At 30.7% G+C, this 110236-nt stretch overlaps 3 protein-coding genes across 3 annotated transcripts; 1 reads left to right on the forward strand and 2 right to left on the reverse strand.

The window, feature by feature from the left end:
• Positions 1 to 378: 378 nt before the first annotated feature.
• LOC147805945 (ATP-dependent DNA helicase PIF1-like) lies at positions 379 to 864 on the reverse strand. Its single transcript, XM_087149495.1, has one exon. It carries the CDS (start codon positions 862 to 864, stop codon positions 379 to 381), a length of 486 nt encoding a protein of 161 aa, XP_087005621.1.
• Positions 865 to 958: 94 nt separating this feature from the next.
• Positions 959 to 4204, reverse strand: LOC122269595 (uncharacterized). Its single transcript, XM_087149496.1, has one exon. It carries the CDS (start codon positions 4202 to 4204, stop codon positions 959 to 961), a length of 3246 nt encoding a protein of 1081 aa, XP_087005622.1.
• Positions 4205 to 12484: 8280 nt separating this feature from the next.
• On the forward strand, positions 12485 to 108104 carry LOC107449667 (uncharacterized). Its single transcript, XM_087150015.1, has 17 exons — positions 12485 to 13945; positions 66662 to 66814; positions 69350 to 69437; positions 72374 to 72513; positions 75214 to 75381; positions 75939 to 76106; positions 79028 to 80116; positions 80285 to 86065; positions 87170 to 87319; positions 89857 to 90077; positions 92281 to 92416; positions 94913 to 95044; positions 99129 to 99289; positions 100860 to 101007; positions 101095 to 101181; positions 103372 to 103419; positions 105912 to 108104. Exons 1-16 carry the CDS (start codon positions 12953 to 12955, stop codon positions 103405 to 103407), a joined length of 9651 nt encoding a protein of 3216 aa, XP_087006141.1. The 5' UTR covers positions 12485 to 12952; the 3' UTR covers positions 103408 to 103419; positions 105912 to 108104.
• Positions 108105 to 110236: the final 2132 nt, after the last annotated feature.

Raw genomic sequence — 110236 nt, forward strand, 5'->3', positions numbered from 1 at the left:
AAACAGGTATCGAAGCTAACTCGAAGATTTAAATTTTCAATTGTGATTTATCAAAACAATACATGCCATAAGAAAATTTGTGAAACCATTGGTGAAAAGATAACCGGTTAAAGTGCACCATTGTAAACTATCTAAACAAAGTTAGAGTTTGGAAAGGGAACTATTCTATACAAAGGTAAAGTTTGAAAAGTCACAGGAAATAAAATGTAATTGATAACACAAAATTATACAATTAAGGAAATGGTACAAAGTGAGCAGTGTAAAGATTGAAGTGTGTTGAAGTTCAATATTCTTGACAGATTTATTTAGAAAAACCAAACATATATACATACATAAGAAACATATTATAAACCTATAACAGCATAAACATAATAAACATTAATTATCGATTGCGAAGTCTTCCATGTTGTCCAGGTAGTTTCTTGTCGGAGAGTCAGGTGCGGCTGGTGAGTTTCTCTTGTTCAGGACTTCCTTCCATACGACGTTTCGGGTGTGGGTTGGATTCTCAGGAGGCAGCAGGACCTTCAACGCACTTTGACGCTTGACTCTTGAAAACGCGACGTAGAGCATTCCGTGCACGAAGACCGTCGTGAGGAGAAGCACGCCGACGAATTCGAATGTTTGGCCTTGTGACTTGTGTATCGTAATGGCGAATGCTGGAGTAACTGGGAATTGGTGCCGTTGCATAGTTGCGCCAAGCTGTGATTTGCTGGAGTCGAGCGTGATCCTTGGAAGGTGTACTTGTCGGCCTGCGTGTTCACCGGTGATGATCTTAGCCTTGATGATGTTGTTGCAAAGTTCGGTGACAATCAATCGTGTTCCGTTGCACATTCCTTCAGAGACGTCCAAGTTTCGGAGAAGCATGATGATGGCGTTCTTCTTGAGCTTCAGATTGTGTGGTGGCAAGTCGGCGATGTTGATCGAGTTCAGGAATTCAGGCGCGAATTGAATTCCCCCTTCATGTTGATCCTTTACCGAGTCGAAGCTTGTGTATGTCTTCTCTTCGCCTGGAAGCATAGCGATAATCTGCTCGTTGATCCTTATCATCGTTCAATGGTGCAAGAATAGCGCGATTCTTCATTGCTTCGTAGTTCCCACTTCTGAGGCATGGTCCGAAGATTTCATCGATGAGGTTACCACCAGAGCGAATTTCTTCTGGGACTTCTATTTCGCCGAGTTCATTCACTTCGAGTTCCCCGTCGCCGACCTTTAGCAGGTATTTCGCGAATTCTTCTTCTTCGGGATCAACGCGCATGTTCTTTTCGAGCGAATAAGTCTTGAAGTGTTGCCACAGATGGCTTCTCTTAATCAAAAGGTCGAGTATTTCGCTCTTGTTGGCACGTTGTTGAACTGGACGGCACTGTCGGAAGTCGCCACCAAGCACCATGACTTTGCCTCCAAACGGAATGTTGTTGCAAATCGCGCGTAGGAGTTCGTCGATGTTGTACAAGCCGTATTTTGACATCATCGGAGCTTCGTCCATCAGACACATGTGGGCTCCTTTGAGTGCGTTCGCCTTCTGTGATCCTGGTTTGATGGATGATCTTGAGTCGGATGTAAGCGGGACTTTCAAGCCAAAGGTTCGGTGCGTTGTTTGACCACTCGGTAGAAGAATCGCTGCTATCCCGGTGTAAGCCATGCATTTCACTTTCTTAAGTCTTCCGGTAACGATGCGATACAGCGTGCTGTAGACGAATGTCTTCAAGGTTCCTCCTGGTCCATCTATGAAGAAGCATTTCGCAGCAGGAGTCGGGTCTTCAAGTGCTTGGATTATGGTGTCGACGATTTCACGCTGCTTTTCGTTGAGTTGCTGGTACATGCGGTCTCCGATTGCTGTTGATTCGTCGACGTCGATCATATCGTGCTCCAAATCTTGCTCATAGTTGTCGATGTCTTCCATGCCATGTGTCTGCACCCAGTATCGGAAGTTGCGGCCTTCGGTAGCTTCGGTGTTCAGCTTATGCGCGATGATTCGGTAGGCACGCTTTATCGCTTCTTCTATGGAACCACCAGTGCGTCTTGCTTCTCGAATGAAATCTTCCGCGAGGTCCTCTTTGAACAGTTCCCATAATCTCTTCAGGTTTTCTGGCACACCAAGTATCAGGATTTGAGCGAAGAGTATGCGCATAACACTTGGAATTTTCGATGAAGCAGATTCGCGGAGTCCTTCTACGTACTGTTGGACGTCGTATGTGAGGCCTCTGGCTAGACAGGCTTGCTTGTAGGTTGTGTGCTGGACACCGTCGACAATGTAGAGGTCTCTGAAGTTCGTTGGTTCTTTGACGTGGAACAAAAGCGTGCACAGGAAGAAAAGTTCTGGCTGGGAAACGAAGTTGACTGGATGTACGCGACCAATTCTGCTGCAAGCATTCACGTTCTTCTGCCAAGTGCTCGTCTGGCCAATCCATCGGTAGTGCTCCGGCATTTCATGGTAATAGTGGTAGGTGACTGCCTTTCCGTTCGCTTCGTCTTCTTTCAGCGCGGTGTTATGGCGGAAGTAAGCCCTTAAGGTCGATCCCTTCTGTCCAATATCGGCAAGGTCAACTGACGTTTGGTCCAAGTTAACGCCATCTTGTCCGGGTAGGTGAATGTCAAGTCGAACGACGGTGTGGCTTTTCGCTTGGATCTCGAAATCCTTGAATAGGCGCCAACATGCTTCAACTGGTGAGATATAGCGAGCTTCCACGTACTTCTCCGGCTCGTTGTAGATGATCGTCTGCTGGTTTTCGACGGCCTTTATCGTAGCACAATCATGGCCCTTGTAGATGTACTTGTAGAGGTATTTCACCGGTCCGATGCTGCTGACGAATTCGACATTGATGTGGCATTGATACTTCTTTAGCAGGTAGGCGTTGTACGGGACGACGTGGCGGTTGTCTGTGGTGACGCGCTGGCCGTTGCAGTCTTTCCTGTAGATGGCTTGCTCATGCGAGAATTCTGGGTTCATTGGATCCAACAACGGATTGTAGCGTCGGCGATACCTCGGCTTTTCATCGTCCACCAGCGATGTCATGTCTTGATGTTCCATTGGTCCCCATCTGCACTGGTCTCTTCCATGTTTGCTGACCATGCACGGAGCGCTTGGGTTCATATCACCACACGGGTTATGGATCATCCATTTCGAGATCAGTTCCTTGAGCTCCGGATCATCTTCTGGAATTACCGCCGAGATAAAATCGTCAAGTTGGTCAGCGCTGTGAATCTTGTCCGCTGGCGACATAATCACTAATAGGTGCATGTGCGGTAAACCTCGCTTTTGGAACTTGATGGTGAAGACGTACGCGGATGCTCTTCCAAAGATTTGATGCGTCATGATGTCTTCGACGATTTGGCGGAACTTGAGACGTGCGACTCTTGCAACGATGTCTGGACGGGTTAGAGCCAATAGGCTTTCCGGAATTGCGGCGTTGAATTCATTGCGTATCGCTGACAGGAGTTCTGGCCACTGCGGATTGCAGGTAACGGTGATAAAAAATTCGGGCGATCCAAATCTTCGCGCTAATGCCATGGAGGCTTCGAAATTCTCGGTATACCAGCGCGTTGATCCGGGAAAAGATGACGGTAAGATGGTTGTTTCGCCAATTGCAGCATCTTTTTGCGCAGCCAAGCTTCTGAGCATGTTGTGAACTCCGGTGTATTTCTCGGCTTGAATTTCACGCTGATGGCTCTTTATCCACTGTATGCGATCTCTTTCGACGCGAATATAGGTGTCGACCACGTATTGCTGGAGTAAGCGTCCGCCAAAGTGAAGTGCATTAAACTCGACCAATCGTTGATCTATTCCTGCATTTGTGCAATCGATCGGGAGTGGCTTGGCATAATTCGGACGGTAGGCGAGTCGGTAACAGGCTAATTCTGCGCGTGTAACATGATTTCTTGATGGATAAGGCGTGTGCAGCGGCATTCCAACATAGAATCCAAAAGTTCCTCTCGGGTAGAAAAGCGGGTAGGTAAAAGGCTCGACACGACCATCGATGTTGCTTAGCTGCGTGATTTTTTTTCCGCGTTCTCGCATGACCATTTCATTCTCTGGGATGCTTTGATCGGCGTTGAGAGTCAAGACTGCGGCTATTTCGTTTACAACTGGTGCGTTGAATCGTCGAGGATCGTCGCCTTCACGGTTTGTAAAGACGAGGTGGACATTGGGCGGTTGTACTCCGGCTGCGATTGCGCGTTGGTTGGTTTCTTCGACCACTTCTCTCATCATCATAAATGATTGGGCGAACGGGTTGTTAAAGCGCATGATCTCCTCGAGTAGTTGCAATAGTTCTTGGCTTAACTCTCGGTTGAGCTCAGATCGCGCAGCTGTAGCCTCTTCCGGGTCCATGAAGTACATTTGGGCAAACTTCGGATGTTAAATCCACCTTGCGGGTCTTGAGTCGGGCGCGTTGCCAGGTTGATCTTGTGATGGACTTGACCGCCGGCGATAAACGCGTAGATTCCATGTTGATTTACGGTTCTGTCGTCGTCGACTTTGAATGAGGCAAGTGCAAAGCAGGCGTCGATGTTGCGGAACCTTCTTTGGAATTCTTCCGATAGGCGGTGTTGTCGTGCAAATAGAAGCGCTAATTCGTTTGGAAATTCGGGCATTGGTAGTTTGATTCTTCCATGTAAGCAGCAGTCGCCAAATGAATCTACGTGTATTTTGTTCTTCACTCTTTCTTCTGGGAAATGCAAAACGCCATCGTGGATGCAAGCGACGTTAAATGGAGCAAGACTTTGATATTCCACGTCGGAAGTTGCAGCATTTTTGTAGGTTGACGCAGACCGAGATTTCGCAGATCTACGGATTCTTTCATTACGACGGCGTTGTTCCTCTAGGCGAATGTTGCGGCCCCTCATTGTTTCGTTTTTTCGTCTGCGTCTTTCATAATCGCGGTATTTTACTCGTTGAGATGCATTAAGTTCCATCAATATATCCGAGATTCGTTCCTTGCTACGCTGCTTGACTGCTCTTGTCGGGCGCAACGGCGTTATCATCGGGTCTTGGATATTCAAAGCGTGCATATTGGTCGAAGATGTGAAAGATGCGGCTTCAGATGGTCCCGACATGTTCAATTGGTCACTGTTCACAACGAATTCGTAAATTTGCTTCCGTTCATCCGCTTCTTGAAAATTCTTGTCCAGGAAAAGGCGTCGATGAGAGAGGTATTGTCGAGCATAAAAGACGATGTAAACTCCGCAGGAAGACGCGTCATCTTGGTGGTTGTAAGCGTTGCGAGGTTTCACGATGCATCCTTTCAGCTTTTCATTCGTAACAACGGTATTCAAAACGTGTCGCAGTATTTTTCTCAAAACAGCATCGATGGGCAGCGGGTTGTCGACTTGATCATAGACTAATAGTTGACGTTCTCCATAGCTTGCTTCGTAAATTCCTAGCATCCAGTGCTCGCCTCTATCCATTTGAGCTCTCTTGTGAATGGGAATGAGTAGCACGTCGAATCCTTGTTGAACGCCGTATAGATAGTTGGAAGCCTTGTTCTGGTCGCTGATATCGTTGAGAAGAGCCATTCCTTCATAAGCGCCATCCGCTGTTGTAACGTAGAAGCGTGCGACAAATTCAGGGTGAAGTACAGCAACTTTGACAGTCGGGTAAGCTTGTTCGGCGTAATAGAGAAGCATTCTAACAATGACGGTATCTTCTAGTTGTCCATTTGCGGGTAGAATTGAGTTGATCGCTTGTTGTTCCAAAATTCCGGCTCCTTGAAGAATTTCATGTAGAGGTGCGTTCTGCATGTTGAAAATGTAGCTTGAAATCTGATGAATGTTGAAATGTCGGACTTTGTTGACGGTGATTTTAACACAAAAGTTAAACTTTTCTCCACTTTGATAAATGTAAACTAATGCGAACCTTACAATTAAATTATTAATTCCTTCGTATATTATTGGTTTAAGTTGTCGAAAATTAATATTTCAATTGTAAGGTTCGCATTAGGATACATTTATAAGAGTGGAGAAAAGTATCTGTAGCCATTATGGCGAACTAATAAAGTTTGAAAATATCCTATCTGTAACTCCGAACTGCTTGACCGTAGCGCTTCAAAACCGGCGCCAATCGATTCCTCGTGGCCAAAAACCCCAGACGCCCAAGTTTACCGGAGTTTATTAATTCTGGGGCGATTTTCGACTTGGCAACCATTCCTCGTATTATAGTATAAGATTAGTAAATTGAATATTTGGTTAGTGTTTACGCCAATCCGATGTTTCGTCCATATTTTGTTATCCAATTTGTTACTTTCCTTTTTCTTTTTCATCAACTCCATCCTTCAAAGCAACCTGTGGACGAGATGATCTACCCAAGAGAAGTCATACGCGACGAGGTGACGGATTCGACAAAATTACCCAGAAAACAAAAGGAAATTTTGACAAAGCGACCCTGTTGAACAAAGTGAATTATTATTATTCGTCATGATCTAAAGATAATCCTTACTCTTATATGAACATTGCCTTATCAGAATTTAAGTGTAAAGAAAGCTATACATAATCCGGTTCCCTGACTAACTGTCAATTTATTAAAGAAAAAAAAAAGAATTAAAAATACAATTTTCAATTCTAAAAATATTTCAGTATCCAATAATATCGGATTTAATGTTTCGTTGATTCATTAATTCAGTGTCTTTCTTCCCTTGTTTTATTTCTTCCTTTACTTGTTATATAAAGAATCATTCGAAATAGTAACTGCAATAGTATATGTTATAGTATTATGTTTTTTTCACGTTAAAAATGTGTGGAATTTGAAGATAGAAGTCTCCTCTATTACTACAAACATTTTTTCGAATTTTAAAACAATCTCAGAGTGTGTTTTGTTTATCCAATGTCAACAACTTTCCGAGAACGTCGGACGTCGAAAAGTGTGCGTGGAAACTTTAGCTGTGAAATGCAAAGACGTTGATAAAACAATTGTCGTGAGTGCAAAATTTTTTATTTATATATTAATAAACAAATATATAATGTTAGCGTTAAAAAATTTTGAAAATTAATAACAAATAAACGGAAAATGAAAAAAATACACTGTGGGGATACTTTGTGCAAAGTTTAATTCGTTTTTTTTTCCGACAGAAAAATGGTCAGACGTTATAAAAAAAATACATGGAACGAGAAACTACCGTGATTATACTTTAGAAAAGCTGCAACAATGTTTGCAAGCAGTTGCTGATGGTATGTCGATTGCAGAAGCTTCTCGGAAGTACAAAATCCACAGAAATACTATCTCTAATAAAATTCACAAGAAACACGTGAAACGTGCTGGTAAACTATTGCTTTTCTTCTACAAAGATTTTTCAATGAATTAATCAAACGATTTAACACGTAAAAATATATTTTATAGGGCGTCAGGTGATTTTGACAGAAACTGAAGAGCAAATTCTGTCATGTTCATTCAAACATGTTATGTTCAAATTTAACAATATTATAAATGTTAATGAATATGTAATAATTATTATTTTTGAAATTTCATCTATTTCAATGTTCAAAAATGTATATGGTTTCCTTTTGTTTAAACTCAAATGTTTTGAAATAAACATTCTTTTTAAGGAAAAATTCTTTATAAAAAATGGTTTTTTAACGCTGAAAATTATTTTCAAACTAATATCTTTACATATCTTGATGTTTTTGTTATGAAAAATGTCAACAATTAACTTTTTTAGCAAGTTTATATCAATATTTTACTAAAAACATGATTATTAAACTGAATTTCTATCGCTGCACAAAGTAGCCCCACTTGGGGGCTACTTTGTGCAAGGTATGTTTTGACTTATTATTTGTAAATAATACATACAAATAATGCCAATATTGATCAAATTCACTCGTCTGAGTCCAGTTATGAATATAATATCGATAAATTTCACTAAAGTTTGAATTAAAATAGTTTTTTTACATGTCAAAGTTCAAAAACTGCGAAATCCTGCACAAAGTAGCCCCACATGACGGTAATGTTAATCATATTTATTTATTACTTATTTTAGTTATTGTTCAAAAGTTAAATTTAATTTATTATTTATTTTAATTTTAAATAAGCTTTCATTAATGAAAAGATATATAAATACTTCTATATTTGAATAAATAAAAAATGTACGAGAAAAAAAATTTAGTCTTAGGGTCCAAAAAATTTGAATGGTGTGCGATTAATCTGGCACTGCATGCTAATCTATAAAAAATATGCTATAAAAAATAAAATCTAAGCAATGAAATTCAGAAATAAATATGTTTAAAATCATCACAAGGTGAAAAAGAAGAAAATAATAAAATAAAAATATCTAGAACTACGTTTTTCAAGGGGAATGAAAAGAAAAAAAAAAATTCAATTTTTGTCAAACCAAAAACGCATGTAGGAGAGAGTGGGGTCAATTGTAACAGGGTACGATTGTAACAGAGCAAAAATTTTGAGTGTCGGGTTCTAAATTTGGTTCCTAGGTGGCGCCCAAAGTGTATTTAATAAATCTACATGTACACCCCTGCTGGCAACCATTTTTATGTACTTCTGAAGGAGTTAAATCGCAAAAGATATTTTCACGCTACGTAAGTACTTTTTTTGGTATTAGAATATTATATTGTAAGAAAGTAATTTTGTTTAAACAAATGAAAATTATTAACCGAATATGTAAGTGGACACCTTAATTAACATTTAAAAAAAAGATTAGTTTTCTTAATTAACTACCATTGTTTTTAACAAATGAAGCTGAAATGGCGTCTTGGGGACGATTGTAACAATAAGTAAAGGGACGATTGTAACAGCTGAAAATAAATAATCTTATGTTTACAAACCATTACTTAACTCTTTAAGAACCACCAATAGTTTCCTATATCATTTATATTATGTTGCATATGCATTGTTTTATTTGTCACCTTTCACAGCATAAATTAAAATTTTTAACCCCTTAAAGTTAAAAGTTTAATCCTTTAGGTCTCTGCTCATTATTATTTTTACTCCTAAAATATCACTACTATTTTGATCAATAAGAAAATATATCACAACTATGATAATATGTATAATTAACTATGTTTTAGTTGAATTTATGAACTGTTACAATTGACCCCGTAAGTGGGGACAATTGTAACAAGTGCACGACTCTCAAAAATTGTTAATAACTAATATAATAACATTTAAAATAAGTTTTTTTTTTCTAGTAGAGGATAGTCTACTTTACTCGTCTGTCAATTAATACTAATAATATATTGGATTTTTTGTTAGTTAAAAATAGTTAAGTAAAAAATGCTACAATTGACCCCACTCTCCCCTACTAAACTATCACCATCCAGAATATGGATTACTTTCAGTCATAAAGAAGATTACAGCCACAAAGTTAAAAAGAAGAAAATAATAAAATAAAAATATCTAGAACAGCGTTTTTCAAAAGGGGAAAAAAATATTTCCATTTTTGTCAGACCAAAAACGCGGAGATGAGAATAAAACATTTTTGTCCACGGTTCTACATATAATTTTTTTTTGGTCCTAAACGTGTTCTACTATTTCGTTATTTTATTTTCCCGTTAATTATTTAAAATTTCGCCATTACAATTATATTTTTTGTAAAATGCTGGTTGGAAAGCAATTGTTTATATTACTAGAAATCTCGCTCCGGTCACTCGCTTCGCCCCTTAATTGCTTCGTATTCATTATCTTTTTTTTTTTTTTTTCCTTCTTAAGAGTTAATATTTTCCACAGAATTAAAGAACCATTTTTTATTAAGATATAAATTTTTGGCAACAGCTACAGCGTTTGTTGACAATCGTAAGGAAATGAATGGTTATTTGGATTTGTGAAGCATTTAATTGTACTTAAGATTAAATGTAGAACAGAATGTGTGACATAATAAGGAGAAATTATTAGGAAGTAATTTTATTCGTTGACGGAGACTTTATCATTACAAACAGGAAATAGTAGTTTTCTTTTGTCACTTAAAAAAATTTTTTTTTTTAAATATTTTTTAAAATTTTAATATAAACGTTGAGAGTTATATCTGGCAACATTTAATATCTCTCTTTCTCCTTTTCACTACTTTTAAAATGATTGTTCTTGTTTTCTAGTGGTACCATCTATGGCCAAGAATTCAGCTTCTGCCACACCCATACGTCACACTCGTTTATAGGGCTGACCCATTCATATACCCATTCATTCATCCACAGATTGTAATTTTGACCTGAACCAGAGAAAGATCAATCTCCAACTCAGTAACCCCACATGCATAATTTGTTATGGGAACATGGAGGACTATATGATACGGCAGGTTTAATTTTCTGCAAGTCACAATTAACTACACGGGAAGTCTTCCGCTGGCTGGCTTCGAACTCACGTTCTCACAAACGTGAGTCCAGCGCCCTACCAACCAGACTATCAAGGTCCCAGCACGAACTTATAAAATATAGATTTCGAGAGAGACACGTAAAGTTTCCTAAAGCAATAATCATCATTATTTAAAGTTAAAAAAAAAAAAAAAGAGTGATAGATAAATCGCGAAAAGAGCTATTGCAATTGTAAAAACTTTTGAACAAATTAAATATTGAAAGAAAAAAAAATACTAGTTTTAGTTCATAATGAAAAATGGCTCTTTCAACACATCGAATTCCAACTCCTTAGTTGCAATCCTGTGGGCTGCACAGCGAGCCACGTTGCTCTTTTTATTATAATAGTTATTATTTCTTAAGCTTATAATCGGATGTTAAATTTTTTCATTCCATCGTATTTCCAGGTACATTTTTCTGCACATCTTTGTAATTTCAATTTCAAATTTCTAAATCTTATTGTTTTTGCGCAGCAGTACAAAATGTAACGTAAAGTAGAACGCACAAGACAACGGTGATAGCGGCTGTTACAATTTTTTAGTACTTAGAAAAAATAATAACGATGAAATGATGGCGACAACGCAACAAAAAGTACACGATAATAACATTGGCAATATTGTAACAAATATCGATTCTAACTAACAAATAACATCAATTTTGAAAGATATAAAATTTTAGTAAATATTTAAGGTATTAATTTTCCTTTTATTTTGTTCTAGGACAAAAACTATTTATAATCTATATTGAATAGAATTTTTTTAAATTATTTTTCTTAAATATTATTAGATAGTTATTAAAACATAGTTACAGCTTTATAAAATATAGCAGTGTTGTAAGGCCTTAGCCTTACACTTATATATTTTCGATAGAATATAAATTTTAATTTACGATTAAAAAAACTTTATAAAAAAGAAATCAATAACTTAATTATTTATAAAAACCCATAGTTTGCGGACTCCTAGGGTTACACAAAAATTTGGTTCTAATGGCGGAATGCAAGTGACTAGCGTGAAAATTAATAAACAAAATAACATATTTTATGATAGATTAAAGAAATTAACTTGAAAAACCATATTTGGGGAATTGAATTTAATTCTTTCAAGAGAGAAAAGTTATTTTTAATTAAATATTTGCTTTTTTTGAATAATAAAATTTTTTTCAATTTTCTAGCTTTTTCATATTAAATAAAAAATTTAAATTGCTATTATATTGTTTAAACATTAGAGTTTCTGTTGGATGTATAGCATAACGAAGCTATTTTATGAAAAAAAATGCTATTAAAAATGGTATAAAGGGTTATTTCTAATATATTTGGATATAAAAGTAGAGAATCAAAATTTTCAAAAAGAAAAATCAAAATACTGTTATTAAACAAAAAATTGTCTAAATTTGTTTTGAGAATAAAAACATTGGTTTATCATAATAACAATATAAAAATTTAATAATTTCTAGAATGATTTTCCAGGATTTTTTATTCTATTAAGAGCACCAGTAGTTTTTCTATTTTCTAAAATGTTCCAAATAAAATCTAATCTTCTGTTTTATCCAAATAAAAATGTATTTATAAAATATCTGTGACTTAATTTCTGTAATGCTTTATGCTAAAGACACTAATATTTCTATTTAATAGATTAAAAATTAATCATTATGAATATTTATTCGCAAATGTAAAACCTTCTCAAGAAAATATATTTTATAATTTTTTATATTTTGAATAATTATCGTCAAATTATTTTCCTAATTTATTTTTTATTTGCAATACAATATTTTCACAATATTTTTTATGATGATATTGACAAATATTTCATATGCTTCATTTTATTATTTTTTCCACTTTTATGTTTGTAACTATCATAAACTTAAAATTTCTATATAAATGAGGAAAAACGAAATAGTTTCTATCGATTGATTGACTATAAAAAAAAATATGATTAATTCAGTTTTTTTTCTTTGAGCTCAAACAAGAGAATGAACAATTTACAAAGATTTTAAAAAATTTATCCCCACATTAAATATGTTATTTAATTTATCCCCACATTAAAGATACGAGTTCACGAGAAAGAATAAATTTTATATTGGAAAAAGAAAAAAAAAACATTAATGTGAAAGAGTAGTAAAATTCTAAATTAAAAATTAGTACCAATTACTTTCAATAGATATCGCTGCAAAGCACGGTCTCTAAAGAGTTCTCTCTTCTCCCATTGGCTCATTCGCAACAGCTGGGATCCTGTGACGTCATCTTCCGTATTAGCAGAGAAAGAGGGCACGACTGATGAATTTCTCCTCTTCTCTTTTATAATAGAGTAGTGAAAGGCAAGAGCGGAGTGGCTGATTCTCAAATACCATGTCTCAAAAATGAATATCTTCGCGAAGGCCGGTGATTAGAACTTTTTAAAAATGCAAAGTGATGATTATGATTCAAGCAAAGCGGATATTTGTTTTGATTCTTTAGGGTGATCGCTTTTTTTTTGTTCACATTGCTCGGAGTTCGAGGAAAGACTTATTGATCGCCCGAAAAATTGAGGAGAAGAACATGGCCCCGGCTTTCAGATAATTTTGTCGCCCCATCTGGCACATCCCAATGCTCGTTCCTAATTAGCCTCGGTCAGTTGTTGACCATAGGACCGGATGTATTCATATATAGTATTACAGTCTAATAGTTTAGTAGTAGATGCAAGTAGCTATAGCACCAGCCATGTCCAGAGAAGTGTACGGGAGCAGCAGCGTTAGCCAGAGGTCACCCAAGCCCCCGCGTCGACCAGATATCCATCGAGATACCAACCCGGACTCTTCCTCCAAATATTACCCTTCTTCCATTTCTCAACCAGTATCGGGCAGGGTAAGTCCAGTTGGGTCAAGAGCTGTACCCTCTGACCAAGGGGTCGGACGGAGGAGCAGTCGACACGGTTACGGCGTGAGTCGGTCTAGCAACGCCAGCCCCCTCACCGTACCGACCGACGGACCAGTACCGCATTCAATCAGCACATCCGCTTTTAACGTAGGGCACGGTAGGACAGCATCATCTCATCACTATTACAACGAAGATTTGGGCAGCCCCACTATGGACGGACGTGGGGGAACAGGCGGCACCGGGACGGCCCCCGGCCATCACCGTAGCCGCTCGGCCACTCGGGTCCCTCTCCGGAATTATCACTCATTAGAGAGGGATCAGGATCGGGAGTTTGTTCCCATCCGGGATCCCAGAGACCGGTCACTTGACAGGACGGACATGACTGGATCCGGCAGTAGGCATCCAAGAAGCAGGGAAAGAAGCCTGGACCGAGCCGGATATCGAGATCGCGATGACCATGCCTATAGAGATATGGACGGCCCTTTGGAAGCTGATCCATACCGTGATACGGGACATTCTATGTCGAGATCTGGCCATGGAGCGTATAGTGACACTAGGCATGGTTATGGTGGTAGATCTGGAGGTGATGGGTTCGTAACCGAAATGCAGCAAAGACTGAACGATCTCCAACTTCAGTATAGTAATATGAAGAGGGAGTTGGATGCGACCACTCAAAAGTTAGGATCTAGCATGCATAGTATAAAAACATTTTGGAGTCCGGAGCTCAAAAAAGAAAGAGCATTGCGGAAAGAGGAAGCAGCGAAATATGCTCTTATTAATGATCAATTGAAAATTCTGCGGTCAGAAAATCAGGTAAGATTTCTAATATCTAATATGCATCGGGTGTTCTATAATCACCGCCTTTAATTAATATATTTTAAAAAATTATTTCTGAAAAATACTCACATTAGAAAAATGCTGTAAAAATCTGCCGAATCACTACTGAAGAAGGCAGATTGAAAACTTGTTTGATTGCCTGATGAAGCATGGAAGTATTTCTGGCAATCGCTTATCAACGCCATTTTGTTTTTTCTGACAATCCAACAGGGTTTGACGTTTTTGTCCCCGCCTTTCTCGATAGTGATTCGTTAGGTTTGAATGACGTTATTGATTTTTTCCCTGCTTATATATTCATTTGCGACCTCTAATTTGTACTTCTTATTGCTTTATTTTTGATCAGAAATCTAAAAATATGTTTAAAGAGAAATCTAAAAAATTTAGAGAGAGATTAGGGAACACCCTGTTAGGCATTCCCCCCCCCCTCACCATAGTAATTGTAAAGTTTTCATTGCATGTTTTATTTATTCGGATCTAAATTATGTCTTTTGTAGTTGTTTTTTTCGACATATCGAAAAATAGTTCAACAATATTTTATCTATGAATTATTTTAAAATTAATTTTCAATTTTTGCATGGTATTTGGTTTTAGGAAATAATTTTGTAGTTTATTGTATTTTTATCACGGGCGACATAAAAGCAAATATTTTCAACCTTGGAATCATGAAATAGGTAATAAATTAGGAGCAAAGCTCTAAACTTTTGTAAATTAACTCGTTTGCTAGTTGCAATTAAATTTTAATTCAATATTTCTTAATCTCTATATAGATTATGTACTTATTTTGCAAACTTTCTTTTTTCTTTTTTAAAAAAAGGGAGATTATTAACCCAATTGCGAGGTGTTTTTTGTGCCCCCATATTTTTTAGAAAATACCAGAATGGAATAAAATGGGAATAAAACATTTCATATGGTATGTTAGAATATTTTTCAAATTTTGGGCTCTTTGGCTGCTAATTAAAATATTTGGCTGCTATAAAAAAATATACTACCTTATCGGTTATTTTCTATAGATAATGCTTTTTTTTTTTTTTTTGAACATGACATGAGCTATGCTATGAGTAATGTAATAGACACGGTTATTATCTATCTATTACAACAAATTCTTAATCTAAAAGTGTAACACGATATCAACCTGCTGCGTTTTTATTTTATTTTTATCAAAATGGAAAAATCTAACGTTATGCAGCTTTGAGATTTTAAAGATAACTAAGATAATTGAAATTTTGCCATCAAATAGATGTGAGATTTTAATATAAATTCGCTATTATCCTTTTTTTATATCCAACAGATGTCCAATACATAAAATTATGAAATCAGATCTTATTCTTTTATGTCAAAATATTGTTTGACGAAGTTATATGAAATTATGAAATCAGATCTTATTCTTTTATGTCAAAATATTGTTATGAATCAATATTGTTGTTGTAAAAAAAAGCATCGCAAATTAAGGATTTTAAGAAATCAAGTATAGTGATTTTAAAACAAATTCTTATTTGATAAATTTATTGGTGTTTTCTTTATTACTATTTTATATATTGAAAAAAAATTACAGTTTAACATTTTAGCTAAAAATTACAATATCCATGGATTAATTTGAAACTAAAATAGAATTTATTTGAAAATAAATGTTCTATCATACATTGTTTTGAGGATATTTTAGTCGATGTCGTTTAAGAGGGATTAAGGAAAAAAAGCAAATAATTTCACCTTCGCTTTCACTCCACTCCTTGAGGGGGAAAAAAGTAAATAAAAACACCAAATCGTAAAATAAATAAACAAAATCGTGGGTGTTTTCATTGACAACATGTGCTGGCAAGGTCACACTGTCTGATGTTATCGTCTGCTCTTAACTCAGTAATTTGTAAATTATGCATGTGGGAACTAATAAATTTTTCGTATTCGATTATTTTTTCGTATAAATTTTTTCTTGTTCGGGAGAAATATTTTGAATGAAATATTTTCTACTTAACAAAAGTTTAATTGTTTTGAATTTCAAATTAAATTTTATTTTTTTAATTCTGTTTTGAATAATATCTTTCTTCCTGATTGTAAATTAAATTCTCATATTATTTAGCAATTTCTTTATTTTTAATATTAAACTATGTTTTGAAAGGATTTAGAAAAATAATAATTCCAGAAAATATGGTTTTTATAACTAAGATTAATCCATAAATGTTCCAAACGCAATATTTCAATAATATTTAATAAATTGGACGCTTGCTAAAAATCAAAAAATGTTCCAAATCCCTTTGGTTAATTTGAAACAAATTTTTAAAAAAAATCCTAAAATTTTGTAACATGCAATGTTAAACAGAAATACTATCAAGACCTAAAATTATACGTGAAAAAAGATTATGGTGACTAAAATATTATTTTTTTAAATTTAATTGAGGTTTTGCAGATTTTCCTTCGAAGAATATAGTTTATTTTTACCTATAGTTTATTTTTAGGTTTACCTTATATCTATATCGAAGGTTGAGTTTTTCAATTTTAACATTTTTGAAAAATATAATTTAATATTCGACTTATATTTCTAATAAAATTAGGTTTTTTTTACCGAAGGGAATTACAACCTTCAAAAAATATATATTAATCAGATATATATTGACAAAAAGAAAGATAAAATTTATTAATGTAGAATTTTTCATTATTTGTGGAACAACTATCTTCAAAAAATATAGTTTAATCTAAGATTTGGACTAATCCAATATTAAGGACAAAAAAGAATGTAGTTTAATGTTATATATTACTTCACGAATTTACGAATATAGAGATTTCTTACATAAGGGAAGAAACCACCTTAAAGGAATACAGTTTATTTCAGAAATATTTGGCTTATTGCCAGGATTCGTCATTCCCTGATTCAAAACTGTCTCGTATTTTAACACATCGCTAGATGAAACTACAATATTCGAGTAACTTTTGAAAGCAAAAATTGTGCATTTTAATATTAAATGAATTGAACATTTTGTTTTTATAAATTATTTTTCCTCTATTACTAAATATTTAATGTTTTTTTCGTAACAATTATTTATTCTCAATAATATTTTTAAATATAATAGTACTAAAATGTTTGCTGAATTAAAATGAAATTTCGGTTCACTAAGACTTAATATATTTATAATAAGAAATAATTATATTTATATTCATTCAGTAATCCGAAATTATTTCACTGTTTCGATTGTTTGTATGAATTAATTTATGTCAAAGACCAATGAAAAGAAATAGCACAATTTAAAAAATATTATTTTTCTAGTAACAACACATTGAATATATTATGAATAGGATATGCATTTATAATTTACTGCTGTGCTAAAGTACTATAAAAAAGCAGTGTTATTAAAAGCAATAGTTTATTAAAAACTCATAAGCGTTTCGATAGTGGTACACCTTTAGCAGTAAGATAAAATGCTACTGATTTTTCATATTCTACTGATGAAGGTGGTACCATTGTGTAACCGAAACGTGTATAGTATTTTAATAAAGTGTTACCATTTGTGATTTTAAGCGTTTTTTTTAATGAAATTCTGTTTTATCACAAAGAATTTCTGTTGTAATTATGTATTAAAAGTAGTTCCGTATTTAAAGTAATAATATCATGGTTCAACGTTCAGTCGATTTTTCTTAAAGTATTTAAAAATTTCTAAAATGAGGGAAGCTAGTTTTAGCTTTTTAGTAGAGTAATTTAACGAAATGAGTCATTTTTATTCAATTATTTTTTAATCACATGTCCATCCTTCATAAAAACGTTATTTTTTAGATTTCTGTAGAGGGAAATTGATTGTTTTTCTGGCCAAACGCATAAAAAGTAAATGAACCAATATTTAATTGAACTTGGGTTTTGATGACCTGAATTGCTCTTATAAAAATAAAAAATGCTCTGAAAAACATCCAAATTGCTCGCTAAGTTAGAGAAAATTATTTTATATTTAAAAAAAAAGTTCATGTGAAATATTATTTTTTTCTTAAATTTGCATATGATTGGATGCCTGCAAGTGACGTCAGCGGAGGTAAATCATGGTATTTGTCGATTCAGAAGCCAATCGGATTCGACACACACGCATTACGTCTCTTACAGGTGTTCAATTAAATTTTATTTGAATCACATGGTTAGGCATAATCATTTCACTTCTTCTCTAGTTTCAAGTACCCAATATAAAGTATATCAAGAGGAAATATCAAGAGAACAGTTTTCAATAAAGTTTGAAATGATTGCTAAATGGTTATTAAATGTGGAAAAACAAGGTGGGATTACCCAGGAGATTACAACAGTTACGATAGGAAGACAAAAGTAGTAGCAAATTTTATAACAAATGACAAAATAAGAAAAAATAAAAATAAAAAAATAAAACTTAAAAATGTGAAAATTAAATACTACAGAATGCATACACAATAATTCCTTAAAATGCAAAAATTCTCCTAAAATAATAATAATAATAATAAATGCTCCATAACCTTTAAGAAATGTTCTAAAAAATAATTAAAAAATGCTTATGTCCTCAAAATTGTTAATGTTAAGATTAATTTCATTAGTGGCTAGTTAGTGCATTAATTGCTGGAAAATTTAATAGTTAATAATTATACTGATACCGTAAACCGGGGCGAGTCTACCCATTTTTTCAGTTTGTCAACTTTCAAGTGGTCAAACTTTTGTAATATTAAAGAAAAAAGGCTTTTAATAGGTGTTTCGGAATCGCTATTTATCTCTCTTTAAAGCTGTGAAATCGATTTTAGAAAATATTAACAGTTACGCTGTTACTGTATATTTTTATAGAACTGCTGACAAACCTCTCGTATGGGGCGAGTCTACCCATTCTACTAAAATGAATGTTAACATTGTAAATAATCAAATTTTACTATTAAATTGTTATTTTAGTTACTATATAGGATATTTATGAAGTAAAATTCATAACTTTATTATATATTTCATTTTTTTATTCATAAAATAATACAAATTGAGTATTTGATCGATCATCAAATTTTGATCACAGTTTTGTTTTTATAATCATTAACATTATAAAATAACATTTTTTTCTGATTATTGTTGATAAAAATAAATTAAAATTAATATAAATTTACAATTAAATAATTAATAAATAATAATAATTAAAGATTATTAACAAAATCATGGCATTTTTTTGTAACATTTAAATCCATTTGTTTTGCGAATATAATTTCGAGCCATCTGTAATAATAAATAATAATTTATTTAACTTGCATTAAATAAAAAAAGTTAATTTTGTAATACAAAAATTGAAAAAATAGGTAAAATAAACATATTTTATATTTACATTTATATTTAAACTATAAATTTTCTTATTAATGATAAATTTATCAATACAGAATTAAAATAATATACTCAAATTCATTTAAAATGACTTAATTTTAATATAAACAAAGTTCTAAATTATATTATTATGCTTTATTAATACTAAATACGAATGGGTAGACTCACCCCGCGAATTCTGGCTTTTTGTTTACAACAGCAAAACTTACATTCTTTTTGTTTTTTTTCATATAAAATTAATGTAATCTTAGTCTTAGATAAGTTTATCACTTAACCAAAGTGAAAATAGTAATAATAGTAATATACTTACGGAGCACCAACTAAAAGTTTGCTGATTTTCAATACAAATCTCTCAAAAGGCGTTTGAACAGGTCGGTTAAAAAGACACCAAATAAATAAAAACGGATCAAACTACTACAGCGCCATCTTCCTTAGAGTCTGAACTAAGTCCTCCGTCATTAAAAATTTTTTTATTCGCAATTTAAAATTGTGAAAATTAAATAAAACTAAAATGGGTAGACTCGCCCCTGGATGGGTAGACTCGCCCCGGTTTACGGTACTATTTTTATACATTATTTTTAAATTCATGCTTAAAATTATAATGAACTATTAATAAAATAGTTTTTATAAATGATATTTAAAAAAATGTAATTTTTATTGATGTCATTAAAATTGATTAACCAGTTAAACAAAAATACTTGTTGATTATTGCTACATAAAAAATCTGTAAATCTTTATCCAAAATATTAACAAAAAATCATTGATTTTTCTTCTTCTTCCTACTGGTTTCATACACCGGAAACAAATAAACTGAACCCATATTTCTTTCAAACTGGAGTATTGAAAAGGAAATGAGAAAATCGATTCCTAATGATTACGCTTCCCTATCTCTAATAGAACCTTAAATAGAATTTCCGTTTCTAATCCTAAATCAAGATTATTTGTAAATGACCAGTAGGCTTAGCATTTATCATTACCAAATTTATTTTGGATGTCAGTATTTCATTTATTTTGATGTAGCGTGAATCGGATTAACTGAATGATTTTGACAGGTTTTTAATAATGTGATTTAGTGGTTACTAAATTGAGACATTACTAACTTTATTTTGGATGTCAGTCTTTTATTGTAATGCAAATAAGATTAACTGAGTAATTTTGACAGGATTTTTGAAATGGATGTTATTAAAGTAGCTTTTAATTTAGGGGTCTCCTTTATTCTTTGGTTCGGAATTAGTTTACCATAAACAAATCACCGTAAATTCTGTCTTTACGTGTTTATGATATTGTTTGCCATCCGTATTTGACATTGAAGAAAGTAAGAGCACAACTTCTTGTGCTCTGCAATCAGTCATTCGCATCATATCTGGATCGCCAAATATTTATGTGAGGCGTAGAACACTTATTCATTGTCAAAATTTGACGAATCATTATCAATGTTAATTAGAACGAAGGAAGGATTAAATTAAGTAGTTAAGAGGATGTTTATATACAGATGAAGTCGAAAGACAATTTCGTATGGTAGATAAACAATTTCATTTTCATTCAAGATTTTGATGATTTTATTTCGATCAAACTCGGTAATGATTCATCAGATATTGATAACTTTTCCCCCAAACATATTAATTTGCAACGTCTAATCTGTACCTTTTATTGTAACAAAATGAAGTTATATCTAGAGCAAATTAAGAATTGGACCTCCGGTCTACCCCTCGAGGAGCATGAAAGGAAAAATTTACTCGCCGCCGCGATAGACCCTTCGGGAGAGGAGGCGCAGATCCAGATTGGTATCGCCCACCCGTGGAGTCAATTCTAAAATTCAAATTCAAAATACAAAACACCGTTTAACGGTTTGCAGTTACATGATAATTCAATATTTAAATATTATTTCCAATGATATAGTATGATTTCTTCGTGGTTTACTCAAAATACAATTCAGTATTACAAAAAAGCAAATTAAGTTAAATTTTATTCTAATTTAAACGATCATTATCTTTTTTGCATTTATTATTTTTTTCTCCTTTCGTTCATTTTCCACCGTCGCATATCTTCTATTCGTTCTGAAATCTTTTGCATACCGCAAAAAATCTTTTGCAAGTTATTTGGAAGCATGACAAACAAATGTCTTACTTTTTAAGTACCAGAAATAACAAAATGTTTACATAAGTAAATTAATCAAGTGATTAAAAAATTAAACGATTGAAAAAATAAATTCGATAGTTGAGTTAAAAATTTGGACTATCAAAACGTTTAGTGAAATAGGAACTCTAATGGAAACATTAGAATTAGTTCAATTTCATTTGAAACCAGTTTTTGTTTCGTTTGATGATTTTCTATTTTCAGGTTGTTAGTAACATTTATTTTTCATTTTAAACTTTAAGTAAAACTGTCGCTAAATCTATGGGGGGCTTTTCGAATTAAAAACAATAATTGTTCGTCAAATTTTAATTGTTTTATAGCTTCGATTCATATAATACACATTGATCTCACACTTGCGTAACGGTCAGATAAGTAAGTTAAAAAAACTTTAATACAAGGCACACATTATAACTAAGATATGAAGTAAAAATATGTTTTAATAATGACGCAATTAATTAGATTCTTAAATATTAAGTAATATACAAGGAAAATAGAAAACATAACATATATTCATGCAATTATAATTTTCTCTAAAGTAATCAACAATGATAGAATTGCTTGTTATTTAAAATTCTTTTTATTTTTCAAATTGATTCAAAGATGTTACTGCTTAATTTTTTTATAGTAGGAGAATTTTTATTATTTTTTAAACAAATTTAATGAAATACAGTCAACCCCGCATGAAGGAATACCATCAGTTCCAGACAAATCTATGCAATTAAGCGAGTTATTCTATTAAAATGGGGAATGCAATATTCAATCATAAATTATAAATTTTCCCGAAATTTTACTTTTTAGTGGTATTTAAAGCATAATATAGGTTTTTGATTAAATAAACTCAGTTTTATGCTCAATAAACAATTTTAATTAAAATTGTCTGTGTTAGTATCATAAAATATAAGAGGTACATAAAAATAAATCAATGTTGGTAAAAAGTATAAATATAGGTACTAAAATATTATTTGATCCCTTCTGAAAAAAATCTATAAATGAAGACTACTTTTAACCCGTTTAATTCATTTTATCAAAATTAGATTTTCCATTTCAGTTTCTACCAAGATTTTAATGACTTGCGTATTCCTTTCAAATACAATCAGATTTTTTTTTTATTTCTACTTATTTATTTTTCTAATCCTCGAAACTTGAGAAATTCCAAATTAATGTGCCATTTTAGTTTGGGATTTTTTAAAATTTATTGTTTCCAAGATTCATTTTTTTCCCCCGATTGATTCAAATCAATCCTTTTCGCTCTCAACTTCTCGCAACCAACTCAGACTTATTCAGCAATGTTAGCAATGATTATTCTACTTATGAGAAAGACATACTGTACACTAGTGTGTTAGGTTTTTGGAATTTTTTCTTATCAAAGCTTAAGCTCACCAGGAGAGGACCACAAGTCTTGACCACAAAACAAATCACTCAACCTTTTTTACATGAAGGTGAAGTATGTCAAGGAGGGATAAAACTCCCTTTATTTACTTCAATGTATAACTGTCAGCAAAATTTGATTAATTTTTCAACTTTACCCTTTTCACTTTAGACCAACTGAACAGGAAGTCCCTATTGAAATGACCATCTATTGCATCCTTATCTTAACTGAAAAACTGAAGTTCCATGTGTAGTTGGTGTAACATTTCTCAAAAATAAATTTTTTTTCTTTTTCCATTTCAGTATCCCTCCTTTATGCAATTAGGCGGGGATAAAAAACAACAAATGTCAGTTAAAACAGGGAAGTTTAACATTAGTTTCATATAAAACGATTTGGTTCCATTAAATTTTATTTGTATAAGCAGGTTATTCTATTATCCGATATGCAATTAAGTAGAGACGACTGTACTAGCTGAATACGCGTCCTTGCGTTCTTAGTACAGGCAGGGTTGGGTTTTTGACGTCAAAAAGTGGTTTTTGACATGACAAGGGTATAATACTGGTTTAAACCGTCAAAAACCCGTCAAAAATGTCAAAAACTGAAGTTTGCCAAGAAAATATATAAACTTCAAAACTACCAACAGTTGCCATGCATTATATTGAAATTTAATTATACTATAGGTAATCAGCAGGTTTTAAAATATTTTTTAATTAAAATTAAGGTAAAATAACAGATTTAAAATCTCAGAACTTCATATTCAAATGCATGTGCAGAAAAATTTTGCACAAAAATTGTTTAAATATTTATATTTAAAAAATTTTTTTTTTCCTTTTTGATACTTAAGAAAATTAAAAGTTTATTACTATGCATTTTTGACATATAAGGAACATATAACTAATATTTATAAGGAACTTACAAGTTATGTTGTATAAATAAAAACTTGATATAAGATACAAGTGTATAAAATTTTTTTTTTAATGTTATACCGAAAATCTTTATTATCCAGTATGTTAATTTGAATTTAAAAGTAGTTATATTTATGAATAATGATAAATATAATTCATATTGTTTATTATATTTATTTATAATTATTACACTTATCATTTTAAAACAATTTTTATCTCTTAATTTTTTTTCTCCACTTGTATTAAGAATACAAATAATGCATATCTTGAAAGCAAGAAGTAATTATTCAACAACTGAATATTTAGATATTCAACAAAACTATATCGTATTCAGCAAAATGAAATTCACAAGTATTTGGATAAACTAAATTTTCAGCATAGTAAATGAATAGGCTGAATATACTGTAAATCAACACTAACTACTCTGTGTATTTAACAGAAAGCACTTAAATTTGTATTGTCTTATGTTAAAAAGATTATTATGAAGATTTAAAAGAATATTAAAAAGATTTTTCTTTAAAAGAAGATGTCTAATGTACAAAACTGCTAATGTTTATCTTTAAAAATGTCTAATTTTTAGTATAATCTATACTATACACTAAATTTGGTTATAAATAAATTTCTTAATAATATCACTGCAGATTTTCAATAACACGTGAAAATGAATACATAATATTACAAAAGATGTGAGTTTTAATAACACATGAAAATGAATACATAATATTACAAAAGATGTGAGTTTTAATAACACATGAAAATGAATACATAATATTACAAAAGATGTGAGTTTTCAAAAGTACAAGATTTTGGTTACTATTCAAAATATAAGTGTTTTTTCAAAATTTTAAATTTATTTTTTCTAGAACATATTTAGAAACACTATCCTTTAAAAAATATATAAATTTTATGTATTAATTAAATTTTACATATGAATATAGGTTTTTGACATTTTCGACATTTTTGATAGTGAGGTTTTTGACGTGACGGTTTAAACCATGGTTTAAACTGTCAAAAACTGTCACATGTCAAAAACCTGCCAACCCTGAGTACAGGTAAAAAAAAAAAAATTAAAAATAAAGAATCAATAAATCAAAACACGCAAAACTAAAAGACAAATAGCAACACAGTTAATAAACCTAAAAAAATTTCAGTGTCTTTTTTATTTGTTATTATTTGTTGCTCTTCCCGGTGAGTTTACGTTATTAGATTAAACAAACCGAATATTTAGTAGTTCAACCCATCAAAATAAAAACGAACTGTGTTTAATATAATCTGTGCTGTTGCTTGAGGTATTTAACACTTAATATTTAAAATCTATCAAAATCAAGTAACTTTCTCTTGTACTTCAAAGGTCCTTACGGACCTTTTTCACAACCTATTGTTATATGCTATATAACAACCTTTTTAAAAACCTATTTTCACAGCATTTATCACAGAAATGCACAATAACCTTAATTGGCACCAAATTTACTCATAAAATACTTTGTACCTGAAAAAGTATATTACATATTAAAACTGCACCAATTATAGTGTCAGTAGTGTCTATTACCAAAATTAATCATCATTTGTGTCAATAATAGTATGGAGACTTTTTACGATTTCTCTTAGCGAATAAGTACATTTTCTCCATGAATTTCGCTTTTAAATGCATAGCTTTTTGTACGTCATTCTGAAGCTAACTAAGCATGACCGACGTCAATTAAAGTTTACCAGTTTTTATGCTCTCTTCGACGAATTAACAACAATTCTCCATTAATTTTGCTTCTTAGCATATAGTTCATTATTTTACTTAAATTAGTAACTATCATCAAAATTAATTATCATTAAATTATCATCATTGTTAATTATCATCAAAATTAATTATCATTAATTATCATATAATTAATTATCATTGGCGTCAGTAATATGTCGTTTTTTTCAACGTCTCTTCTCAACGAATCAGTACTATTTCTTCATTAATTTTTCCTTTTCATTGCAAAACTTTTTTTTAATTTTAATTACCGTTGATTTTAAATTTAGTTTCACAGTATAATTATAAACAAAATAAACACGTGGTTTCAGTTAACTTTAGGAATACTAATTTGGTGACGTAGTCCGCCAATGCTACCACAATATGGTCGATCATTGATATAATCTGACATAACAAATAAAGTATTGCAGAACGTATTGTAGAGTATTGCAGAAGTATTGTAGAGTATTGCAGAACGAGCAATGAACATTTCATTGCAGCTAATCATCATTTTGATAAGCTAGCAAGCTTCGCTGATGTTATCTTAAAAATATAACAGTATACCTGCAATCCGCTATGAAGACGTACACATATATTTTATTTTATTTTATGTATTGTTGATATAATGTTGTTTTCCAGTTTGAAAGTAATAAGGAATACACAAATTAAGCATGTCATTTATGGAAAGACTCAAGAAAACCAGCAATCAGACTAAATAAGCACAATGTTTTTATACTAGTACAGGCGCCATCTGTTGGTGTTAATTAGAGTTGACATGAATATAAGGGTCGGAACAATATGTATCATGCTAATTATTAAACTAAGATTTGTTCATTGTTCAGAGAGGTTTCTTTAAAAAGGAGTAGAATGTAAGTAAAAGCAATTAAAACTCTAATTATTGCTTGATAAGCTCTGTCAAAGGAATCTAGTATCAGTATGTTGAGTGCAGATGAGTCTTTCACTCTTCGAGATGGGTGGTCTGTCTTTCTTCAAAACTCATGTTGCGATAACTACTAGGGGAATGCATTCCAAGAAACTGAACAAAAGATTAAGAATGAAGAATTTTTGCATTTCACTGAATCAAGCAATGGGTTTATTTCAAAATATGGAGCATATATTTTTATCGTTATCTCCTTTTCTCAGAAATATTTGCAATTCTAAGTTATTCTTCGTTTTCTTTTATCCTTAATGATCTTTCTTACTTTTCTATTTTTAACCCTTTATGCACCAACGCGACTTTCAGCCCTTTAGCGCAGAATTTTTAGTAAACCTATTTTTCTTTCATATTATACTATTTTGTATTAATTTAGGTCAAAGTGAGTTAAAAGTATTTAGCATTTTAATAATTTATGGTTATGGAATTTAGCACCGGTGTCTTTTGCCGTTAAATGTACAATCTTGCAACCACGGTTCATTTCCAAACAATATTTTTTCAAATTTGCTCTTATTTGCAGTTATTTAGATCTAAGTGAAACAATTATTCATATTGAATTTACAAAATTAATTATTCATAAATTTTTGAATAGTAATGAAAAATGTTTTTTTTTCAAACTACTTTTTTTTTTATTTTTTTATTTATTTTATATTTTAGTACAAATATAGTTCCGATAATCGAACAGATTTTTTTGATAATTACTAGACATCGTTTTATAACTAAGAAACCTCAAAATTTATTTTTGCTTGCAATTAGAGAGCCAAAAAAAAAAAAAATGACTATAAGTATCACCGGTGTCCCATCTGCATCAAAGGGTTAAGTCCCACGAATATTATTTCCATATAGCATTGAAACAGAACAGACTATTCCATCGGAACTTGCCTGTGCCTATAACATGATATTCCGTTTAACATTAATAGTTGACAATTCACGATTATCTGAAGTTGAATAACACCTATGGAATTATTTAGATGTTTGTTTTTCGTTCTACAATTCTCAGCTTTTTATTTCGATCAATTTTGCACATAAGTCTTTCATATTTTTCCCCCTTAACATTCGCAGCTATTTATAAAACTAAGTGTTAAATGTTAACTTTAATTAATGTTTTATAATTGAGTAAGTCTTAACTTAAAAATCTAATGAAAATTATAAAATAATGTTGAATATTTAAAAAAAAAATTATTTGTCATAGTGTAAAATAGATGCAAGTGTGTGCAGTTAATGCAAGGTAATATTTTGCTTTCCTTACAAAAAAACTTACTTATTAAATTATTATTAAAACAAACTAATATTTATAGAAAAATAAATAATATAGCGATAATTGCAAAATATAAGGAATAATCTTATCACTTTTATGTCAGTTCCTCGGTAGATGTTTACATTTTTAACGATGGAATTAAAAACATCAGGGCTTTATAAAGGAAGAAAATTATATTATTACATTTATCATGCATAATAGAATTTTAACAATTGTTTTTATCATAATATTTTATTATTTCATTTCGTGTTTTGCAATTTATTAAATTAATAAATCCAAAATAAAACATTTGCTGCATGGCATTGTATTAATTTTAATTCGAAATAACAACAGCACTAATCTGTTATGATTATTAGTCTTTATCATTTAAAAACGGCGAGGAAGGTAAAATTATTTAAAAATTAATTTCTTTCCATTATTGTTGTCTTATAATTTTTCCTTTTACTATTCGTTCATCAACCATTTCTAAGAAATGTGTCTGCAATAGTTGATTCGAAGCCAAACTCTCCATTCTTTTCTGTTTCTTAATGATATGTCTACTGTCTAGGTTTGGCAAATATTTTTATCTGCCTTTAAAAATATTTGCCACGTCAAAATTTCAAATGTAGGCACTTGTTTTTGATTCCTACAGATATGTAGTTGTTCACCATTTATCATTTTGCCACCACCATTTCTCGCCAAACTTAAGTTGTTCGTCGACTAAGTCTATTTTTTCCAAGTTATACTCAGAAATATTTCATCGAATTAGCCTTAATCCTTTAGTTGCCATTCATTTTTCCTTTCATGTTTCACATTAGTTAAACTGGTAAATAATGTATTTTTTGTTCATTAAATATTCGAAAATTTTTACTAGGTATTTTATTTTTATTATTTAATATTAATTTCATTATTTTATTGGATATGATATATACCAATAAAAAATAAGCTTTGTCTTTCACATTATTAAACGTTTCCATAAACAGTGCGGCAAAAAAAAGGTCCACCTTGAATAATTTTTGATTTAATGATCGGATCTTCACGTTCTAGGAACTAGGAATCTTAATGACTTCCAATAGGCTAGTTAATTAGTGCAGACGATATTTTAATTTACGAAATCAGACTCGAAAACGTGTTTTTTTTTTTAAATAAACATACCTTTTCTTCAACAGATTCGGATTCCTAACCCCCAAAACATAAGGTGTAGATGCAATCTGGGAAATATGGTTCCCATAGTTTGGTCTGGAAAACGATCCAAAGTTTGCAAAGTTTATTAATTTTTTTTTGTGCGTATTTCGCCATATCTTGGAAACATTTTTGCGCACAATTATAAAATTCGTTTATCTGAAGATAATTACATGCAAAAAAAATTTTATTCCTTTTTTTAGACATTTTTATCCCTTTCTTGTTTTTTTACTTTGAGGAATTTAAATTTATGATGATTCATGGAAGTTTTTTTTATATTTGTTTTAAATATTGAGTTGAAATTTTTAATCATTGACGGGGACATATACCCCCCCCCCCCGACAAAGACTTTTTTTTTTATGAAGAATAAACTTAAGTAAAATTTTATTTCAGTATACTTATAAAATTAAATATTTCTTAGTTAAATGAAACAAAAAAATATACAAAATGTAGATACGAACTATTTTTAAATATATATTAAAAACATCGCAAGATGCCTTGTATTAATGGTTCTCGGTTATTTATTTATTACTATCTCATTTAAAGGTAACTCAAAATTTCATAAATATTTATTTGCATTAGAGTTCCTGAAATTAGAGATCTGACAGAAAGAACCGAATTAACGTATATACGCAAGTAGAAAGAAAAAAAAACAAAACATCAAGAGCTCCTCTTTCGTTTGGAATAATTTATCTTTCATCACAAGGCGGGTGAGAGGAAAAAATATCATGATAATAATTGTGAGGGCTCGTGTTACTTGGTGTAGTCCATTTCCATGCTGAGGGTATGCTTATGATAGATTAGCTCTAGGACTATACATCGTTGTCTTAAATAATTAAGAGTGTCTGAAAAAAGAAACAATTACTCAGCTCTTTTTCCCTAAGCGATTCTTTTTTTTTTTTGACGCGCTCCAATTACAAGCAAAAAAAAATTTTTTTTTTAGTTTTTTAATTATTAAAAAACAGCAAAAATGTTGCTAAAAATCTGTTTGATGATCGGAATTATATTTGTACTTAATAAAATATAAAATCCCTCTCAAAAAATCAGCTCTTTTTCCCTAAGCGATTCTTTTTTTTCTGACGCGCTCCAATTACAAGCAAAAAAAAATTTTTTTTTTTAGTTTTTTAATTATTAAAAAACAGCAAAAATGTTGCTAAAAATCTCTTTGATGATCGGAATTATATTTGTACTAAATAAAATATAAAATCCCTCTCAAAAAATCAGCTCTTTTTCCCTAAGCGATTCTTTTTTTTCTGACGCGCTCCAATTACAAGCAAAGAAAAATATTTTTTTTTTTAGTTTTTTAATTATTAAAAAACAGCAAAAATGTTGCTAAAAATCTGTTTGATGATCGGAATTATATTTGTACTAAATAAAATATAAAATCCCTCTCAAAAAAGTAGCTTGAATTTTTTTTTCTTCATTTACACTCAAAAATTTATAAATAACAGATTTTGTAAATTAAAGAAATTTCAATGATGAGTTAGATCTAAATAACTACAAATAAATGAAAATTTGCGTGTAGTAAAGGGTGAGTGGTGCACGTTAAATCTGTTGGGTTCCTAAAAGTCCTCCATGTTTCCAAAACAGACTTTACCTCTGGAGTGTTACTGCTTACGTGATTGATCGTTTTCTGGTTCAGGTCAAAATTGAGATCTGTGGATGAATGGGTCCACCTTATAAATGGCCGTGACGTATGGGTGTGACGAATGTTGAATTCTCGGCCATAGATGGCGCCACTGGAAAGCAAGAACAATCGCACCCCTTGCCTTAATGACCTACGACAGCAACAACAATAAATGAAAATTTGAAAAATTATTGTTTGGAAGTGAGCAGAGTTTGGAAGATTTTACCTTTATCGCAGAAAAAGACACCGGTATATTTCAATTTATAAATTATTAAAATGATAAGTATGAATGTTTCGATTTTTTTATACTCTTTGCTCATAGGGGAAATATATAATTTCAATTCCAAACATTTGACAGTTTTTATTGTAAAATAATTCGCAAATATTTTTACTTTAAAATATTTTGTAAACGGATCTATTCACGGTAAAATAGTTTGTAAAAATCACCTTTTTATGGTAAAATATTTTGTAAAGTGTCATATTTGTGGTAAAATTGTGAAGAGGGACTGTTTTTACAATAAAATCATTAGTGAAATGTCCTTTACCGGACCCAAATTTCACCTTAAATGACACTTGATACGAACCCTTGACCTTTTTAGAATGACTATTCTTTCTCTTTTTTCTTTCTTTCTTTTCTTTTTTTTTCTTGAAAAGAAAGCAATGCAAAAGATTTTTAGATGTCGTTTGTCAGCAATTCATAGCGAATTAAAATTGATGTTAGGTGGATGTCATTTCATGCTTGTTAGACTGTATATCAATAAACTTTCTGAACATTTCTATCTTTTGTTCGATGGTTTTCTATCGATCCTTCGGAAAAGAAGCCCTTGCAATGAATCTTCCTCGGGTAGCGGAGGAACATGGAATACCATTTTCAATTGCTGCGTGGGAGTAGTTGGCATCGGTATACAAATTTAGCAGAAAAGTGGCGTGAGTTAAAATCATTGATCTCAATCAAGATATGTTGTTGTTACAAATTAGAAATATAGGATGATTCTGGTGTTTCGCACTCAAATTAATTGAAGTAATATTTTTTGTTTTGTTGGCATATCAGAATCTCTGTTTTAAATATCTTTGTAGCAAAAGTTAGTTTATAAAAATCATTTTTTCTCTCCATATTTATTAAAGATATTATTTTAAAAATTATTCTTAATTTTCAATTATCCGCCTATTTGACATAGAATTATCCTATCGTGGACATTGATATAGTGGAAAGTAGCGACTGTCCATTTTGACAAATTCTATCTTTCGAAAAAGAATGTTACGAATTTCAACACAAAATCCATAAACTCTCGTAAGCAATTAGTAATTTTTTTAAAAAGGTAAACATCAAGCTTAAATTTTAACGCGAAAGTTAAATCTATTCTGCTATATTATACTTGCATAGTTAGTGAGGCATAACCATATTACCAGCATTCGTATAACTTACAAAATTGATCTAATAGAATGACCAGATTAAATCTTGAATTAACCAATACCAAGCTTATTCAAAAGAAGATTATCTTTCTTAGTGGAATAATGTAACGTAAGAACTACACATAAAAAAACAGCTATTTAAGGGTCAACGTCAATAAATGAAATATAAATGAGAAAGAAAGAAAACAAACGCTGCCAAACTGAGCTCAGTCGTTAAAAAAGAAAATGGCGCTAAAAACCACAATTGTTTCGGAAGAAATAGTAACAAGGAAATAAAAAGAATTAGGAAGAAATAGTAACTCCGTTTTAAAACCTATCTATTTAATTTTAAATATAGGGGAGAGTGGGGTCAATTGTAACATTTTTTACTTAACTATTTTTAACTAACAAAAAATCCAATATATTATTAGTATTAATTGACAGACGAGTAAAGTAGACTATCCTCTACTAGAAAAAAAAATAAATACCTAATTTTAAATGTTATTATATTAGTTATTAACAATTTTTGACAGTCGAGCACTTGTTACAATTGTCCCCACTTACGGGGTCAATTGTAACAGTTCATAAATTCAACTAAAACATAGTTAATTATACATAGTATCATAGTTGTGATATATTTCTTTATTGATCAAAATAGTAGTGATATTTTAGGAGTAAAAATAATAATGAGCAGAGACCTAAAGGGTTAAGGGGACATTGAACATCTCGCTGAACGAAAATGCGGCGTGAAGTGACTTTTGCAATAACTGCTACAAAAAATTTAATTTTAATGATAGGTTTCTAAATTTTTTAATATTTATTTGTTAGGTTTTTTTAATGTATTTCTGCAGTAAAATATACAAATTAAGTTAGACAATAATTTTTATTCATACAATTTATAGGCAAATTTTTTGTTAAATTTTCAAATTATGTCATCAGTAAGGTACATATAAAACTACAACTACTCAATATAATTGTCTGAAAAAAATTATACACACAATATATAGCCTAGAGTATACAGTATACCTAAAATTAGAGTAAAATGCACAATTTTTTGCAGAATAAAAAATTGACTGTTTCAAAATACCAATTTTTGCTGATTTTCGGCAATTAAATTTTACTCCAGATTTCAAAATGCTTAAATTTTTAACTAAATTTGAGGTTTACTGTATAAAACAATCAATGATGTATAAGCCTACCAAGTTTTATCTTTTTAAATTGTATAGAACAAGAGATATATGTACCTAAGTAACAAAAAATAATGTTTTGAGAAAAACAGATTTAAAGGTAAAAAAACATATAGTTAAAAATAATTCATAAATTTAAAGCTCTCCAGCACCATAACTTGTTTTATCTCGAGGTCCCACCGTAACCCTGGATGTATTCTTTGTGATGTCTTTCTCTGAATTGTTCTATCTGTATTTTCTACTTGACAATGACTTATAAGCCTATATTGAGCACACAAGTCAGCAAATGCATGTAATTTCAATAAATCAATAAATAAGTTAGATTCCGTCACTAACGATCCACAAAAGAGCTTCTTTCTTTATTTCGTTTCTAGGCGCAAGGCAGAATGTAAAAAAACATAAAAAACAGTAGAATTCTAAAGTAAACAGAAAACGAAACCTTGAAATGTGGGCGTGGCACTTTTGTTTACTTTTGTTTTATTGCTTTTAAAGCACTTTAAATTTATGAAAATTAGCAAACCTATATATTTTCTTAATCAGAAAAGTATAGGCTAATAGATGATGTCAAATTCAAAAAATCAAATTTTTGAAAGAATTTTACTTCACTGTCCCCTTAAGCTTTTAACTTTAAGGGGTTAAAAATTTTAATTTTTGCTGTGAAAGGTGACAAATAAAATAATGCACATGCAACATAATATAAATGATATAGGAAACTATTGGTGGTTCTTAAAGACTTAAGTAATGGTTTGTAAACATAAGATTATTTATTTTCAGCTGTTACAATCGTCCCTTTACTTATTGTTACAATTGTCCCCAAGACACCATTTCAGCTTCATTTGTTAAAAACAATGCTAGTTAATTAGCAAAACTAATCTTTTTTTTATTGAAATGTTAATTAAGGTGTCCACTTACATATTCGGTTACTAATTTTTATTTGTTTAAACAAAATTACTTTGTTACAATATAATATTCTAATGCCAAAAAAAGTACTTGCGTGGCGTGAAAATATCTTTTGTGATCTAACTCTTTCAAAAGTACATAAAAATGATTGCCATCAGGGGTGTGCATGTAGATTTATTAAATACACCTTGTGCGCCACCTAGGAACCAAATCTAGAACCCGACACTCGAAATTTTTGCTCTGTTACAATCGTACCCTGTTACAATTGACCCCACTCTCCCCTACTCATTTGCTTATCTGAAACAATCTCAATCGTTTAAAAAAAAAAAAAAAAAAAAGAAGAGGAAGAAAAATAACGACAATAGAAACTAAAGCCTTGAATTAAAATATAATGGAACAATTATTATAATTTTTTTTAGCATTTTTTAATATACAATTTTATTGCACTTAGTATCGTTTGGAATCCATTATTTCTGCCAATTCTATGCACCCATACTTTCCGTCGTTCTTTATCGCCATCTACAACAGGTATGCGATATAACTTAAAGACCTAATTTTGAAATATTAGAACACCCATATGCGCAACAATCTGTTTTTTAATCATAATTTAAAAGTACGAAACAAATAAAGCGAAAATAGAAATAACAGATCGAGGGCAATGATACTTCACCGTTCAACAAAATGGCGACTGTTCACCCATGTAATCGTTGATAGCCAATTGTTACATCTTCCTTCCATTAAATTAAATTTTTACCTTGCGATAGATGGCGCAGTGTGCGCATCTGTAAGGATACATAGCTTTTCTCTTCAGTCTTTTGTTTGTTGTCGTTTCGTTAAGTTTAAATAAAAAACACTAAAAAATATTGGCTCGCACTGATTCATTTCAAACCAATAGCCAAAAAGATCCCGAGATACAACAACAATCCCGAGAACTTTTAGCTGCACTGATAGGTACTCGTCTTGTTCAGACAGTCAAGACATCATTAAACATTTCTGATATCGAAACCTTCTATTGGACTGACTCTAAAGTGGTTCTTTGTTGGATCAAAAATCCCGGAACATGGAAAACTTTTGTGAACAACCGAATACAAGAAATTCACTTGAACTCATCTAAAGAACATTGGTGTTATATCCCATCTCAAATGAATGCAACGGACATCGCTTCTCGTGGGTGTAACGCACAAACTCTTTTCAGTCTTCGTTGGTGGGAGGGTCCCACATGGTTAAAAAATCGAGACTCTTGGCCAAACATTCACAATGCTGATTTCTCAGACGCTTTAGAACTTGCTACCTTGGAGAAAAAACCTACAGTTTCGACGAATCTTTCGTTAGGTAATTCCGAACCTAATTTTTTCGAATGGACTAAGCGAATTTCGAAATTTTCTACAATCGTTCGAATTTTCGTTCCAATAGTCAAAAAGATCCCGAGATACAAAACCAATCAAGATCGAAAGCGGCACAAAGGTCGCAAGGAAAAGAGAGACGCTACTTAAACTAGATAATCTAGGGCTTTACTAGAACCCACGTTTGGCAAAGAAGAAATAGTAACTCCAAAGTACTTAGGAGTCTTAAAACCTATCTGTTTGTCTTAACATACCTGTGTGTTTATCTAAAGAAATGTTTATCAAGGTTTTTCCAAAAGAAAATAACTTCCCCGAGAAAGAAATAACGTTGAAATACACTACGCTTCTACAATTTTTACTGAAAAATTTACAATTTAAATTTGAGCAATAACTAAGCATTTTCAAATGGCATTGTTCCGATTTGTTTGACTCACTTACAAATGAATTTCGTAATAATGTAAAGTAAAAGATGACTTATGCCATTGTTGCCATTCGTCATCAAAGTAATGTAGTTAGTTGAAAGTTGAATCACGTAAATATGATCAAGAGTTGGCCAAAACTTTTCCTTCGGAATTCTTATCCTTTATTTCCAATTTTTGGCCACAATAATAAGTACATCAATTTAGCGTGATAAAAAGGAGTTTTGTACGGAAAAAAAAGTTAATATCCATGGGAAATTTTATTATTGCTTTTATTTTCTTCTTCTTTCTAACACTGGTATTGTTACGTACATAGCTATAAAGTCTATAATTGAAATATTCCATACTCCGACTCCAAATACGACTTCCGAAGATCTCGATTTAAACGCAATTAAAACTTCCACAGAATCTCATAAAAGTATTAATATTAATACTTGTTTAAAAACTTTATTTGCTTCAAAAATATACAATTTGAAAAAAAAAACAGTCGACATGTTTCAAATGCTCAAAAATAAGCTTCCATTTTTAAGACTTGTCAGAAGTGAATGAGAAGAAATAAAAGCGATTTGAAACATAAAACGTAAAGTTGCCAACGAAAAATGAAAAAATAAATGTGAGAAACAATATTAGAAAATCAACAGTAGCCGAGAGAGAAAAAAGATGAAAAATAGAACAAGAAAAACCACAGTGGCCTAGAGCAGTGTTTCCCAAACTTATGTTGTTGTAGTTCATTTACTTCGCACTAGAGCTGCACAATGGGCTATTGACGACGGTCTGGGAAGCATCCCTGAGGATGATCCGAGGACATGCCATCACAATTTTGATCCTCTGCAGAGGGGATGGCACCCCCACTTCGGTAGCCCATCGAAATCGAGCACTTTGCGGTAGAACAGTTTAACGACGACCAATACCAAGCAGTCTCGATCCCTGCTCAGACTGATCCAAGTGGTCACCCACCCACACACTGACAGCAACCAGTGATGCCTGACTTCGGTGATCCGCTGGGAACCGTGTCTTAATGATCAGTCCACTCCCAAATTTATGACTTTTGTGTACCCTTTCTACATTTTTCGTAACGCTGTGTATCACTAATAAAAAAATTAATGTGTTTTTTTAAAAATATGTTTATTTACAATGGGGAATAAAGTTAAAAATCACAACTGGCTGTTGACAACACTAATTATTAACTGTTAACTCTGCAAAAAATAGCCACTAGAAAAATACGTAAACGTAAATTTTCATGGCTAGCTTTGTTTTTAAATAGATTTTTTTGAAATTTTTGTTTGTCGCAAGATATTTCGCATAAGAACGCGTACCCCCTCTAAACTGTTCCCGTACCCCTGGGGGTCCGCGTACTACACTTGGGGAAACACCGGCCTAGAGGGGCAAATCATGCTAGCCGGGTGCGGAATTCATATCGACGTGCTGGGATAAGAGCTTGCTTCCCGTCATTGAGCGCTCTATCTCCTGAGCCACCACGGCTCACTAGAGTTCCTTTGTCTTTTTGGTCGGATGCGAAACTACTAGACTGTGAAGTTAAACATTGATATCCTCAAACATGAAAAATGAGTCTGCTGTTCAACACCGGTTATAATTGCCGGTATATTCAATGTTGACAGGTTAAACACTTGTCAACATTGAATACACCAATGAATTCGTTATCGCCATAGACGACGTAAGGATTCTCAGCTAGTATGACCTCAAAAAATGATTCATAAATAAAATCGAAAATAAAATTTACCCCATTCTTTATAGCATATATAAACGTTGAGGATAATGTAGAATGAAAATATGAAATTAAAAAAAATTAAGTACTGTATGCACAGAACTTTTTATTGATAATACGATCATTAACTATTTTTGGATTATCATAAAAAAGTACTGGCATAGATTCAGAACAATATCCTCTTTTAGAAATCAGATGATAAAAATAACTTTTTTTTAGAAATTAAACAAACCGACGATGTAGATAAAGAATAACAGTCAATTTTATCTCAAACGATCGACTTTTATCTTTAACAGAAAGCTTGCAAATCAATTACAATATCTTGTTATTTACAATTATAAATTACTATTTTCTATTGTTTATTTTAAAGTTTCTCGAACATTTAGTCATTACAGCTGCTATCAGTTCTACTGAATTAAAAAATAAATACACAATTCACCATCGAAGAGAAATATATAAAAAGTCTCAACTCTAATGCTAGAGCAGTGATTCTCAACCACTGTGCCGCGGCACTTTAGTGTGCCGCCAAATTCTAAAAGTGTGCCGTCAAATATTAGAAATGATACAATAAAAATTATAATGCTTTTTTTTTATTACGAGTAAAGTTTAAATTAAAGAAAAGTGTATATATATAAAATATAATATATATATATATATATATATATATATATATATATATATATATATATATATATATATATATATATATATATATATATACATTTTATAATTTTTCCATGCTTTAACCGTGTGAACATCTTTGTCGGCCATTGTCTTGTATCTGACAATCTTAAAATAAGAAGGAAGTGCTTAAATTGTCTTTGACAATTTTAAGAAATGTTGAAATAAGTAGGAAATTTAATGATTTTAAAAATTATTAAATAACAAAGGAAAGCAAACTGAATATTAACTTTCAAACTGAAATAAAAGCTAATCGTTAAAGTAAGCTACGCAATACAAATTAACAAAGGATAACTAACAAAAAAATAAGCTAACAATTAATAATCAGCAAAAAAGCCAGTTAACAAGACATCACAAAAAAATAACAGTTAATAGCTATAGAAAACAAGCTAACAATTAATAACTAGCAAAAAAAATAATAACTGTTACTAACTAATAAAAAATTAGTCGAAAGAAATAATTAATCCCTTAATAAACGTGCTTTTGTAGTACATATTTTATTTCACATTCAAAATTATTATCACAAACTATTTAACACAGTGTATTATTATAGGTATGTAAACAACTTTTAAACTAATTATTTTCATTGTGTGCCGTCAAATTTCAAAATCGTTAAAAGTGTGCCGCCCCCCAAAAAAGGTTGAGAGTCACTGTGCTAGAGTATATAAAAGAGCGTGTTGCGTATTTTCTGATTATACCCATATTTAACTTTCGATCTTGGTTTTAACACGTCTAAGGCGTGTTTAACTATTAAAAATAAAATGATTTTGGGTTGTACGTTGAGAAGTGTGTCAAATAAAGCATTCTCTTGTCTTAAAAGGTCTCATTTTCAAGAACTCCACAAGTAGTGAGAAGAGAGAGTAAAGTGCAGAAGGACAAGCACAAACATATCGGGCAAAGTGCCAATTGAATTACTTTGACGACACAGGGTGCCGTTCTCTCTCTTTTTCCCCCTTTGTGTCTCATCAACGATCTCTTTTTACGTATGTTCTAAACTAAAGATTAACTGTAACTGTACTAGTAAAATAATTGAATAAATTAGAGCTTCTTGGTAAATGAGAATTTATTTTATAGAATGGTCATCATTTAGCGATATGTTGAATTTCGCTTGATTTGACGCATTCCACGCCTATTTATATATCTTTGGCAATAAGGGAAATTTTCCTGCGGTTGAGACATTTAAAAATGAAACTTTCTTAATTTTTTTATTTTATATAGCGATATAGTGTTGCTTTTGTGAAAGATGACACAAGCTAGCGTCTCAGTACCGACGATATGCAGCATTTGCCACTTTTTACTGTATGCATATATTTTTTTTACCCATATTAATGTGATAAATTAGATTTTTTGCGAATGGATAAACTTATTGCCGTAGAGCTAACTGCTGGAGGTTTCCTGTTACTGACTGTTATGGACAATTTTCGTGTTAGAGCAGTGGTGGCAAGGGGGCCTTCCAATGAGGTGAACCGGGTTCGAATCCCAGCTATAGTCGGTGGATTCGAATTCCGCACCCGGCTTTCACTGACCACAGTGCTGACGTAAAATATCCTAAGTGATAGACGGATCATAGAATCTCCTTGCCGTCAGGTTAACCGAGGGAGGTTTTCGGTTTTGCTTTCCATGTAGCGCAAATGCGGGTTAGTTATATCAAAAAGTCCTCTACGAAGGCGAATTTCACCTAATACTTGATCCAGGAGTTTTCTTGCTTATGAATTAGATTCAAAATTACAAAGCTACGGAGTTGAACATTAGTAGTCGTAAACCCAAAAACTGGGTCGGCTGCTCAACGACGTATATGAAATAAAAAGTGGTATTGAAAGGATATAGGGTGCATATATATAGGGTAGGGATTAAGGAGTTGACATATAGGGTGATTCATAGTAACTGCCTTTAATATATGTATATATATTCAATCCTTCTTAAAATGAAGTAAAACGTATGCAAATTAGTAGTCGTGAACTCAAAATTGGGTCGGTTGTTCAACGACGGTTATAAAATAAAATAAATGTTCCGCGTTAAATCCTACACGAAGACGAGAATTTTTTGATATTTGACTCGCTCCCGAACATCAAAACCATTTTGACTTCCTCGTAAAACTTGGAAGCGTTCCTTATATTTGCTATGCAGCTTCTCTTTGCTTCCTTTCGCAATGAAACAAATTTTAAAGTTAACAGTCTTTCCGTCCTCAGTAGTGATTTGTTAGAATTCGATAGTGTTTTTATTTCAATCTCGCTTAAATCATAATTTGCGACCCCTAATGGGAACTTTTTTCTTCGTTTTGACAAAGGTTCTGAAATAGAGTGTTCTGTCAAAATCAACTTTAAGTATATTTTATTTATTTGAAGTAGGTTGATAATTAATGGGTCTGTTATGACATAAATGCGTAAAATATTTAAATGTCAGTTTATTCGTTTTCACTTATTTGTTCGTTGTTAGTTATCCGTTTCATTATTCGATTAAAATCATTAATAATTCATTTTATTAATGGCAATCATAGTCTATGTTTGTATTAAATTGGATGAATATAATTTTGGTAAGAATTATTGTGCATCAGTTATACTGAAATAATTAGTTAATTATCTTTCTTGAAATTTTTCATGGTATCTTTAAAATAAATTACAGGCTGGCAATTATTTAAACGGGATAGATTTTCTAGAAATTACATAGTTGAATTACATTCCTCAAGGTTTATTTTAATTGTATATATATTTTTTAAAAAATGAACTGAAAACTGCAAAAAATTTCCTTTTCATAGAGATTTCAAGTTATTTTAAATTTAAATATGTTCTTTCTAATATTAATTCATAAGTTTAATATTTTGGAGATGTAAGTAATTTAACATTAGAGAAGTTTTTTTAGCGAGGAATCATAGTTTACTTTTTTTTTAAAAAATGACTACATATATTATTAATCGTATTATTGTTACTATTTTTTATGCATGTTAGAAATATTTCATATCTATTTCACATTAATTAATTTTCGTCAAAATAAAGTTTGTGTAAAAACTATAATCTTAAAACTATTTATTATCAATAAACAAATTAACGACTTAAAACTTAAATAATCAATAAACCAAAATGTAATGTTGCTTTTTGTGCAAATTCATAAGTTTATAACAAAAAAAAAAAAAAAAAAAAAAAAAAAAAAATTCTTGTTTAGACAGAAAATATTTATTGTTTTGTGGGATTAAGTTCTTTGACAAATGTTTTATTCATTCTTAAATGCTGTTTCATAAAAATAAAAAAACTGACAAAAATATTTCCAACACATTTGAAAAGTTTCATAATTTGAAATAAAAAAATGTCCAAAAGTTATTATTGATGAAAAATACTCAATAAAATGTTTTCACTGATCTTACGAAAATATAAATTTTTTTTTAACTGCGGAGATAATGATTTTTACCTAAATTCCCTGCGCATAAATTAAATTAATATTAAAATTCAGATTTTTTTTATAAAAGGAATATATTTATTAATGTTTTAAAACCTTTTTATTTTTACATTGTATAATCTATTTATAATCAGCAGAATAATGAAAGATTTACGTTTTGTATTTTAAATTTTTATTACATTATTTATCATAAACAATCACCTTCAATAAAGATTTCAAAAAAATTGTTTTCAATTTTATGTAATTTAGATAGCTCAAATTTATTAAAAATCTTTAACAATTCGTGTTTCTGTGATGAAATGCCAAAGGTTGCTTATGCAGATACAGACGCCAGCCTTTCAAAAGGAATGGAGACATTTATGAATCTAGACGCGACTTTTATGAAAGTCATTTTTGTTCAATTCTCCAAATTTAATTTTCACAAACTTCTTGTTGACATTTCATTTCATTTCTCAGCAGTTTCCTGTGGCGACAAAGGAAAATAATTACAAGAAGAACTAATTAATATTTGACATAAATACTTTCTGAACTAATTTATAGGGCTGTAAAGTAGGGATCGAGGAGTCGGAAAAAAAAAATTGTAGACCAGCAGTTCCCAAATAGTGTTCCACGGAACCGTAGGGTTCCGTGAGTAAATACTTCTTTTTACCTCACAACAGTGATTTTTGAAATCTGTGCTTATAATTAGATCTAATTAATAATTTATTATTTTTTTAACATTTCTGCTCTCTTTTTGAAATTAAAGTAAAATGTCAATGAAAAAGAAATAGATTATTTTTTAAAATTATCTTCCTAATAATATCTTGAATAAATTGTGAGAAAGACCTGTATTTATGAAAACTGCATTAATATTTTTCATTGCGCTTTTCAAATCAAAACAAATCTTTAAGTAATTAATAAGTCTTTTACTGTTTAATACTCTCGCAATAGTTTTTATTTACTTTATTTCACATTGTTATTTTATACTTAATTATTTACAAAATCGGTGTTCCACCGTAAGAAGTATGATCATTTAGGGTTCCACAGGGTTTCATTTAGGTATGATCATTAGGGTTATATTTGGGAAACGCTGTTCTAGACTACGCGATCCTAGAGCTCCTGTGAGTTTAAGAGCTAGTTCACCAACAATTTAAGAGTTAGGAAAGATTTCTGCTTAAGAATTAAGTTATGTACTTTTTTGCACATACCTACTTAAAACTTTTAAATTGTTAATGAACTGCAGTCTTCCTATCAATTGCTTAAAAATACATTGGAATCACTGCCTCACTTGTCTGGATAGCAATGTCAGATGCATAAATATGTATGGTTCAAAATTGGCACTGTTTCCATATAGAACTTAAGTAGCTTCTTAACTATTTAACTATTTGATATATAGACTTGTGTGTGATTACATTCGATTTAGGTTTAAAATTACATCAGAAACATTATATCACTTGCCTAGATTGCTACGAACATGTTTTGCTCTCTAACTTCGTAATTTTTTCCTTCTAATACTCTCTATTCTCTAACTTCGTAATTTTGAACCTATTTCACACGAGGTAAATCCTCTATATATTCGTTTTCCTGAACGACTATTTATGTAGATTGAGTTAAATGTGGGTAAGTGAAATTATTAACCCACATTTGCTTGCATATGCTTATAGATGCCCCTTGTTTTATCTAATACGCTTTTGTATCTATTATAAATATTTCTTTTGTTCCAAACATTTGTTTATAGTCCTTACTTAATGTTTGTTTGTAATCGGCTTTATTTTAATCGATGAATGTAACAAAAATGCATTGAAAACAAAATATATTCTTGGAGGATTATTTAACTTTTAAGGAAAGATATAATTAAAGAACGATAAGCACTTAAGAACATCTTTACGGCAGAATTTATGACGCCATCTTAATGACGTCATTTGCATGCAGGGCACTGTCCCAAACTATCCGTCTTATTCTTATTAGTTTCTCTTCTGAAAACTTGGCGTTTCACTTAAAACTGAAATGATGCTAATGAATGCCAACAATCAAAAGCAGCCAAGAATTACAATGATCTTGGATTTATATTTGGCTGCGTCATTTATTTATTTTTATTATACTAGTTATTTCAAATATTTCATTTTAGTTTTTTTGGCGACTCTTAGAAATTCTTCATGTATCTTTCAGTCTAATATTCGTTGTTTATTTGAAAACATGATTTAAGTAAATATATACGAAAATTTTTATCAAAATGTACATTTTTACAATTAAATATCTTATAGAAACAGCTTATTTTAACTTTTCAAAAACGTTTATAAATAAATACTTATGTTAATAAACTAGCTTATGTTTTAATATAAATTTTTTTACCATTTATCGGAAAATTGAGAATATAGTGCTACGCATTAACTACTTTACGACGCTCTTTTAAATGGGAATTATATGGTAAATTAATTATATTTTAATTAAAATGGTACTCTCTTGGTTTATGGAACAACACTAATTCTAATTCTTTGCATTAATAATTCATTTTGTTCGTTAAAAAAAAAGTGTTTTTTTTTCTCCTTTAAATATCTTTTTAAAGTTGAGCATTTAAACGTCAAGGTCCAACTTTTTATATAATAGCATTGTGAAAATTTGCGATTATGAAAAAAGTGGTAGAACTTTAACGTTAATATTAGCTGAATGTTTTCTTATGTTAACTATTTATTAAAACTTGTTAACAAATTAATAATTTATTAACAGTTTTAGTTACAAATCACAATTTCTTGATCACAGAAAACTAAAATCTTTATATTACTTTCATATTTCTGTGAGAAAGCATTTTTCCGTTTCTCCAAGATTAAAAGTAATATTGCTTATTACCTTTTTTTTCCTTCTTTTTTTTTGCTTAACTCCTAGAATAATTGTGCTTTTCTACTAAACATCAATTCTTGCAATTAACTCGATTAATTATTCGAAGAGCCTTCCTATTTAAGAAATAAAGGGGTATCTTTATTTCATTAGACGAATAGTGCATGATAATTTTCAGAACTTCAATAGATTTTTTTTCTCCAAAAATGTAAAACAATAAAATTATTTGGGAAACTTAAATATAATGGATTAAAAACATATTTGGAATTTTTCCTCTTCGTCACTCTTCGATAGTTGAGTTCGACCTGGTGGAAAAGTGCTTCTTAAGAAATTAAATCATTAAGATTATAGCTGTCAACTTGCTTGGTCGTTTTAAGAAATTTTTTTAATGACCATCGACGTTGAGAAATATGTGACTTTGTGAATATTCGACTTTGACTTAAACTTGTTGTGACTTGTTTGCTGTAATTAATTAAATTTGCCACGACGTTTTAAATAATCTCAAATCATCACTGTTTTAGTTTAAACTAAAATATTTTAAACTATTGAAAATCTTATATTAATTAATTTATATTGCTGTGTTTTCAATTTAATTTTTATCTTTCCTTGTTATTTTTATGTGGATGGAGCTCAATGTTTTTCCCCGACGGATTTAAAAAATGGGTTAAGGGTCAAAGAGAGATTTAATTCAGAAAACCCTGGCCCTAGCCCAACAGAGGCTCGGATTATTTTATTGAAAAAAAAAAAACATTTCGGACCCGACAGTTTTTATTTCTTGCCAGCTAAAGAACTATATATTGGTCTGTAAATTTAATATAGAGAAAATGCAAAAATTAATAAATATAGAAATACATAAATCTCATCATGATCCGAAAATAGCACCATTTCTAATAATATATATTTAATTTCGTTTTCTCTTTACGAATTTCAGCTTAAATAAGTAAATAAAATAATAAATAAATAAAAAACTAATAAATAAAATAATGAATAAATAATTAAATTCAATGGAAGTTTGGTTCCGATATAAAGTGCACTCGAGCCCTCAGAAGCGAGCCAAAGCCTATATTTAATTTAATTTCCCTAGAGAAGAACTGAAATAAGTGGTGCTGATGTATTTAGCTCAATTTTATGTTAGTTTTAGCTTTGTGATAAGTATATAGAAATGTAGTGTGTTGATCTTTGGAAATGATACTAATAATATAGCGTGTGCGTTTCAGTACCCTCAAGTGTTTACAATACAATTTTTTACTTGTTTCAGTATTTTGAAAGTGTTTGTGATATGAACATGGAATATATAAAGTGTTAATCTTCGAAAACAAAACGAAATTTTAATCGAACATATTTTATTGTAAAATGCGTGTAAAAATATGTGGAAACCCGGGGAGCTAGTTTGCAATTCAACGGTTTTTAAGGACTCGCTCTCTTTTTTGGAGGTGTTCCACTTAGCTGTAGTTAGTCGCAATCATAACACAAGCCTTTATTTCTTTCGAAATTTGTTACCTAAATTTTAAAAAAAATTTAAAATGGTGTTTTTTCTTACTTAAAAAAACGTGTAAGAGAAGAGTGGGTCATTAAAAGCCGCTGGATTGGAAAATCGCACCCGGGGTAGAGTAGAGTAATAATGTAATGTGTGGAGGGGGTAAAAAAGCCTTTATTTAAAAGGGAGGAAATTATTTGAACGATATACATTCATAAAAATTTTAATGCATTTATTACAAATTCATTTTTATGTAAATGTGTGCGGAAGTTCTAAATTTTTTAAATTTTATTTCCAACAACTTATTTTTAAATTATCTTAAACGTAAAAAAATATTAAAATTTTAATCATTTAAAACTTTATTATTGAATTTGTTTAAAAATCATATTTCATTATAAAGAAAACAATTCTTTATTAATATTTTAACAGATAAAAGCTAAGCATTGTTCTAATATAACATGTAATTTCTGAATAAAAATAATAATCTCTAAACTGATTAAAATGTTATCATACTTAATCCTTTGCCTTTGTGGTCATTGCTGTGCGTTACTGTGTAACTGTTTCAATGCATAACATCTTTTTGCTTTTTATGTTAAACATTACTAAAATGTCAGGTGCCACTTATGATTTTTTTGGCACCGTGGCGACTGACTGCCCAGGGTTTGTAGACCCTTAACTTTACATACTTATAGATCAAGTTACTGAATTGGAAGTAACTATTATGGAAAAAATACATATTCAACAATATCATTAAGTCAAATTTTTAAGATGCTTACATTTATTCTTTTTTTATTTATTTTGTTACTATAAAGCATATTTTCAGCGACTACGGAACAAGAAAGTGTAAATATCTGAGGGAAAAAAATGCAAAAGATTTTTGAAATGGGAACATAAAATTCTTCGATTATTGCCTCTATTCTATTCTTCGAGAAAATTTGTTACTGTCAGTCATAAAATTATAGCCTTTCAACTCCAGTGTAAAAAGTGTCGATGTTTACTCTTTTACGTTATAGCCATAACTTTTTTTTTCTTGTTTCGTCCAATTTGTTTGAATTTAACGTTTGGCTGCCTTCCAGTTGTTGCAGTGGCCACAAAAAGAAAATTTGCGACAACATAAATTGTTCGAATATATAGTTTACCCTAGTTTAAACACTTTAGAGCTTCATCCTTATTTCCCATGAGAAGTAATATTCTTTTTCCAATTTCCATTTCAAAATTAAATGATCTTAGAATGTTAAACGGATTGTTTTTATTTTTGTGTAGTCCAATGCGTTTTTTTTTTCTGGTTAAAAAATATTTTTTGAAAGATATTTATTTTAAAACCTGATTTAAGGAATGAAAATATCAAGTATATGATGGGCTTAATGGGGAAATATACAGGGTGTCAAAAATGTATAGAAACAATCCAAACCTCGAAAAAAAACGCACGAGAAGAAAAATCTAAAAATATAGGTATTAAATGTTTTAAAAAAATACATTCATTGATACCAAACTTGTCCCCCGAAGTCCATTAGATCACCGAAGTCAAGCATCACTGGCTGCGGTCAGTGTGCGGGTGGGTGACCCACTTGGATCAGTCTGCGTAGGGACCGAGGGTGTGCGGTATTGGTCCTCGTTAAACTGTGCTACCGTAAAGTGCTCGACTTCGCGCGCAGGTCGTCGGGCTACCGAAGCGGGGGTGCCATCCCCTCCGCAGAGGATCAAAATTGTGATGGCATGTCTTCGGATCATCCTCCGGGATGTTTCCCAGACCGTCGCCAATAGCCCATTGTGCAGCTCTAGTGCGACGTAAATTAACAACAACAACAACAACTGTCCCCCGAAGTCAATTTTAAAATCTTCAGCTTATTATAAAAATAATCATCAATTGTCATTCATAACACATTTTTTTCCTCTGCCTCTTTTATTTTACCCATTACTCACCTAAGGAATTTTACTTAGTATACTTCTATTTTAATCCCTTAAGTTAATCTCTCTATGCGAGCTGTAAGCTAATTCTCTCATCTTGATATCTTCCGGTTTTGTGCTTTGAATGCTTCCAAAATTTTTGAGATGTCAACAAACTGAAATATCCGTTAAAATTTTTTTTTTCCCAGTATGTTTTATCTAGAATTCTCTTAAGTTTGTCTATAAATAGAAAGGTTATTTGTCTGTTTGTCTCTAGAGGAGTTATATAATTATAAAAATAGATAACAGATTTTTTTTTTAAAAGGTTGTCAGTGAAATTTTAAATGGTTGCAACTCCTATTTAAATATAATGTTTTGTGTTCCCTTAATAAAAAAATAAAGAGGATTGAAATGAAAAAAACATCTAAGTCATTTTGTGGTTAATTTCTAGATTCTGTGATTCTAGCATGTCTACATAACTTATTTTCTCTGAATAATAATTTCAAAACAAGTAATAAGTAAAATACCGTTGTAAATCTTATTTATCATAAAATGTAGCATAACATGACAGAATTACTTTATATAAAAAGAACGCTACTTTCAGTTTTAAGCCTTTAATAATAATCAAAAGCATAATAGTAGTAGTGGAAGCTTAATAGTAATACTGGGAATTAAGAAAGGGTTAGAAATAAATATTACTGATAAATACCGTAAAATAGGATAAAAAATATTTTATTGATAATATATAGCCATAACTATTTTGCTAATTTTATACTCATCATGACAATTAAAGAAATCTGCACCTTCTTCGTTAAGTCAGAAACAATACACTGTGATTTTCAGGCCAATAAGATTCCTTCGACAACAATGCGAAATCATTTCAGACCTATATGTTTTTAATGTAATATAGAGATATTATACTCATTGGTTTTATATATTTTTAATTATCAAATGTATATGTAGTTGCATTTGATACATTTCGGGATACATCGTGAGGGATATGAGTACTTAAACGATATATATCTCATCAACGATACATATACATTTTACGTTTTCACGATATATTTAATCGTGTTAGGTTTTAACGAGGATCTAATTTCATAAAAATAATACATTTTCTTTACGAAAAGGTAAAATATCATATTTCATCATTCACTTGAAAACTGAGCAGTCAAATATGATATTCGATTATGATAGTGAGTTGGAAATGAGTCATTAGTCATGGAATCTTAAAAAAAACTCAATCGATGCTAAAGATACGTGAAACTTAATGTCTTTGTCAGTTGTAAGCGATCAATAACTTTCCTTTGTGTAATTTTATGTTAATACAATCGATATGCTTTTTTGTACTTTCATTTGACGAGCTCTTTTAATCGCTACTGTTGAATCGATAACAGTTGAAAGATATATCATGTTTCATGTTATTTGAAGGAACTGATTTAATCAAAATGTTTGCAAGGCCAGCTACTTATTCTATAATGAGTTTTTATTATAAGAGGTAGTTAAGTATCAAAGCAATGTCAATTCGTATACATCTATAAGCAGGGGGGGGGGGCTTGAATGCGATTTTATTTTGCAGTTGACATAAAAAAGATGGGGGAAATATATTACAGTGTCCCTCTCTAATAGAATCACTTATATTATAAAATCAGCGGGAGGATTACTATCTCGTAGACAGAATAATCGCCAAATCATGATCAGAGTAACGACCCGTGAAAAACTGAAAAAAAAAAAAAAAAAAAAAAAAAACAGAAGGGGATCAACTCGAAGGGCATAACTCGTAATCCCCTCTGGACAAACCTCTACATATTTTTTCATTATTTTTTTTAACGCAACTGTTTGAAAATAATCAATATTTTATTGTTAACTTCAGACAATCATGTAATTTTTTTTTCTATTTGAGTGGCAAAAACAAGAGGACCGGTTGTAAAAGAGATTCTTAGGTGTGCGGTACTAAAATGAATGAGGCCATACTTTTTCGAGCAATGCATGGTATTCTTAAGCTCTTAAAAGATTTCGAGTATCGTAAAACAAAATAATGTAAAAAAATATATTATAATTAATAAAAACATGTTTTTTGCTAAAAATCAACTTTAAGTAAAGTGAATAAATTGTGCGAAAAAAAAAAGTTCTAGGTATGCGCGATTAATCGTCAATACTTGCAAGTTTTAGTCTTTTCAAGAAAGAGTTTTTCAAGTGGCAGTAAAAGGATATAGGTTGTATTCATACGGTGATAGGTACCGACCACAGTGCTGACGTGAAATATCCTCAGTGGTAGACAATCAGGGGTTAGAGTCCCCTTGCCGTCAGGCTAACCGTGGGAGGTTCTCGTGGTCTTCCTCTCCATGTAACGCAAATGAGCGTTAGCTCCATCAAAAAGTCCGCCACGAAGGCAAATTTCTCCCAATATTCGATCCCGGAGTTCCCTTGTCTTCTGGATTGGGTTCAAAATTACAAGGCTACGTAGTCGGTCAACAAAGACAAGGTAGTCGTAAACCCATAAAATTGGGTCGGCTGATTATAAAATAAAATAGGGTGATAGGGATTGAGGAGTTTACATACAGGGTGCTTCGTAGTAACTGCCTTTAATATATGTATTTATATATATTCAATCCGTCTTAAAATGAAATAAAAAATATGCACATTAGAAATCGTAAATTAATATTTAAGCAAGAAAGAAACAATACAACTAGAGATTTCTAACAAATCATTAAGGAAAGTGGAATTGAAAACATAAAAAGCTGTTTGTGAAGGAAAAACATGGAAGAATTGAAAAGTGATTGTTAGAAACATCTTCAAATGTCATCAGGCAATTAAACTGGTTTTTATGTTTTCTGTCCTAACTTCTTGAGTAGTGATTCATTACATTTTGATAATTGGTTTTTGCTTTTTCCTAGTATAAATATTATTTTTTATTTTACGACCCTTAATGTGTATTCTTGTTTTTACGAAGATTCCAGAAAATAAATATTCTTATCGAGCATTGCGGGATACCTATAGCAATTAGTCAGTATTTTTATGTTTCATGAATTTCAAATTCTCAGGAAAGTTTTTTATTTTCCCGAAAATAATTAATTTGATTACGCGTCGTTCTAAGCATTAATTAAATAATATTCGCACTCACTATGCTGCTTCCATTTTGTTACTTTATATTCCAAATTAGTTGCACATAAGTAAGAAAAAAAATCTTATATATCTATATTTATTTAAATCCAACTTCCCAACATTTCTTTTTCTAATTCAGTTTAAACTCTTAGAACTGAGCTATTTCTTCATTTTATCAAATAAAGTCTCCGTTTTATTTCTTTTCGTCGTATAACTTCATCAGAAAGAATAAATGTAATTATGTGTTTTTTAAGTCAATTTCGGAAATTTTTTTTCTTCTTCCTTGCAAGGAAAAAAAGCTCCAGGCGATGCAGTTGAAAATCGACAATTACAGTTTATTTATTTTACTGCCCAATTAAATACTTAATATATTTTTTTTTTGTTAGTGGATTTGTTCTATTTATTTTATCACTGAAAAGTTAAACTTAAAAACTAAACTTAGAAATTTACTTAAACATTTAAAAATAATTGCCATTTTAGTTTAGATTTGAATCTAACTTTATTAATCTTTTTCGAGAATTGCTTGCGTGCTATGAAGGATACATTTTTAAGAACCTTATTTGGATTCGGGAAATGAACCACTTTAAAAGCTTGAATATCTTTTTCTTTTCCTTCTCTTTTTATTTTTTATTCTATGGTGCTAAAGCTGATAGCAACAAAACGCAGGCAATGAAGTAAAACACTCTTCACACAGCCCATTGCGAGGGAGGGCGGCAAGGACTTCACAATCGCAATAAGGTGGTGATGTACTCAGCATTGCGCACTGGCCGCATGTATTTCCCTGACGAGACATTTAAGCTATTTGGATTTCAAGCCTCCACTGAGGATCGAACCCTAGTCATTCGCAATGACAGCTTAATACCTTCCTGAAAACGCACATACGGTGATATAACCGGCGTTAGGGTGAAAGCCCATGCGGGAACCGTAGCGCGGATTAGTAATGTGCCATCGCAATCCAATATTTAGTAATACATGTTTTTAGAGGTTATTCTAATTTATAACTGACGTTGAACAGCCGATCCAATTCTGAGTTTACAACTATCAATTTTAAAGTCCATAGTCATGTAATTTTGAATCCAACCCAGAAGACAAGAGAAGTACTGGATAAAGCATTGGGATAAAGTACCCTTCGTAGAGGACTTTTGACTTAGCTAACCCGCATTTGTGTTGCACGTAGAGGAAAACCATTAAAATCATTGATGTTTAGCCCGACGGCAAGGGAATTCTAACCTGTGATCCGTCTACCACTAAGGATATTTTGCGTCAGCACTGCCGGGAGCAGAATTCATCTCAACCAGCCACCGTTGGGATTCGAACTGGTCACCTCATTTGGAGGTGAACGTTCTATCCCCTGAGTTACCACGGCCCTCCCAATTATTTCATTTTATAACTGCCCTTGAACAACCAGCCCAATTTTGAGTTAACGACTACCAATGTTCTACTCCGTAACCTTGTAATTTTGAACCCAATCCAGAAGACAAGGGAACTCCTGCATCAAGTACTGGATGAAATTTTCCTTTGTGGAGGACTTTTTAATGGGAGGACTTTTTAACCCTCATTTGTGATACATGGAGAGGAAAACCTCCCACAGTTAGCCGACGGAAAAGGGATTCTAACCTATGATCCGTCTACAGATGAGGATATTTCACGTCAGCATTGCCGGGAGCAAAATTCCTATCAACCGGGAGCAAATTTTTATTTTATTTTATAACCGTCGTTGAACAGCCGACCCAATTTTTGGGTTTAAGACTACTAATGTTCAACTCCGTAATTTTGAACCCAATCCAGAAGACAAGGGAACTCATGGATTGATTACTCAAGTATTGGGAGAAATTTGCCCTCGTGGAGGACTTTTTGATGGAACTAACCCGCATTTGCGTTACATGGAGAGGAAGACCACGAGAACCTCACACGGTTAGACTGACGGCAAGGGGACTCTAACCCATGAGCCGTCTACCACTGAAGATATTTCACGTCAGCACTGTGGTCGATGTAAGCCGGATGCGGAATTCGTACCGACCAGGCATCACCGGGATCGGACACGGGTTCACCTCATTGGAAGGCGAACGCTCTATCCCTTGAACCATCGCGGCTCATTCAAAAACTTTTGTAAAAGTTCCTGTTTTTTTCAAATTTCAAGCAGAAACAACTAATAATTTTCTGTATCTGAAATCACCGTCGAATTACGTTCGTCTCGCCATGTTCCTGATTTTGTAAATTTCCGAAAATAAGTTCATGTTTTTGCAAAAGATGAAATAAAGACCGAATCTCAAGTACTTCGTTTTTTTAAAAATTATGAATGGAGTACGTCATCGACTCCATTTTTCTAAAGAAAACTTTTTGTGAAAGCTTCTTTTTTAAGAAATTTTTTTTTGTGAAGGGTTCGTTTTTGTGCTAAAATAATCTGCAGGGGGTATGTTTTAACAATTTTTTTCCCCATGAATGCTCATTAACAAACACTTAAAATTAATTAAAGGCGGTTAATTTACATTTCAAAGATATTTTTGAATTCAATCAATAGTAAAATTTAAATAAAGTAAGTAAAATCGATGAATCAATAAATTCAATATTTGCGTTTTTAATATTAAAACAGAACTTCTAAAAACAATCAACGTGCAAGATAAGATAAATAAACCTGTATCACGACATAGAAAAAAAAATGGCGTTCATTTTGGGTGTCAATTTTCAGTATTAACTCAGAAACATATTGAAAATATCTTATTCATCCTGAGGTTGACAGAGCTTGAAAAATATCCATTAATTTTAATTTTCGGTAGTCTGTGAAAATGAGTGGAATCATTATTAGATTTCAAATATCACAAAAACATGCTTCAACTTGACAAACATGCTCAAAATGCATGATATCAATCTAAGATGATCCTTGGCTTGAGAAATAAATAATTTTCCCACGTGTATGGTTTGAAATATTTATTTTTTAAGAATGAAATCTAATTAACCCTTTGACGCAGGTAACACACCGGTGTACTTTTATATATTTTTTTCTGTCACTCTAATTACAAGCAAAAATGTATTTTGGTAATTTTTAAATATAAAAAATAAAAAAAAAAAAAAAAAAACGATCTACTAGTTTCTAAAAAGTTTGTTACAAATCGGAATACTAAAATAAAAAATCCAAAAAAGTAGTTTGAAGAAATTTTTTTTTTCATTCATATTCAAAAATGTATCAATAAATGATTTTGCTAATTAAAGCAATTTCAATGATGAATAACTGTTTCTCTTAGACGCTGCTTTTCTGTTAACTACTTCTTTCATAGTAATTTTTACTTTTAGTAAATTTTTTATATTTTTCTTTGCTTATTTATGTGTAGTTTTTATAATGAAAAAATGCCCATTAAATATTAAATTTTCATGGTTAGGAAGTGTTTTAACTTAACTCGTACCAGACATAACTAGAATAATTTTATTATTATATTAATTACAGTTATATGATTAATTATAAATGTAGCAAAAATAGGAATGATAAAATGATTTTTGTTGCCATGTAAGTGATATTGGATCCAGTAAGTAAAAGTGCTATGCTGCCTATAGGGCTGCATAGTCGGTCTGTTAAGCTGCCTATAGGTAGAGTATTGCGGTCTGCTAAGGGTTAAATTTTTAATTCAAAATGTGAGAAATATCACATAAAAAAAAAAAAAAAATTATAACTTGAGGTTAAAAAGGAAGGGGGGGGGATGTTTATCTTTTGTGATACTTTTCACATTAAATTGAAAGATATTAGAATTCCTATCTTTCATGTAATATATTTGACTACATTTTACATTGTTGTTAGCGTGATACTTGTAAGCAACATTAAATTATATTGATCTGAGGTTGTTTGATGTCACTTTCGATTGATTAAACGGAAGTTTTTTATACCTTGATATTAACTGATGAATATTCAATTATTTGAGTTTTAAAAATTGATAACTAAAATCTGCTTTATTTTGTTTTAATGCTTAATTTTTTTCAGTGAAAAACTTCCCTCCATTAACTAAAATTTATTTATAAATTAGTTCGTTAATCAAAGAAAATGAACTCTTCTGATCTATTTGGGTTCACCTTCTTCAGCTAAAAAGGCCGCCTTGTGATTTTTAACCATTTTTCTGTCATCTTCTTAGAATCAGTTTGTAGCAATGTATAATTGATTTATCTTGCGTATGTAATGCTGCTAACATTTGGTGCTGTACAGCCGATTCCGGTTCTTTTCCCATTAAGATTTGTATTCGATCCACTGACTATTGAACAATCATTGAAATGAATGTCACTAAAAATAACTTGCTGAAATAAAAAAGCTAAAAATGAACATAAGTGTGCAATGTTGCTAACGTTTGGCTCAGTACAACCGATTCCGGTTTGGCGCTGCATAGCCAATTTCGGTAATTTTCCCGCTTTATTTGATCCACTGACTATTAAACAGTCAATTAAATGAAAGTTACCAGAAAAAAAAAATTACTAAAAAACTCACAGGAGTAAATCCTCTAATGAAAACATTAAAAAAGTATTTTTAAATAAACGTTAATTGTTTCTTTAATTGATGTATGCTTTCAGTAGCTATGAAAAAAAAATCGTAAAATTCCTTAACTCACACATAAACGTTAGTTTTACCAAATATGTTTCCGAATACTAGTCACGTGCAACGATATCAAAGTGTTCTTCCAAATTTTTCGTCTATTGAGCTTCGTATGAATTAAATATATCTCCAAAAATGTTTGGCTTTTAACGAAATATGCTGAAAATAGCGTGCACGTTATACTTCAATGGATGGCAGTGAGTTATGACTTTAAAAAAAAAAAAATACAAATCGTCAGATCGTAGTGCCCTTCGTAGTAAAATACGGACGGTTTCATTATTTTAGTCGGAGGGGAAAACGTTTAGCATCGATCGGTTTTCCGCTAACTTAACTCCAATTGCTCTAAGAATGAAGAAGCACGGATTTAGTAAACTTGATATTTTTTTAAACTTTTTCGACTTTATTAGTTAATTTTTATTTGTGGTGCTATTTAAATGCACTTTGTTGAAAGATAGTCACTTAAAATTAATTTTTTTAAAATCAAATGCATTGTGGAAAAAGAATAATTATAAAAAATGAATTAATATTAAAGTAAATAAAAATACAAACTTATAAAAATTTATAAAATAAATAAAAAAAAATTAAACAAAATAATTAATAAATGAAAAAAAAATATATAAATAAAATAAAAGCAAAATAAAAACTAAATGAATACAATAAAAAAAACCATAGATAAAATGCAATTGAAATAAAATTAACTAAATTATTCTCTGTTTTAAAATTGGCTGGCATATTTAATGAATATGATATTATTGTAAATGTTGATAATTTTTTTAAATTAAAAAATAGATATTGACGCATACTGAAATGAAAATATAAATCAATTCTAACATGCCAAATGATACTGTGAAATTTTCATGTATTACCATGATAAGAAACAACAACCATACTATGTCGTGAAAAATTTAAAAAAAAAAAAACATTATTCTTTGTCTAATAGCGAAAATGTATAGCTTTGTTTTCTTCAATGGCTTAAGTATTAAGTAGAATTTATCTGAATATCGAAGTCAAGAGTCACTCGCCACGGTCAGTCGGTAGATGACCGCTTCGAAGGGACCGAGGGACTGCGGTATCGGTTCTCGTTAAACTGTTCTACCCTAAAGTGTTTGATTTCGCTCTCAGGTCGTTGGGTTACCAAAGCAGGTTGTCATCACCGCTGCATGGTATCAAACTTGCCTTCGGATCATCCTTAGGGATGTTTCCCTGATCGTCGCCAATAGCTCATTGTGCAGCCCTATTGCAACGTAAATAAACTATTACTACTACTACCTGACCTGTTCTTTGAACTTCATTTATTGGGATGTAGCTAACATATTACTAACATTTTATGAGTTATTTAAATTATTGTTTTTTAACACAATTAAGGCATTGTTGTTGCCAAACGGAATCTAACAAAATCTACCGTTTTTCTGTTGTTACCTTAGCTTTATAAATGAATGGATTATGCGTAATATTTGTTGCGATATGGCACTTAAGTTTTTATAGCTGTCAGGGAAAAAAATTTATCACTAAGAAATTAAAAACAATGCAGTTTTTATGCAATTTTAAATGCAATTTTTATTTATTTATTTTAACATTAGAAAATTAGTCCTTTCTTGTGATTATGCAAAGTTGTAAAAGTAAGGGAAAAATCAAAATTTTTTATTACTAGCTTCAAAGTAATAGTTATTTTGTAAGTAATAGTTATTTTCAAAACTTTTTTTTTCGAACGTTATAGTTGAATGCTTTTCCGAAATCATTGAAATAGTTTACCTTATCTTTATTCTTTAGAAAAACAATTGATTAGCATGTCTTTCTTAGAAGATAAACAATTTATTGTGAAATTCGGTTAGGTAAATTTTGTTTTCTATGTATGTTGGTGACCTTTGTTTGAAAAACACCGTTTGTGCTCACTGTTTTAAATGATAAATTTAGAAAAATAAATTTTATTCAGTTGCTGAAATTTCTGAAATTTCTCGCTTTTCCATTAAATTCCCAAGTAGAAAATTGTAAATAGTTGCTGTCTTATTTTAAATAACTATTAAGCCGAATATTATTTTTCAATGTTGTCGTCTTCTGCCACTTGTCAATACTAACAGGCCTATTTTAAAGCGGAAGAACGCGTTTCTTGTTTTTCAGTAGCTCCATATATGACCGAGAATTCTACCACACACATGCGTCACAGCCCGTTTTACAGAAAAGACACATTCACACACCATCCATCCATAGATCGTCATTTTGAACTGAATCAGAGCACGATCAATCTCAGATCCAATACTCCAAGAGGTATTGATTTGTTATGGAAACTTAGAGGACTTGGTGACCCCGTCAGATTTAGCTTGCACCAGTCACCATTTTGTACATGGGGAGACTTTAGCCGGCGAGGATCGAACTCAAGACTCCTTGGACATGGGTTCAATGCCTTGATGTTCAATGGGGCAACTGAAATTCGGCAAGAGGGCACATGTCTTTTAAAACTAGAGTCTGAGATTTTATTAGTTATTTGAAGGTAAATTTTCGAAAGATATAACTTTGGACAAAGTTTAAAACCAAATATTTTTATCATAACATAGCGCATACTCAGTTTTTTTTAAATATTTTGTATCCGTCGTTGAACAGCCGACCCAATTTTTGGGTTTACGACTACTAATGTTCAACTCCGTAGCCTTGTAATTTTGAACCCAATCCGGAAGACGAGGAAACTCCTGAATCAGTACTTCCAGAGGTATTGATTTGTTATGGGAACATGGAGGACTTTGCGACTCGACTGACTTACCGTGCATCAGTCACCATTTATTACACTGGGAGTCTTCGGCCGGAGGGAATCGAACCCACGAACTCTTAGTCATGGGCCCAGCACCCTACCGACCAGGCTATCTCGGCCTGCATACTCAGTTTTTATTTAATAACCGACGTTGAACTGCCGACCCAATTTTTAGGTTTATGACTACTAATGTCCAACTCCATAGCCTTCTAATTTTGAACCCAATCCAGAAGACAAGGGAACTCCTGGATCAAGTATTGAGAGAAGTTCGGAAAAATATGGTCATAAAAGTTTTTTTGAAACTAAAAATGGATAGGAATCTGTTTTGCACGCAAAGCTAAATAATAATGATGCAATGCATATTTTTCTGACTGTCTTAAAACACCAAAATTTCCACCTTTTTACCTGATTTAAATCATCCTATCGATTTTTTTTTCCTATTCTGTCCATCTTGGGCGCAGTGGTTTGTGTTAAACTACATAAAATTTTATCGTCCCAAAAAGATCTTTGTGAGAGCACAGATAAAAAAATACCAGTAAATAAGTTGGAACCAATGGCAGAAAAATTTGCGACACGTTTGCAGCTTTACATTAACCCTTTGACATCGGAGGGACACCGGTATTCCTTTTTTTTTGTATATTTTCTTCTAACACCCTAATTACAAGTAAAAATTGATTTTGTTATTTTTTAATAATAAAAACACTGTGGTTGTTTCGCAAAAAAAAGAAAAAAAAATTTGCTAGATTATCGGAATTATATTTTTTATTAAACTATGAAATCCTAAAATAATAAATTAAAATTTTTTCTTTATTTAGATTCAGAAATTAAACAATAATTGATTTCGTAAATCAAAGTACTTACAATGATGAATAACTGTTTTTCTTATTTCTAAATAATTGCAAATAAGTTCAAATTTGAAAAAAAAATTTTTGGAAGTGTACAATTCCATGAAAGTGTCAACTTTTAAGCGAAATTTTTTTTTTATGAATTGCATATTTTGATTTTAAAAATATGTTCAGAAATAGCCAAAGTCTACTTATTCATGTTTCATTTTTGATAATTTTAAGTTTTTTGAATCTAGCAGTATTCTAAAGTAATCACATGGCTGACAAGTGAATTGTTCACATTTGTGCTGAAATTGTTTTCTTGAAAAGCACTTATAAAATAAAATAAATGTATCTTTCTTTTGCAATATTTTGATAAAATTATGCATATAGTACAAAATTTAAGCATTTAAAGCATAGTCCTTAAGTCATTTTAAGTTTAATATATAAAATAAAAGTAACTTTTTTTATGTCATTCCGTCACATGTTTTAGTATTTTTTTTTTAAACTGCAACTAAATTTCAAAATGAAAATGTGTATATTTTGGAATATAAAGCAGATATGGCATAAGAATCAATAAGAGGTTATAAAATTTTATGCATTTGTTTATTAACTTCCGATAATTAATGTGACGGAATGACACATCCTCGGCGATAGAATGACAAAACGAGTCCTTGAAAATCCTATTAAAAAATTAGAGAATTATTTATTTTTCAATTAACCTAATGGCTAAAACAACTGTTGAAAGACAGATAGAATATTGAAAAGGAACAAGATCCCCATAATACTATGGAGAAAAAAAAGCCAGAGACAAAAAAGCAGATAAGAAGGCTTCCGCCACAAAAGCTGAACTTAAAAGCTTAGATGTTGTGCAGAGATTGTGTAAACAAAGAAAAAGTCTAATTCTACCAACCTCTTCACATACAAATAATTTAAAGTCCCCCTACAAATCTTGGTAAAGCCGTAAAAAAAGTTGTACACTCACTTCCAAAATCAACAATAAAGTTAAAAAAATTAATTTAGTCTTAATGTGAGAAGTATTTAACATTCAACTCAAAAGAAACTAAATTAAGTGAATGTCGATAAGCTGTTTATTTTGGTTAAAAAATTTAACTGTCAAGATGATGTTAGTTACAAGCCCCCAGGTGGTATGAAGGATTCAGTCATAATACAAACTCTGACAGAGTAACGAAGAGTGCACTAAAAGAGGCTTTTCATTTGTTTAAAGAAGCAGATAATGATGTAAAGTGTGTTTCATTTTTGTTAAGTGTATTTCATTAATACCTCGCAACACATGCACCTATAAATACCACGTAAATGTGAGGTTGTTTTAAAAAGCCAAACAAGGCGTTGGATGCTTTAAAACGGCACCTAATATGCAAAAGAATTTTATGATTTCATAAAGTCGAAGCAACAAATTGTTGAAGTCTTGTTTTTGTCCAGCTATTCTATTTAACCCTTTCGCGCCGACTGTCACAAATACGTGCCAGTATAAAACCGTATCGATCAGGGCAAAAAGATGAAACTGGTAATCAAAGTAATTCTTTAGTAGTTTATTTGTGGGCGGAGTTATATAATTGTTTGATTTATTTAATTCACCATTACTTTGTTCAAAATAAAGCTATTTAGTTATACCTTGAATTAACATTGATTATATGTGTGATTAAACTAACAATAAAGTGAAAGCAAAGTAAGTCTGTCAAATTAGAAACGACTACATTTAAGTTACCGTTTTTTATTTAATTACATCCTGATTCTGATTTTGTACGATTGCTTTTCTGAATCACCCGTCCCCAAGGGGTTAAGAGAGGGCAAAAGAGAATGACTTCAGCTGGTCACTTGTTAGAGCAGCATTGCCAGAGACAAGAGACGTGCACTAGACGTTCATGTAGTTGAGAAGTGAACCATCAAAATTAGAATGTTTTCTAATTTTAACCAAAACCAAGTATATGATTTGAAAGAAGGCCACTGTTTTGAAGAGGAAAACATGACTGAGGAGACTCTTTAATCACTGTCCCATATTTCAGAAAAGGAACATTTATATGTGGCTCAAATTACTTTGATAGACCATTTAGATAATAAAGTACTAAAAAGAAGACGGGACAAAAATTTATTTATGCATAAATTTCCTGAGAAAGAAGATAAGATGTGTAATTGGCAAGTTAGATATAAAACCTCTTCAGAGACAAGCTAATTTTCAAATTGTTGAAATTTTTACTAATTCTGTTTATCGGTTACATACACATTAATCCTGTTTATCTGTTACATTCTTTTTATCATTTACATATTAATAAAATATTTTTTAAATGAAAACTTTCTTCCACTAAACTTTTTGTCATTCTGTCACGGTCATTCCGTCACAGCAAATCGATGCTAATAACTGCTAGCCAACCTGAGGTTAATTTTCCAAATTCAGATTTTACATTGCTTATACATTATACTAAAAGTAAAAAACAGTTCAGAAAAATAATAGCTGCAAAATTCACAGAAACTACCAGTTTTAAGCAGCATGCCAAAAGCTTGGTTACCAAAATAAAATGTCATTCCGTCACGACACAAATAAAAAGTTCGCAAAATTAAAAATAAAAAAGATAGAAAATCCTTTTTTTTTAGTTTATGAATCGCATTATGCCAATAATAATGATATGCATGTGAAAAAACAATGTTTACTTGAAATTAGATGCACAGAAACTTAAATGAAATGTTATTTTTCAAGTCAAAATGTCATTCCGTCACATATGTAATTGCCCAAGTGTTTAAATTTTTTTAACCTTTAACGTCAAAAAAAAAAAAAAAAAAAACACCGGGTGTTTCATGTTGTATTTCATAACCATAAATTATTAAAATGCTAAGTATAATATTTTTCTCTTCTTTTGACCTAAATTAATCCAAAATAAGGAAAAAAGTAAAAAAAGAATATGTTTAATAAAAATTCTGCGACAAAGGGTTAATGCCAAAGCTGATCACTTTGGAATTTTGATTTGTAAATATCGGTTTAGTTTGAAAGTTATAATCATTATAGCTTGCCATCATTTTTTTAAATATGTATCTTAAATTTCTATTTATGTAAGGTAAAAAAAATTATTTCTTCTAAAAAAAATCCAACTTTAATTTTATTTCTTAAATGAAAGGAATAATTGAATTGCAATGATTTAAAATTTACTTATTAAATTCTTCATATCTAAAAATCATACAGTTTCATACTTCAGAAAAGAAATTACTTGAGTCAACTAGTAACCTGTAAAAAATTTAATTTCATTATAAAATAGTTACAAATTAAGGGGACAGTGAAGTAAAATTCTTTCAAAAATTTGATTTTTTGAATTTGACATCATCTATTAGCCTATACTTTTCTGATTAAGAAAATATATAGGTTTGCTAATTTTCATAAATTTAAAGTGCTTTAAAAGCAATAAAACAAAAGTAAACAAAAGTGCCAAGCCCACATTTCAAGGTTTCGTTTTCTGTTTACTTTAGAATTCTACTGTTTTTTATGTTTTTTTACATTCTGCCTTGCGCCTAGAAACGAAATAAAGAAAGAAGCTCTTTTGTGGATCGTTAGTGACGGAATCTAACTTATTTATTGATTTATTGAAATTACATGCATTTGCTGACTTGTGTGCTCAATATAGGCTTATAAGTCATTGTCAAGTAGAAAATACAGATAGAACAATTCAGAGAAAGACATCACAAAGAATACATCCAGGGTTACGGTGGGATTCGAACCCGCTACCTCGAGATAAAACAAGTTATGGTGCTGGAGAGCTTTAAATTAATGAATTATTTTTAACTATATGTTTTTTTACCTTTAAATCTATTTTTCTCAAAACATTATTTTATGTTACTTAGGTACATATATCTCTTGTTCTATACAATTTAAAAAGATAAAACTTGGTAGGCTTATACATCATTGATTGTTTTATACAGTAAACCTCAAATTTAGTTAAAAATTTAAACATTTTGAAATCTGGAGTAAAATTTAATTGCCGAAAATCAGCAAAAATTGGTATTTTGAAACAGTCAATTTTTTATTCTGCAAAAAATTGTGCATTTTAGTCTAATTTTAGGTATACTGTATACTCTAGGCTATATATTGTGTGTATAATTTTTTTCAGACAATTATATTGAGTAGTTGTAGTTTTATATGTACCTTACTGATGACATAATTTGAAAATTTAACAAAAAATTTGCCTATAAATTGTATGAATAAAAATTATTGTCTAACTTAATTTGTATATTTTACTGCAGAAATACATTAAAAAAAACCTAACAAATAAATATTAAAAAATTTAGAAACCTATCATTAAAATTAAATTTTTTGTAGCAGTTATTGCAAAAGTCACTTCACGCCGCATTTTCGTTCAGCGTGATGTTCAATGTCCCCTTAAAAGTTTTCGTGTCATTAGTCCTCTATTTTATGCCCCCTCTGTCTACATGCTAGGCTGTAACCTCTTCAACTTTATGCCACCCAATCCAACACCGAGAACATTATTCGGCTATCAAGCTGAACTCGGGTCTGGTTGAAATTGAACCTGTTTATTTTTACCACTCGCCGTTAGCGCCAACCCACTACTGTATAATTACAGAGCGGGCCGGAAGAGCCTGGTTAGTAGGACGTTGGACTCGTGTTCGTGAGAACGGGAGTTCAAATCCCACCGGCAGAAGAAACACCGTGTATTAAATGATGATTGGTACACGTTAAATCTGCCGGAATCACAAAGTTCTCCAAGTTCCCATTATAAATCAATACCTCTGGGCGTACTGCATTAGAGATCTCTCTGGCTCAGGTCAAAATTGATGTACGAGTGGGTTCGCCCTGTAAAACGCGCTGTGACATGTGTGTGATTTAAATCATATTCTTGTCCATAGATGGCGCCACTGAAAAACAAACAAAAAAACGCCTTAAACACGATTGCTGGCATGGCAAATAGGCAATAGAAACAACAACATATTTATAAAGAAACGCATTCTGTTAGTTCATTTTGAAAAACACAGTCATCACTTGCCTTTTAATTCCATATAATTTCCATCATTTAAAGGAAATAAGCAGAAAAGACAACTTAGTTGTTAAATTAATCTATTCAACCCTCTGGGTAAACCCTAATAACTCTTCGTGCAGTCTAAGGGTTATTTAATTGCGCATTTCCATCAAGCTCCGACTTTAATTCTGGAAATATTCCAAAAGACCCCGTGGTGTGGAGATGAACTTCTAAATTAACCGTTGAGGAGTTAGGAAAACAAGAGAAGTATACTTAGACCAAGAGTGCCTTGATAAATGAACGATTTGCGATAGCACGAATTAGAGCCTCCATAGTCTGTGATTTATTCGGTGGCGAAAAGAAATGGCGCCATTTTCTTATGTAATGCACCTTCTGCCAAATAAATGTAATTTATTTGGGAAATAAAAGGAACGAATAACAAAGAATATTGCATTCGTTTCTAATTCATATTGATTGTATTACTACGTATTACGACTAGCGTTGCGAGTCTTAAGTTGAGACAAATTAGTTTATAAAAGGAAAATTGGTCTATCTTTTCTTATAGAATAACAGTGTGATGGCATTAAGAAATGTTATTTTTAAAATTGATCATTTAGATTTGATATCGCATTGGCGTTTCAAATCAACAGAGTGATTCTTCAAAGTGATTCTTTAGGTTTATAATACACAAATAAATTTAATTTAGTTGAGATACTAAAAAGATGAATAACAAAATGTTCCATCCAGAAAACCTTCGTTTCTAATTCACGTTGTTTTACGTTTTGTGATTTGAGAGTCTAAATTAAGTTGAAACAAATTTGTTGAAAGAAGGAAAATTGGTCTGTCTTTTCTTACAGAACAACGATATTATATGATAGAATTAAGAAATGTTATTTTTATGATTTGTGTTTTAATCGTTTAAAAGTAGATTTTAAATACTAAATTGGTGATTCAAATCATCGATGTGATTCTTTGATTTAAATAAGTGATTGAAATATTAAAATAGTAATTTGACTTTTTTATATGATTGATTTAATCCATTTATTAGAATTTGTTAATTTGGATAAAATTTACTGATTCGAATTATTGGATTGCGATCGATTGATTTGAAGATTTAAATCAGCTGATCCGAGCTGTAATTTAACTAATTAAATTTTGATCCAATCATTAACCATAAACTTTAATTCAATCATTAATTGATTCGGGGATTTGAATCATTTACCACAACTAATTTGTTTGATTGGAATAGCTTTGGACGCCCGGTGGCTGAGTGATAGCGCTTCACGCTCTCGTGCCACAGTCCTGGGTTCGATCCTTGGGCCGGGCAAGGTTGACTCAGCTTTTCATCCCTTCAGTGGTTCGATAAATGAGTACCAAGCATGCTTGGGAACTAAACACTGGTGGTTCCGCGTTCGGCTGACCACCTGACCGGAACATATGCTCCTGCACCCCAGGGTCCAAGGTCAAGAAAACTGAGATGGGCACTGTAGGCCTTGGCCCTCTATGGGCTGTCGCTCCACTGAAAAAGGAATAGCTTTGATTATTCGTGTTACATAACATTAAGCGGAAGTAATAATGTTTCATGTTAAGTATTCTGGATATATCGCAACGTTATATCGCAGATATATCGCAAGATAAACTCACCTTCGTAAATGTAATTTTGATTTAGACTAACTTGATTTTGCTGTTCGTGGAGAGAAACACCACAAAAACCTCTCATGGTTAGCCCCACTGCGAGGAGACTATAACCCAGTGTTTCCCAAAGTGTGGTACGCGTACCCCCAGGGGTACGGGAACACTTTAGCGGGGGTACGTGTTCTATTGCAAAATATCTTGCAACAAGCGAAAATTTCAAACAATTTTATTTAAAAACATAGCTAGCTATGAAAATTTACGATTACATATTTTTCTGTTGGTTATATTTTGCCGAATTAATATCTAATCGAAAAACTAGGGTACACAAAAGTCATAAGTTTGGGAGAGACTGCTATAACCCATGATACTTTGATCGTAACCGAACAGCCATCGCCTGGATTCGAAGCCGAGTCGACTGATTGTAAGGCGAGTGTACCAACCCCTGAGCCATTCCGGGTCTTAGGAGCAACTATAATCATCGTATATATATATATATATATATATATATATATATATATATATATATATATATATATATATATATATATATATATATATATATATATATATTCAACAAAATAAATAAATACGAAAAAAACACGAGGAAAATTAAGAAAAACAATAGCACTATTGTATTAATATATTTTGATTTGACTATATTGATGCAATATCAGAAAGCACTCTTTTTTGCGGATATAATCGTGTGGGCTAATGAAAAGATTATATCTTTTTTTTTCTTATTTTTAAAAAAAAATTTCATCCCTTTTTTTTCTTTCCCTGTTTGTTATTTTTTTTAATTATTATTTTTCTTTCCCCCTTCCTTTTTTTTTCATGTGTCTGTAATTTTTCTTTGTTTTATCTTCATTTTGAACATTTCTTATCTTCATTTATCTTCATTCTTCATTCATGATATATATATATATATATATATATATATATATATATATATATATATATATATATATATATATATATATATATATATATATATATATATATATATATATATATATATATATATATATATATATATATATATATATATATATTATTCTTTAGCGTACCACTGCCAGAAATGACATTCGTTTTTGTTGTCAAAATCTTTGGTTCTATGATTTGCATGTGGTTTCTTTTCTGACTTTAACTATTTTTTATAAACCACATTATTTGATTTTTAGTTTTTAATAATCTTAATTGTTTTTTTCTTGTCCTAGAAACAGTCTGCCTTAATAAGACAGTTAGAGGAAGAACTAAGGTTGTCCCACATGCGTAATCCAGATGCGGAGGTGCAACAACACTTAGAGGCTTTGTACAATGAGAAAGAACACATGACCAAAGAAATTTTCCTACTTAGAGAAACAATAAAGGTTCGTTTTGCCTATCATTATTACTTTCAGACCAATAATTTTTTTTATTTATTATTACATTTGTTTATAAATGTTCACTTCATCATTAATTTTTATACTTTTAGACCAATATTGTTTGAAAAAAAGTTTTTATTATGGCAGTTTCAAGATATTGATTTTTAATTTGATAATTTCAATTAATTAAAGCACATTCGATAAAATTCAACTTAGTACTTACTGTCCAAAAATTTATATATATACATTTTTTTCGTTCAAAATATAAATTTTTTCAAAATAAAATATTGAAATATTTCAAAGCCCTGTATTTTTTCCAGCAGAAACCTCATTTTATTGATTAATCTGGTGATACCATGTTAAGCACAGTTCAGTTTCTACTGGAGTGATTTTCAACTTTTTTAGTTGTGCGGGCAACCAATTACTTGACAAAAAAAAAAAAAAAAAAAGAGACTAAGTAATATTACCATGTGTATGACGAAAACACACTCGTATGTACAGGTCCATACCTGTACATGTGTATGTTGTGTTTGGTGTCTGTATATATATCAGCAATTAGTAAAAAAATTACATATAATAAATATATATATATATATATATATACGGAATATCTCGCAACAAACGAAAATTTCAAAATTTTTTATTTAAAAACAAAGCTAGCCATGAAAATTTACGATTATGTATTTTTCTATTGGCTATTTTTTGCAGAGTTAACAGTTATTATAGCAGTATTAGTGGTGTCAACAGCCACTTGTGATTTTTAACTTCTGTGCAATTTTTTCATAGTAAAAAATACATTCAATTTTTTTATTAGTGGTGCACAGCGTTACGAAAAATTTAGAAAGGGTGCACAAAAGTCATAAGTTTGGGAAACACTGGATTACAGCATAGAACACCAGTGTCTTTTTTTTTTTTTTTTTTTACGTTTAAGGTAAAATCTTCCTAACAAATCTCATTGCGAATTTGCTCTTATTTAGATCTAAGAGAAACAGTTATTTATCATTGAAATTTCTTTAAATTACAAAATCACTTATTCATAAATTTTTGAATATAAATGTAAAAAGTATTTTTTTTAAAAAAACTTTTGGATTTTATATTTTATAATAATTATAGGAATTTTATATTATTATAGGACAAATTATAGGGATTATATTACAAGTAGATTCCTATAATTTGACAGATGTTTTTAATAAATATTAGACTGTTTTTAATAATTAAAAAATACCGAAAAATATTTTTACTTGTAATTGGAGCATCAGAAAAAAAAAATACAAAAGAGACACCAGTTTCCCCTCTGCGTCAAAGGGATAAAGTCAATTTGTCATTCGGGGTTGAAGTTTAATAGTTTTAGTTTAAAATCATTCTTAACACACTTGGCTGTGACTTTTATTCTTAGATTTAATTTTTAAAAAAAAATTAGTAAAGCTCGTTGTCATATTCCAGCGCTGTACTAGGCTTATCCGCGACCCAATAACAAGTTGTCTGCGACCCATTTGTGGGCCGTGGCCACTAGGTTGAGAACCACTTATCTATGCTACAAAATGTTTTTTATTCGTACATTATATAAAAAAAACACTGTATATTTTTAAAATAAAAACTTCGTTTTCTTAAATGTCTGATTATAAGAAACACTTTTTTTACGTATTATATATTTATGCATCAACAACGCATTTTTTGCGTATTTTCCCAAGTACTGATATTATGTTACGTTTAAAATAATAATTTTTCGAGAATAAACCTATTTTTAAAAAAAATCTAATTTCGGAAGAAAAAAAATAGAAATTTCTTTTTAAAATTCTACTTAATTTATAAAAGTTTTCTTACGAAAAAAAAATGTTTTCTGATTTACAAGTATTTATATCATTGCCTTGTAAAATTCGTCTTAGAGAGAAAATTTTCCCTTTAAATCTCAAAAAATTCTTTTCTTGAAATTAAGTTTCCAGAAAGAATTTTGTACAAACTTCTCAGACAACTCACAATTACTGATTTTTTTTTCTCTGTTTAAGTAGTGCAATATCTGTTATTCTACGACACGTTCTTACATTTTAGTTCAGATGCTTATAAATTTGATGTAAAATTATATCTTTCTTTACCAAAATCTTTTTGAATTTCTTGCTTTTTTTTAAAATTTTTTATACTTTTAAATCTTACCTTTTGTAAATTTTAAATGTACAGAGTGTTGCTCCAAATATTTATTTTTGGAATTCTTTCCGAAAATAGAGGGGAAAATTAATCTATGGAGCAAATAATTATTAAAGTGCGAAAAAACAAACAAAAACACTTTTAAAATCTAACAAGTTACAATGAAGAAATACGGGACGGAAACAACAAAATTAACACTTCTAAGTTTCCTTAGGTAATCAAGTTGGTTTTGAAGTTTTCATCTCGCCTTCTTCACTAGTGAGTGGATTTTTTTTTCACTGCTTAAAAATTTTTTGACTTATGTATATACTTTTTTTCTACATGGATTTTAAATTTATATATTATGAGCTGTGATTACGTGTTATCTTTTCTAATATTTTAACTTATTCTTTTTATTAGGAATTAGAGCTTAGGATAGAAACCCAAAAACAAACATTATCAGCCCGTGATGAAAGCATTAAAAAATTGATGGACATAAAGGGAGTAGGTAAAGGATAACTTTTTTTTTTTAAATATTTAATAAAACTTAATTTTTTTTAGTAAATGTTTATACATTATTTGAAATATATTCTATAAATTTGTTATGTGTTGATGGCAGTAGTATTAAATTTTACTCATGCTTTTTTAATAAAATTTATATATTGCAATAATTTAGGTTTTATACTAAGTGCTATTTTGTGGATATGGATTCAAATACAAAACTTCCCCATTTTAGAATTAAGGCCTCTGTTTACAAAACCAGTTTAATCTACTTTGTTTTCAATTTGTTTAGTTTTTTGGAAAGTATTTTGTCATTCATTAACCTTCTTGAAGTTTTGATAAATAGTAGTTCCTTCCTGTTTGGATAAGCGATGTTCCCTGAAACAGAAATTTCCTATTCGTTCCTATTCCCCATTGTTTTTAAACTTTTTTTTCTCCCTAATTCCGATTTTTACTTTTTAAAGATATTTCTAAAAATTGAATACATTAATGTTAATATTTGGGGAAAAAATACTCATATTTAACATTATTTTTAAGAAATAAAGCTCAGCCTCCAAATGGGCTAATCATTACCCTCCACCCACCAAAATAATAATAATAATGTAATGAAAAATTTTTTTAACGAAATTATTTTTTTTTCTTTCTGAACCAATTATCTTCTTTTTAATTACACAAAACTAAAATTGGTTTTGGCGACTAAACTTAATTTTACTACTTTGTTTATAATATCATTTGATTTGATTCATTGTGTTAAATAATTTTAGTTTACCACACTATAGCTTATTCCTGCTCTTATGAAGTTTAATTATTCATTTAATCTAATCCAATAATAAATTTTACGTTTGCAATTTTTTTTCGTACAGTGAGTAAAATAATTAAATAAAAAATAAATGTCACCCTGCCATGAATATCTTTCACTCTAATGATGAGATTTTCTTCAATAGGTGACATCAATTTTTTTAAACTATTTTATTAAAATTTTATTAAACTATTATTTAAGTTTCATACTCTCAGACAAAAAAAACGTACTTTCTCTGAAAACAAACAAACATACTTTTTCTTTAGTGACTTTGGATATTCGACTATTCAAACAATGGGGTTGCCGCAATTGAAAACTACTGACAAAACTTACAACAGAACTAGTCAGATCTTTAGGCCCCTTAATGTTAGTTTAACTTTTTACGTAATGCGCCATATCTCAACATTTTTAAGCACAAAATTTCTTGTACATAATTATAAAATTTGCTTATCCAAACCTAAATCCGTGTAAAAAAATAAGTTTTTGGTTTACTTAAAAAAGGATCTCAAAAAGTTTGAATTGTAAGATATAAAATTTTTTATATTGTTACAAACTATGTAATTTTAAATGAAAAATTACAAAATATGAAAAAAAATCCTTTGAATTATTTCTGAATTATAAAATTTTAAAGGGGAAAAGAATCCATACATTCAAACCTTCATTTTTCAAGGACTATCTGATCAATATTATTTTAATTATACCATTGCGCAGTTTAAAATGAACTAAAAATTGGTATATCATTCAATTTTTTTTTTATCATTCTTAAATAAAATAAAAAATCGTAAAAAATTATAACTTGCAGTAAACTTCCTTTAGATAAACAAGTTTTATGATTGTTATCCGAAGTTTAAAAATTGTAGCCACTTTTAGACAAGTGTACGCACATTATCAAAGTTGTTTATTAATATATTCTTTGGGGAAAAAAATATCTATTTATTTGATAATAAAATATATTCTCAGTGGAATCTTCCCAAATCGAGTTCATCGAAAAGTGGTAACTCACAGGCACAATTCGATGTTCGCGTATTGTATCACCGTATTAAAAATATTTTAAAAACTGTGAAGAAATTTGAAGTAATAACTTATGAAAAAGTGAGAGTCAAACTTTGCAAATTGACGATGGAATTATTGCAAATGAAAAAGTGAGAATCAAACTTTGTAAATTGACGATGGAATTATCGCAAATGAAAAAGTGAGAATCAAACTTTGCAAATTGACGATGGAATTATTGCAAATTAAAAAGTGAGAATCAAACTTTGCAAATTGACGATAGAATTATCGCAAATGCAAAAGTGAGAATCAAACTTTGCAAATTGACGATGGAATTATCGCAAATCGAGAGTATAAAAAGGATGGACGCGATTACGGCGTGAATCGATAATCGGAGTCGTTATTGCCATACTAAAAAACATAGCGAATTTAAAAACTATGAATTTTAAATCCGTAGTAATAACTCTCAAAAAAGTGATGGAAATGTCTCGAATCGAATTTCGAAAAGTGATTACTTAAAGCTGCGATTCGATATTCTAGTGTTTTAAAATTATCGGGATTTTAAAGAATAAGTATTCGGGGAAAAAACACCGGAGAAACGATTGAAATAGGACGAGGATTTGCGATAAAATCGTCTTAAATTTTGAGTGTTTTTAGTCTTATTTTTTACGTGATCTGTAACATGATCGTTGATTTAGGCGACTAGGGTTTGATAATTCGGTAGCCATTTCCTATGTAATGAGCGTTCATTGGCGACTGCCGACGTTAATCTAGATCTCAATTCTGAAAAATAATTATTTATGCAAAAATAAAGCGGCTCCCCCATATTTTGAGGGTCACAAATCCAAATTCATCCAAAAAGACATGTTTATTTAGACTAAGTATGATATTGTATTTGTTTTCATAATTTAAGATATGATAGGCACAAATGATTCTAATATTTAGGGTCGATCTCATGAATAATTCAGATTTCATTTTAGTGCGTGAAAATCTGATCGCTACAAGAAAAGTTATTCAGTATAATACCTTTTTTTTCTTATCCACTAGATTTTACAAAAGTTATATTTTTTTAAATATTCTTATTTTTTAAAATTATTGTTCCATTTACTTTTTTATTTACATGATAACAAGTGTAATTTTAATTTTCTTATCAGGTGGTAAAATACATGAGGAAGACAGGATAGAATTTGAAAGAGTTAAGACTAAATTGATTGAAACTGAAACACGCTACAGGCATTTAGAAGCTATGCTAGAATCCAGAGACAAAGATCTTAGCAAAGTAAGACTTAACAAAGTAAGACAAAAGACATGTTATTTTCTTATGTCAACCCTAGGGTTCCCTAATAGACTCACAGGGGTTCCGAGAGTTTAAATCCAATCTAATCCATTCATGCATGCCAACTCTACTGGATTTTCCAGTAGACTACTAGATTTTTCCAGTTTCTCCTGGTCTTCTGGTTTAATAAAAATTCTCCTGGCTTTTGTAGATTTCAGAAAATTCCCCAAAATTGAGTAAGTTTCTTAAAAAGTATCTTTTGAAATAGACTTTTTGCACAGATTATTGCTTGCTTATTATATTAAAATAAGTATTATATATAAATAAATATTATATAAAAATAGATATTATAATAAAGTTTATATAATAAAGTTAACCTCATTTATAAAAATTAGTTTAAAACTTTTGTCCCAAAATGTTCATTTTATTTTTATTCAGAACTACCTTTTTTAATAAACTTATAAATATTTTAATTATCTGTGATGAATTAAATGCCTTTCTATTCAAAATTATCAGTAGACATGCATAACATTTCAAGTTCATTATAACAGGAAAATATTGCAGTTTTTCTATTTTGATCTATAAAAATCCCCATAATTCCCTATGCATGAAATATTTAGTATATTACGCAACAATTTTCATGAAATGTGTATTATTTCGTAAAACCTATTGGATTTTTTCCTATTCATGTTGGCACCTATGTTCATTATTTATTTTATATTCTGATTATATGCTAAAGAATAAGCCTAATAATGCTCCTGATCTAACACGTTCAACCACCTGCTCTCCTATCACTGTCAAGGTGTAATTTCACCTCTTTGTTAGTGTGGGAATGCTTCTCGGTCCTCTGTGACCTGTTCGCTCATATCAAGGTATCCCTGCATTGGGTACCAGAACATATGGGTATTGGTGGAAATAAGCTAGCTGATGAAGCAGCACGGGCTGGCTCTAATGCAATTTTCTGGGGCCCTGAACCTGCACTAGGAATTTCTCCCACCTCATTTAGGGCATCCATATTCAAGCTGTATGGCAAAATTGTCCATGAGCAACGGTGCGTTGCTGACGGTCAGAGTCAAGCAAAGGAGCTAAATCGTGACTGTCCTAGAGTACGTCAAAAAGAGCTTTTAAAGCTTAATAGAAACAGTTTAAGGAAGATCATTGATCTTCTTACTGGACACTGCATCCTCAGGAGACACATATACATAATGGGAATAGAATCCAATTCTCTTTGTAGGGGTTGTCATCTTGAAGAGCAGACATCACGACACATACTCTGTGATTGTGAGGTCTATTCTGCTCAAAGATTTGAGCATTTAGAGCAGCATTGCGTCAATGACGGGGAACTGCAAGATGCTCCTGTAAGGTGTCTGCTGAATTTTATTTCAGCTATAGGGCTTTCATGCTAATCATGATTTAGGGTTTGGGTACAATAGACCTGGTGGTTGTGCCCTGATAGTTGGAGCTGCCCAACCTCTAAGTCGAAGTCTAACACGTTCAACCATCTAATATTAAGTCAAATTTATTGATTGTTATCGATGAAGGTGATGAATTTTTTTTCATTCTTTCTGTTAAATGTTTTCAAACTATAAGTAGTTGTATTAATTTGATTTGGTTCATATGTTCACAATTGCTAATTGATTTTATTTATAAAGTCGGGTCCCCTCTAAAACAAGGTCTATTGATTAGGATTCTTCTATAATCGGGAAGAATTGGGATAAAGTCATAATTGTGATTAAATCTTTATTTATGGGAATGCCAATATGTTAGCTAAACCTGTGTATTTCTTCTCAATAATTGCAACCTGTCATTAATATATTTTGAAATTTAAATATTTTGCTGTTGTGGAACACTGATATCAATTTTTTCATGTGTAATCAAATATCAGCATAACTCAGTAATATTAAATTGTTTGACTATTTATTCTTCAATTTTCATTATTTTGCTTTAATTAACTGGACAGGTCATCATAGTGGAAGAGGAGAAATCCAGCTATTGACATAAGACTATTTTCCTCCTATAATTTAATCTGAAAGTTGTATAGTACATACTATATTTTCCAGTAAAATTTACCGCAAAAGTAGCCTGAATTTTTTACTCTATTCTCAAACGAGTTTTATTAAAACATTCTTATTTACTTTTTCTCCTATATAATTTACTGTAAAAGTTGAATAATACGATATTCTGCATATTACAGTAACATTTGTTCCTTTAAGTAACATGAATTTTTTAGTTTATTCTCAAACAAATTTTTATTAAAATGTCCTTAGTTATTTTTTCTCCTGTAAAATTTACTATAAATATGTATGTATATTACATTTTATTGTATTATTTTGTTTTATTGTAAATTTATCCCAAAAGTTGGATGAATTTTTTTGTTTATTCTAAAACGAATTTTTATTAAAACTGTCTAATTTATTTTTTCTTCTACATAATTTACTGCTAAGCTTGAATAGTACTGCATTTATTCTACATTTTATAATAATATTTGTTTCGTAAAGTTACCTAAATTTTTTACAGTCAATTCTTAAACGAATTTAAAACATTCTTGTTAATTTTTTTCCCTGTATAATTCACAGTAAATGTAGAATAGTACTTATTTACTGTAAATGTAGAATAGTACTATATATATTCTACATTTTACAGTAATATTTACCTTTAAAGTTACTTGAATTTTGTAAAGTTTATTCTTAAATGAATTGAAACATTCTTATTTTACAGATGGAAGAACTGAGGATAGAATTAAATAGGCGGGACCAAGAAATAATGGCGATGACAGCAAAGATGAAAACATTAGAGGAGCAACATCATGATTACCAAAGACATATTGCTGTACTAAAAGAGTCTTTATGTGCCAAAGAAGAACATTACAATATGCTCCAAGCCGATGTAAGTAACTACATTGTGATGAATAAGGTTTTATTAAATAAATGGTGTGCTGCAGTAGTAATAATATCAATGTAAAACAGTACAACAGTAATGAGGTGCTGCAACAGTATATTACAATTCTGAAGTTTTCTAAAATTTTTTTGTTTTTTTGTACAATACTGTGCTAAATGTTTTTCATAATTTCTAAATTTTGAATGAATTATAATGACCAATACAGATGTGTGTAATGTGACAGATGTGTCTTTTAATTTCACCCCCTCCCCTAATAAATATACTTTATCTTATTGATACTGCAAACATTATTCATTTAGTTTTTATTGTGTTTTGTGAGATTGTAAGTAATCAAGTTCTCTACTTTGTCCTCTAGGGTTTTATTTATTTACATACTTGTAATCCTTAATTTTTTTCATATAAACTTCAATAAACCTTTGAACATAAATTATTTTTATCCTACATTTTTTGTAAATATTTTCTAATTTACTTATCACAGTGTGACCTTACATTAGTTGAAAGTACTTAATATAATGCCATTTCCTTTTATATATTTTACAAAAAAGGTGGAAGAGTTGAGAGTTCGTTTGGAGGAGAAGAACAAATTAATTGAGAAGAAAACTCAACAGACGATGACATCTAGTCAGGAACGCAATAAATTAACTCAAGAAGTACAGGAACTCAGAGATCACATGGAAATCAAAGATAGGAAGATTAATGTTCTTCAGAGGAAGGTAAACCAAGTTTATCCAAGGTTGTTTTTTTTAAAAATATGTTTTATACTTATTATAGATGCGTAAATGTTTTTATACCATTAGTCTAATTTGATCCAACCTACTTATTGCAGTAACTTCTTACTTGATAGTTTATCATTGGATATAGTTTATCATCACTAACTCTGGATTTATCATTGAATGAATGCACAATTTACTGATTTTATTTAGTAAATTTTTAAATTCAAGTTAGTTTTTATATTAGTTTATAATATAATTAGTTTAGTTTTTACGGGAAATCGAGAAAATAGGGACTGTCAAATGTTTTGAAAAATAAGCATAAGATCAAAAATTTAAAAATTATTATGTAAATATATTCAAAAGATGAATTTCATGACGCATTCCAATCTTCTAGTCTTAAATCTCAGACAGGTGACTTCAAAATTTTAATTAAGAAGGAACCTTTATTTCGTTTTTTTATGGCAGATTTGGATTCTTCAGAAAAAAATACCCAACTTTTAATTATGGGTTTTTGTATTTTGGTATTTAGATAATGTTGTAAAAAATCGCAAAAAGAAAATGGGATGAAAATTTTTAAGAAATGTAGGTATCTCCAAAAATCTCAGATCAAAAATTTAAAAATAGTAGTCTTTGACATTTTGTGAAATCTAATTTATGACTTTAAACTTTGCTCCTCATCCCCTGCTAGTCACCCCATTTAAGGGATACGATAGTTACTAATGATGACATTTATCTCCATTGATGATTGTTACTTTCAACGAATATTTAAATGGGTTTTCAGTTTATGATTACTAAGATTCATTTATAATTCTTTAAAAATGAGCATTTTCTTAAATATCATAAGTGTTTAGGATTATAGCTGCTTTCTTTCTATATATTTTCACCAAATTTACAGTATTGTTTCATTCATAAATTTAAGAGCAAATATGAATGAAGGCCTTTTTCTTGAATATGTGTCTTACTCACTTTCTGACTTGTGCAACTACACTGGTGTGTAAAACTTAAGCAACAAGTGGTTTTTCAGCCACAGCTCCCCAACAAAGTATAAGATAGCCATGAAATTGCAGTATAATGTGCACGTAATTCAGTAGAGAGATTATTTGTATGCAAATTTTAGAACTAAAACGTCGTAGGTGATGTAAGTGTACATAAACCTTGTGGGTCGGCGCGCACAGGTCAAAGCTGTGATAAAAGGATGAAGAGCACCGTAGTTAAAGACATTCGCTGCAAGTGCAAGTGATTTGTTTTGTGAAACATGTCTTTAAGAAATCATTTAGATGACTTTACTCGAGGAAGAATGATTGTGAAGCTGAGGAGGGGCGTAGTGTGACCAGTGTCGCTGAAGAGTTCGGGATCAACAAAAGTGTTGATTCTCGTGCTTGGAATGCCTTTAAAACTACTGGTACAGCTGTTCGGAAGGTTGGTGGTGGCCGTCCAAGGAAAACAACACCAAGAGATGGCCGTTACATTGTCCTCCAGGCGAAAAGAAACCGTTTTCAGTCAGCAAGCGCCATATCTCAGCAACTGTGCGCAGCCACAGGACGACAAGTATCAAGATTTACAGTGGCCAGACGCCTCCACAAAGGTGGCTTATTTGCTAGACGTCCTGAACGCTGCATACCTTTAAAAGTTAGCCATCGGCGGCACCGTTTAGAGTGGTGCAGAGAACACGAAACCTGGACACCTCATCAATGGAGTCGCGTCCTCTTCACAGATGAGAGTCGTTTTAGTGCTACAAGCGATTCTCAACGTCAGTTGATCTGGAGAGAGGTTGGAGCTCGATTTCATCCCAATAACATAGCGGAAAGAGATCGTTACGGTGGTCCTGGAGTTCTCGTCTGGGGTGGCATTATGTTGAACGGGCGGACTGAGCTTCAGATCTTCGACCGAGGTTCTGTAACTGGAGACCGCTACTGCAATGAAGTAATCCTGCCCCATGTGCGTCTGTTCCGAGGGGCCATTGGACCAGATTTCATTTTTATGGATGACAATGCCCGGCCACACTGTACTTCTTATGTTCAAGAGCTACTGGAAAGTGAAGATATCACACGAATGGATTGGCCAGCTTACTCTCCAGATCTAAATCCCATAGAGCATGTGTGGGATGCATTAGGGAGACGTCTTGCGACACGACAGTATCCTCCTGGTAACACCCATCAGCTGAAAGATGCGTTAAAGGAGGAATGGAGACGTTTACCCCAAGAACTCCGGGATAATCTGGTGCTTAGCCTGGAGAGACGATGCCAAGCAACTATTACAGTAAGGGGAGGGCATATCCCATACTAGGGAACATCTGCCAGTTGTACTTAGGCTTCTTCAGGCAATCATGTGTAACGCCACTATATGTCAAATAAAGCCTTTTTTTGTTCCATACTCTTTTTTAAGCTTTATATTCATTTCTGCGCCATTATACTTTTACCATCGTTTAAGTACAAAATAATGTACATCATATTCAAATTTCATGTCAATCGGATGATTTCTTGTAGAGTTATGACAAAAAAACGCACTTGTTGCTTAAGTTTTGCACACCAGTGTATTACATGATTTACACAACAGACTATAATGCATATTATATTCCTTGATGCATGTGTTACACTTATTTCAGAAAACTCTAAATGCAATCACAGAAAATCATGATATGTCTCATTAGGACATATCTTAAATATCAAAATTTGTTAGGTTAGCTCTTTGCAAGTAGTAAAACAACATAATAAGTACAAATAAACAGATTAACCAGACAATTATTTTAGTACTGTGCGAAAGTACCCTCCTCAGTGTCAAGGCAACAGAAGGTGATATTCATCTGTTGCTTCTGTATTAACAAAGGTACTTATGTATAGTACTGAAACAAATCAGTTAATTGGTGCTAGTTATGCTGCTTGTTTCTTAATTCTTCTCATCTTGTACTCATTTTTTTCTAGATTGAAAATTTAGAAGACCTTCTGAAAGAGAAAGACAACCAAGTGGACATGGCACGTGCCCGACTGACAGCAATGCAGGCCCATCACTCCTCTTCTGAAGGTGCACTTTCAAGTTTAGAAGAAGCGATAGGGGACAAGGACAAGCAGATCACACAACTCCGAGAGCAACGAGACCGCGCAGAGCAGGAGAAGAACGAAGAACGCGAGCTTCACGAGAGGGATATAGCTGAGTATAAGATGAAAATGCATGCACTGGAGAGCGACATGGAAAAGTTACAGGTGAGATTGGAGAAAGCGGCCACAGAAAAAGATAGAATAGAGGTTAAGCTTGAAAATTCTCAATCTGAATTAGGTCAGGCCAGAGCAGAGTTGGATAAAATGCAGTCAGAGATGATGAAGCTTCAGAATGAGTCTGACCGCAGTCGCACTGAGTTTGCTAGGCTTGCCCTGGAGAATGAGAGAATGCGAGAGCAGTCTGGGCGTTTGAAATCCGATTTTGATAGAACTCAGACTACATATGGCATGTCCCAAATGTACCAATCTGATGAATATGAACGTATTCAAGATCGTTTAGAAAAGGCACAGACTGAACTACGCAGAGTTCAAGCGGAATATCGCATGCACCAGGCTGAGCAAGATCGTTCGAGAGGGGAAGTCGAGCAACTTCAAGAAAGAATAGAGCGCTCTCAAGGTGAAATATATCGTCTGAAAGCTAAACTAGAGAATGCCCAAGCTGACAAAGAAAGCATTCAAGAGGAGTATGATCGAGTACAGTCAACAGTTGCGCGCTCACAGAGTGAGCGAGATGCCGCACTGGCAGAAGCAGAAAAGCTCCGCACTGAACTGGATCGAATTCAAACACTACTGAATAAGAGTCAGTCTCAAAATGAAAAAACACAGTCTTCATTAGACAAGGCACAAATGGATTCGGATCGTATTCAAGAGAAGTTGGATAAGGCGAATGCAGAATTGCGACGTATGCAGGTAGAAAGAGAGAGGGCTCAATCTGAATTAGACAATCTACAGTCCCAACTGAGCCAAGCTCAGATGAATTCATTAAAATTCCAGAAAGAAAAAGAAATGATAGAAGTGGAAGCAGAAAAATCTCAAGAGAAGTATGAAAAAACTCTTGCGGCACTGCAACGACTACAAAAGGAAAAAGATATCACTAACTTAGATTTAGAAAAACTTCAAGAAAAATCGGATTCTTTACATGCGCAACTCACAAAAGCTTTAAAAGAAAAGGAAAATACTCAGGCTGAATATGACATCATTAAAGATCGCCTTGAAAAGACTCAAAATCAACTGGAAAAATATTATAATGATTACGATTCTTCCCAAAAAGAAGCTAAATCTTATCGAGAAAACGTTGAAAAGTTACAAGCTCAGTTGCAAAAATCGCAAGAGGAACGAGACAATGCAAGAAGAGAATATGACAAACTGACAGAAAAATCGGAAAAATCGCATTCAGATATTTATAAATTACAAGCAAAGTTAGATCAAATGCATACTGATATGGAAAAATTAAGTTTGGAGTTAGAAAAATCTAATCTTTCTTCAAATAAAACTAAAGAAGACTATAAAGGTGCTGTGGATGAATTGGAAAAGTTTAGAGAAATGCATTCCAGAACTGCTGCGCAACTGACTATTTCCAAGGAATCTGAAGAAAAACTTCGCTTGGAATTGGACCGTTGTCAGATGGAACTAAATGTCATGCGAGAGCAATATGACAAGTCTCAGGATTCATTAAGAAAAGCTCAAACGCAATTAGAGAAACTGCAATCTGAAATTGATGGTCTAAAGAATGAATTGAATAGAGTGACTACTCAAATTGGAAAAACCCAGTCTAGCCATGAGAAGTCACAAGAAGACTTATCAAGATCTCAAAAAGAAATTGAAATATTGAAAGAAAAAGTCGAACGATTACAGGCAGAATTGAATAGAACGCATGCAGAAAAGGATAGATTGCAAATAGAAAGTGCCAACTTAAAATCAGACGTTGAACGATATCAAAGCCAAATGCTTAAACATCATACCAATCAAGAAAAAGCTATGTTTGAAATTGAAACATTGAAAGATGAATTGGAAAAGTTAAAACTTAAACATGATAAGACTGAAATGGAGTTGGAAAAATGCTCAAGAGATAAAGAGAAAACTCTAAACGAGTGTAACAAAGTTAAAGCAGAAGTGGATAAGATATCAAATGAGAAACGTCTGGTAGAAATAGAGAAAGATCACCACGTTGAAGAAATTTCCAAGCTGCATATTGAAGTGGATAAATTGAAAAACAAATTGGAACTTTCAAAAGATGAAGTGAAAAAATATCAAGAATTAAAACATCAGCATAATATGGAAATTGAGCGAATGAAGCATGATCTTGAAGTAGCTGAGTTGAAAGCTGAAAGGCATGCCACCTCAGAGGATCGACAAAAACAGGAGGTTGAAAAAGTTAAATTTGAATTGGAAAAAGTAACTGATAGACATGAAAGGACACTGGCTGATTTGAAAAAAGTACATGTAGAGAGAGACAATCTGGAGGGTGAGTGTAAAGCCCATCAATCTCAACTAAGTCAGTTACAATCTCAGTTGGATAGTTTACAGACTACTCACCATGCTTCAGATACAGATCTTCAAAGGGCTAAAGCTGAAACAGAACGCATTAGAGCTCTTCACCACAAATCTGAAGCAGAGCTGCACAAAACTATTGCTGAAAACAGTAGACTTCAAATAGAAATAACTAAACTAAAGGAAGAACTTGAAGAAGCTGAACAATCTTTGGCCAGACACCTCAAAGATCAGTCTTCTGGAAAAGGAGAAGTTGAGAAACTACAAAGGGAAATAGATAGATTGAAAGACAAACTAGACAGAACTCTAACAGATGCTCGTCGTTCTGCAGATGATAAAGACAGATTAGAGGCAAAATTACAAGAAGTATTGGGAGAACTGGATCACCATCGATCAGTAAGAGGTAAAACTGAAGAATATCAGCAAAAATCAAGAGTTGAGTTGGATTATTCTCATATGGAATTGCAGCGGCATAAGAGGGAGTTGCAGAGGCTTGAACAGCAACTGGAAGAAACTATGAATGAAAACAAAGAATTAAGAAGAGAGTTATCTAAATCTCTCGAAACGATCAGCAACATCCAGAGGCAGTTAGAAGATTCACAAGTTGATCTGAAGAGGGCAGAAGAACACAACAGGAAACTAAAATCAGAAGCCAATTCTCAAAGAACGTTTGAATCAGAACTTCTTAAGACTGAAGAAGAACTTATGAGTGCAAATGCTGAAATAAGGGACTTAAGGGTTGAGTTAGCCAAATCATATGAGGATGCATCTAGTCTTCAAAAACAATTAGAGGAAGTGCAAAAGGACGTGAAGTTACTAGTGGAAGAAAATAAAGTATTAAGGAATGAGCAAATAAAATCTCAAAAGGCTGAAAATGAATTGGAAAAAATTGAAGAACAACTGTTTGGCGCTAATGCAGAAAACAGAGAGCTAAGAATGGAGCTTGCAGAAACTTATGAAACTGTATCTAACTTGCAAAGAAGACTGGATGACTTAGAAAGAGAATTAAAAACTGTAGAGGACCAAAACATCAAGCTCAGAGCTGAACAGGCTAAATCTCAAAGAACTGTTGAGAGTGAACTTATAAAGGTAGAAGAAGAATTATTAAATGCTCATTCTGAAAAGAAAGAACTTCGAATGGAGCTTGCTAAGTCTTATGAAACAATTTCAAGCCATCAAAAACAACTTGATAAATACCAGATAGAACTTTCAAAAGCAGAAGATGATATCAGTAAATTAAAAAAAGAATTAGACAAAAGTCAGCTCTCTCAGTCCCGTTACAATAAATTAGAGGAAAAGTTATATCAAGCTAATTCTGAGAACTCTGAAATTAGAGCAGAAACAAAGAAGTTGTATGAGAAGGTTTCTAACATTCAAAAGTTACTGGATGACGCAAATTCGGAACTTAAAAAAGCTGAAGAAAGCAATCGTCTCTTAAGAATTAGGCTTGAAAAATCTCAAGACAAAGACAAAGAGTGTAAAAAGATGGAAGATCAACTCCAAACATTAAGTACTGAAAATAAAGATCTAAAACAAGAGTTATCAACTCTCCAAGAAAAGGTATCAAACATAAAGATGAAATTAGAAGATTCTCAAAATAACTGCATGACTCACGAGGAGCGTAACAGGAAACTCAGAACCGACATTGAAGTTCTGAAGGAAAAAATGGATGACGAAGTCAATAAATTTTCAGACCAACTACAAAATTCTGCTTCTGAAAATAAAGAGCTACGTTTGGAACTGGTTAAAGCATACGAGTCAATATCCACTACTCAGAAGCAACGAGATGATTTAAACAAGGAAGTTAAGAAATTGGAAGATAAAATTGAGAAATACCGATTAGATCTAATGCAATCTGAGAAAAAAGCAAGTGACTATAGCAAAGTTGAAATTGAGCTGAAAAGAATGAATCAGGATAATCAGTCTTTAAAGGCTGAGCTATCAAAATCATATGATAATATTGCCAACTCACAGAAAAGGTATGAAGAACTTTTAGACAAGAAAAATGATGCAGATAATTTAATAAGAGAATTAAAGAGTGACTTAGAAAAATATGTTAAAGTCGACGTGGAGAAAGGAAAATACAAAGATGAGCTTATAAACTCTCAGAGCGAACTTAATGAAACTAAAAAAGAGTTGTCTAAACAATATGAAATGATATCTAATCTCCAAAGTGAAATAAAAAATATAAGCTCACAAATAGGAAGAAAAGATGATGAAATAAGAAAACTGCATGCCAGTGTGGAAAATACCAAAGAAGATTATGCAAATGATACAAGTGCCCTTAATAAAAAACTTAAAGAAATATCGTCTGAAAAAGAACTTCTGGAAGATAAGGTCAAAGCGATGAATGATAAAGTTAAGTCCCTAGAGAAGCAGCTGAGTGATGAATCATATGAATTAACTAAAGCACAGGAATTTAATCAGAAAATTAAATTTGAATTAGAAAAAGCTGAAAATCGGTTAAAAAGTGAGCTTCAGAAAACTGAATCTCTTTATGATATCAATGAGGAAAACAAAACATTAAGAACTGAGCTTACCACTTGTCAGGAAACGATATCTGATATTCAACATAAAATAAATGAAATGTCAGCTGAAAATAAAAGATTAAAGGATTGCGAAAACAAGTTGAAGCTTGAAATTGAAAAATCTAAAAATATTGATAAGGAATTAAAGGAATTGCAACAAAAATTTGAGAAACTTAATAGGGAAAATAAGGAGTTCCATAGTCAAATTGATGAATATAAGCAAGTGGTTGAACAGACTCAGAAGTTATATATAGACACCCAAAGACAACTAGACGAAGCTCAAGGAACTTTAAATAAAACACAAAAACAGCATACCGATGTTCAAAAAGAACTTGAGAATTCTAAAAAGACAGTTTCTGAGACGGGTAAGATGTATAGAGATGCCCAAAAAGAGCTGAGTGAGGTCAAAGAAAAGTTAATAGAGAAAGAAAAGAAGCTACAGGATACTCAAACTGAGCTGCAGAAATTCCAAGAACGAAATAAAATATTAGAGGAACAACAGAATGCTACTCAGAAAAGTATTTCTTCAGAATTTCAACGGTTAGAAGAAGATTTACAAAACTCCATGATGGAAAATAAAGAACTACAAATGGAGCTTAAAAAGTCTTATGATGATATTTCTGATTTGAAAAAGCAAATTGAAACATATCAAGCAGATTTTCAGAAACTTAAAGAAATAAACAAAAAACTGAAATCTGATTCAAAATCTAAGAAAACGTTAGAAAGTGATGTCCAGCGATTAGAATCTGATCTCCAAACTGAGAAATCTGAGAATCAGAAATTGAAATCCGAACTGAGTGAGTATCACGAAAAATTATCAACCTTGCAAAAGAAGATTGAAAATACTGCTGTAGAGCTTGATTTTACCAAAGAAGAAAATAGAAACTTGAAACAAGCTCACCACTCTGCTCAACGGAATATGGAAAATGAAATTAAGACTTTAAAAGACAATTTAGAAAATAAAAGTTCCGAAAATGCAGAAATTAAAAATGAGTTAGCAAAATCTTATGAAGCAGTTTCGAATCTTCAAGAAGAGGTGGAGAAATATTTATCTGAGCTTAAAAAATTGAGGGAGGACAATAGAAAACTTAGAAGTGAACGTTTAGTTTCCCAAAAAACTGTTGAATGCGAATTCCAAAAGGTTGAAGAACAACTAGTTAATACAGAATCGGAATTGAAAGATTTACGGACGGAGGTGAAGAAATCCCATGAAGCAATAGCAAATCTGCAGAAAGAACTTAGTGATTCACAAAATGAATGCAGGAAGTTGAAGGAAAGTAACAAGAAATTGAAATCCGAGCAGTCCAAGAGCCAAAAGAGTATTGAAACTGAAACTCAGAAACTTGTTGAAAAAATTGAAAGCTTGTTAGTTGAGAACGAAAAGTTAAGCACTGAAGTTAATCAGTATGCTGAAACTTTAGGCACTTTAAACAAACAGATGGCTGAAGACAGAAAAGAAATCGAAAAGTTGAGGGCTGAAAGAGATAAACTAAATGCTGATTTGACAACGGTGAAAAAGAGCATGGAAGCAGAATTTAATAAAATTGAAAAAAGATTGCAAGGAGGTGATACTGAGAAGCAAGAACTTCGCGCAGAGCTGGCAAAATCTGGAGACACTATTGCAACATTCCAAAAAGAGCTGGAAGCTTGTCAGGTTGAATTGCAGAAGAGCAAGGAACTTAATCAGCAGATGAAAGCTGAATTGCAGAAGGTACAAAAGAATGTGGTTAAACCTGCGGCTACTGAAAAGTTAGAAAAAGAAAATGTCAGATTACAAAAATTAATTGAAAAGCAAAAAGCGGAGGCTCAAAAGAATGCTCAAGAAGTTGAAAAGCTAAAAGCAGATTTAGAAAAATCCCAAAATGAAGTAAAATCTTTTGGTGTGGAAAGAGAAAGATTCCAATCTCAATTAGAAATGCTCGTACAAGAGATTGAAAGAAGCCAGGTCAGTGTCTGTCTAGTATATTTCATAGGGCATTATAGTTTTGGTTCAACATCATAGAGCTGCATTATTTTTTTGGTTCAACGTAGTAGAGCTGCATTGCCTTTTTCTTTGTTTCAACTCTGTAGAACTGCACTATATTTTCGTTCAATATTATAGATTATACTTGGTTGTTTAGTAAGCATGGCTATTTTAGGATTTTACATAAATATTTTAAGTTTACCCTATGCATATTTTAAGTTATTTTCTTTATATTTTGCGAATTATGACTTTTTTTATTTTTATTATTCATTTCTATTTATTTGCTGCTGTACATTTTATTAGAGTGTATAAAATTGAAAAGCTTAGTGAAAGAGATGTTAAGTGATATTTTGCAAGTGTGAAAGTTGCTTGGTTTTGTTTTCAAATTTATTATGACCCAGCACAATAATAGACCATTAATTTTTTCAGAAAAGTTTTAAAATAGTGTGATTTTCAAGGGAATCTATAATCAACTTCTTGGTGTTTCTGTGCATTTTAAGTTTTTTTTTCTCCCTCAAATTCATTAAAATATCATTTAACATGTCTTTTTTACTAAATTCTTCAATTGTATTAATATTTATATTTCATGTTGCTTTAATATATATATTTTGCTATGTAATCACTATGCTTCTCAAAACTATGGTGTAAAGTGAGAAAAAAAACTTTATCAAAATTGGATAAATTATTATCGAAAAGAATCATCGTCAAGTTACAAGTATCGAAACTAGTTTTAGTTTTATTGTTTGCTGAAATAGGAATAGTTTCTAATTGTGGGTTTAATATTACATAGTTTCTAATTCAAGGTATAAGGGAAGGGTTTCAAATATTTCCTTTTTGTGTTCTTTCAATTTAACTAAGAATAAAATTAAATTTGATATTTTTAATCCCAATTTGATTGTGATTTGCATCGATGATGATTCTTCAGCCTTTGGCAATACTCCTGTTTTCTGTTTCTCTTAAATTAATTGTCGTCATTAATACCTTTTTTAATTGATTTTTGAGAATTTTGAGTGATTGCAGAATATTCATTATAAGAGATTTAAAAAAAATATTCATATTACAATGTACTATTTTGTATTATATTAGATGCAAGGAGGTCCTGGTGGTCCACAGCAAGCTGAATTAGCAACTCTGAAAAAGCAAGGGGAAGAGAAGCAGAAGAGGATAGAAGATCTAGAGAATATGTTGAAAAAATGTAAAGAAAAAATCAAACAAGCAGAAACGCAAGCACAAAAGGTATGACTGATACAAGGAGGATAGGTTTCATTTCTTTTTTTGAGTTCTAACTATGATTGATAATTTTTTAGATACCTATATTAAAGACCAAGGGTCTGCCAAAACCTAGTTGCTTAATACTTAAATGGTACTTTTTGCCCTGTGTGGGTTATGACAATAGTAGTAAATGGTTGTTTGCAGATTTATTTCCTGTGATAGGAAATTTCGTTTATTTGAATTCCTGGTTCAGGAATTAGTTAGGAATCAAAGTAGTAATAGATATATAGTAAAATGAAAAAAGTATATTTTATCAATATCTTTTTCTTAATGGCACAAGTGGAGTGGTAATCGTAGGGAAACTCTGTTTTCCAAAACATTTGATTTATTACCCATTGGCAAAATGGGTGTTGTTTTGGGTTTGATGGCATGCACACTTTATTTGGACATCACACTTTTCAACTGTGTTCAAGAGTAATAGTAAACAGTGCGTATGTGTCGTAATTGCATGCGTTGTTATGGTGACCGCTGTTGCTTGATAATTTTTTTTCTTCTTTTTATTTCCATTGCAAGCATTTTTAATGTATTTACATAATGATAATTTAAAGTATTTTTATATTCTTTTTATTATTATCTTATAATTACTGTTGTGACGGTGATTTTAATATAAATATAAATACTGACGAAGAAAAAGTATTTTGTGAAGTCTTGAAACACGTATATAGGCATGATTTGAAAACCAGTCCGACAACAAGAGGACAAACATCAATTGAAATAGTTTTTGCAACCCATGACATGAAATGTTGTGGCGTTTATCGGAGTCAATCCAGAAAAGAAAAAAAAGCATTTGACCAATGGATAACCAATGATCATAATAAAGAGATCATAATTTTTTCCTTTTTAAGCAGCTTTTAGACGCAGAATTTTTAAAATTTTATTTTAAAAGTCACCAAATTGAGCGATAGGAAGCTTTATAATAAATTTATTTCTATTATTGTGAATTAAAACTATTTTAGTTTAATAAATTTATTTATTTTAAGGGCTGACTTGCTATTTTTTTTAGCTGAGCTTAAGTATTTTTCTTTTCACTTTTACTGTGGGAAATGATTATGATTGATCTACAATACCATGAAATAATCAAAGTAAATGTCTTTAAAATGCTTGTCTCTCTGATGTTATATTATATATTAATTGTGTGCTTTAATGCTATGAATTACACATTACAAATAATATTTTATATCATAGCAAGGTAAAGTATTTCCAATGCTTGCCTAACACTACATCGCAAAGTGGTTCTTTATCAATTGCACGATTTAATGCTATGAATTATGTATTGCAATTGATATTATATATCACAATTTGTATTCACACAGTTTAAAAATAGCTTGTCATGATTTACAAATGATAGATTAGTATTGAGGAATCATGAAAAAGGTTATGGGTTCAGTCGCAAACAGGTTCTACAAACATGTTTAGTTGCAATTCAGAAGGAGTGTGTATAATTAGGGCAGAATTCACTAATATGCATCTGGATGCGTATTTCACACATTGGGTTTGAGTTTCACTTCTTAAAAATTTTTCTGGAGAAAAATACTCCTTGTCAATTTTTTTGTAATAACTATTAATTTTTTTTTCCATGCTATTCACCAAATCAATATAATTAAAGAATCAATCTTCAAAACTCAGCAGATTAAATTATTCATCTTAAATTCATGAAGATGCTATATTTCTGTAAATATAGTGATAAATGTAGAGAAGGTAACATGCCAAGTCTTTTACAAAACTTGAATTTAGGAAATTGATTGTTATTGCTCAATGCTGCCAATAACTGCAACTGCTTGGGAAAGAGGATTTTGAACCCAAAATAAATAAAATTTAAAAAATAAGCTTTTCTGGAGAATTAACATTGGGATGACCAATCTAGATTGTCATAGGAAGGACCCTGCTTTTTCATGCAAACAATAAATGTGTTAATTTTGGACATATTGGTGAAAACAAAAAAAGTGCATAGAAATTGAATGCAATATATTTTATTAGCCTTTTGTTTATTTCTTTAGGAACCTTAGTCTAATTAACCAGTATGTAGTGTAAATAATTTAAAAAACAATGTGGAATAATGTTTTGGATTTAAAATTTAAGGAATAATTCTAGAGGGCTTATTTTAGATAAATAATTTGTCAGTTATAAAAAATCTGTGAAATGAAATGGCAATAATTTACAAATTTAATGTCTGTTTTGAAGTTCACTTCTCGAATTTAAATTTCTCTCCTCAAAAATTAATAGTAGAGTTAAAGTACTTCCAAAATAAAAAGTATTTTTTTTATAACACTGAACTAGTAGTTGGAGAAACTGAATTTTATTTAGTCAGCATTTTTCCTTGAACTAGATAGAAAAAATAGGTTGTCCGTGTGGATCTGCAGCAAAAGGATTGGTCGTCACTGCACTGTTGTGCCAAAAATGTTGAGGAGACGTGGATTAATTCTATTTTTTAGCTTAATTTTTTTATCTACCTATTTTTTAGAATAATGTTTCAAAATAAGATAAAAAAAATTTTTTTTTAGGGACCTGGTGGACCTAGTGCTGAAGATCAGAAACGATTGGGAGCATTAGAAAAACTTTGTGAAGAATTATCCAAGGAAAAAGACAAACTAGAAAAAGAATCAATAAAATCCAAAGAAGATGCTAAGAGGCTACAAGCAGAGTTAGATCGATTACTTGATGTTATGACTGTAGTAGAAAAGGAAAAGTTCCAATTAAATGAACAGATTAAGGAATTACAAGAGTAAGTTGATTAAAAGAGGCAAGATTGTATTTCTAAGTTACTGTGCTATATTTGAATTATAAAAAAGTGTTAAACAAAAATCTTTTTTTTTTTTTTGCGCTCAAAAATATTATACAAAATTGTTTTGCTGAGTATGCAATTTAATCGAAATTGAATATTTATTATAAAATTAAAAAAATTACAAATAATTAAATGTTTGCATCAAAGTATAACATTTCTTGGATATAATTTGTGATTTGTTGATTGTGACTCTAGTAGAAAAGGAAAAGTTCCAATTAAATGAACAGATTGAAGAATTATTAAAGTTGATTAAAAACGGCAAGATTATATTTCTGAGCCACTTTACTATATTTCAATTATAAAAAAAAGTGTTAAACAAATATATTTATTTTTTTTTGTCCAAAAATATCATACAAAATTGTTTTTTTGCACATGGAATTTAATCAAAATCGAATATTCATTATAAAAAATTATTAATAAATATGTTAGAATCAAAGTGTACATTTCTTAGATATAATTTGTGATCTATTGATTTTGATGATTGTTCGTAAACTGACCAGCCGTATACATTGTGCTAATAATTACAAGCCCGCCCAGCTTCAGATCGATGGGTACCAACTTGTCTGGGAAGTAAAGGCAGCCTATGCGCAGTGTTGTTGACGTTGGTCACGAAACTGTAGAGCCTTATCCTCCCTGACCCTGTCTATATTTCACTTACTGTTAAAGAGGTTTCTTCTTCATCCTCATGTAAACTGGTTTTACTTAATTTCAATCTCTTCCCTTTTTTTAATGATGGTTAGTTATTCAGTTTAGAATAAATTTTTTTTTTTAAATTTAATTTTCATTAGAATTTTAACAAAATACAGAGTGTTTTGTTATCACAACCCACAATGTTTTTTTTTTTAATCCTTGCAAAAGAGAAAGTAAAAAAAATATATGCATCTAATATCAGGGCAATAACCCCGATATTTTGGTGGATTATTCGTCAAAATAACAGGAATAATGAGGCCATATTCTGCATAATCTTTTTTATTTACTAAACGGAAGCAGAAGTCTCAGCCCCCTCCCAGCTGGAGAGGGGGAGACACATATCCCGTCAAAACAGACGGAGTTTAGTTGGGAATTATGAAATACAAAAAGATTATGCAGAATATGGCCTCATTATTCCTGTTATTTTGACGAATAATCCACCAAAATATCGAGATTATTGCATTGATATTAGAAGCTGGCAGGATTTAAGATTAGCGGAGACACCATTTGGCAGAAAAAACATTGCGTATACAGTTGAATCTTAAGCCTTCTAAGGCTGAAAGGAGGAACCGTTGGAGGTTCTTCATCCCGAAGCCGAAAAAGTTGTCGGAGCGACGTAGACGGAATGAGATTCCTTGGGGCTCCAGATATATGGAGGCTGGAGTTGGAAGAATTCCTCATCCCTTCACCCACCGGGGAAAAGAAAAAAATTGCTTCATCGGTGGCGAAAAAAGTTGTCAAAAGAGATGTTGGCTCGAGCTAGTTCTCTGAAACCATTTGATGTGTGTTCCGTAGTATTGACCGATGACCCTAGTGCTCAAGAGCAGGTAAATAAAAGCTTGTGCAGAATATGGCCTCGTTACTCATTATATTTTGACTAATAATCCCACAAAAATATCGGAGTTGTTGCCCTGATATTAGATACATTAGTGGTTGCAAATTTTTATAACGTCGAGAAAGATAAAACAAATCACTATTGTGGAAGGTGTATTCAAGTCATCAAAACGTGCTTGATTGCTCTTGCCTTGGAAAACTGAAAGGAGTTGAATGGTGATTTTCTAGAAAAACCCTCGAGTTTCATGGAACAATCAAACAGGACTGGATATATTTTATCCCTCATTTTTCTTCAGATTTTGATAGTGTTTTTAATTTTTCCTTGCTTAAACATTAATTTATGACTCCCATTAAGTGTACTTTTTTTATTTCATTTTTGGAGAATCCTTGAAATACATATGGTGATTACTGAAGTGTCATTAGGGAACTACCCAGTATAAAGATTGGGTTAAAAAGTATTCTATGATAGTAAGATTGTTAAGTTTTGGACAATATGAAAGCTAATATCACATTTAAGATCAAAGGTATTGGGTTTTCTTATACTTCAAAGTGGTGCTATTTTTACATAATACTAAATAGTCATAGTTAAATTGATTTAACTCGGTTTTTCCCAATTCAGAGGAATGAAGGACAAAGAAAGCAAAGTTCAAGGAGCAAAAAGGGGCCAACAAGCAGAAAGGAATAAAAATGCTCAGATGTTAGAAGAAGCCAGGAGAAGAGAAGCTGAAGCTACTAAAGAAGCCTCTAAAGCACAGGTATTTAAAAATTATTATATTTTAAAGTATTTTGTACTGATTAAACTTGCATTTTTTCATAAATCATGGGATGGATGGGCCCTGGCCTTCTTTAGAATCCAATGCCAGATAGCCCTATCTTTGTTTTTGATATCCAGGGTCTCACTAACAAATTTAGATTAAAAAAAACTTATGCTAGACTCCACATTTATTTAACTCATTAGGCCATGGGTGACCAACAGAGATTTCTTAGTGACACAAGTCGATTAATGTTATAAACAATTAAAATACCATGTTGGCAAATTGAAAAATAAGTATTTATACGAACCAACTTCCCATAAATCTATCAAAAGCTTATCTACCTGTTCTTTCACCTTTACTGCAGTGAGTGTCCCACATCTTTTAGTATCCATTATGTTGAGACTAGGGGATTTATTTCCCAAAGCAAAAAATTTGTGCTTACAAGCAACAACAAATAATACTATAGCTTGCAAAACTACAAGATGAAACAGTTAATGGTCCATTGCCATGCATATTTTGAAAAAAGTTATTTTTGTGTACATTTAAGTATATTTTCCTTTACTCTTTTTTTTTAATGATTTTAATTTAATTTAAATGTTTCAACAGTTATAGCAAATAATCAACTAACTTATGATGTAAAGAATTTTTATTAATTCCAAAGTTACATTTTAAATCAATCAACATCGAATAAAAAACAAGAGTTAAAATCATTAAAAGGATAAAGTTTCAAAATAGAAATGTTTGTTTTTTCATATTTATCTTCCTTAATATTTTTCAATTATTTAATTTTAATGTTATGAAGTGTTATTTAAAGTGTAGAACTGCTTCTTGTTAGTGCATGCCCTTGTTAGCTTTTGAAATAACTAGGCCCTGTTCTTATTGAAATCATTCTTAATAAGTTTGCATTCCATATTCTTAGAAGCAAACTTATTAGTGGAAATTTTTCTGTAATGTGTGGCAGATTTTTGCAAATTTTTTACTGAAGATACAGTTTTTTCTACAATAAAATAAAACAATAAGTTTAAATATTTAATAGCAAAAAATATTAAAGAGCTTAAATATTAACATACTACCATCAAATGATACTGAATTGAATTGACTATTGATACTCAAATCAAAGTATTGATTCTATGCAATATTTTATAATGTTGTTACTAAATTTCTGTACAAAATTTTAACTTATCAGTAGAGATGTATTATTATCAGTATTAATTAGTGTTTCAATAAACAGTTTCTTTTAGCAATCAATAATTTTGTAGTTTTGGTAATTATACAAGTAACTTATGTTGGCAAAAACAATAGCTCAAACAAAGCATCTCCTAAAGATGTTGCATTTTTTTTTATTATTATGATTCAGATTAACCAGAATTCAGGTATTTAATTACAAGAAGAGTTTAGGCTCAGCAAAGAGAAAAAATTAAAAATAATTTTTTGTAATACTAGTAGCAAACATTTAATGGAATTTTAAATGCCATTTACTATTTTCTTAATACTGTGTACTGAAAGTATGGATAGCAACCAATACTATTGAACAAAAGTTTCAATACCAACTGATTCCTCTCCCAAGCATTCTATTTACCCCTGACCTGAGAGTCAGAGGTTGCTAGAGTGGGGGTGGAGTGTGGTGAAGGGAAGAACTTTTTCTGGTGGGAAAAAAGAGTTTTTTTAAGTTAGTATTAGCTGGATTATGACAGAGGATGGAGTGCAATGATTGAGAGACTGGATATAGTGAAAGAGTAGGGAGCAGTAGAGCTCCAGAATTATGGAAATAATATCTGTACTTGTAACATATATATATGTATAACCAAGAATTTTAAATTGAAGTATTTGTGTCACCAAAAGCTATCGTCCTTATTACAAATTATTGGACTTAAACGACCCAAACATAAACGTCTCGCAAAGATTAAGTGAGAGGATAGTATTTAAATTTTATCAATGTCACTTGATTATTCAAATTCTCATTTTTTAAATGCATAGTTTACTCATAATTAAAAAAAGCAGATTAAATTTTTTTGTGTTCACTGCTTATAATTTTAACATTTAATTTCTTTCTGAATGATAACTTTCTGACTAACTAATTTCCTGTTTACTAACTCTTTTCTTTCTTCGCTTTTCTCCTTTCCCCTTACCCTCCCTTTGTGTTCATAATACAGGCATCTGGACCAGCCAGTTTCTTCTCTAGCTTTTTTTAATGTTAATATTTTCATAAATAAAATTTCTTTTCATTCCTATCAGCCTTGTATTGCTGATGAGATTCACTATTGTATTTTTTATTATTTCAATTAATTGTATTTATTATTATTTTATTCTCTTCCTTTGTTATAACTAAGAAAACTAATTAATTTTCAATCGAATTTTATTTTGTTTCGCAAAATTCCTTTTTATGTTTATGTCTGTTTTATATTAATTTTATTCCCATCATTATTTATTCCCTTTTTGCATCAAACCATTTATTCCCCCCTCAAAAAAATCCCTCTCTTTAAAATAAATCATCAGGAGCAAGTGCTACAGCAGCAAGAGAGGATTGAAGAATTAGAAGAGGCTGTGAGAGAGAGTGTTCGCATTACAGTTCAGAGAGAGATAGCTGTGGCAAACCAGCAGAATGTCATCGAAGCTGCTGATGAAAAGGTAACTAACATTTAACCATCACTATTTTCACTACATTGTCAAGTGTGCAAAAAAAAAAGAAATTAAACATTGTAAATAACTTCAACAGGTTTCCCACTGAATTTCTGAAAAAAATCCCATGACTTTTCCAGGTAGGGGAGAGTCGGGTAGCCCCGCCCACTTAAAGAGTATTGCTTATATTTCTGTATAATATTGAGTAATAATCAATATTTTTGTATGTTTCTATTATTTTACCATCTAATTAAATAATGCAAAAAGAATAAACCAAAAAAAGAATAGTTTAACTTAAAAAAATAGAAATTTAAAAAAACATGTTTTTCAGCTCTTTTCAAAATGTGTCGGGTAGCCCCGCCCAGTTGCAAAAATTATGTTTTTTGACTGTTTTTTCAGGTGTAAATGAAAGTGACCAATGTATTGACAATAGATAAACCTCATTTATCATTTTTATCACAAAATTATTTTATTTATTACATATTTATATACTTTAAGTGAATTCTATCATTTAATAACAATCATTTAATAACAACAATATTTGTTGCTAAAATAGATATAACATTCAAATTTGAAGCAATAAAATAATAATCTTTGCAACCGTACATTTATCGACGAAATAAAATTGAGCGGTGATACTCGACATTCATGTGAGCGGGGCTACCAGAAATCCAATTTTTTTGTAAATTTTTAATTACTCGAACAATTTTTCACATATAAACTTCATTCCTTGTGGAAATAAAACTTAATACTACATACTTTAATGTTGTATGTATAGTAAAAATTATTTTTTTAGTATTAAAATGAAGTTTAATCGAAACATTCAACCAATTTTTCTTAATTTCATGACTACTGTATTCAACATATTTTCAAAACTATTGTTTACCATGTTAACAGCTTGCATAAATACTTGAAACTTTGAAAATAATCTTTTTTTAATATAACAATTAATGTCCGATGGCCCATTTGACTTGAAAAAATATTCTATACACATGAAATTGACTGTGGGCGAGGGTACCCGCTGGGCGGGACTACCCGACTCTCCCCTATGTCAGGAAAATTTCAATGAAAATCCAGACCATATTTTATCTAGGGTAAACTAACCAGTGAAGGAACACTTAAGCTTCGCTTGCCTTTTAAAAAATCATATTAATTTCAAAATTCGTAATTTTAGTTAAATGACAGTGTCAACATATTTGCTATTAATTGCAAATTATATAAAAAAATGTTGAGAACTTACATAACATTGTTTTAAAGTTTTGGAGGTTCAAATAACAAGTAGTAAGAAGACCAAGTGAAGGAACAGCTCTTACCAGTGAATGAACATCCAGTAAAGGAACACTTAATTTTGGTTATTTTTTAATGCTCTTTATGAATTTATATGCCATGAATGATGAATTTATATTTATATGTAAAGGAACATGCCTGTTCCCTCACTGGTTAGAAGTTGTTTTTGGTATTTTTTAACATACTTTTGATGCAAAACATCACTAAAGGTACAAGAAAATTAAAGTTTATCTTTTATTTTCATTAAGTTAGAAAAAAAAACCCAATAAAGGAACACTTGTTTCTTCACTGGTTTTTCATCGTTTGATGATCCAGTGAATAAACACCCCCTTATCTCAGTACTTTATTATGCTATGATGATTAAAAAATAAAATAAAACGTAACTTCAATAACTATATTTTGAATTCTCTTTTTCACAGTGAGAAAAATAAAACTATTACATGCAATTAATTCCACTTCAAACATATAAATAAAAACACTCACCTTATAATTTTTTCAAAGAAATAATGTGTTGCAGAGATAATAACAAATTCAAAAATTTTTCCAGAGAAGTCTATTTGACCAGGTAATCCAAAACATTGCTAGATGACTTCCTATTGTTTGGCAGTAAGCTATTGTTACCAATCAAACTAAAGAAACCTTCAAATTTTTATTTTTAATCAATATATATGAAATGTTCCTTCACTGGTTGGTTTACTCTAAACCAGTGCCGGATTAAGCGAACGCGGGGTCCTAGGCCATTCAAATTTTTGGGCCCTTAGAAGAAAAAAAAATTTTCTGGTATATTTTTTATTTATTCAAATATAAAAGTATTTATATATCTTTTCATTTAAGAAAGCATATTTAGAATAAAAATAAATGATAATAAATCAAATGATAATTAATCAAAATAAAATTCCTTAGCAATGGGATACCCGCTTTTAATCTAATAATTGGATTTTCACATGCTAGGACTCAATCTGAATTGTTCGAAAGCCTAACCCTAAATATGCAATAAATTAATTATTAAGCCAGACAAAAAAACATACTCTGGAAAAACATAATTTTTTTCTGATGGTGTTGAATTTCTTACTCTCAAAATATGGAGGGTTGCTGCTATCCGAAAAATATGGTCCCAGTAGTTTGGCCAGTAGAGTGCCTGAAAGTTTGGACCCCTTATTTTACTTTATAAAATGTCATCCTATCTTGATAACTTTTTAAACTTCATTGGAAATGTTTTGCTCATAATTATAAAGTTAACTTATTCAAAGCTAATTACATGCAAAAAATAATTTTTATTAATTATTTATTATTTTATATAATAATATTTTAAAAATTGTTGGAGTGTAAGATATAAAATTTTTTATAAAGTTTTTAAAATTTAATTTTATATGGCAAAATATTAAATTTTTACACAACTGTTGAATATAGTAAAATAAACATGATGAAAGGTTTAAAATGAGTATCAGTCATGTTGTCATACTTTTTAAGTATAATGTAAAAAGAATGTCAAAGTTGCTGAAGAACATAACATTGGTTCCATGATCGAAAAAAGTAATTTTTTTACTGCTATGAGGCAAAAGAAAAGAAATTCTTCTGGTGAGTATATTCAATGTTGCCATAATGGAAATTTTTCTATTGCCCATCATTTATTTCAATTTAAAAAGGTTTCATTCAATAACTTATTATTGTCTAAAAATTTTAATTTTTTAAAAGGAATTTCTTTTAAATATTTTAATAATTGATTTAAATTCTTAAGATTTTACCCAGGAATGCATTTCAAATAGATTTATAAGAAGCGAGTATGGTTTGCCGAGCAAACCATATAAGATGGCATAGCAACCTGAGGACAGACACCATTAGTGTCTTTTTATTATTTAAAAAAATTTAGTTTCTTGAAATTTTTTGAACTTGTTTAATTTTGCAGTAGCTTGTTTTTATTATTTATATAGGGTTGTTAAACAGGCTCTGAGATTTATAGTTCTGGTTCTTCTGAAAAAAACGAATAAAACTGTAATTACATGTTAAGTTTATCGTGCATTTCAAGTTTTCATCAGAACAAATACTTAGATAGAAATTACGCCAATAGCTATACTGATAAAATAATAAGCATATAAAGTCGATATTTCTGTGGTATACTTTCACCATTTGGTTTGCCAATAAAGTAGCACATTGAGCACTCAACTATGTAAATATTTAAAATATCCTGTTATTATTTGATTTTTGAACTGTTCTTTTTCTTACTGTCGATCAGTATCATCTGTTTGCAAAATTTCAGATCTAAACCTTTCCTCTATGGTTTACAGATCCTTGGCGTGCGCTAATGATTTCAAATTATTAGCCTGTAAATTAGCCAAATATCAAAAGTATTCGCCAATTTTGAAAGTCTCCGCCAAATGCAAATCTTAAAAATTTTTTATGATGAATTTTTTTCCCATAGAAATTGATGAATTTTTTTCCATGATGAATTTTTTCCCCATAGTTTGTCTCAGGCTTATAATAGTTGGACCCAATTCGATTGGTTTAGAAAAATTTATTTTGATGTAATTTTGAGGATCGAGTTAAATATATATTTTTCTTTCCAGTGGAAAAAATCATTGTCTAAAACACAATTTTACCCACCAAATTTATGATTTTATTGATTTGGCGGGGTGGCAAATGCTTAGCACAGGCTCTGCATATCATATGTTTTAAAAGTTTTATTCAGATCTGTTCCGTAGAACCGGATCTAAGAGTTTCTGAACTGTGTCAGCTTAATTTTAACCACTCAGTTTTGATTTTTAATGTCTATGTTTCACTGATTTTGTTCTGTATTTTTAAATTGAAGATTCGGAAGTTGCAGTCTGAGGTTATTGGTCTTCAAAAGGGTATCAATGCTCGCTGCACTAACTGTCCTCCTTTAAAAGTCAAAATGATTGAAACACAAAAGAATTTGGAAATACTCATAACTGAGAGGAAGCTCCACCTAGAACAATTACTTGAATTGAAGTAAGATCCTTTCAATATTTGTTAAGTATATCAGGTCAGTTTCCTAACATGGAGCTTTTGGAGCCCGCTCCAAACTGCTCTGACGATTTTATTCGAAAATAAACCAAACAGTTTAATCGGTTTTCACTTTAAGAGAAAAGTGGAAAGAAATTCTTTTATTTCTCTTTTTATTATAAATAAACAATTTTGAGTAGAATTCCAATGTATTTAAAATAAACTTTTCAATTTAAAACAAAATATTTCTTCAATGCTGTAACGACAATATTTTTGTAACTTTTTTATCAAAGTAAAAATTCAAATGAAACATGTATTTAGAAATTGATAATTTGATTGGTGCATTTAAGTAGTCCAATCACATTCAGTAGGAATGTTCTCTAAGTTTGTAAAAACCGTAAATCATAATATTAAAGAAAGATAATATAGAAATATTTAAAATTGAGAGAAGAATTATAAAATAAAGGATAATGATGTCACAGTAAAATTATGAATTGAATCGATCCAAAAATTCACTGATTAAAAGTTGAAGAAATTTGGAGCGGGCTCCAAATTATTCTTGTCGTGAAACAGGCCCATTAAATAAAATTGTATGTAGAAATTGTTTGTTTTTAAGATTTTAAATAAATATGCTTTATATAATTTTCTTTCATTTCTACCTATAAAAATTATATTTTTAAATGAAGCATTTGGTTTCTCAATTAGTTTGATAAATTTTTAAAACAACATTTTTCAGTATTAAAAGTTTAATGTTTGCTATTATTTCTTAATGTTTTTGAATTATTTCAATAAAACAAACAACTTCTTTAGTTTTTTTAAAAAAAAATTATAGATTAATTAATTTTAGTTCATAGATTTTGCTTTTTAAATAGTAATTTTAACTAATTTTAATAATAAGAAGTTAATAATAATGAATTTGTAATAATAATTGATAAGTAATTTTTACTATTTCGTTCAAATTTCTTAAATAAAATATTTAATAATTACATTTTAGAAAAGTTATTTTAAATTTAAATTCTTTTAAAATTTATGTATTTTAAAATATTTTTCTAAGCTATACTTATAATATTAAATAACTTCTTTAAGAAAATGAAGCAAAATAATAAAAATTGTTTAAATATTCAATTATCTTGAAATTTAAATAATTTTAAAATGAATTCTTTGAAATATACTTATAATATTAAATATTTTTTTAAATAAAATTAAGAGAAAAAAAATTACTTAAAATAGAAAAAAAAATCAATATAATAAAGAGGGAAATTTAATTAATATTACAAGTTGTATAGCTGTTACAGTAGTGCATGGCAGGGAAATTTCAGTATAATTTTAAATAGTGGTTCAAAGCTTGGGGGGTTAAGAACTTCAAATTTAACTATTTCATTTATCTATCAACTATATTTATCAAGTACTTCATTGGAGGTTAGTAATATTTTTTTCTTCTTCATCAAAAAAATTAAAATGCTATATATTATTAATATAAAATAAAAATAGAATATTTAGGCATATTTTAATCTCTGATGATAGTAATTCATGTGTTTCATTATATTATATTCTAATAATATAATTCTTTTCATAGACAAGAAGCACTTGCTGCAACTATAAGTGAAAAAGATTCTCATATTGCTTTTCTTGAAATGTCGGGCATTAAAGATGGCAAAACGGCAGATCAATTGGAAAAACTGAAGTTAGAAAGAAAGAGACTCGTAGAAAAAATCAAAATTGAGGTATCACAAGATTTATATTTAAAGTGTCTCTGGTTTAATTGTATATTTAAGAAATATTATTAATGTATGTATTCAAATATATTTCAGAATGAAAACAGAATGAGACTCCTAATAGAGTTACAAGAAGCTAATTTAGATAACCAAAATTTAAGTGCCATTAAGGACTCCTCACAGGTTAGTAGAGTTTTAATTTTATATCAATCAGGGTGTGCAGGCAGAGTTTTCAACAAAAAATAAGCATCTTTTAAGCATTTTTTAAACACTCAAAAAATATTTTTAATCACTTCTCCCGCCCCCCCCAAAAAAAAAATCATAATTATGATCTCTGCAATAATAAAAATTTTTTTTTTCTATCGTTTAATTTATAAACATTTCCAATAAAATTCAAAAACTTTACATAATCATGATAAAATAACTAGTTTCTGATAAATATTGCAGAGAAAATTCAATACAAGAAGCAAAATGCTAAGAGAACATATTAAACAGCGTGTCCTATATGTATTGCTCTTACTATATTATACTTTTATAATATTAGTTAAAAATTAAATTTTAAAAAATACGCACATTTAAGTTACAAATTAAGCTACAGAGCCGCGATGGCTCAGGGAATAGAGTGCTCGCCTTCTAATGAGGTGAACCGGGTCTGAAACCCAGGTACGGCTGGTCAATACAAATTCCGCATCCATCTTGCACCAACGGCAGTGCTGATGTGAAATATCCTCGGTGGATCATGGGTTAGAGTCCCCTTGTCGTTAGACTAACCGTGGGAGGTCTTCCTCCCCATGTAACGCAAATGCGGGTTAGTTCCATCAGAAAAATCCTCCACGAAGGCAAATTTCTTCCAATACTTGATTTAGGAGTTCCCCTTGTTTTCTGGATTGGGTTCAAAATTACAAGGCTACATAGTTGAATATTAGTAGCCGTAAACCCAAAGATTGGGTTGTTTGTTCAACGATGGTTATATATATAAAAAATTATAATAGGCTGCAAATTACAATCCTTAAACCTTTTAACCTTTAAGCAAACTAAAAAATATGAATAGGAAGGCAAAAGCATTAAAATCAGTTTCACTGCAGGACAAAATGTGAGCATGTTTCTTATAACTGTCTTTCACCTTGGGCATTAAAGAAAGTACTATTGATGTTTTTAATCTAGTTTTCCTGAACTTTTGAGATTTTAACAGCCTTGATATTTTTCTTCACTAAAATATTGATATGAGATCCCTATCATGTATGTCTTTTCTTATTTTATTTTTGACAAGAGTTCTAGCTATTTACATTAAGATCAGCCATAACAGAACATCTTGCATATACATTTTAAAGTCTCTCTCTTGAGCTATTTTTTTTAGATAGTTCTGTGCAATTGGTATAATTATTACAAAATACACTAATTTAACTATTCTATCTTCAATTAATTCTATCCCTGCCAACTAATTATTTTTATTGTCAGTCACCTCACTGTTCCTCGTAGATATTTGCAAGACCATATTTGAACACGAAACTTCATTTTATTAATTCATTTTATTAATTTTAATAATTGAAACTAGTTTTATTAATTATTTTCACAAGTTTTAAAAATAAGCAGATAAAATTTATATAGTTTTTGCAAGCAAAATTACTTACTATACTGCACAATTTTATTTTATAATCAAAATAGCCAACCCAAGTTGTAGCCTTTTAATTTTTAATTCGACCAAAAAAAACAAGGGGAATCAATCACTGACAAACACTTGGAGAAACTAGCCTTCATGGAGGACATTTGAATGGAATTAACCTGTATTTGCATTGCATGAAGAGGAAAACAACAAAACCCCACTCACGGTTAGCCTAATGACAAAGAAAATTTAATCCATGATCTGTCTAACACTAAGGATATTTTATGCCAGTGTGGTTGGTGCGACCTGGGAGCAGAATCGGTATTGACCAGCCATTGCTGAGATTTGAACCTGGGCCACCTTGTTGGAGGAAGAACGTGCTATGCCCTGAACCGTTGTGGCTCCCATGTTGCACAATTAGCAGGATATTTAACAGCAGTTCACATTTTAAAAATTATCAGAAAGAAAAAAAAAATACAACCATTGTTCAAATTCTGGAACAACTTACTGAATAATGCAATGAGGGTAGGAAAAGTTTTTATAATAAATTCATGCCCCATCTTAACATAATTTATTTTCTAAGAAGCCCTTGCATCTGAGGTGTATTTAAGTTTGAAGAATTTAGCCATTATGCATTAAGAATAACATTATTATTCAAACTATTCAATCACATTATTATGTTATGTTGTTTATTAATATTAGGTACTATGAAAATTGAAAGTAAAAAAACATCAGAAATTTTTTTTTTTAATTTTCAGTTTTAATTTTAGGATGCTGAAGAAGATGGATTGCGATCAGTATCCTAATCTTAAGCGCAAGTAAGATTTTAAAACATGACTTATTATAAGAGAATTTTATTCATACATGCATCAAAGTGATATATAATTTGCGTGATTGCTTTTTATGTTTGTAACTGTCCATTAAGTTATACATTATAATTAGCGATAGAAAAATGAGTATAACTGTATTGAATAAAATAGTAATAAAAAATAAATTAATAAAAAAGTGAAAGGAAATATAATACTTATAACATAAAATGCCCTGTGTATCAATGGAAACATATTTCACTGGTAATTCTTTTTTTCTGAATTCCATATTAAAATTGCTTTTATATCAATTAAGTTTATTTAAGCATATTTAAATTGTCTTTTTCGAGGAAAAAACTAAATTCATAGTAATAACAAACAGAATCAAGTTTGAACAAATGACTCAATTTAATTATTTAGGTGCAATAGTAAACAATAATAATGACATTAAAATTGAAATCAAAAATAGAATCAACATGACTAACAGTTGATATCATTGATTGAAAAACCATCAGTTCAAAACTACAGTTGTACAAGACACTAGTGAAACCAATAGTTTTATATGGTAGCGAATGCTGAGCAATTAACAATGCTGACAAAAAGAAACTGGTGACTTTCAAGAGAAAAATATTAAGAAAATGTTTTGGTGCAATAAGAGAGAACGGAACCTGGAGAATTCGTTACAACCATGAATTATTATCTAAGTACAAAGAACCTAACATAGTAAAAATGGTTCTCAAATAGGGTAGCTAGGACATGTATTTCAATATCTCGATGAAAATCCTTTTTTGAAAAAAAATAACCTTTCAAACACGAGAGGGAAAAAGAAAAGAGAAAGATCCTCGAAAAAGATGGTTAGATAAAGTAGAAAAGTGGTTAAAGGACTTGGGAGTTAGTAGGTGAAGAAATACAGCATCAGATAGATCTAGATAGAGTAAATTGACTGAGACGGCTTTGGCCGGTAACCGGCTGTAGTGCCTAAGAAGAAATTGCCTCTTTATCTTATTGACTCTTTACTTTTTTTTCCTATTTTAGTTTTTTTATCCAGTAGTAAGAACTTAATATATATATACAGGTGGTTATCAAAATAATGGAAACACCCTACATTTTGAAGGAATCCTTTATTAATATGGCCGTAAATGTTCTCTTTATGAAGGTATCTCCTAACTGTAATTGTTGACACTGGAGAATCCAGATGCTGATTGAGCTCTGCGGTCACTTTCTCTGCAGTTGTTTTCTTTTTAGACATTACAATCCGCTTCAATACCCGTCGGTCTCTTTCACTCAGCTTCTCCTTCCGTCCACTATTTTGCTTTTCTGAGCTTGTCTTTCCGCGCTGTGTGTATGCTGTCAGGACTTTAGACACCGTACCTCTAGAAACGCCTAAAAGCTGGGATGTTTCGGTCACTGTTGCTCCAACTAGTCGGGCTCCTACAATTTGGCTGCTCTGAAAATCTGTGAGGTCTGACATTTTACGCTTCTGACAAAAAATCAAAACGTAGACAACTCTGCTAAAGCTCTCGCATACCGTCTAATATATGTACTTTTTATGTTAAAAAAAACTGGTAGCTAAGATTATATTTTAATGCTTGTGAAGCGAATTCTTAAATGTCCCTTTTATTCACAAGTGTTTCCATTATTTTGATAATCACCTGTATATATATACTATATATATATATAATTTCAAAATATGATCATTAAGGTTCTGAGATTATTTAGAAATTTTTATTTTCAAATCCATTATATTTTTTCGTTTATACATGTAAAAAAATTTATTAATGTTAAAAAATGCTTGAGTTTTAGTACAGTATAGAAAAAATCTCTTAGTATTACGTATTATAAAGTTGTGCAACTTAATTCTAGAAAATTAGATATTCAATTTAAACTCACAAAATTAAAATGGGTTTATAAAGTTTATAAGATATATATATATATATATATATATATATATATATACACACATATTTATAAAACTTGAACACTATGTGAATTATTCAAAGAACACACAAAATCATTATTAAATACCAAGAGTGGCAATTACAAAATGATGTATAGGTCTGGTTTATCAAGACAAGCACGACTCTTGTACATTCCACCCAACCATGGCCAAGCAGCTAGTTCTGTTTTTCAGGATTTTATATGTAAACAGCGGCAGGAATGGAACATAATTTTAACCCCAGTCAGACAATGTGGTCCCGGCTTTCCAATATCAGAGTAAGCAACGCCTTAACCAACCATTTTGATAGGAATACTAACCTGTATATATAGTATGAGCTACAAGATCCATATAATAAAAGTTATGAAGTCCAAGAAAACTAGTTTTTCAACTTAAAACCACATATTCGAAAGGAATACCACGGTAAAACATTTCATTCTAAATTGGGAGCAATTTTTTTAAACCTATTATTCATCCTTTTATACTTAATTTTTTTTATATTTTTAATTCATTGTATTTGATCATGAACTTTTTTTCAAAGGAGTAACTTTTTCCCCCTTGTCCACAGAACAATGCTTCCAAAGCGTCTGCTCAGGGTATTAGCGATACAAGAAAAAAAAAGAGCTGTGCAAGCCATCACCTCTACTCTCTCTGATCTCGTCTTCCAGAAAGCTGCGACTCCTCAGCCTTGCTTCCTAATCTTCTGCCTCATTGACCAACCCCTCTGAGCTAGAGCATCCCTTTTGTCTTCTTGTCTTCGATTGGAGAAGAAGTTTTGTATAAACTGCCATGAACTACTCTAGATAAATTAATTTGTGCAATTGCATAGTGCTCTGATACCACTTGCCACTGGTGCCATATTCAAAGGTGCAGATCTGTTCAGGAGAAGGCTAAATAATTGGTGCAGTATTTTGATTCATTGAGGATGAAAACTGCCAGAATTACTTTAGTTTACTTCTGGTGCGTAACCAGGGAGTTAACATATTTCCCCACACTAGAAATTACTCATTTACCTACTCCAAAATGAGTGAGTACAATAAAAATATAGTGAAACTTGAGTAAGTTGACCATTTATGGTGCGTTGCTTTAGTATTTAACTTATTGAGGGAGTTTGAGTCATTTTTTTTTGTAATTTCGTATGTGATTTAATTTTTATATTAGTTACCAATCAATATGTATATAAATGTAATTAATATTTTTAGCAAATACCTAATCTATCTTAACAAATAAGCATATTTTTTAGTGCTGTGTTCCAGCTACTTAATAAAAATGACCTTTTACAATATCTATGCATCCTTTTACAATATTCTATGCACGTTTTTGTGTACACAAAAACGCACATAATTAGAAAACTTAACTCTATATTCATTACTAACTTTAAAAATTCATTTTGTTTTACTCTTTTGGTGTCTTTTTATGCAAAAGTCTATTATAAGTAGTTTCTTCACTTGGTCAACTTATTAAGGGGGTTAGATTAGCTTTTTATACTATTTAACCAATCAGTAAAAACACGAACTTTTCTTTCCTCACCCAACTTAACTTATAAAGGGTTTAGTATAACATTCAATATCTCTGCTAAACAAAATTGGTGTTTAGTTTACAAAGGCTTTTCTCCCTTTTATTATATAAGCTAAATTCAGTTCTTGGAAGCAGAGCTCAACTTAGACAAACGGTCAACTTGACAGGTTTCATTATGTATCAATTTTTCAACTTTATACCTTATAAGTTCCGGGGCTCTCTTAAAATGAATACTGGCTATACTGCTGGTCTACATTAGTACTATTAGTTTCTTAAAAAGATTTTAAAAATAAGTTATAAAAAACATATCTTCCCAATTGAGAATAATAAGAGATTTAAATTATGAATTAACATAGTAAATTGATTTAAAAATACAAATATTACATTTGTAGTAAATTGGTTTAAAAATACAAAAACTACCTTTAAATTGAAATATAAAAATTAAATGAACATAAATGCATTTAAGTCGGAGCTTTTCTATATATTACCGTTGAGTGTTATATGTGCTCCAATATGTTTCTTTCCCTTCATTTTTAAATTTCAATTTGAGTTTAACTTTCTTATTTTTAAATCTAATTGTCTTATTTTTAAATCTATTGGAAGACACATTTTGGGCTTACGCTGTTTTAGCACTTTTCCAGGTTTAACTTTGATTTTATTCTTCAGCACTTATGCTACATATTCTTTTTTTTTTTAACAGACTTGTTTTCCGTAATTTATTGGATTTTGATGTAATGAATTTAGTCTTCAAAATATGTGTCATGATTTGATTTTATAAATGCATGTGTACCAATTTGCTCCGAAACTACTGTCGATGGCCTATTTATGAATTCATTAATTCAAATATGTGCAGTGGCCCCCACCCCCCAAGCTCTTGGGCGCATTCTTGGGCAAATTCTAAATTCCCCCCCAAGCTTTAAGCGGGCGCATCCTGTGCCCACCTTCCCCCCTGGTGGGGGCCGCTGAATATGTAATCTGGAGAGGATTAAATGATGTATAATTTAATGAGTTTCAGTAGGTAGCATTTATTATTAACATTCGTTATTAATTGGTATCTTTTATTAGTAAATGATAATATAACACTGGTTTTATTCAAATTACTGCAGCTTTTATTTGGGCTCTCCTAAAATGTGTGTGTGTCTGTGACCACAAAGAAAGAAGACTCTTAAAAGCTATTTATTTTATTGCTTTCCTTGATCTCTGCATACAGCGTTTGCTTTTTAAGCCTGCAATTTTATATTTCAAATTATTTTGTGCCATATTTTTTAAACTGTGGATAGTTTACATAAGTGTATAAATCGTTAATTTTTTTTGTATATTTAAGTGATTCATAGCTAAGTTATTTGTAATTGTTGCTGTGCGTGTTATTTACCTAATGAAATTTAGCAAAAACTGCAATGTTGTGATTGAACTTGAATGCCCAAGAAATTACATTGCAAGTATTAATATTAGCTATTTAAAGTAACAAATTATGTATTTTATTTATTTTTCTTACTACAATGCAAATGTTTAAATTGCAGAAAACTGAATATTTGCAGTAAAACAGCATTCTTGCTTATCGAATCTCAATTCAATTTTTATATTTATTTTTCTAATAGCTTCATTATATAACCTTAGTTTTATTTATAAGTAACATTTTTACATATTTGAACTATCAAAATTATTTTTTAGGTTTCACTTTAAAGTTTTTTTACTGTATTGATAAACATTAAACCTCAAATCATTTTATATAAATCTCTAAACATCATAAACTATAAAATGTGTAGTATGTTTAGGGTAAAGATATATAATTGTTCTAAAAGTATCAAAAGTTTATAAAGTATAACTTTATTTTTCAAGCAATATGTAAAATAAGTTCATTATTAATTAATTATTAACTCTATTTATTAATTGTATTAACATTGATTAATTATATTTGTTTTTTTCAAATACTGCATACAACAGTCTAGTCTGTTTCATCACTTTTTTAATATTTGTTTCCAGTTCTAGTCATATTTTTATAGATTCGATTTTTGACATTTAACAATTGACCAAATATATTTTTTAACATTTTATAATGTGTGTGACTTCTAACAAATATATGCACTAGTCAGATTTTCAAAATATAAATTAGGTAAACAGAATGTTTATAACCAAAGATTCCTCCTATGTATTATTCTAATATATATTAGACTATTTGTCATATATTTGTACTATATAATTAAAAATGAAAAGCTAAAGTTTTAAGATAAAATCTAAGACTATAATATTCTAAATAAGACGTTAATGCAACTGAAACAAAATTCGATCACAGTACTAGTTTCCGCTCGATTGATTAAAAAGGAAATGTACTGTTTTCTCACTCAGCTGTAACATTTTTAACGCTTTTTTGTTGGGTGACATCTTGACTTTAAAGGTTAAGTTTGCACGAACTATTTTTGACCAATCACAAGGCAGATATTCTGCATTTAATGGCAATGGTGGTGAGAAATCAAAGGTAAAAGAAAATTAAGACTTGGTTAAAATTGTATTTTTAATGTTATTTTTCAAATAATTTATCGTTAATATTTAAAATAATTCATTCACTAATGAGTATTAAATATATATAAGAGAGTTGTGTGTACTAATTATTCATCAAATAATTAAAAAATGGTTCTGATATTATAAAAATAACTTTGATGCTATTTTTTAAAATAATAATTCCTTCACTAATGAACATTAAATGCATATAGAAAAGTAAAATATAGATTTTAATTATACATCAGGTAATTTGAATACGATTATGGTATTAAAATCGTAACTTTATTGCAAGTATTTAAGTAATTTAATAATTCTTAAAATAAATCTTTCCCTCATTACTGAGTATTAAATACATAAGACAAAGTGGTGTAGATGTTAATTATTCAACAGGCAAGTAGATGAAATAATTTTAAAAATGAATAAATCAGCATTCATCAGGGCTAAGAAACAATAAATGATACTATAATGAAATAGAGATTGCATAGCTTGCATCTATTAAATCTCAATTTTTAATAGTTTTCATTGTTGATAGATATAAAGTTGGTGTAACAACTTTTTGGTTATTTGAAAGAGACATGATAATTTGTGAGTGCTATAACAATATTGTAAAAACATTAAATAATGTAGTGTAAGTGTGTACACTTTTCAAGTCTTCTATTTCTTGTAGGTTCTCATTGAAATAGTAAAATATTGAGATGATCATCAGTTTATTTTCTACAGCAATAATTTAATAGTGTTTATATTTTAATTTAGCTGAACATGAATAGTTTATGATACTTTTATTAATTTCAATTTAAATAGTTATTTATGCATTCATAAATCATTATTTTTGTAATAAAGTTAAATATGAAATTGTTATAAATGTACTGGAATATA

Source organism: Parasteatoda tepidariorum, chromosome 8 (assembly GCF_982258835.1).
Source record: "Parasteatoda tepidariorum strain Cologne lab strain chromosome 8, Ptep-v5.0, whole genome shotgun sequence".
Lineage (NCBI taxonomy): Eukaryota > Metazoa > Arthropoda > Arachnida > Araneae > Theridiidae > Parasteatoda > Parasteatoda tepidariorum.

Bases quoted from the DNA above. Each gene is read 5' to 3' on its own strand.
- LOC147805945 (XM_087149495.1), bottom strand. From the start codon at position 864: ATGCTTCTCCGAAACTTGGACGTCTCTGAAGGAATGTGCAACGGAACA.
- LOC122269595 (XM_087149496.1), bottom strand. From the start codon at position 4,204: ATGAGAGAAGTGGTCGAAGAAACCAACCAACGCGCAATCGCAGCCGGA.
- LOC107449667 (XM_087150015.1), top strand. From the start codon at position 12,953: ATGCAAGTAGCTATAGCACCAGCCATGTCCAGAGAAGTGTACGGGAGC. The intron at 69,438-72,373 runs GTAAAGGATAAC...TTTTCTTATCAG, and splicing joins GATGGACATAAAGGGAGTAG to GTGGTAAAATACATGAGGAA. The intron at 92,417-94,912 runs GTATTTAAAAAT...ATAAATCATCAG, and splicing joins AAGAAGCCTCTAAAGCACAG to GAGCAAGTGCTACAGCAGCA.